Below are 144,179 nucleotides of genomic sequence, written 5' to 3'. Positions count from 1 at the left end.
GTTGAGGCATGTAAGGAAAATTTAGCTCTTTTCAGAAACGGTCCATGGAGACTATGTGATATTATTACAGGGGATGAGTCGTGGTTTTATTTGAGACAAGTTGGACACAACTCGGCTAACGCTAGTTGGGTCGGTGAAGGTGAAAGTCCAAGAACTATAGTAAGATGCGACAGGTTTCAGCCGAAAAACATGTTCTACATCTTCTTCAAAACAACAGGTGTTGTTCATTTGGGTTATGTTGAAAAGGGAGACACCATTACTAGCGAATATTATATAAAAAATTGTTTGAAACCTCTTATATGCGAAATAAATAAGCAAAGACCTAAAACAGGCACTCAAAATTTCAAATTTCTCCATGATAACGCTCGACCCCATGTGACTGAAACCGTCACAAATTGTCTAAACCAAGCTGGAATTACAATAATTCGCCACCCACCATACTCACCAGACTTAGCTCCATCCGATTATTGGCTATTCGACTTGATAAAAAAAAATCTTGATGACGATACTGACGTCGAAAGTCAAAAAACTCGCATAACGAAGCTACTTCAAAGTATACCCAAAGAAGAGTATAAAAAAATGTTTGACAAATGGCTTGAAAGGATGCAACTTTGTATAGATAACGATGGACATTATTTTGAACATTTGATAAAACAAAATTAAAAAAAACTCTTCTTTTTTTTTTTTTAGAGGGGAGTTCTACGAACTTTTCTAACGACCTAAGTAATATAAATGTTATATATGCTTAATATGAAATGTATATGTCATATTGTATATGCAATTGCATATACCATTTTTTTTATATAATGCATATATTATGTCAATATTGTATATGGCATATATTATATGCAATATATACAAAATACATAGGGATGTCTGCCAATATTTTTAGGTGGATTTCTCTAACTTTTCCCTGATATTTTCCTGATCTTCTACCTGTTTTCCTTGATTTAATTTAAAGTTACCCAAATTCAGCTTCACAAAAATAGACCTAGATTTGTTTAGAAAAATGCTCTTCAACTGCAAAAATGTAAACAATAATACAACCCACACTAAATGTATCAAGTATTGATACATTTAATATGGGTTGTATAATTGTTTACATTTTTGCAAGTGAAGATTCAAGATTCGCTTGATGCAAGTGAAGTTCATAAAACTATCTGCCAAATAAACTTTTATATTACATGTACTATGTACAACTTATTTAAGTTATGTAAGTTTGATGAAGAGCCATTTCCCCTGATTTCTCCCTGATTTTTTTAAAATTCAACCTAATTTTCTTGATTATCCTAGATTTTTTGCAGATATCTGATTTCCCTGACTTTTCCCTGAATTCCCCTGATCTGGCAGACACTCTGTATATATATATATATATATATATATATATATATATATATATATATATATATATATATATATATATATATAGATACATACAAACATACATACATATACATACAGAAATACACACATAAACATACTACTATACACGCACATATACATTTTAGCTGTATTTCAACTTTTGATAACAGTTAAAATAGAGCTAAAATGTCTTATACAAATACAACAATGGTGTCATCATAAAAATAAATTAAAAACTCAACCAATGTCAAAAATTATATCTGAATGTGTCACTAATGGATAAATGTAAAATATTTCTACTTACCAGCGTAACGGTTATATTAAGAGGTGTACGAGAGTTTGAGTTTAAAAGTTTAATTAAAGGGTAGAAAAAGCGTTTGAAAAAAAAAAAAAATGATAAAAAGCTTCATACTAAACTAACTCTATTGAATAGTTTTAATCAATGAATGAATCTATTTGAATAATTTTAATAATTAGTCGCATGGTCTAAGTGGAATATATTTATAATATACATTTACAAACTTACGGGGAACTTTTACGATTCAAAAACACGCGGTATACAGTCGGTTAATGGTTGGCGAGAAATGCCAACAGTTAGCCAACTGTAGCCAATACTGGCCCTTGAGTTGGACCAACTAAAGCGTGTTTACTGGGACTTCTCAATAAAAACTGTCCAGAACACTCTTCGGTCTTTAGATTCACAAAGAATGCAATCGTTGTATTCGTATATTAGGGTGACTATTTTTTGATAATTTTTTTTCAAAAATTACCATCACCTTTAAAGCTGTTTTCCATCTCATTACGAATTTAAAAAGGTCTGAGAAAGTCCTTTTTTACCACTCTAAGTTCTTTATGTAAAAGTGGATTTTTATGATATTTGTCATTTTTTCTGTTTTCTTTTTTATTTTTTGTTAACATTAGGCTTAATTATTCTTTGTTGTGAACTAATAAAATGTATATTTCTAACACATGTATGATTTTAGAAAACTAATTAAAGATTGAATTTACAGTTGAGAATGGGAAAAGCAAAAAAATAAAAAACAGTTCTTTATATAACTTAAATACAAATGTCACAAGACCATTGGTGCTACTTTTTTTAAATTGCATCTACTACAATTACCAATACCTTATTTATTCTAATTCAAATTGATTTAAAAGCATACAAACAAACTTTGCATGTTTAACTGGCAAAAGTGTTGACATCATATGCAAAGGAAACCCTTCATGTCAGCGAGAAAATGAAAACTTTCGTCTGCTCCGAAAAATTGTAAACCTCTGAAAACTCTGCGGATTTGGCAAATATGTAATTTCTGAATCAAAAATTATTGACAAATTAGTAAAACTTTAAAAAGAAATGATAACTTATAGCACAACAAAAAACACCTACTTGAAAGATAGACATCAGAGAACAAAAAATCATAGAGTTTCAAATAAAGACATTAAACATTATCATGTAATATATGTAGATCTGTATAATGATATTTTGCTATATAGCATTAGTTGTTTTTTTTTAGGGTATAATAGAAGGTCTTTCTGATATTGGAAAAGCAAACATAGAAGTAGTAATCCGTCAGAGTATCGATAATGGAAGATATTTAATTCATTGAAGATCAGAGGAATGAAAGAGTTCAGTTCATTAATCACATTAGAGGTAAGGAATTAGAAGCAAGAGTTGAAAGAAGAATGGAGAGATATGTAAGGTATCTTAAATACAAGGAGAAAATGGTGGCAGATTGCCTTTTTAAATCCATGACAGAAATTGAAGAAAATATTGATGTATACCTTGAAGTCAGTATGTGTCTCTTACCTGATTATGGTCTAGAAGTGGAACCCAATTGCAAAAAAACTTGTTCTAAATTTTGATAATAATGCAGTTAGCCACATTGAAGAAAAAATTACACGAGATCGAACTGCTGTTTCTGTTTCAAGTCCAGATTTTTGGAATAAAGATGATCTTCTTCTTAGAGTTGTACAAAGTAGCGCTAGAAAAGCACATGATCAGGTTTTAGTTATACAAAATATATTGGAGTATTTTGAACTACCCGACCAGTGTTTTGCAGTTTGTGCTGACATTATTGCTACAAATACGGGTAGATTTGAAGGAACAAATATGATTTTAATTAGAACTTTAATAAAACTACTGCTTTGGTTAATATGTTTACATCATGTTTATGAACTGCACATTACCCATGTGCGTAAACCAATAACTGGGATTAAAGGCAAAGGCCTAAATATTACACTTAATTCCAACTTTAGGATTGATGGGAGGAATACTTGCCATTAGTTTCTGTTCCTGATGCTGAATATAGATTTAAAAGGTTTTCTGAGAATTCACTCACTTTTAGTTTAGGCATATACAGTTTGTATTTTGAAGCAAAGAGTTTTATGGAGCCCGATATTCTACAAGATGCTTTTAATCATTCAAGGGATGATTAAAAGCATCTTGTAGAATATCTGGCATTTTATTTTAACATCAACTCTGATTTATTAGCCCGGTACCTGTCATGCAGCTCGTTTTATGGCGGATTGTATATATCACTTGGTAATTGAAACTTCATCACAAGTTATTAATCATCAACATGAATAACAAAAAGAACACGTTTCAATAATGTATTTCATAATCGCAACGTTCCATGCACCCATGTTTTTGAAATTTCTTCTTGCTGAGCATCCTGTTTTAAATAACTTTAGAGCTTTCAATAACGCAAAAATGTTACAGAAAGAATGAACCATAAAGTCAGGTAATGCACTATTGAAGAGTATGCATGCTCATTCTACTTACTTTGCTGATTCACTCTTAATCTTCAAACTAAATCAGCCATTTTAGAAACTTTTTTTTTACATAAAGTACCTGAAATAGAACTTATAAATTTAGAAAAGCCAATAGTTGTTGTTCTTAATATCACTAAACTAAAGACTTGATTACAGAGGAAAGCTGGTTTATTTTCATCAAACTGGTTTTAGTTGGTGAGATTAAGATTTGGTTATCACTCACACAAAATACAACATCGAGGATCTTGAATCCTACAACAACTTTGTTTTTTTTATTAAAAACTTAAGTGTCACAAATTATTGTGCGGAATAATTCAGCAATTTGTTAGTTCTTCTCAATATGAAGAACAACGACAAAATATCCTACAAGTAGTCAGACAATATTGCAAATTAATATCTGCAAATATTCCTCAGAAAGAAATATATGTTTTAGCATTAGAAAAATGTTTTTATTTAGTTGTTTTAATTTTACTTTTTAACTTTAAATTTTTTTGGAAAACATATGTTTGGACCACATCAATTTCTTACCAACCTTCATCACCAATCTGCTCAACTTCTTTACTCTCTAAACCATATTTCAAAAAATACCTCTTGACATAATCAAGACTCACCACACTTTTGCCTACAAAAATGTCGTCTACATAAGCGGACGTTCCACTCTTCACTAATTAGTCTTGATCAATGACGGCACTCACACCGGATTTCACGATCATTAGCGCAACATTGAATCCGAAACCAAGTCGTGTCAAACAATACCTTTTATTTCGAAACACCACGATTTGGAACCGCCAAAGAGATTTATCAGTTTTTAGTTGAAGATAAGCCTAGCGTATATTAATGATTGCTGGTTTGTTACGAATTCTTCACTATTCTCTAAGCTTTTTGACACACACATCTGCATCTCTTGTGTATGCCTAAATGAAGTCTTTAGCAGCGCAGATTCCACACTCCTGCAATCGTTTCCCTGCAGCTTCCAGCATTTTGATGCAATGTGTCCTTCCTCACCACATTTAAAATATCTAACGGTCTTCGGAGACAAGTTCTTCGCAAGCGAACAGTTATTTGCAATGTGGTTCAAACCTTTGCAGTTGTAACACACTCACGCAGTTTTTGTAGCATGGCTTCTAGATACAGCACCAACAGCATCACTGTCAATCACATTTGCACAGTTCAAAGCGGCTCTCACACTGGGTAACATTTCAATTGGGTCCATTGCAGCTCGAAATCTTGATAATAAGACTTCTGGCAAACCCACAACAAACGCCAAACACACAGACTCCTCTGGTAATTTAGTAAGATAGGCTAATCGTCTTATATCAGCCAAAAACACATCGTCTTTTTCTCCGTCACATAATTTTCGTTTGGTAAACAGTTCATATGCAGTGTAGGCATCTACAGAAAACGCCGCTAATAACACACGCTCGACTTCTACTTCATCTTTTTTATCTTTCGTGGTTAAAGCATCGTACACTGTATAAGCAGCTTCTCTGAGAAGAATCGGAAAAAGTAGTTCAAGCTTTAAGTTCTGAATTTCAGCAATCACTTTCGTTCGTTAAATCTAGACAGCCGCATCTGAAGTACTATCATACGTTTGAAACATATCAAATTATCTCATACTTGGTTTCTTGGCTCGGTTTGCTTGTAGTTTTTTCTCGCAGTAAACAAATTAATAAATGGCAATAATTGTCTCTCCTAACCAAAAGTCTCTTTTTACAAATATTCTCCTTCATATATACCCTACGCTTTTCCTTAAATATCCTTCAAAACACCGTCATAAATCACCGCAAACACAAATTTACAATTCTTATTGGTAAAAACTATTAAAGCTATTAAAACCCTAATGTCATAAAATATTCTAGAACTTTCCGGAATTACATTTATCATAGACATTTTTATGAATGATACATTTTTGTTCAAAATTCATAATTATTTGCCTTAAAAATCAAAGTACTGTAATCAACTTGTTAATCCCCTAAAGTTACTGCCAGATTGATTATATATTTTCCCTAATTCTTAAATGCAAATAATAATACAATTTAGATTCAATCTACAGCACAAAAAATTTCTATAAAATGTCATTCGAACGTGAACACAAAAATAACGATTATGTATCTTAATTTATATTTTTAAGTTCTGACCGGCATGTCCCTCCATGTTCCAAAATACCACAATATAATTTTAATATAAATTTCATTTTTCTTCCATCAAAATGATTAATTTAAATATTGCATACTGTAAAAATGCAAAACTGAATTTTCATTGAGGCCATAAAAACACCTAACTTTAAGTGAAATTTTAAATTCAGTTTTCTCTAGTATACTTTAATACCTAGTTTTCAAGTTTACATTTTTGTTAACTACAAGTTGTACTATTTCAACAACCTAAAGGATAATTTAGGGTCATGAGATTAGAGCTAAATGTAGTATTGGGGAATAGTGTACTCAACTACTAATTCGGATTAAGTCCTATCCCATTTATCTAAAATTAGGAAATGTTCCCAATAAAATATATCAGTTTCTAGTTAACTACTTATGCTACTTCCTTTTTAGATCCACAAGGAAAGAAGAAGTACTCCAATTAGTAGAGCAAACATTGCTAATATCACTTTAAATAAACCAAGCTGTCTATTGCTCGTATCAGAAATTTCAGCACGATGTATTCGACTTAGTACATTCAATACCTATTGTTAATAGAAAAATGATTGCTTGGTCACTTTATTTTGTTTGTTTTAAATTTTTTATTTAAACTTTGTTAATGATGAACAGATAACCGACACTGCGGAAATCAACTCATATCTTAATTTTGTTTTCATGCAAAATTGTTTCTCCCCTAAGTAAAGTTCATGAAGAAATTTTAACTTGCCTATAACTTGATGTTACTTTTGTAAAGAACTCTAACATACTTTCTGATTAAACGTACTTTGATCAGATTGAGATATGAAAAAAGCTGATTATTCAAAAACTAACTGAGTAATACGATATTTAGTAAAATGTGAAGCAGATTTAGCATGAAAAACTTTAATATGAAAATTTATATTGAAATGGAAATATTAAAATATTATAATTATTAAATATTATATTAAAAAAGTAACTCAAAAAAGAAATGCTCCTTTTTTACATTTTAATGATTTTCAAACTTATTACTTTAAAATATTCCGTAACTTAAAACTCACATAGTTGATTACAACGGAGACTTTTTTATTTTACAACTGCGGTATTTAAAAATCTTCACAAAGCTAATAGCAAAAATATTTTTACAATTTATTTCAGAGCATTTCAATAAAAATGCGCAAACTTTTCTTCTAGATCTGGACAATAGCTTTTAGTAAAAGAAAAGGTAATTCCCAAATAGCGTTATGCAAAGTATGAGCCAAAACTGGATTAACCTTGATTAATTTAAATTTTTATTTTCAAAAAGTATCAAAGGATTTGAGTCCTTTTGCAAAGGATTTGAGTCCTTTATCTGCGGCGATGCCACTCTTTAAAATAAAGCATTTTGGAAGAGTTTAGGAACATTTGGGTTACAGATCAAAGTATATTTTTACTATTTGTTTAAAAAATATTCCCCATCGTTTTATCTCAGAACTAATTGGTATTACAATATATCGGACTGTAAAAAATTTCATGCACCTTTCAGCAGCGTAATTCAATGCCCGAAAAAGATTCACTGCGAATACCCATTGATATTGACATACTTTCAAAGTTGCAAACCTCCGTTACTCTATTTCACATTTTTAAGGTGTGCCTATACTGCTTCAACGTATTTGCGTTCTTAAATTAAAAAATTGATAGTTATTGCCGAAAACAAATCACAATAATCTCCTTTGTTGAATATGACTTACAACGGTATGCTTTTCAAATGCCATTGGAGCATTTTAAATGATAGATGTTTGAAATCAAATGTCTGCAACCAAAACTGCAGCGGCTTCATACTTTGTCTCCAAAAGCAACGGACTTTTTCTTGCCGACATTTTAAAATGGGTTGAAAGTTAAAGTTAAAACGCCATGTATTTTTCATACATCTTCTATCATGCAAAGGATTTCTTCTTGCAACATTATAACTGAAATTAATAAAAACTAATCTATTTTAATATTCAAAATACTGAAAGTCATTCATATAGATTATAGGTATTAATAAATGAAATGAATAAGTGGCATATGTAAAGAAAAAAATCTGAAAATACTTCAGGCCTGGTTTTTGGGTACGCAAAAACAAAAAAAAAGAATTGGGACATATACGAGCTCTCAAGACAATAGAAGTGGAGGGGGTATTGGGGAGAGAGGTTAGAATCGATCGTCGATTTAACTAGGGTTCTGGAAAGAGCGTAAAGTTTGCCAACCGGGCTTTTGGAGAATCCGCAGTTATCAACTGTTATGTAAATCCTAAAACTAGCAGTTTCTAAAACTGTTGGTAAACAGTCATTCTTATTTCTTACAATTTTAAATAAGTGTGAATAATAAGGGCATATTATTATGTGAGTGTAAGATGTTAAATGTGAGCAGCTATTTTCAATTCACGCTTTAAGGAATATATTTTTGATCTTTGTCATATATTGTAAAACATGTTACTTATAATCAAAGTATTACTTGTAAAAATCATTTACCAATTTTTACAGCTAAGATTCACATAGAATAATTAGATTTAGTTCATTAAATTGTTTTTCCAATCATTTGAAATGATTGGTAAAAAAATTTAATGAACTAAAATTCTCAATAGATTTTGTGAGTTTTACAATAACGACCAGAAATTCAATTGTAATTACACTGATATGGTATTATTTGGTATGGTAATAGTGCAATTAGTAAGGCATGATATAATTCTGTAACTATTTTATGATTTTTACAAACAAGTTAAGAACAGAAACATACTCTAATCAATTTATTACTAACAAAACCTGTTTTAGAGCGCCACGACTAAAAAGATTGAAATAAAGAATACTGACGAACTTGAAAATAAAATTCAAACTCGCTAGAATTTTTAGAGTTGCAAATTTTAACTTACGGCTTCATATGTTAAACAAGGTGAACTTTGAGCTCAATGGTGAAAGTAAATTCTATGTGCTTGCACCTATTACAAAACAATGCATTTACGAAAAAAATTTATACAATATTTGAAATAAGTGTAATAAGGTGCGGGATGATGCGTTTAAATGCGTTTATTTGGTGCGGGATGATGCGTTTAGAATCTTGGAAATTGTTCAATTATCTTATCACTTTGATAATTTTTTGAAATTGCTGCGCTTAAACAATCTAAAGTAAGGTGAGTTTAAGGGAAGAATAGAACAAAGCAAAACTTTTTTTCTGCTTCAAAAGTAAAAACATAAACTTACAAGTAATTATTTACCTCAATTAAAATGTCAATCTTATCTCTTTTTTGACATGTATTGAACCCATCCTCTCCATCTAGGCAGCTAATTATTTTATTCTATTAAGCTCATTTTGTACCTATTTATATATATATATTACACTTGTTTCTACTTATATATTTGTAAAAAAAAATCTTAAAATAGTTTACATTGTATACATAAACTTATTTGATATGAAAATATCTCTTTATAAAAGCGAAAAATTTGTTAAGTCTAAAAAAAAATTATTTGTTAAATTAAGCAATTGATAATTATTCAAATTGTTTACAAACGCAAATTTTAATTAATCAGAATTCTTGAAATTTTCATGACATCAAAAAAAAATTAGAAAACAAAACACCTCAATGATTCAAGAGTAACAAAACCTGTTTCTGTGCAACATGAGTCGGAGGTTTTAAAAAGCTGTGTGAAGGTGATTATTCGACAGTTTGGTGGTTGACGCCTCCTGATAAACGCCTGTTGAACGTCAAATCCATTCTTAACGGCGTTAAAATCTATGTCAATTGCATACAGTAGTACACGACAACCTATACTATGTTTGTGGTATATACTTAGCTTTTTTTTTTAACACAAAAGATGGTTAAAGTAGGTAAATTAACTCTGAATGGTGAACTTCACTTTTCTGCATCAAATGGAATATAGCACAGGAGTTAGCAAACTTTTTCACCTAGTGAGTGGGACTTTAGTAAACATTTAACGGTGATAATAATTTTCCATGTTGACTTAAAACTTTTAGATGGAAACTACCTCTGAAATATGATATTCAAAAAACTTTTTCTTATTCAAAATTTGTAATAAATGTACATCTAAAAGTCATTTACGAAAACTTGCAACAGACGTTTAGAAATTTAGACTAATAAATTCTAGTAAATTTTAGCTACCTTAACAACTTCATAGCAACGGTAGCATTTTTTACCTTTATCAAAAAATTTTCTTCTTTGTTTATTCTTGTTTTTACATTTGGAATAAAAGAAGTAATTTAATCATTAAGTAATTGTTCTTTTTTCAGAACCTAAAAAAACCGATCGCAAAAACCGATGGCTGGGTTGTTTAAAATTTATTTACTAATATGTCGAAGATTTGAGAGTAAAACAAGAAACTAAAATAAATGAAAGGAAATAAATATTTTATGTTAAAAAGAACTTGGTTAAACATAGTTTCTATAAGAATGAAAATTTGGTTATTAGCAATCTAAAAATGGAATCAAGGTTTGGATAATTACTGTTTGTGGAATAAATCTATATAAAAAATAAATTATTATTTTATATAAAATAAAAAGTTAAAAAACTAAAAGTGGAAAAGAGATAAAAACTTTAGCAAATGTGCGTTTTTTTGTGTTCTAAAATCAAGCCCTTCTCTACTTCAACAGAGTTAAGAAATTCGGCCATTTTTGTACCCAAACTTGGTTAAAATACATTTGCCGATTAAAAATCATATAAAAATTCCGTTCCGCTCATATTGCTAAATAAGTATAAAAGAATATGCATGCAAAAAATATTTTTTATAAACTTGTACATCTTCAGATACCTTGGTAACGGACGTTCAATATTTTTGTTGTTTCGTCAATGGCTATAGTTGCCATTTTATCCAAAAAAATGATATTCAGAGCTATTTTGTAAATTAAATTATGTTTAGGAAGTTAGTTTAACAGCGATAATTGCTTTAAAAAAAGTCTTTTAGGGTTTTTACCTTAAAAGACCATAGTCCTAAAAGAGCTTGACAAAATCTATTACCACAGCAATAGAATATTATCTTTTATGTTGGTTGACTTAACAGAGCTATATCGCCAACAAAGTGACAACTTTATCGGTGATATTGTTCTAATAATTTATCCAACACCTAATACGCTTCAAGCGTCTCAACTCAACCCGTTGCCCAATCTAAACCATTTTCGCCGATTGGATGCTTAATTATTAAAGCAGTTTGTTAAAAGATAAAAAGTCGAAGATAAAATAATACTAATACCAAAACTGGGGGTCATCAACTGTTGCACAAAAGTACATAAAGCAAATTGAATCAAATATTTGAAATGAAATCAATATACCCACCAACTTATAACGGAATGGCAACTGTGTTGATATAAGTGGTGGCAAAAGTTTTAAAAATCCTCTATTAAAGGCTACCATTTTTCGTAAAGTAAATTTTTTTCTTTTTTTTTTTCATGGATTTTCCGTTGCGCTGGTTGTTATGAGATTAATTCTATTTGCTATTCGAAATGCGAGGTTTTAATGAAAAATGCGCAAAATCTCGAAAGAATGAGCAAATAATGTTTTTTTATTTGTTAAATCCTTTATCATGTTGTATTGCAACCAAATAAAGAATCACGGTAATTCAGCTAAATAAACAACCTAAGTTCTGAGGAATGAAAATAATAGGAAAATATAATTATAAGTTTTTATTTTTACTACAAAACCTTACTGTTTATCTGACAAAAAGTGTGACAGAGCCAAATCGAAAGTTGAGCACAAAACTGCAACTGCATTTAAAGTTTATTTGAGATACAAAAAAGTAAAAAACTTTTTTACTAAAAAGTAAGAGTCAATTAAACTTTAAAATTAATTTCGCAATAAGGACCAGAGACTAATGTAAAACTCTCATCAAATTTAAATATATTCATGTTTTTTTACTTGTAAGTCGAAACGAGAGACAAACTTTCATCAAAAGGCAAAGCGTGTTTAGAGAACCATATCTCTTACAAATTTAATCGCTAAACAACAGTATTGTGATAAACGTCGCTTACTCACATATAAAAATTTGATAATTGAAACAAAAAAGTCCTGATAACTGAAGTATTTTACAAAAATTTAATTTAATGCTTATACAATATTTGCAATCATATACCTTTTTTGAAAAGGATTTTTAGCAACTCATTGATTCCTAACTCAATGCAAATTGGTGACTGAGTAGTTGAAGAAGTTTCTTTAATTTTATTAAAAAGTCGATAAAAGTGATTTGAGAAGAATAATTACTAGGCTGTACCCCAGGCTGATCTAGTGTACAACCTAATTGTTGTTCTTCTAAAATCCGTTTAAACAGGAATCAAAATCTCTATAGCTTCATATACCTCTGCTTATTTATTGTGATTTTTTAATTTAAACACTTCTTTTTTTAACTGAAGATTTTTATTTTACCTTACTAGGAAACGACCACTTTTTAAATCTTTCTGCTTTCCTTAGAATAAAATATTTTAATGAATGTTTTAATTAACCGGAACAATTACCATTAACACTTTATAGCGTAAATAAGTGTTGTTGTGATCACCGGCTTTTTAAAATTTTTTTAGGTTAGTCATATTTAAGATGAGCTACCCATTTCAAAAAACTTTCAGCCACATTAAAAGTTAGAAAAATAAAAAATCAAAACACTTGATATTAAACAGTCACATCGAAAAAAACCTATAGTTTTTCTGACGCCTTTAAAGGTGTTTATAATTTCAATTAACATAATTATACAAAAGCATTTCCTTAATTAATTACACTCATGTTGAGTTTACCTTTAATTGCTATATAAAAAGTTGCAGTTTTAAGTAGATAAATAGATTGAAAAGTCGTGTGATGGCAGCCAATATTGCTTTGAAATGCTTTTGGGATGATCTATCCTGATGTTCTTCGTATAGTAAACATCTCTCTGATAGCAACCTTTAAAGCATAATGGTAGCAATAAACTGAATGTCACAAATGAATAAAATTACTAATTTAATAGAAAAACTGTTGCTAATGGTCAACAGCTACATCAAAGTAAGTTGTTGTACTTTTGTCCAAAAATCATTTAGCATCCTAGTGTCTTTAGTTTATGGTTTGTTTGGTAAAACAGCATATGGAAATAGAAAGGCTTTGTTCTGCTTGAGTGCTTGGATGCTATAAACTTCGGTAAACTTTAGTGGTATTATATTGAAATATTCACAAAAAGCATATTGCAAAAAACATATTGATACTTGAAAAGACATATTGATACTTGAAAAAACATATTGATACTTGAAAAAAGATATTGATACTTGCAGCTTTTTTTACAAATGCTTAAATATATTGCAATTTTAAATAAATGTCTAAAACCAATTGTAACTCTATAAAGTCCGCGGTTAAAATATATTTATGCAATTTTAGATAATCTTTGTACGTTGGATTCAGTGGAGCAATATTTTTTACCGATGGCGCATTTGATGCTCTAGTTTACATAAGCTGCTCATAGACGGTAAGTTGCCTACTTCTTTTTTGAAAACATGCCAAAATGCTGTTGAAAGACGCAGATGCATCAGAACATCCCCTTATTACGAATAGTATGTGTAACCCGCAAAGTCTTAGGCACTTATTGGGTAGCAAGTGGATATTCGTTAATGCGAATAGACAAATCTTCTCATCAAATGTCAATCTCCGAATTATCTTGTTATTTGAAAATTCTTTCTAAAACATTAGTGAGTCCTTCATGCATTAATATTTTCATTTTGGATTTCAATCAATTTTGATTGCATTAAAAAAGTTATTAATGTTGTACAATTACAGGTGAAATGGTTCTTTTGATAAAATTGGCCAATTTTGTTAGTGAACATTCTGTTTTATGATTGCGCACTGTTACAACCTCTCTATTAAGATAAACGCTACCTTGACTTGGGCAATATTTAAAACAGACTTGCAGTTTAAAAGTTTTTTTTTAGGAAAGAAGACGACCAAAAAAAAAAGGAATACTAGTAAATAATAGTTTTTAATATTAATAATGTAATAACAGAATAATAGTGTAAATAGAGAAGCTTCGGATTTAAAGGAACTTTTTGGTTGAGAACAAGAAAAAGCATGCGAACCTGTTTGGAATAACCTGTAAATTACAAATTCAACGTTCAACTTTAAAGGATGGTTCACTGGATATTGAAATTGGAGTTCCTCTGGAGAAATATATGCAGACTTAATATATCGGCAACAATTTCTTTCTAGAACTTTTTTTTACTGAGCTTGATTAACCATTCCTTCAACAGTATTCAATATTTCCGATAAATATGACTTTCTATAAAAGCTATTACATGCAAATTAATACAATAAATTCAATGAATTAATACAATTTATTATTTGAAATGCTGTAGTGTTTCACTAGCTTTTTTTAACCTGTTTTAAATATTTCTTGGTTTTTTTTACCATATATAAAAATGATTAAAAAAAAAAAATTTACTTCATATTATTTTTAAACAAAGTAATAAATATAATTATATTTTGTTGGTGCAACTTATTGATCTTATAAAACTACAATACTCAAGAAAACTAATTATATAATAAGCCGTTTGATAAACTTTTTATGGTCACCTAATAAATTTAATGAACTTTAATTGTAGTCCTATTCCTTTTACTTTAACATAAAGAGTTTTTTTTTTGATTTTTTTTTTAATTTTGAAGCTTCATGTATTTTTTTATGTCGTTGGCGGCACTAAATTAACTTTAAGCCTTTTTGTAAAATTGTCTTTCTACAAATATGAAAGTTATGCAAGTAAGCATTTCAGTATGAAGTTTTTAAGAAATTTTTTAAATCTAGAACTTTATATTAAACTTAAATCAGGTAAAGTATTGTTTAGTCAATATTTCTCTTAGTGGGTACTGACCAAAGCTAGCGAAAAGGTTTTATCCACGTGAAAAACAGATTTTAAAGCTCAAGAAAAATATTGCAAAATATTTAATTGTTCAAGAGAGAAATACTAAATGAGTATATCATAAATAACACTACTTTTATCGAAAAAATCGTTTAATTACTAGAATTATAACAAAAGTCTCTGAACTCATATATTTGGTGAGTTTTAAGTCGAAAAATGTTAATCAGGTATTACAAGGTTAACTCTTTTCTAAAGTTTTTATGAAAAACGTAAGGTGGCCATAACAAATACTCACACGGCTGTATATATTAAAAATCATTTTTTGCACACTTAACTTACTTTTTACAAATCTTTTCAAGCTAGAGAGAATTACAAGTTATCTAGATGTGTCTGCCGAAATATTAAATTGATAAATTTAAGATTTTTTAACTCATTTAAAGACATTTCACAATTTTAGCAAGTTGGTTTTGTTATGGATGGTCACATTATAAACAAGCATTAGCTTCAATTTGTTAATCATAGTTGAAATAATCTTGAATAAAAACTACGTCTTTGAAAGTTGAAAATGAAATTAAAAGAGGGAGGTAAAAGTATTGTACCAATCAATACTAACTGCATTGACTCGATGCTCGATAGCTTTTCAAAACACACCTCCAAGATCATATCAAAAAAATTTATCTGTTTGCAAAATACTTAATTAAAATTTCAATCAAAATCTAGTTTTGTAACCAAAAAATCTCTCAAATCTTAGTAGAAAAGAAAAACGATTGAGCATATTAACATGATTAGATTTGATGTTCAAGATAAATAAATGTATATTAACTTTAGGAAGTTAAAGTTTTACTATGATCTTCCCTTGAAGTATTGTAAAAAATTTCTATTTTTATTTTTTAGTTTATTAATAGTAATAAACAAGACAAAGTGTTTATAAGCTTTTAAAGGAAAGTTACGGATCAAAGAGATTCATTTTCTGAGTCACTCGACTTTATATGTAGAACATTTTTTAAATGCAAAAAATGCTCAACACAATACTCTAACAGCAGGCCTTCAGCTGAGAGTTAGCAAATTGGCCATTGAATTTAACAAGATGATTAAAAAAAACATTTACTTTTATTCATAAAGGGTTAAGATTTCCTTGAGAGATATGACAAACATGCTATCACCAGAATTATACTAACCAGCTGTATTAAAATCATAGCAATGTGAAAGAACTTATAAATAAACAATCTACCCTTTAAAATTATTAGCGCAGTAAACAAGAAATTCTGTTGTATCACACTATAAAATGATAATATTTCTATATGTAACGTTCGCGACAATTTAAAAGACTTTTTACTAAAAATTCGAAATTAGAGGCAGGCGTTCATCAAATAAAACAGACGCAACCTGTTCACAAAATCATAACAACTATCAATTTAACTATAAACGTTAGTATTGTGCTAAACACTGCAATAGTTCATATGCAGAACTCTGAGAATCACCACAATAAAATGTAATTAACGTTAATACAATATTCCAATTCTTATACCCTTTTAAATAAGTAATTTAAGGAAGTTTTTTAGTCCTAGATTTAACATAAATGGGTTACAGAGTACATGAAGAAATTTCTAAACTTTTTTAAAAAAGCCGATTAAAGTGATTTGAGAGGAATATTAACTAGGCCGTATCCAGATTGACCTAGTGAACACCTAGTTATTGTTCTTCTCAGTTCCTAGAACAAAATAATCAAAACCTCCATAGCTGCACATACGTCTTCTTATTAAATGTAATTTGTTATTTTACAGATTTCGTTTTTTTAAATGAAGATTTTTGTTTTTACCATCTAGGAAACAATTACAACTGAAATCTCTCTGCTCTCCTAAGAATAAAATATTTTAATGAGTATTTGAAATAACCGGGATATATTACTTTTTACAGTTTAAAGTGCAAATAAATTTAGTTGCGATCACTGATGTTCAAAATTTAATTAAGATTTGTGATATTCGTTTCAGATGGGCAAATCATTTTAGTTAACTTGGAGCTAAATTTTCTGGAATTAGTAATACTCCAAACCAACATTCAAAAGTTAGCGGAACAAAAAATAAAGAAACTTCATATAAAACAGTCACATTGTAAAAAGCCAACGATAGTTTTTCTGATGCGATTGGATGTGTTGTTGAATTTCAAACAAATTTATTATACAAAAATATCCCTTATTTATTTATAGTAATTTTTGGAGTTTATCTTTAATTGTTGCATTAAAAAAAGAAATTCGCCAGGAGATAGAAATATTAAATAGTTGACTGATGGTATGTAATATTGCTTAGAAATGCTCTGGGGGATGACCTCCCCTGTATCAACATCCGACGAAGTTGTTGGTACAGGGTAAATCATCCTTAAAATACTCATAATAATTCTGTGTAATTGGTGGATGGAGGGACTTTGATGTCAGTTCCTTAATGTTATGGTAGTTCTATATTGGTAACTTTAGAGAAATCAACAATCAGTAACTTTTTATTTTGAATGAAAGCTGTTAAAGCGTCGAAATTTTCCTCAATTTCAGTTAGCGGTTTAAAATTCTATGCAAACAATTGTCTAATGTTCCACAAAAATTAAACATCTGTCTGATAGTTACCTTGAAAGCGTTGTGGAAACTTACAAGTTTAATTGAAAATCCGCTGCAAATGGTCAACAGCAACTTCAAAGTAAGTAATTGTACGTTCGTCTTAAAATCATCTAACAGCTTAGAGCCATTAGTTTAGGGTGGTTTGGTTATATAGCATATAGAAAAAGAAAAGCTTTGTTTTGCTTGAGTAAGTGTTTAATATAAACCTCGGCAAACTTATGTTGCGTTACATTTACATTTATAAGAAACATATATTGCTCTGTGATACTTGCAGCTTTTTTTACAAATAGTTAAATATATTTCAACTCTAAATAGATATCTAAAACCAATTGTAACTCTATAAAGTCCGCGGTTAAGATATATTCATGCTATTTAAGATAATCTTTGTACGTTGGATTCGGTCGAGTAACATTTCTACCTATCGCGTATTTGATGCTTTACTTTACATAAGGTGTTCATAGACGGTAGGTTGCCTACTTCTTTTTTGAAAACACGTCGAAATCCTGTTGAAAGACGCAGATGCATCAGAACATCCCCTTTTTACGAATAGTGTGTGTTATTCGTAATGTTTTAGAAACTTATTGAGTAACAAGTGGATATTCGTTTATGTGAATAGACAAAGCTTCTCTCCGACTGTCAATCTCCAAATCATCTTGTAATTTGAAAATTCTTTCTAAAACATTAGCGAATCCTTCTTGCAATAACTTTTTTCTTCTATTATGATTTAAATTTCTTTTTTTTTTGATGAAAAAAGTCACTTATGTATTACAATCATACAATATTGCACAATCCTTTTCTTAAAATTTTTGTTTTATACGCGCTATTACAACCCCTCTTTTGAGATAAACTGTACCGCGACTTCGGACTACATTTAGCGTTAGTTTTCCTATCAATTTTAATTAACTTAATTTATGCCAACTTTTTTATAATCCTTAATTGCAATATTAAGATAGACATGTTTTAATGTTTGCATTTTTGAGCTACGTGCAGCTGAAGTCAAGGTCCACTTCAAATCTTCATACGCGAAGCCAGCTTTTTCCGGCATTTTCCATTACAAATCTTTTCATCTTTAAAGAACGAGAAATTCAGACTTTTAAAAAATTTTAAAGGTGAGAAAAGTAGATGAAATCTTCCTACTTTAACTAAAAAAGTTGTTTTTTTTTTTTTTAAATTTGAAACCTTGTTTAACTTTTTGGCACTAATGTTAATTAACTTTTTTTGCTGTTAGCGGCACTACCTTATCTTTAAGCCATTTTGCAACATCGTCTCTCTACTAATATGGAAGTTGTGCTGGTGAGCATTTCAGTTTGAAGTTTTTAAAAAGTTTCAAAATATATAATTTAATATAAAACTAAATCAGGTAAAACACTGTTTAGCCAACATTTTTCTCAGTAGTCAACATTTCTCTTAATTGCAATAACTTATTAAGGAAGTGTCTTTTAAAAACATTCAACTTTATATGTAATGAGCAATCTTTATTTGTGAATATGAGTAAAAAAAAAGGTGTATCAACGCAAAAAAAGCTGGATTTGTATTTCTGTTAAAACTGGTTATTCGCGATAAGATATTGCTAAAAAATGCAAAGTTTCTCCGCTGCTTCCCCAAGACGTTTGGAAAATATTAGCTAATATGGAGGACTTAATACGAAAATGATAAAGGTGATTTGGTAAAAAAATGTTCTACACCGTGTGGTCATAAAATACTAAACAAAATAGTTTTTGAAAACCAAAAACTATCCAAAAACAAAAATTTGAGATATTAATTAAGATTCTTAAGCAAACTGTTTGACATCGTGAACAATATTCGTTACAATTTATAAACACAAACATTAATCCAAAATTGACACAGAAAATGTGATAAAAAGAAAAGGAAATACTAAATGAGCAAATCATAAGCAACACTTTTTTGATTAAAAATATCATCTATCACTGTAATTATAACTAAATTCTCAAAAAAATGATTGAAAATCCTCTGACTAAAAGTTTTATTAAAAGCAGTCATAGAGATTAAAAACAGTTATAAAAGCAAAAGGGGGAGTAACGGAATATCAACACGTTTGACTCAGCTTTTAATTATTTATTAATAAAACATATTATCAGAATAAATAATGCTTTGTTTGTCTCTAAAGAACCCATTAGTTTGGTGAGTTTTAAGTCGAATGTTAAATTGGTAAATTAAAGATATTTCACAAGATAAGCAAGTTGGTTTTATCGTGGAAGGTCACATTATAAACAAGCATTAGCTTTAAATGTTCTTAATCATAGTTGAAACAATCTTGAATAAAAACTACGTCTTTGAAAGTTGCACATGAAATTAAAAGAGGGAGGTAAAAGTATAGTACCAATCAATACTAACTGCATTGACTCGATGCTCGATAGCTTTTCAGAACACACCTCCAATATCACTTCAAAGAAATTAATTTGTTCGCAAAATACGTAATTAAAATTTCAATCAAAATCTTGTTTTGTAACCAAAAAATCTCTCAAATCTTGATAGAAAAGAAAAAAGATTGAGAATATTAACATCATCAGATTTGATGTTCAAGATAAATATATGTATATTAACTTTAGGATTTTAAAGTTTTACTATGATTCTAACCTTGAATTACGGTGAATTAATTCTGTTAAATGATTCATTCCAATTAAAACATGGAATTTTTTAAAAATATTTTCGCAATTTTTTAACAGCAGGCTTTACGTTGAGTGTTTGTAAATAGGTATTTTTATTTAAAAAGATGATTATTAAATCATTTTATTTTTATATATAAAGAAAAAAAATTTGCACGAGAGTTATAATAAATTCGCTATCACGATAATTATGTTTATCAGCTCTATTAACACTGGTGTGAAAGATCTAATAGAGAAATAATCTACTTAGCTGCTGGAAGAGAGTATTGCTTGCTTCCTTTTAACAAAATCGAAGTGCAAACTTTCAGGAAAAACTATATCCTTTTTACTTTATGTTATGAAGATGATTATATAAAAACTTTAACCGCAATACTCCATATTATACAAATGATTGTGATTATATAATACTTAAGTGAAATCTTGTTCGTTATTGGTTATACAAAATCTCGTTTTTTCATTGGTCAACCGACTCTGGTTTCTGTATGCTAAATAAGTAACCAAGTTTTGGGTTTGCGTTTGCTTTAACAATTAAGAATCTTAAATCAAATTCAAAAGGAAGAATATTTGGATTTCTTCTTTACGTTCGGACAAATGTTGCTGAACCAAAAATATTTGTTTGATCAAGAAGTTCACTAAGTGCCTTCTATGATATTTTATTTTAATTTTGTAGATTGAAAATGAGCGTAAGTTTATTTTAAAAATATTTATAAAGAGTCAGTTATGACATTGTGAGCGTAGTAAAACAATATAATTTATATATTTTAAGTGATTTAAAAAACGAAATATTAGTTTCTTTTCTTACGACGGCAGTATGTAAATTTAGTTTAAAGCACCTTGATCATACTATGTTAATTACATCTGTAATTTACCTCTCATACCCACTTTATTTCTGCATTGGTATGACGGAGCTCTTAACTAATTTTCAACAAGTGTGAAAGCTTCAATCCTTGAAAACTGATCTTCAATCAAAAGTGCTTTACATGATGTAGAGAATCATTTAAACCAAGTTGGGTTGATCTATATGTCTTTTAAAACAAAATATGCTTTAGAGTTACATTTAAAGAAATTACAGAATTTTAAATAAATAAAAGAACTTAAAAGGGTTACCATTTACTTGTAACAAATCCCAATTTTCACCTCGAGCTGATCTCAGTACACATATACAAGTGATCTTAAAAACTGCGCTTAAATTAGAATTTTCTTCACTGTTTTCCTTTAATGATGATAGCAATTGGAAATGAGAATAAATGTTAAAACTCATATGAATCAACGAATTCTTTCTCATGAACAAATGAGAACTCTTTCTTTCTTGCCTGATTTGCAGCGTTACTTTGTCAAGCGTTTTAAGCCGCTTTCTTTCAATGTTTGTTGTGAGATTTTCTCCTCATCAAATTTAAGCTTTTAATCTGTGTTCATAAAAACTACTTTTTTAAAAGAAAAAACGTAGAAATATTAGGAAACTTACGTTGTATCAAGTTAACATTCTATCAAATTATCTATACCAGCGGTCAGGGGCGTCGCCTTGGAGGGGTAGTCTCCACCTCCCAGAATCTAAAAAAGAGAAAAGTTGGGAATTTCCTTGCCAAGAGTTGGGACAGTTGGGAAATCGGTGATAAAATCAAAAAATATTTTCTAGTTAAATAAAATTAAAATGTTTGCAAAAATCCATCAAAGATCTAATTCTTTTTTGACTTGGACAAATAAACTTTATGATTATTAAACGACTTACGGCTGTTTTCCACAAGACGAATTAAATTGTGGAGTCATAAAGAAGAGTCCTTTTGATTTCCACGTTGTTTTTTTTTTTCGCGCTACTTTTTTTTTGTTATCAACAATAAAAATGGCAGCTGAAAGTTTATGCTGTATGTTTGACTAAAAGCAGTTATTCTTTTTTTTTTTCATACTTTCTACTTTGAAACGTGAATATTTATTTCCATGAATTGATTTCAACATTTGTCTTATTTAATGTTTATAAAAGTTATCACACTTATTAAGAGTGATAACTTTTATAAACATTAAATCAGTTAAAAATTACGGTAAATTATAGTATCTGCGTTTGTTTTCCAGCACTAACTATGAAAAGCAAAAGATATAAATTACAATGTTGCGTATGCAAACCAGTATTTAATAACGACTATAAAACCAGTCATGAAAGATCCGTTCATTGTGGTAGAAAGGTTCATATACAAACAGTGGGAGCCCCAGAGAATCCTTTTCTAGCCTCCTTAGCTTCAAAAAAACGAAAAATGGTACCTCAGAATGCTGGTGATGATGTCGAAGTGGATGATGAAATACAAATTAGTGAACATACAAAGTTAGACTTGATAATAATTGAAACATCGACTTCAACATGTAGTATATCCATAGAAGAAGAATCAACATCTTCTGATAAAAAAATTTGAAGAGGATGCAAGTTCAAATATTCAAGATAATAATGCAAAAGGGGAAAACTCGGGTCCAGGAACAAGCAGAGAAACTTACAGAACTAAATTCTAAATCAGATCATTTAAACCAGTTTCCTGACCGAGATGAAAAGGATGACATGAATATTATTAACTTGGATACTTCTGAAGTAAGCAGTTAAACAACAAGTTGGACTTTGCTCATGGGAAATTTGGGTGTTTTATTAGATAATCTTAAAGATTGTAATGACATTTATAAAAAATATTGTAAAGAAGAATTAGTAAACGAAAAATTCGCTGCGATTGAAATTGTAAATGCAACAAGTTCTGTGGTTGAAATGTCAAAAAATGTTTTGAAAATGGGAAATGCTTTTATAAGAAAACTCGATATCAAAGCTTAAAGTATTATAATTGACAAATCAGATTCATCAGCATTGATAAGCCATGACCCAAGATTACGTCCACATACAATTACGGAAAATCAAAAATCGTATTTAATCCAGTTAGGACCACACCAACCAAAACTTGCTAGTTTCCCAAGTGACGGTAAAAATAGATTTAATCCCCAGTGGTATAAATGTTGGAGTAAGATCTTGGTCCAAGATGAAAAGCTATGGGAAAGACAAACTTGGAAAGCTTCAGGCACACTTTACCTCTCAAGCACATAAAGTTGCATTAAGTGAATATTGTCACTTTCTTATGAAAAAAGGTCATATAGATCACCTTATTGATAAATCCAATAGACTTGCTCTTATAGAAGAGCAAAAAATAGAGGTACAGAATAGAAAAACTGTTGAAATTCTTATTGATACATGCAAGACTTTAGGAAGCCAAAGGCTAGCGTTTAGGGAATCGGACAGTGCTAATCAAGGTAACTTTGTTGCAGTAGTGAATCTTATCTCTCGCCACAATCCCACACTAAAAGCCTGGATTGAAGATAGAGCCCTTCGTCCATATAGAGTTACATACACAAGTCCATCGTCTCAAAATGAAATGATTAGTTTAATTGCAACTGAATTAAAGGTAAAGATCATAGAAGAAATTAATAGCTCCGATTTTTTTTCCGTGATGGCCGACACAACTCCCGATATGTCACATAAGGACATAGTGAGTATAGTTGTGAGAACAGCCAGCGAAAACGGTGAGATTCGGGAAAGGCTTTTGAAATCCGTTGAATGCACTGATAAGACTGGAAAAGGGATGGCTGAGCTAATTTTATCTTCTTTACATAAAGAAGGCATTGACACATCAAAGATGGCTTTTCAGTCGTATGATTACGCGAGTTCAATGTCTGGACAATTTAAAGGAGTACAAAAGTATATAACAGAAGACGTTGGCCATAATGTACCCTACATACCTTGTCAATACCACAGAACAAACACTGCTCTTGAACATGCATGCAATGTTAATACTTTAATACAAGAATTGTTTAATGTCCTCGAACAGTTGCATGTTTTCTTCACATCAAGCAAAAAAAGATTTAGTCATTTAAAAAAAAAAAAGGAAGACATTGACAGTGCACTACAACTTGTAAACCTGTCTAGAATAAGATGGACCGCACGAGCAAAATCTATTAAGGCTTTAAATCAGTGTTTAGAGAAGGTTATTGATCTTCTTCAGAGCATCTCAAATAATAAGATTTTTTATACTAACACAAGAACTAAGGCAATCGGACTTCTGAAAAAAGTAACAACTTTTGATTTCATTATTACTCTTTTCTTCATGAAGAATATCATTGAGAAGATAAAAATATTAACAGAAATCTTAGAAAGTCCAAACTTCAATGTTATTGACAGTATAAATGTAATTGAAAGTACTGCCAAGAACATACAAAATATCAGTAACGATACAGATGCTATGAATAATTTGATTGAAAGTGCAGTAATATTTTCTAGGAAATTACACATCGATGCAGAAAATGATTACGAATGACACCATAGATTAATAGCAATGGAGATGAAAGCTTTTTACCGGAAAGAATTCAAAGAGGTCATAGACTCTCTAGCCATGGGTTTAACAGAAAACTCGGCAGCATTAAAGGAAGTATTTGCCCCTATCACCAAAATTTTTAGTTTTCCTTTATATAAGGATAATTTGAGTATTGAAAACTTAAAAGCAAACAAACTTTTTCCTCCTGGATACAAGAATCATATTCCAGACGTTCATGTGCTGAAAAGCCAGATGGAAATTTTGATAGATATCTGTTTAGAAGAAGGTCATAAAGATTTTAAGTCATCAAGAACACCAGCTAAGACTCTGCAAGACATTTTGTACCATGTTGTGAAGTTAAAGGATATACTGAAACAAGCCCATAAACTATGCATTTTTCACAGCTGCTTATGGTGTAGCATCAAATAAGCGTTCTTTCAATGAACTCAAGATTGTAAAATCACATCTGAGAACAACAATGAGTGACGAGAGATTGGATAGTCTCATGCTACTAAAGTGCGAAAAAGAACTTTGTAAAGGAGTTAACCCCGAACATCTTGTTAAACGATGGGCTCAATTGAAGAAACGTCATATTAAAATCAAACAGTTGACAAAAAATGATAGTGATGATAAAATATTGTGCGTATAAGTTTTGAAATAAAATAATATTTTCCATTCCTTTGTACTAATTCATTTCCGTAAATTTTAAACTGCTTTTATGCTGCCAAAATGGTTTGTAAAGTTTTTATTGGATTTGTAAATTGTAACATTTTTTTGGACTGATACAGTTTCAGTATGAATGGGTAAAACCTTTAGACGTTTTTTGAAATGAATATTTTGTATAAATGTAAAGGAAGCTATGTTTTGTTAAAAGAAGTCAATAAATACTGATAATTGGCAATTCATGAGAGTGAGTGCAATGTAGTATAACAATCAGTATACTTTGTAAATAGGACAGAAATTGATTTTTTGAATTCTTGAATTATAAAAAACAGTTGTGAAAACTATGTTAAGCAGTTGGGAAAAATAAGGTCTCTCTCCCCTGGAATTTTCTCACGCAACGCCCCTGCCAGCGGTTGAAAATATGGTAAATGCAATAAATAAGTAGTTATATGGTCAAACGATATCAAATAACGCCTCTCATTTCGGTGTCTATTTAAAATAAAAACATTTTAAATAAAAAGAGTGTATGCAAACTCTTCTTCGATTATGTAAGCTTCTTCTAAAATGCAATTACTTTAAAACTCTGAAGAATATTTATGAGCAATTATTTAACAAGTGCAGAATAATTTCTTATTTAACAAGCACATTAAAAAATGTTTTCCCGTGACCAAGCGCTTAATCAGCGTTGACAGAAAATTTAAATACTAAAAATTTAATCTAATATTGGAATCGAGGGGCAATTATACTTACATCTGTCAGAAATGCAGTTTTTTTCTCATGTTCTCCTGGGGATACTATTAATCTTAGAAGTTGGCTTTGTTTCCTGACTTGATGAATTTTTTAGTATTGTGAGGGCGTAGACTTAAATATTCAGTGATGTAAAGAAATGTTTAGTAGACGTAGGAACAACAAAACAAGTAATAATAGAAAACCATAAAAAGCTCATTAACAAATATAAAAATACGTTTTTGAGGTTAAAGAAAGGAAGAGTGATTCTCTTTAAGAAGAGATAAAAGATCAGAAAAGGGATTGTTTGAAACAATTGCATCTATACTGAATTAGATACTGCAAGAAGACATATTTGTACAAATAAAATGTTTTTTGTAACATTCATCAACATAATGAATAAAACAGTGCTAACTGACATTTCACTCTAATAGAACATTGTGTTAAGATTTTTTGCAATAAAAACTTTCTGAGGGCAAACAACACAATCTTAATTTTTCAACTAATAAACCTTGCCTTTCTTTAATGAAATAAATCTCAGACTCATAGCAGAATCCTCAATCTCCCCACCCAACATAAGACGACTTTAAGACGTATGTAACTTATCTTTAACTCGTCTAGACGTCTACAACAAGTTAAAGACGTGTTTAAGACGGCTTTTCAACACCTCATTAAGACATCTTCTAACAACCAGTTTAAGATATCCTTAAGACATCTTAACAAGACGTCTTTCAGAATAACCAGTTTAAGACATCCGTGAGACATCTTGACAAGATGTCTTTTAAAATAACCAGTTTAAGACATCCGTGAGACATCTTGACAAGATGTCTTTCAGAATTACCAGTTTAAGACATCCGTGTTACATCTTGACAGGACGTCTGTCGGAACAACCAGTTTAAGACGTCCTTAAGACATCTTAATAAAACGTCTCTCGTAATAACCAGTTAAAGACGTCTTTCGGAATAACCAGTTTAAGATGTCTTTCAGAATAACCAGTTTAAGACATCCGTGAGACATCTTAACAAGACGTCTGTCAGAACAACAAGTTTATGACGTTCGCAAGCCTTCTTAACATGACGTCTGTCGGAACAACCAGTTTAAGATGTCCTTAAGACATCTTAACAAGACGTCTTTTGGAGTAAGCAGCTTAAGATGTCTTCAATCGTGGAAGTATTAGAAATGGACGTGCAACATTTTTGTTTTTTTGCAAACCATGCTAGTTGCGCATTCTTAAAAATCTATTGTTTTAAACAATAGAAATTCAATTCTCTTAAAGTCTGTCGGATTCGTCAAAAATTTTTGGGCTCGCCCAACCAGTCATATCAACTTGCTTTCACTTATTAAAAATAACACCAATAGAACCAAGTTTTAAGCTTAACTTTATATAACAAGGCATTCTTAATATTTTAAGAAATAACGCGGATGATGAAAAGAAATTGAGATCATTTACTTGAATACTTTAGTACATGCAGTGGCGGCGTTAGGGTAGGGCCTGGTTGGGCAATGGCCCAGGGCGCCGAATATAAAGGGGCGAAAATTAACCTTTTTTTGTATGGAGTTCAATTGAGCTAGGGGCGCCGTAGAAATCTCGCCCAGGGCGCTGGTAGTGCTAAAACCGGCACTGAGTACATCTATAATTTGAGAGGTAATAAAAAGTACGAAATATCAAGAAGTTTTGTAGCTACCTAGAGCACAATTGTTCCATGTTTAGTGAACTACTCCATCTACTATATTGCTGCAGTCTTCCGGTTTATGAATATTAATGAATTTTCTATTTGGGCTTACTTCATTAGACACTATAGCCCTTAGTTTAAGTCCAATGGATTCTAATTTTGTTATATATATATATATATATATATATATATATATAAGGCACTATGTTAATTTTGCAACCCCCCCCCCCCCCCCATTTTATTACAGATTATGAAAGATCGTCGTTTAAATATTAGAAAACGTATAAGAAACAACGCTTTTAGACTAAGGGTCTGCGTATCGTTATCGGTATATCGGTATGAACCGATATTTTGAACCGATAACGATATAAAATGATAACGATATCAAACGACATGAGTTTGCCTACGAAACGATAACTTATCGTTTGAAACGATAACCAAACGATAACTTATCGGTTGAAACGATATTATCGGCTTTTTTTTATCGGTCTAACGGAATACATAAAAATAACGAGAATACCGATATTTATCGGTATAATAACGATATTTTTTACAATATTCCAATTTTTTTTTTTTTTTAAAATGCCAAATTTTAGTTCAAATATATAATAAATCTTCAAGTCGAGTGAAGGTGTCGTTTTGCCTATCTTTACCGGTTTTACAAGTTAATCCTTCCCAATTGTATATATTATCTAGATGTCTAACTTCACAAAAATTCTGTAAAGAAAAAGTGAAGCAACACTGTTTTCCAAAATGAACCCCAGGTTGAAACTCTCCCCACTCCTGATTTTTTTACATTTAATCAATCATATGCATTAGTAAACACAATATATGTTGTCAAAAAAATCTGAACTAAGTGCTAAATATGTATACTTCCAAAATTAAAACGCATAGTTTTTGGCTTTTTTTCTTCCAAAGTTTTAATAAAGTCAGCCATTATGGTAGTCAAAATAACCCATTAATATATATATATATATAGATCAAAGTACCTTTGATATACTCTCTAGCCAGTGTGTGTGTGTGTGTGTGTGTGTGTGTGTGTGTGTATGCGTGTGTGTGTGTATATGTATATATATATATATATATATATGTATATATATATATATATATATATATATATATATATATATATATATATATATATATATATATATATATATATATACACATACTATCAAAAATAAACCATGATATCAAACATATTCTCTCAATCAATGGACATGTACTCAAAATGTTACTGATTGGTTTAAGAGAGTTACTGAAAAACACTTGCATAAGTTTCTTATTTTTGACATAAACGATTTCTACCCATCAATCAATGAAAATCTTTTAAACAACGCAATTAGCTTTGCTGAGAAACACACACCAACTAGCAATGAACAAAAAACGATTATCAAACACGCAAGAAAATCGTTACTATTCAATAATGAGCAAGTTTGGGTTAAAAAGAAAAGCGGTTTGTTTGATGTTACCATGGGTGCTTTTGACGGTGCCGAGGTTTGTGAACTTGTTGGTATTTTTCTACTGTTCCAACTCTCGCAACACTATAATAAGACTGATTTTGGATTATATCGTGGTGACGGTTTAGCTATATTTAAAAACACCAGCGGCACACAAATGTAAAGAATAAAAAAGCACTTTGTCCAAATCTTCAAAAACAATGGCCTACTTATTTCCATACAATGTAATTTAAAAATCGTCAATTATCTTGACGTTACTCTAAACCTCAATGACTACTCTTTCCGGCCTTATTGTAAACCTGAGAATGTTTTAAGCTATATTCATGCTGAATCCAACCATCCACCTAACATTTTAAAGCAGATCCCGCATTCCATCAAGCTACGATTGTCGGCCAATTCATCTAGCGAACATATCTTCATAAATTCTTCCTATATGTACGAGGAAGCCTTAAAAAAATCAGGTTTCAACCAAAAGCTTAAATACATCCCCGATTTACAACATGTTAACAACAAAAGCCGTAAGCGAAAGATCATCTGGTTCAATCCTCCTTACAGCAAAAATGTTTGCACAAATATAGGAAAGCGGTTTTTAAATTTGATTGACAAATATTTTCCAGTAAACCACAAACTCCACAAGATATTCAATAGAAATTACATTAAAGTGAGTTACAGCTGCATGCCAAGATAAAAGATATCATAAATTCCCACAACTTGAACATTCTGCAAAAAAACCAGCAAAATAACCCCAATATTAGTGAAAAAACTTGTAATTGCATGGATAAAACTAAGTGTCCTTAAATCAGAACTGCCTTGTAAAAAACGTTGTCTACCAAGCCATCGTCTCCTCCGACAACCCAGTAATGAAAGAAAAAACTAGGGTTCGGACTATCTGCGCAGATCTGCGCAGATCTGCGCAGACAGTATAATTTGTCTGCGCAGACGTCTGCGCAGACGTCGGCGCCGACAAAATTTACTGCTTTGCAGACGATTTTTTGAAATCAACAAAAATATTTTTAAAGTTATAAAATGTTTTAAGTAATATTTTAACTTTATTATAAATTCAGTGATTAGTAACAATAGGAGTTTTCAAAGATTCTTACAGTAATAAAAAAATGTAATGCTGGCGCCTATTCGGTGATTTCTTGACATTCAATTTCATTGAGAATTGCACCTTCTTCAAGAATGTAATCAGTCTTGTCATTTGTGTCCATCAGCACGCTATTGGTATACAAGAATACCAGCTTTTCAACTCTCTCATTAGTAAGACGATTTCTTAGTCGCGAGTGAATAAATCGAAAGGTCGACCAAGCTCTTTCTGCTGTAGCCGATGAGCAGATCATTTCGTTAATAGGCTTAGCAATTTCGTAAAGAGCAGGATATTTATCGCGACCGATAATGTTCCAATAATTTCGCGCGTTCATCTTGAATATTGTTTCCTTCCTTCTCTCAGGCAGCGCAGCCATTTCTCCCATAAAAGCAATCAATTCATCCTCAGCAGTGTCAGCAATTTCAGGTTTGATCTTTTTGGCGAATTCAACTGTAGCAGTGATAAAATCGGTTTTATCTTCATTCAAATATAAACCTTCTGCGGCATTTTTGGGCGTTAATATGAAAGCAATTCCAATACCTGGTGTAAAGAGAAAATCAAGGCGAGATTGCACTTTTTGTTGTATGTTTTCATCGTCCATATATAAATTGTACATTTGACCAAAGTAATCATACACGAGAGACAATGGAGCTTCATCACTTTCTAGCTTTCCGATCACGTTGGAAGGAAATTCAATGCTTTTGACAAGCTTAGAGAGACGGTCCCAAAATGGGTTAGATTTTATCAATGCCATAACATCAGCAGATGTATTCTTTGGTTGAATTTCCTTCAGCAATGTACTTTCTTCGTCTACCAACTTAATAAGAACGTATTTTGATAGCTGGAGACTGCTCATTGATTTATAATAACTAAACCATCGTGTAGATACAGGCATGGACAATGAAAGAGAAGTATTTGCTGCAATTCGTCTTTCATCAAACTTTGCTTTCACGATGTGATGATTTTTCACATATTTGATGATTTTTTCTGCATCTTTGACTGTTTTTGTGGCCTCAGTTGTAGAAACTATGTCCTTCACAAGCAAGTTGACTCCATGAGCTCCGCATCCGCTAGCCGAGATGTGTGGATATTTCTCCTCAATGATCCTCCACGCTGATTTCATAACAGGAGCGTTGTCGCTTATGAAACTGGTAAATTTTTGTGAGCCAATCTTCTCAATAACTTGTAAGATTGCCGCGGCAATTGCAGATGAATTTTGAATGATTCCGAATGTATTTATCGAGGTGTAAAAAAAAGGCTTCTGATTGGGCGCTTTAATACAAAAATTCACTATGTGATCGCCTCTTATGTTCGTCCAGCCGTCAGACATCAGTGTTAAGTTTGTTTCAGAATTCAAAATTTCATTTACAGAAGTAAAACATTTTGTGTATTTTTTGTCGAGCAGAGATCCTGATAAGGCTTTAGCATTCGGGATGACAGATGCGTACGATGGATTGAGCGACTTAACGAAATCCTTAAAGGCCTCCGATTCGACTAAACGAAATGATATACCCGTACGGTAAAAGAAATTAGCAAGCTTCGTATCGATATCATTTTTGAGCTCTTCATTAATTGGTGGATGTACACGCTGCGTCGGTGAATCAGTCGTAGACGGAACTTGCTGAGAATCATTGATTAGATGTGACGATTCATAATTACGCTTTGAAAACAATCTTTTTTCCTCGACACTGGCGTTTGGACATGTTGATCTTTTATGCGCTGCAAGGCGTTCCTTCGACCATTGAACAGTTTTGTTGCATGCTAAACAAGTGCCAGAACGCTTCTCTCGATCAAGATTTGTCAAATAATTCGAAATTTTGATGGTTTCCATTTTAAATATTTTGAATGACGAAAATACAAGATTTCTTGATTCTAAATCACTTTAAGTTGTAGTAAGAAACACTTACAAAAGCTTATATCGATTGATTATACGTAGCTCGAACCAAGAAGAAACAGATAAGTAATGAAAAACTCGTAAAAAGTAGATAATTATACAAAAATAATTTCAGACATTTGATTCAGATAATTAAAATTTTTCTTTTCCATTAAAGTGTCTGCGCAGACGTCGGCGCCGACGTCTGCGCAGATAAGCGCATATTTTTTTCTGCGCAGATCTGCGCAGACACATTTTCCGAACCCTAGAAAAAACATATTACGGCATCAGCGAAACACCTTTTAAACTAAGGTACGCAAACCACCAAAAATCCTTTAATTTTGAAAAGTACAAGAACGATACGGAACTATCGAATAAAATATGGAAAATAAAAGGAAAAAATTTCGCACCTATTGTTAAGTGGAAGATCATCAAACATTGCAAACCGTACAACCCGGCCGCAAAATGTTGCATGCTATGCCTGTATGAGAAGTACATGATTATAATGTTTCAAGAAGGTATCTTATTAAATAAGAAGAACGAAATGGTTTCAAATGCAGGCATAGAAACAAATTTCTTCTTTCGAAATTTGATACTGGCGACTAGGCCTAAATGTTTTCTTTCTTTCATTATTTCTTTCTTTATTTTCTTTTCTTTTTTTCTTTTTTTCTTTTTTTCTTTCTTTCTTTTCTTTTCTTTTCTTTTCTTTTCTTTTCTCTTCTTTTCTTCCCTTTCTGTTCTTTTCTTTTCTTTTCTTTCTTTCTTTCTTTCTCTTTTTCTTTCTTTCTTTCTCTTTTTCTTTCTTTCTTTCTCTTTTTCTTTCTTTCTTTCTCTTTTTCTTTCTTTCTTTCTTTCTCTTTTTCTTTCTTTCTTTCTTTCTTTCTTTCTGTCTTTTCCTTATTTCTCTATTGCTTACTTTCATTTCTTTACTTCTTCATTTCCTTCTTTATTTCATTCTATCTTTCTTTCTTCCTTTTTTCCTTTTTCCTTTTTCTTCATTTTTTTCTTTCTTTATATCCTTTCTTTTATTTCTTTGTTTCTTTATTCATTTCCTTTCTTTCTTTCTTTCTTTTTTTATTTCCTTTCCCCCTCTCTTTCTATCATGACGTCAGAGCACACGACACAGTACTTTTTTGTAATTTTGTAACGGTTTTTATATTTTTGATTTGTATTTCATGGCTGATGATTGCCGTTAGGCATAAAACTTTAAGTACCATACTTAGTTGTTGTTTCTTCGTTTTAAATATATATATATATATATATATATATATATATATATATATATATATATATATATATATATATATATATAATCACAAACACATACATATTGGTATTATATAACATACTTCAGGTAGAATAATGTATTTGATAAAAAGAATGTATTTTAGGTAAATAGGAGTACTATTAGGCGAACCTCTGATATGTATCCAGACAAATAAATAGCCAAGGTCAAATACTTTAAATGTAGCTGAAAAAATCTGCGGACTCGATTTAAATCTTAGTAAAGATTATTTATATTTATGATTTTATAATTCAAAAATAAGGTTTAAAATAACCTCAGTTAAAACATTTTTTCTCTTTATGTTATTTTATAGTTTGATTCAATATATTATTTACTGTTTTTACTTATTTCAAAAACTGTTATAAAATTCTTACTATTAATTTTAGAGGAGTTTCTCATGATTGTTGCAAAAGTAAAGCTGTAACCAATATCGTAGATATTAGTGAATCACTTAGAGATAAACATGCAGAACAAGTAGCATCTGAATTGTTAAAGCATAAAATGGAAAGTGAAAGCATTTTAAGTGTAGAGCAGTTCAAGATGTCTACAGGTGGAAATCTTCTCTCTGTTAAAGTTGAAATTGAGTCAAAAAAAAAGAAAGAAAATCATATCTTGTTCCGAAATATTATGGAGCTATCAAATGCATTAGAACTCTCTAAAAATAAAACCAAAAAATCATGTTCTACTTTACACAGGACCCAGTAAACACGCTTTAGTTGGTCCAACTGACGGGTCAGTATTGGCTATAATTGGCTAACTTTTGGCATTTCTTGCCAACCATTAACCGACTTTGTACCGCGTGTTTTTGAATCGTTAAAGTTTCCCGTAAGTTTTATAAACGTATTTTAATAATTTAGTCGCATGGTCTAAGTAAACATATTCACTTAGACCATATTCACTTAGATAGACCATATTCACTTAGATAGACCATATTCACTTAGATAGACCATATTCACTTAGATAGACCATCTTCACTTAGATAGACCATATTCACTTAGATAGACCATATTCACTTAGATAGACCATATTCACTTAGATAAGTGAACATATTCACTTAGACCATGCGACTAATTATTAAAATTACTCAAATAGATTCATTCAATAATTAAAACTATTCAATAGAGTTAGTTTAGTTTGAAGCTTTTTATTATTATTTTTCTTTCAAACGCTTTTTTTACCCTTCAACTAAAGTTTTAAACTCAAACTCTCCTACACCTCTTAATAAAACCGTTACGCTGGTAAGTACAAATATTTTACATTTATCCATTAGTTACACATTCAGATATAATTTTTGACATTGGTTGAGTTTTTAATTTATTTTTATGATGACACCATTTTTGTATTTATATTAGAGATTTTAGCTCTATTTTAACAATTAATAAAAGTTAAAATACAGCTAAAATGTATATGTGCGTGTATAGTTGTATGTTTATGTGTGTATTTCTGTATGTATATGTGTGTATGTATATATGTATGTATGTATGTATGTATGTATGTATGTATGTATGTATGTATGTATGTATGTATGTATGTATGTATGTATGTATGTATGTATGTATGTATGTATGTATGTATGTATGTATGTATGTATGTATGTATGTATGTATGTATGTATGTACGTATGTATGTATGTATGTATGTATGTATGTATGTATGTATGTATGTATGTATGTATGTATGTATGTATGTATGCATGCATGCATGCATGCATGCATGCATGTATGTATGTATGTATGTATGTATGTATGTATGTATGTATGTATGTATGTATGTATGTATGTATGTATGTATGTATGTATGTATGTATGTATGTATGTATGTATGTATGTATGTATGTATGTATGTATGTATGTATGTATGTATGTATGTATGTATGTATGTATGTATATATATATATATACACACACACATACATACAGGGTGTCTGCCAGATCAGGGGAAATCAGGGAAAAGTCAGGGAAATCAGATATCTGCAAAAAATCTAGGATTATCAAGGAAATTAGGTTGAATTTTAGAAAAATCAGGGAGAAATCAGGGAAAATGGCTCTTCATCAAACTTACATAACTTAAATAAGTTGTATATAGTACATGTAATATAAAAGTTTACTAGGCAGATAGTTTTATGAACTTCTCTTGCATCAAGCGAATCTTGAATCTTCACTTGCAAAAATATAAACAATAATAAAACCCATATTAAATGTATCAATACTTGATACATTTAGTGTGGGTTGTATTATTGTTTACATTTTTGCAGTTGAAGAGCATTTTTTTAAATGAATCTAGGTCAATTTTTGTGAAGTTGAGTTTGGGTAACTTTAAATTAAATCAAGGAAAACAGGTAGAAGATCAGGAAAATATCAGGGAAAAGTCAGAGAAATCCACCTTAAAATATTGGCAGACATTCTTTACATAACATGCATGCATAAAAGTTGTTATATTCTAATATAAATGTTGTATATAATAATTTATATGTATGTATTTTGTATATATTGAATATAATATATGCCATATATAAAATATTGACATAATATATGCAGTATATAAATAAATGGTATATGCAATTGCATATACAATATGACATATACATTTCATATTAGGCATATATGACATTTATATTATATCTGTGTGTGTGTGTGTGTATATATATTAGGGGTAGTCATTTTGAGGGAATTTTTGAAAACGAAGTACATACCCAGCTAAAGTTGGAGCAAATATGCTAAAACTTAGTCAAAATTTTTTTTAGGTCAATTGGGTGACTTTTAAGTCCCCCTCATGACTAAAGTTGTTAAGAAATTGTACTTCAAAAAAGGAAAAATCGGGTATGTTCAGAGTGTTTGAGGGGGATCTAAGTGAAAAAATTATTTCGGTTTTTTTTTTTTTTTTTGTTATTTGTTATCTATATTTTCATTTTAAAAGGGTACGTCATCATGTATTTTACATATTTTTGGTTAAAACGATATTTACGAAAGAAAAGAATGAAAATTTTTACGTTACGCAAGAGGTTATGAAACCAGCAAATTATGTATTTTCATACTTAAAATTCATTCAGATTGACAGCCGGAAAAATTCCCGCTTAAATCAACCAAAAAAACAAACTATTTTGAACTAAACAAGTAATTTACCATTAAGTAAAAATCTTAACAAATACTATCAAAACAAAAGTTATGTATTAATTGAAATAAGTATTTTAAAATGAACAACAATTTCCTAAGTCTACAATTTCCTTTTCTTCAGTTTAGAGAGTGACATCAGGCTTTCTGATAGTTTTTTTTTTGTAATATTACTTTTTCCCACACCAAAAACCTTGAAAGTTGACCTCACTTGGTCGACAGTTAAAAGTCTGTTCTGCTTGTCATCTTCATTTTCGTATATTTGCACAAACTGCTGCATCATTCCGATTGCTCGTTCAGAATGATCATTGACAACAATTAATATTTTGGCAAAGTTTTCAAAATTCTTAAACGAGGACTGGGTGTGCCAATATTGGAGTGGAAGTGACAACCACTCTCTAACTCTCTGATTATCCAACCCTATCATTGAAAAAATTAAATATGAAAACTCATTAACCAAAAGAGAGAGGGTTGGTACCTTCATATTGTTTATGATATTAATCTCGTCTATTCGATCTTTGCTTCTATGTTTAAAAAAAATCTGGATCCGGCATTTGGAAGGAAAGCAAAGCATCTGCAATGGCTGTTTTTTTATCCATAGAAATATTTTTATCCAAAAGAGCCAAGGGAATAATCGTTGAATCAAGATACCATGTATGCTTATAAAGAGATGCTAACACAGCGTCTACTGCCTCCGGATTGGAGCAAACTTTCTTATACTCATTCATCTGAAAGATTGCATCAAGATCAGACGCAGGAGATTGAATCGCTTTATGTGCTTGAAGGTACCACCTTGTGTAAAAACATACAATGAACTCGCAGATGAGTTTCAAATCTTCGCGTAGATTATCATTTTCTTGCAAAAATGTCAATTGCTTGCACAAAAGCTGAAGTTTCAGGTAGTATAAACTCTTGCCTAAAAACCTAGCATGATGAACAGCTCCAGTTTTCTTTAATTTGAAATGTGCAGAAGGGGATAAATACTGCATGGTTAGTTCAGCCAACTCTCTTCGGTCATTCCTCATATTGCGTTTCTTAGTAATATAAGTCTCACAGTAATCTAAAGTTTTCGTTGCAGCTTCCTTCAAAACTGTTCCTTCCACGGTTTTCCAATCAAAAGAGGTCAGGTTATTTTTGTCGTATTTGAATTTAGGGTTCTCAAACATGTTTGAACTTTACGAATAAAGGATTTTCAGGCCCTATGCTATTCTCTTTTATCACTGCTTCACAGAAATGAACCATTCTAAGCTCAACGATATGATGCCTACATGCTAGTAGAAGAAGGTATTTGTCTACCTCTCTTGCAATCCTAATAAGTGATCCTTTCTTAGACCCAGTATTACTTGAAGTTGTATCAAAGCATACTCCGCATACTTTTGAAATGAGGTCATATTCTTCTAGTATTTTCATGATTCCTATATACATATCTTCACCTGAAGAAGACGGCAAGGCAGGTACTCCAAGAAAATGTGACACCCCCTCAATGTTAACGAGTACAGCTAATCTTTCATTCTTCAATCTTTTTCCATGATTCATTTCAAACAAAGTCTTTCCGTCAAAATGAATTATACAGGGAAAACGGCTTTTTTCCACGGCCTTCTTTATATCTAATTTAGCAATTTCTGCAGTATCCTTGGCAGTTTTTTTCATCTTCCTTAATGCTGTTGAAGCACTGGCTTTGCATTTTGCGATATCAACTCCACAATCTTGAAGAATTGCTCCAGTTACTTTTTGTAAGACATTAGGGGAGATATCATTTGCAGTAGCTATGATAGATACATTTCCATCAAAAATATTCTTAGGGACTTTGGCAGTAATGTTATGATCATCTGCTCTTCTATGATTCCAAACTTCGGGTTCAAATTCTGAATCAGAATCAGCGCTAGTGTCAGTGAAACTCAAGTCTAATTCTGAGGTAGCATCAATCTTAGGAGATTCATCTTCTAGCCTTGTCCTCTTCCTCATACCTTCAGAAACCTAAAATTTGTTTTAACATAGTGTATGTGTATTAACAAATAATGTATGTTAAATTAGCAAATTTTAATAAAAAAAGGTCAAATTAACCCACTAAAAACAACATAAAACCTTTTTGCTAAATTTTCTATCTTCTGATCCCAAACTAAAACGTCTCAGTCCTTCCTGGTCTTCCAAAAAAGTTAAATCATCGTGCTTATCTTTATCTGAGCGTTTTTTATCCTTCCTAATTTGGTTCTTTAAATCTGTAGAACCAATCAAAAACAGCTTTTTCAAAAATGAAATGAACTCCCCTTGATTAACCTTGTCTCTAGCTGTTCCTCTGTATTTATTTCTACTCAAATCTGAACACTTCTTATCCATCTTCATTAGGTTCTTGATAATATTTTTATCTGACATTACTTGAAATCCCGCTTTAAGCCATGGTCTTTTAACTAAGCCTAAAATGCATTCACAATCATCTACTTCACATCTCTTGTAACCCTGAATCTTGTTAGGAGGGCATGATAAAATTGTTGACTTCTTAACATTATGAGGAAGTAGTGATCTTCTGTAGGCAATGTGTTGAAGAATATCCATTCCAGTAGGGAGTTGAAGACCTTAAGAAAAAAAAAATCAATATTTAAATTTTTAACATAAAGTTTAAAATTCAAAACAATTTTTTTAAATTAGATATGTAGATGTAATAGCTGGTTTAGCCTCATTTATGATAAAAAGTTTGCTTTTGCTTGATCTGAGAAACTTCCTCTTGCCAATATCTTTTACAATTTTTTTTCCACTTTTGTATTCAATCTAAATAGATTTTATGGTTTGTAATTAGTTAAAAACTTCAATACAATTTTACTTTATATTGTAATTCAATTAATAACAATCAAGTAAATACGAAAGTTATTTACAAAAATAAAATAATGTAACGAAATTTCAGGTGCAGCTTGTTTATAAAAACTCTTAGTGACTTAAAAATAGAGGGCAGCATCTTCAGCACATTTTCTTCGGCATTATTTTATAAGAATTTTTTTATCGTTGCCGATTTTCATAACCTCTCGTGTAACGTAAAATTTTCATTTTTTCCTTTCGTAAATATCGTTTTAACCAAAAATATGTAAAATACATGATGACTTACCCTTTTAAAATGAAAATATAGATAACAAATAACAAAAAAAAAAAAAAAAACCGAAATAATTTTTTCACTTAGATCCCCCTCAAACACTCTGAACATACCCGATTTTTCCTTTTTTGAAGTACAATTTCTTAACAACTTTAGTCTTGAGGGGGACTTAAAAGTCACCCGATTGACCTAAAAAAAATTTTGACTAAGTTTTAGCATATTTGCTCCAACTTTAGCTGGGTATGTACTTCGTTTTCAAAAATTCCCTCAAAATGACTACCCCTAATATATATATATGTGTGTGTGTGTGTGTGTGTGTGTATGTGTATATATATATATGTGTGTGTATGTGTGTATATATATATATATATATATATATATATATATATATATATATATATATATATATATATATATATATATATATATATATATATATATATATATATGTATATATATATATCTATATGTATGTATGTATGTATGTATGTATATTCATATAATGCATATAATTATAGCATTTTATTAAAAGGAACATCAACTTCTAAAAACTATGAGAAACCTATTTAAGTTTTTGGGGATCAGGAAAGTAAAGTTTTTGATAAACTATTTGTTTGTTGTTTTTTTTTTGTTTTACTACTTGTTATACATTGTATATGTGTTAAGCATACATACATTGATTATGATGCTGACATATATTGACAAAAGAAAACTATTTTTATTTTTTGTAAAAAAAAAAATTTGTGTTTTAATTAAAGTCATAAATGGATGAAGGCTTTAAAAAAATACTTATTTCATGTTACAAAATTACACATTTCTATTTTTTTGTGCAGATAAAGGTTTTAAATAACGCTCTTTTCCGTGACCTTAATAACACAGCACAAAAATGTGCTAGAATACCATTTTTACAGCAATCAATTCACCTACAGGGATAAATAACATGAATGTTTAAAATTTTAACTCCAAATATTTGAGTTCCATAACACCTTCATCCGTGTACGTATTCATTTTAATAACTAGATTGTGTTTTTGAAACCAGTTTTCCAATAAGATTCAAATGCAATGAAATATTATTTAATTATTTATGTATGTTTATAGAGAAGTTAGCAGCTTTGGAGTTAAGATTAACAGAACTGGAGCAAAAAAATAACTTTTTAGAAGTTCAAAGTTTTTTGGACAATTAAGACATTGTTGTTCCCCCTGGCCTTCCAATGGAAAGTAAGGAAAATTTGGAGAGGCTTAACCTTATGCTACAGATGAAATCTGAGATGGCTCTCTATGTAATTTGAAATTATTTTTTATATTATAATGTTTCTAGCAGTCTACAGGTTGCGTTTAAACTAGTAATTATTATTTTATAAGATCAAAGATAAGTTTTTTTTATAAGTCTTATAATTGTAATTTATCAAAGGTAATTTAATAATACCTTAGTTATATTATACTGCATTACATTTTCATTTACCTTTGAAAAAATAGTTTAAATAAAAAAAGTTGTAATATGTAGCATTATTTGTTTTTAGGTCGAATGTCTGTGTTCTATTGGCAGTAAAGTTGAGCGTCCAAAATACATACGATGTGTGTTGGGAGCCATGTTTTCCAAAAATTTTAGCGTTTTATGTAATCTAAACGGATCTTCAAGTAAGATGATAGCTACTGGAGTGGGCAAGATTAAGTTGCGATGTTATCATTTTGTGTTAAAGTGCTTACTATGTAAGTATTACTAGTTATGTAAATTTTAAGTCTATTAAAGTCAACCATATTTTTATATTTACAAAAATATGTTTACAACACTAAGAAAGAATACAATATGTTAGTACTTATGACAATTACCAGTGTTGTCATTAGTTGTGAATTTGTAAGATATTATGTTCTCCCTTGGTGACTTGAACTTATTAATGCCATATTTTATTGTTAACTAGAGACATTAATTGCCAATGTAAACCATGATTTATTAGTATTCAACTATATGATTCTTAAAGAGCATAAGAAGTTTGTCTTGAACCGATAAGCTAATTGCTCTCGGTTATCATATGCACATATTTTTAAAACTGCTAACCAGTTAATGTAATTCTTAATTTGCAAAGTATACGTATTAGAGCTTAAAAATAACTTAAAAATAATTTATATTTAAACAAAAAATAAATTGAGTTTTTTAATTTATTTTCATTTTATTCTTTTAGCAACAGTAAGAATTCAGTATCTTAATTCCAAGGATAAAGATATTTACCCGATCGTTTCAAGATGGTTTCAGGGCGCAATTGATCAAGGAGATGGGCGAATAAATAGACAGATGAAAAGCATTTCGAATTAAAAATGATATTGCTAACCAACAAAAAAAAAGTGCTTATTTTAAGTTTTACTTGAAAAAAAACTACTCATTATCTAACGTATGCGTGCGTCGAAAAAAATGGGGTAACTGTATCACGATTACTAAATTTATGAACGTAGTTTATGAAAATATTACTTCCTAACCCTCCCTTTCCCTCATCATTTCATTTTTTTAAAAATTGTTTGTAAATGTAGTTAAACTTAGCATTAACCAATACGATGGAAGATAATGAAAAAAATTCTATTAACCTCCAAAGCAAAACCCTAAACAAACAACCAAAGTATCAAAAACTCAATGACACATGAATTTTGAAATAAGAAGAGTGCAATCTTTAACAACCTCCTTAATATGTTCTTTGCTCATTTAATCATCAAATGTCACCTTTGGGTGCAGTTTAGTTCATGAGGCTGAGAAATCAAGTTTTATTTTTTGTTAACGTTGATTCAGCGCTGAAACGGTGCGGCTTCAGATGTTCGTCTCTTTTGATTTTTAAAATAGGAAAAAGAACCAATAAACCATTTATTAAGATTAAAAAAAAAAAGCTAACATTTCACTTTCTAAAAAAAGATTGTAAAGGTCGTTGATGAGATCTCAAGCTATATTTGTCTGATATATAAAAACAACGTTGTAATTTCGATGGAGGCTGCTTGTAAATGACTATTGCCTAAAAGCATTCGACAAATGTTTTTACTTATTTTTACTTTTCAATAAGTCTTGTTATTTAAAATATGGCAAAACCACTGATTTCAAAAAATAACTGGACAGCGTATACGGGAAGTTTTTTTTAGTTTTGTCCTCCCAAGATGGCTGCGAAACAAACGAACGGTTGCATGAATATTAAGAACTTGATGACAATCAAGTATTTTCTATCCAGTTAGTTGGACAGTTTGCTTTTTACCCATGCAATCAAGATGTATTTTTGTATATTTTTCTGAAATCAGTTTAATCAGTGAAAATGAATAGTTTTCAGCTATCAGGTGAGTTATGGGAGAAGCTTGTTCATTAAATATTTCTATATTCAGAAATTAATTAATAGATTATGAACTTTTTTTAAGGTGCTTATTTTATGCATTTGTTTCTTAAACTAGGAGCGATTATCCCTAAACTTTAAGGGATAATTAACATTTAAAGATGTAAATTTATATGTATCATACATATTTTGATAACATTTATAATTTTGATAATGTTTAATAACATACATAATGTATAATAATTTCCTTAAATAAATAAATTCTCTTATTAATTTTAAATGTAAATTCCCCTAATTTTTAAAGTTGTTTTGAATATTAAGTCAAAAACAATTGACTCAGTTATTGAGAGCTGGAATATAACAAAGAATATATTATTCTTGAGTAAAATAAGTAAAATAATATATAATATTTAAAAAATTATATTTTGAATTTAATATTCTCATTAGATATTAATTACATTCATGTATTAAGTAATCCTAGAAGGAGCCCCTGAGTTGTGCGTACTCACAGCACTTAGCTGATGGTTCATGCAGCATGTACATATCTGGTATCTTGCTACAAAAATTTAAAATATAAAATTTGTCAAAATTGTAAGTAGGCATCACTGCGCTTACCATGCAGTAATCTTATCAACCTTCAAACACACTGCATTGAGTAAATAAGAATAAAAGGTACATAAATTATATACAAGTGTTGATTTAATCGTAAATTACACTTAAAAAGTTTATCGAATATTTTGAACTTAAATATTTAAATTAATAATTTCTTTAAGTATTTATTTTTTATTTCTTTTTTAAATCATTTGATTTCTGTAGACATACTAAAAGTTTATTTCATATTCTAGTTTTTCTTTTAAAACTCTGTTTATTTATTTTCTTTCCTATTTCTTTAAACCGTACAAAATGTACATCGGTCATTGCTATGAGCTCTTATCGCCGCCATCTTGAGAGGCCTATTTTAGCTTCAACTTTTTAAAAAAATAAACAATAGAATACACCATCCAGTTATATTTTGAGATCAGTAAGCAAACCCAAAAAGATTTTTTTTATTTACTAATTGAATAGCTCTTATACTTTTTAAAATAGTTTATGCTTTCCATGTGTAGATTTCTTTTTTATTGGTTGGATCAAATAATAAAGATAAAAAAAAAAATTAATAAAAAAGAAGCCTTGCGCAATAAGGTTTAAAAGAGTTAAGATTTCATAAGTCCTTTAAAGTTTAGAGCGACGTGTAAGATAAGTGCTGCAAGTAACAATGCACTTTTACGACATCTAATTATATTTTTTAAATACCTTAATTTTTTCGTCAGCATTATAAACGCAATAAATGCAAAAATGGTTTTGGGTTTTGGTTTCTGTCAACGCTGTTGCAGCGCTGAATCAGCGTTGATAGATAAGTTATAAAAAGCAGAAGATCAATTTATAGTATTAAGTAGGAAGACAAAGGAGAGTATAGCATTTTTATTAAATGCAGCTGTATTCCGTTTACAAACATCTGCAATCATGAGCAAACTTATTTTTCTGTTCTTTGTTCAGACTTTTGCTTTGAATCAAGGTAAAGTTGTTATTTTATCATTTTTTGCAGGAAGATAACTTTTATTTTTAAAGTTATTTTTTAAGACTCGAATATTGACATACGAAGTCTCCATCTTGTGGCAAACAAAGTTTGTAAGCAATAATATTGTAAATGGTCATTTCGGCGCATCCAGTTCGTATATTATTTTATTGTTTAAATGTTAGGGTGTTATTTTTTTAAATAGGAATACTGGATTTATACATATCACTGATAATCGAAATATTACGATGAAAAAATTATTATTATTATTATTATTATTTTTTTTGATTATTGTACATGGAAAGGAGTCAGTTGATGGTGAATAAAAGTATTTAATCAGAGATTACATACTTCATTATGATTTAAATGTTTGTCATCTGTCTAAAATTATAATCTTTATACTAATGTAATTTGTCAGCTGTAAAAATACACATCATGCTGAAGCTTTGAAAAAGAAAGTGTCTTAAATAAAGACATGATTATTTAATGAAAATGATCATTATCCAATTAAATTTTAATTTGTGTATGTTAAATGCTATGTTTCCTAAATTTCTCCTTGGTTACATTAACTAAAATTGTTTAGGTTGCACCGTCTGTCGTTGCGCCTTCAATGCTTCAACCATCCCTGCAACCGAACTGACAAAAAATGATATTGAAGCAAAGTTTAACGGTAAAAAGAGAAAACAGTATTTTCATATTACATTTTACTCTTTGGTAAATATCTTACAGAAAATTTTAATATTACTTAAATCTTTCGTTAAGGAACTTGCTTCAGCGATAAGTTAAAAGAATCAATTAAGTTTGTTTCGTCCACTATCGACAAAATTGTTAATTTAAACAACACTTTTGACAGTTGCAGAAAGGATTTAAAGACACAAGTTAAACTACCAGAATATTCGGACTGCTTTGATGCGATTCTCGATAGCTTTTCAGAATGTACCTTGGTCATCAACATCCAGTTAAGTGATTTATTCGATCGTGGAACGAATTCAAAGAAACTGTTAGAAGAACAATTACTTTTTTCAGAGAAAAGCTTTGAAACATTTGCAGGTAAGTTAAAATTGCATTGAGTTTGCTTTAAATACTTAGGGAAATAGTATATGTATATACTATTATGTATAGAAATATGTATGTAAAAGTTTAGGAAAACAGTTAGACTTTTTCCGACTTAATAAACATTTTTGCTATACTGCTCTAGATAAATTAAGAAAGATTTTCAGATTTTTTTTTTAACTTTTTTGTTTATAGGTTTAAAGCGATTGTTGGAATTCGTCGGTTTGTAATTTCAAAAAAAAAATCAAACTTTATTCAAGTTTTCTGTGAATAGTTTAAATTGGTTAATCTTTATATTTGTTCGATGTAGTAAAAAGATTTAGACCAGCCGAATCTAAGCAAAGGTTTTCCTACCTTAATTAATTTAAGTTTGATATAAACTTTTTAGTAATTGCATGATAATTAGAAAATCAACCGAATTTATTTTTTTTCTTTGCTATTCCGAATCGCCGTTCTAAATAACTTTTTCTCGTTTTATTTTAAACCATGAAGTTTAAATTTATTTTCTATAACACAAACCAATCGACAATATCCCTGAAATGTCTAAAAGTTATTGCTAATATTGATTGGTATAATCTAAGTGACTGTTTAAATAAATGTGTAAAGATAATCTAAAATATTGGAAATATGGTATATCACAAAACGAACTTTTCGCATCGGGTTAAACTTTTCGCATCGGGTTAACTTTTCGCATCGGGTTAAAAGATTATTAGTTCTCATTTGGCTTTTATTAAAAGTAAATACAATTTAAGTTGAAGCTGGGCTTAATTGAAAAATGTTCAATCTCTCAAAGCTGTTTTTTTCGTCATCACAAAATACAGTCAGAAAAGTTTGCCACCCTTTCATTATTACTAACGAATATAGTGGGAATAAGTTTACACAATCTAAATTAAAGAAAACAGTTCAGAGAATAAAAGTAGAAATAATTTCTTATACGGAAACTAAACACAAATCATAAACGAAAAAAGGATTGTAATCTTTAGGTTAGAGAGCCTCACAACCTCGATATTTTTTTCAACTATTTTCACGCCATTTTTATAATCTAAAAAATCTATATCTGCTTTAAAAAAAATAGGGTGAAGTGTTGCTGTGCGCTATTTAGTGACTAAAGATGTTAGAACACAAGAAGTACTATAATCGACGGTACAGCCATGCTGTGCTGTAGGAAGCAAAATAAAATAAGCAACCAGATCAATGTGTGACGTTTGGAAATATATAGATTCACTTATTTCTAAAAAAAAAAAAATTGGATAAAAAATGGAACTTCCACATTGCTCAGGTGTCTCAATGATGAATGCAAGTACTCATGAAAGTTTCTTCAGGTTCTGGAAAACTTTTTTTAACTTAAAAAAGATTTAGCGTTGTCCTTTTTGAAGTGCGTGAGTTGTAAGATATTACTTCTTCGTGTTAGGAAGGAGTAATTTTAGTATAAAATTTGATAAGCTTTGTTTATTTTGCTAAACTGTTAAAATTAACTCTCAAAAATCCATCTAATTATCAATAAGAATTCTGACCAGCATTCAAAGCCTTGATCTTTTTTTTTTGTTTTTTATCGATAGTGAGATTCAAATGAGTTTTCATACTTAAAAAATCTCATAAATTTTGTGAAATAAAGAAAAAACTATTAAAAATTGAAATATATCTTATAATTTTATTTTGTTTAGTTAATAAACTGATCAATTCTTACATTTGCGGCAAATAAAAAAATTATTTTTTTATACTAGTAAAGGGTTTGGATTTGCAATAGCTGGTTTCATTTAATTGCAATGTCAAATAGATACCTTCTCTCTTTTGTAAACATGTCAGAGTTGGTTGGGGTTTTTATATAATCTCGATATTACCTGATATAATTCTCACAATTTGATTGATTTTTGCTTGTTTCGATCTAAAATATTGCTTTAAAAGTAAGCAAAAATGTTCTTTTCAATTACAATAAAACACAATAAAAAAAAAAAGAGAAATATTATGTAATACTTCTTTTTTTTTTTATTGTATTTTATTGCAATTGAAAAGAACATTTTTGCTTACTATATAGTTTATTATTTATAAACTATATAGTTTATTGTTTAGAATTCAACAATAACCAATTACTAAACTTGCTTAAAACATCAAAGAAACCTTTGTCACAGCTTTTTAATCGTCACACTCTTATTTCTTACAAACTTGTTTCAAAATTGTTAATAATCGGCAATATATTTTCCAAACTTTGTTAACAATCCAACAAAAACAGAAAAAGTCTTACTAAGTCCAGCATCGAAAAATCTTTTGATCCTTTCGTTACAGTGGAACAAAAACACTATCGTTTGCTAATAGAAATCATTGAGTATAAATTTTTTTAAATCTGAAATAATGCTGAAAAATACCAGAAATTTTGTTCCTGTTTTCGAAACTGTAAACGCAGGTAATAAAAAATGACACTCACTCAAGAAAGATACAATACGATTTAAAGACTTTGAGAGGAAGTTTAAAGACTTTTAGTGGAGTTTTAAGTATTAATTTGCATTTGCGTCGCATTTTTACAATGAACAATATAGATAAGCTCAAAATTCGACTTAGATCATTCTGATATTACCAGTTAACTTTTGCAGTTCATAATACTTTATTTAAGAATATCGATGGTTATAAATTATACAGCATGGATCAACCATTACCTTCCCTATCAACGGTCGGATATGAGGCATAAGTAGGGCAAAAATCGAAAGGGCAGTTTTTTAGTATTTTAAGTTTCTGTGTTAATAAATTGCTTCTTTATTTGTAGTAATTTGTTTATTTGTAGTTTTTTTACTTATTTTTGTTTTGAAAGTTTTACAAAAATTTATTTTTTTAAAATTAGTAAAACCATATTTTACAGTTCCTTTCAAATAATTAAACAACTAAAATATAAAAAATGCATGTATAAAATAGCTTTAGGGGATGAGATATTAGCTATGTTGAAAATCTACTAATATCATTAAGAACTTTCTAATACCATTGTAAAGTTCTAAAATAGAATTCAGATTCACATCTTTATTAAATAGATTCAAATCCAGTTTTCAAAAGTTAAAGTTATCTTTCAAAAACCTTATTTGCAAAAGTTTCTAAGAAGTAAATCCTTTAAGTAATTCAACTAGAAGCCTGCCGCCATTCACTTTACAATACATTGAATATGTCTCTCTAATGGGCCACTCTAAAAACTTGAGGTTAGAACATAGCTATATCCTTCAAATAGAAGATCTTCAATTAAACTTTAAAGCTATTTCAATATAAAGTATAACGCCTTGAAAACTGAGTTGACGCATAACTTTTCAGAGGAACTGCATTGTAAGTATCACCACTTTTGAAACTAATGAGGTATATTTAATAATATGTTTTTTTATACTTACTAATTTTAATACCCTTTACAATAATTTTTAGTATTTCTAGAATACACTACTTTAACAAGATAATTAGTATAATAAATTATAATAAATTAGTAAAAGTAGTATTCCATAAAAACATTCTTTTCACTCATATATCTTCTTCTGCTTCAGAAATGTCAAAATCTAAAACAAAAAAAACATCAGCATCTAGAAACTAGTGAAATAACAATAATAACAATAATAATTTACTTTAAAACCATAATCAGTGAACGAAAATGGTGGGAAAATTTGTGATAAAGAAATTTTCTTCCGGTTTATCTTATGGATTAATGCTGAGCGATTTTGAATAAGCTAAGGAATTTGTTAGATAGATATCAGCAATTCATCTTTGAATGTTAAAACCAGCTATTCTTACTGTATTTAAAGATTCCTCCAATTCATCTTTAATGAAATCTCCACTGGTATTAGCCTGTGATGTGACTTTAATTACATAAGGCATTAATTACTTAAGACCAACAACCATAAACACAGTTACTCCATTAAAGAGATTGAATCTTTTATTTTGTGCACAAAATTGCTACAGCTGCATTTTATCAAAATGAGGAACACAATGCTTAACTTAATGATTGCTTATTTCTTTATTGAACTAATTTTACCACTAACTTCTTTTCATATAAAATTGACGGTAATGGTAGTTATTCAAAAAGAAGCCAATAAACCTAAGATGACAAACACTTATGAGGAATGTCAATGGTTGAAAATAATTTGATTTAAAAGTTCATTTATCAAATAATAGGAACTTCCTTCAACAAGATTGCGCATGTAAGGCACCATATTGTTTAAAATAGATAAACTTTTGACCTTGAAACTGTTGGCAGTTTTAAACCAAAGAGGAAGTAGAACTTTTAAAATGCAGTTTTACATAGAAATCGCGTTATAAGCACTTTTTAATTTGATAAAAGGAGCAGAGACTACAAAAACGCTAAATAGAATGTAAAATAAAACTACGGTATCTTAGAAAACAAAGTCCAATTGCAGGATTAGTTTCATGACGAATTATAATGTTTTTAATTTCATCCATTTCTTAAAATTAATGAATCTGATCTGTAATTGTAGGATCTCGTTTAGTGGTTTACAAAAGTTAGAAATTTAATATATTATAAAAGAATGTACATATATATATATATATATATATATATATATATATATATATATATATATATATATATATATATATATATATATATATATATAGCATTGTATTATTGTAGAAATTATGTTAATATCTTCAGTAAGAGTGCTCAATACAACGTAGAATAAGTAGAGCGAATATATTATTACTATTGTTATTATGTAAACTAAATAGTTAGCTTGGTTTATATTAGATTACTTAAAGCTTCACGCAATAGCGATCATCAGATGTTATAAACCGTAAAAAAACGTAGCGAAAAAATATACGGAAAAAGTGCTATGGAGTGTCTGCTATGATGGCATTAAAGTTTTTTATTAAAAATTTATTTTCATGACGGCACTTTGATGTTGGTTCGCTTCGTTTTTTGAGCAAGTCTAGTTTCGAAGTAATAACGTGGTACTTTTCGGCCAAGCACAAATTACAGTAACTGCCACCAGGTTTAAATGCCTGAACGAGAATGCTCCACGTAAGGATGGGTTCTAAACCTTTACTTTTACACTCCCATACAAATTTAGAAAGTTCAGTGGAGTTTGCCTTACTTTCATAACGAAAAGAATTTCTATGCTTATACCATCTGTATTTAAAAGTTTTTTCAGTGAGCCCAATATAATAATGCCTCTTTTCATGCTGCTGAGTTTTTTTATTGCAAATACAATATAAGGTTTGTCTTAATGCATTTTCCATTTAGTGGGTATATAGCGGTTTGTCGGCGCTTTTTTTGGTTTATAACATCTGATGATCGCTGTTGCGTGAAACTTTTAGTAATGTTATATAAACTAAGCTAATTATTTAGTTTATATAACAATAATAGTAATAATATATGTTATATATATATATATATATATATATATATATATATATATATATATATATATATATATATATATATATATATATGTTTATATATATATATATATATATATATATTAACAAAAATCAAACCCAGGGTCTCTGGCAAAAAATTAAAACGCTGAAAACATGTTACATATTCGGCCGTGTGTGAAGTAGGCCATGTATTTTAAAAAATGAAAATTTTTGATAAACTAATGGCTGATCTTCCTCTGAGAAGTGATAATTATTTACAAAACAAACATCTGTTGAAGCGATTTTGTGGAATTACATCGCTATTCATGATGTTATTGAAATTAACCCAATTGAAGTAGCAACAGCTCTGTCATCAGAAACCGGCTCATCAGTTTTATATACAATATGGTTTGCTACGCTGAAGGATATAAATTTTACTTTGATTTTGGTACAGAAAGCTAAATAAACCTGAATATGCTGGTCTCTAACAACTTTTGCACTTTTAGACGAAGAACGATTATTTCATGTTTACATTTATTTTAAAAGATGGATATTATGAATTTAAAACCACGAGGTAAAATTTAATAAAACATGTTTATTCAAAAGGCATTTCATATAAACAAATTTATTCAAAAGGGATCGAAAAAGATGGAGATTGAAAATTGTCTAGGTTTAACTAAAGATGTACCGAGGATCAGAAAGTCGTGTCACTGAATTTTCCAGTCTGAGAAAAATGTACCGGAAATACATTCGCAATACCAATCAATCCTGATGCTTTTGAAATGTTTTTGTTCAACTTTTTAATGTCATTATTTGGTTGCATTATGGTAATATGCAATTGAGTTAAAAAGCTATTTTTTTAAATTTAAAATAAGAAGTATTCTCATTTTATGAACCTATTATGTTAAACTTTAGAATAAAGAATGCGCTGAAACTGAAAGCTATTATCTAATCAGCGAAATATCTTTCATCGCTGATTCAGCACTGAATCAGCGATGATAGATGAAACAGATATAAAGTGATAAATTCTAAATTATTTCATTTGGTCATCTTAACCTTGTGAAGACTGGTGTTTATACAAGCAAAATTTAAGTTTGCGCAAGGGTCGTTTTAACTTTATTTACCAACATGGACAAGATATTTCTCATTTTTCTTATGGTATTGGCTTTGAGTCAAGGTAAAGATGAAAATATTTATGATGATAAATACGCGTAATTTCTTTTCACTCCGCTGTTCTGGCTGTATTTACACGAAAACTTGTTCTTGCAACTGTTTTTTTACTAACGATATGACTAGGATTCGATATCTTCGTTTTCAATCGAACATGTTAAAAAAAGTTTTTGACCCGACGATTGAATGCTTTACTAAAAATATACGTTTAGGTGATAAGCTAGCTTTAAGTATGTGGAATAATGAATTTTTATCATTATATAAAAAAAAAAATTATAAAAACATGAAGTGTAATTATGTATTGTAAAGCATAGTAACACATAGTAAAATGATTTCAATTCTTTTCCGAAATAATATCTTTTTTATAGCTACAGGTAAATTTAGTTTAACAAACAATTATAATAATATCATTAAGTTGGTGAAACACCAATCAACACGTATACAATTTGCTTAATATATTTCAACGTAAAATAAAAATTAAGGCAGTGAGTAGAAATAAAATATGTAGTAGAAAACTCCTCTTAAAACGTTATCGCTTTTAGCAATTGCATTGAAATAATTAACAGTAAATGTAATACAAGTGTGAAACTTATGTTGGAATACGAAAAGAATACCAATATAAGCTATACATATGTATAAATATCTACCGGTGAACAATGACAATCGATGACATTAACACTCTAGATAACTATAAACTAAAAAACTATAGTTCACTGACCATGAGCCATTGACAATCATTTCAATTGTTTAAGAAAATAAAAAATTGGGAGCTGCTTGAGTAGTTTGATGAATTTTCCTAAGACATTTTGCTTAAAAACTTAATTAAAAAGAGTAATATCAATCTTTAGTTTCCGTATGGTATTTGATAAGCTTTTCAAAATATGAATATATATACCTCTTAATAAGTTAATGTCAGTCTATGCCTCGCAACATCGACAGTCAATACTAATGTCCTTAAACTAAAATATTTGATACAAAGTCAAAAAAAAAAAAAAAAAAGTAAGAAGCTCAAAGGACTTCCTCTAACAAATTTAAATAACTTTGCCAAAATAACAGTATGAATTTTTTTAAGACATTAGAGCTTAAGGCACAACATTTCTGCTCTAGAGATAACAAAAACTACAAAAGTAGAATCTACAACATTAGAAGCAGTATCAACAACTACAGAACCACAAACTACAACTACAGAAGTAATATCAACAACTACAGAACCAGAAACTACAACTACAGAAGTAATATCAACAACTACAGAACCAGAAACTACAACTACTGAAGTAATATCAACAACTACAGAAGTAATATCAACAACAACAGAACCAGAAACAACAACTGCAGAAGTAATATCAACAACGACAGAACCTGTAACTACAACTACAGAAGTAATATCAACAACTACAGAACCAGAAACTACAACTACAGAAGTAATATCAACAACTACAGAAGTAACATCAACAACTACAGAACCAGAAACTACAACTACAGAAGTAATATCAACAACTACAGAACCTGAAACTACAACTACAGAAGTAATATCAACAACTACAGAACCTGAAACTACAACTACAGAAGTAATATCAACAACTACAGAAGTAATATCTACAACTACAGAAGTAATATCAACAACTACAGAACCAGAAACTACAACTACAGAAGCAGTATCAACATCTACAGAAACAAAGACGACAACTACTGATGCGAAAACAACAACTACTAATCCTCCTACAATAACTACAAAAAACCCAACAATATCTACAAAAGCTCCAACAACAGCTACAAATCTTCCAACAATAACTACAAAAGCTCCAACAACAGCAACATCTAAACCACCTACAACAACTATAAAAGCTCCAACAACAACTACAAAAGCTCCAACAACTACTACAAAAGCTCCAACAACAACTACAAAAGCTCCAACAACAACTACTATTCTTCCTAAAACAACTACAAAAGCTCCAATAACAACAACTGAACCACCTACAACAACTACAAAAGCTCCAACAACAACTACAAAAGCTCCAACAACAACTACAAAAGCTCCAACAACAACTACAAAAGCTCCAACAACAACTACAAAAGCTCCAACAACAACTACTATTCTTCCTATAACAACTACAAAAGCTCCAATAACAACAACTGAACCACCTACAACAACTACAAAAGCTCCAATAACAACTATTATTCTTCCTATAACAACTACAAAGGCTCCAACAACAACTACTATTCTTCCTATAACAACTACAAAAGCTCCAACAACAACAACTGAACCACCTACAACGACTACAAAAGCTCCAACAACAACTACAAAAGCTCCAACAACAACTAGTATTCTTCCTATAACAACTACAAAAGCTCCAACAACAACAACTGAACCACCTACAACAACTACAAAAGCTGCAACAACAACTACAGAAACTCTAACAACAACTACAAAAGCTCCAAAATCAGTTACAAAAACTCAAACAACAACATCAGAAGCGTCAACAACAACTGCAAAACCTCCAACATTTACTAGAGCTCCAACAGCTATTACAGGAGCTCCAATAGCAACTATAGATACTTCCACAGCTACTACAGATGATTTAACGACTGATCTGCTTAGTATTTCGTTACATTTGTTATAATTAATTTTTAACATTTTTTAGCCATAAAAACAGAAATCTTTTTTCTATACTATTACTAAAAATTTAAAAAAGTTTTTTTTGTATTTGATTTTTAAAATCACTTAATTAAAGAAAATGTTTAAAAAGAAAACAACAAAATATCAACAGAATGCAAACAACTTGAGCCATTAAATTTTACTCAAATGATTTCTGCATAATATGCTATGTGAGGTTTTAACTACATTCGTTATGTGATTACAATTCTACGTGATATTTACGCTTAGCTTGCGATTTCTGTCGATGTGCACTCGATAATTCAGCTTTTGGTAAAATCAATATCTCTAAGAATGATGTCGAGACAATCTTTAATGGTAACTAAGTCTAATCTATTTTTCCTGTTTGCTTTAATTTTTCCTGAACCACATGAAAGTTAACCATTTCTAAAATCTTCTTAAAGTTTTTAAAATTTTTCTTAAGGAACTTGCTTAAATGACAAGTTAAAAGAGTCAATCAAGTATTTGTCGAAAATAGTGCAAGAGATCATCATTTTAAATAAAACCTTTGAAAATTGCAGAGAAGATTTAAAGAAAAGGATAAAAATTTCTGATAGTTCAAATTGCATCGATTTGATGTTCGATAGCTTTTCAGATTGCACCAGGGTTAGTAACTTCCAAATAAGAGACCTCTATGTTCTTGCGAAGACCAATAAAAAAATGCTTCAAGAGCAATTAGCTTTCTCGGAAAAGAGTTTCGAAATATTTGCAGGTAAAGATAGTTAATAACATTTAATTTTAAAACATTTGCAACTTTTTACAAACTTAATAAGGAAAAGTTTTTTTTTAATTTTCTACGAAAACATAAGATAAAAAGGTTTCATTCATAATCTTTTTAATGCGACAATAAAATTTTTATCTGTTAATAGGTTTGAAGAAGTTGATGAAATTCTTTGGTTGGTAATTTTTGTAAAAACCAAACTAAAAACCTGTATAATTTCAATCAATTTAGAAAAGATTATGTGATTATGTTAAATGTGTTATTCTTATTGACCACGCGCTGTTTTATCTTCAGCATTTATTTTTATTTCTATCTTAAGTATTCCAACAACAAGTATTTGATAAACGTGTAACGTTTTATGTTTTTAGTAAATAAGTTTGTCAAAATGCTTTTTGTTGGTACTATAGATTTATAAGCAACAATTTCGTCTATCCATTATCCACAATTGATATGCGTTAGCTTGTTTAAGCATAGTCATAAGAAATAGATAGTCTGACCACTTGCGGTATTCCTTTGATCAACTCTTTGTTTAATGTCCAGGTCATTGATATACAGTAATGCGAATAAGTTTTAGCCCGCCATAAGTTTATAATTATTTTTGATTTTTTCGTAAAAGTATGAACGACTTATGAAGTAAAAAAATATTAGGTTTATAGACACATATTATAAATAAAAATATCTATAAATAATTTAATAAAATATGATACAAAAGGAAAAAGCAGTTAAGATTTCGTACGTCCGCCTTTTGCGTTGATCACAGAAGCGAATCTCCTAGGAATTGGTTCATATAAACTTGTAATGAAGTTTTGTGGAATACTGTCCCACTCTCTTTTTAATATTCGAAAACATTCTTTGACATTTTTGGGGTTATACTCTGCCTTTTTCTATCCAAATATTCCCAAACATGTTCAATAATCTTCAAATCTGGACTTTGAGGAGGCCAGATCATTACTTTGAGAACTCCCTCCTGACACATGTCCTGTAAATATTTTTTGGCCACTCGGGAACAATGTTTGGGATCATTGCCTTGCTGTAGAATGAAATTATTAACAATTAGTCTCATTCCAGATGGTATTGCATGATGTCTTAAAATTTCTTTATACTGTTCTCCTGTCAGTTTGCCATCAATTCTGATTAAATCACCTACTCCAGGTGATGAAATACGAGCCCAAACTAAAACAGAACCTCCCCCATGCTTGATTCTTGGATGTAGACAATCAGGGCGAGAAGCCTCTCCTACCCTTCTTCTTACATATTGTCGTCTTCTGCTACCGAACAATTCAAATTTTGATTCATCTGTGAATAGTACACGGTTTAACATTTCTTGCGTCCAATTATTACGCTGTTTTGCATTTTAAGTCTTTTTTCTTTATTGCCACGACGTAGTAAAAGCTTTCGAACTGCAACACACCCAATAAACCCAGCTTTTAGCAAATGTCGTCGAATGCAAGATGAGGAAACATGTATCCAGTCGCAGCCTGAATGTCTTAGGCTAGTTCACTGGAGGTTTTTTTCCGATTTCGCATTTTTTAAATACTTTATGTCATGTTTTGTAAGCTTTGGAGGTCTTCCACTTCGAGTTTTATCCTCAAAAGATCCGGTGTTTTTCATTTTTTTTATGATTTCTCTAATGGCTGTCCTTGAATATTTTGTTTCTTGGACAATTTTTCGTTGAGAATAACCTTCTTCATGAAGTGCGATAAATTTTTTACCCATTTTATTACTTAAATAACAATAAACATAATAATACAAAAGAAAAAAAAAACGTAAATTAGAATAAGTTTCGCTCTTCGAAAAACGAAAAATAATATTAAACACACAGTATCTATGAAATATCTTTGTAAACTGTACTATGATTTAATATGAAGACCCAAGAAAGAGGAATCTTTCATCATCTTGTTTTAATGGCTTTATTGGCAGCATATCCTTTATTATTACTGTTTAAAAGTAAATTTTCTTAAACCAGATCAAGTTAGATGATGCATGACATTTTGCAGGTAGCTGAAAATCATAATTGTATACTTTCTTTAATTAAATAATGATTTAACAACGCTTCATATTCAGCGCAAAGAAAATTTTTAGCGAGTTTATTTACAATAAATCAAGTAATATAGTGTGTTACCTTTATGCTGTCATAGTCTAAGCTAACCTCTTGAAATATATTTTCACACTTAAGTTTGCCTCAAAAAACTTGTCTGGATTTAGTTCTAAATTATTTTTTCTGCAATTTACATCTTTTGTCATTACAGACTTTGTTTTGAGTAACTTTTCTGAAGACTATATTTTTAACAAACAAGCAAAAAAGCAACTCCCACTTATTAGCCTTTATTTTTAAAATTGAAGTTCCAGTGAGCCTCTTTGTTGAAGCAATCATGTGGAATGATGTTTTCGTGCATGTTATTGAAATTACCACAATAGATGGTAAAGTAGAGACAGGTTTGTTAAAAAAAAACATTTGCAATGGGTTGCAACACAACTTGTTTTTTTTGACAAAGGTATATGAAGATAATAGTTATTTTTGGAGATCGAAAATTGATCTAGTCTTTGTACTAATGGGCTCTGTAAATGGACAGGGGGAGCGGTATACTGGGGGCCAATGGAGAGTACAGCTGCTTTACATCTTATATTATGGTTAACGTTTCTAATAAGTTTCTTTGAAGAAAAATCACCAATTTAACATTATTTCAGTAAAACTAAGTTTTATGCATCCTCACTTAGCAATAAATTTGTTGAACTTGTGAGATCAGTAAATGCTTTATTAGTACAAAACCTATGATAACTTCAGTATAAAATTGGTAAAATCTATATTTTGCTAATGTTACTGCTAATTAAAGTTACTTGCTTATATTTACTCAGCAATGAAAACATATTATTGGAAGACTTTTGGGATTCTAGAAATCAGGACCTTTTGAAAAGTGAACTAATTGATGAAAATCAAGTGAGTTTTAAACATTTTCCTAGAATATAATTGTAGCTAAAGTGATTGATTCTTCCGTTTTATATAATGCTTGAGACCCGCAACTTTCTGAGAAATACATCCCCATATTGTAACCGAGCCTAAACCACCTCGAAACATTGATATAACATAGCGAGATGAGTTCTTCTCATGTTTTTATCTTTTAATACCTTTCCTTTTCAATTTAGTACCTCAAAATTAGCCTCATCACTAAAAATTGCCAGAAACTATTCTTCAACAGATCAAATGATTCTTTCTCGACACCGTTTCAAACGTTTCAGGCGGTCTTTTAGAGTGAAAAAGGGTTTTTAATTGGCGACATATGATCCTATGCCTTTGTTCAGTAACGCATTTCTCACTGTTTCTATGCCAATTGTAACATTTAGTATGCCAAATGCAACACTAACTATGCCGATTGTAACATTCATCAACAAAGTATTAAAATCTCTTTAATACTCACAGTGATACTTTTCTTTACCATTTGGTCAAAATTTTACCAGATCAGATTTGGCATTGATTATTTCAAATACTATTTAAATACTATTTAAAATTTCATGAAACTGTTTTAGTATGGTATCATATAATTAATAAATAACAAACAGCATTTTCAGAGGAAATAAGTCCAAAATAGCACAATTTCTTTAAGCTTAATGACCATTTATCCTGAGGTCAAAATATTGATAGTTAATTGATCGATTATCAATAGAAGAGAGGGAGGTGTCGCACATGCACAAAAAAGGTGCCAATATAGAGTGGAACTCTTACTCTAATTAATGAAAAAAAAAAAAAGATTTTAAAAAAACTTTTTGCTTTGACCTATATTTTTGTGGATTTTTTTAAAAATGTTTGCTACTAGAGTTAATCTTTGTGAATAGAAATTATTTATCAAAGAGCTTGCTATAACTAAAAGTTTAAATTGTTGATTATTTTTTTTGCCGACTTAATCACTAGAGTCACTAACAAAAATAATTTCTTTGAAAGCATTCTAACTTACTTAATCGCAACACATTCTCCAGATAATCACTGATAAGAATTGATTGTCTTCAAAAAATAAAACAATACAATGCAAGGTATTTATGACAACACGCAAACACGCAAACACACACACAAACGATATCGTACAAAATTACAAAGCAACGGTAGTGTTGGTTTTGATTTCAAAAGAAAGAGAGAATGTTTACCTTGTCTCTTGGGTGAGATGGGGAAAGAAGAAATTTGTTTTAATGTTTGCTTTTTGAAACCATTTAATTCAATTTGTTCAGAAGGTCTGCGTGTTTGTACATTATAATCCCGTACTTTTTGTAGAGCTTGCAACTTTTTACGGTTGGGTTGTAGCCTTTTTCTACTGTCGTAACATTATGATAAGATTGATTTTGGGTTAAACAAAAACGACGGCCTTGTTATATCTAAAAAAACTTGACATCCTCTAATGGAAAGAATCAAAAACCACTTCGTCTATATCTTCTGTTTTGGATATTTTTAGAAAGTATCATGGTGTAACCAAAATTGATTTGCTATAGTTTTATTTTAGAAATGAAAAAGGTTAAAATGCATATAGATAAATTACAGTTCAGAAAGTTGAATAAAACTATCAATTATGTTATGATATCATAAATAAAGAACCCTGTTAATTTATTAAAGTTTGTATAATACAATTGTCAAAAGGGTAATGCTAATTAGTGAAAGGAAAAAAACGTAACACAATAAATGGAAAATGATTAAAGAATACAGTGGAAAAAAAATTTAGGAATAAATGGAATAAAAGTCATTCTCAAAAAGGAAGCAAAGTAAGTTGCTAATAATTAGAGGCATTCAGCAAATGTTAATCACGATAATGTAGCATGTTAAATATGAGTAACGCGTCTCAGTGTTAGAGCACAAAGTGATTTTCTCTCTTAACTGACAGAAGCCACTTATCTTACTTTTAAAGGGCAATCTGAATCAAATAGTTAAACATCCAGAAAAAGGTGAAATAACAAAGTGACGCTTGAGATTTAGATAAAAGAAAATGAGATTTTTAAAAAAATAAACAACTTCAATGTATATGAATGTCTTATAAAAATTGTACTAATATATATAGAACAACATATGTATAGTAATATATATGCAACGATATATGCATAATAATATATAGAGAGCAATATGAGTACGATATCATCCTTTACTCAAATAGCTTTAGGATAGTTAACTTGATATAAAGATTGATAACTCAATTCTTAAATACAAATATGAAAAGATCCAGTTTTAGACAGTAAGTCTAAAATTTCCCTGAGGGTCTATTCTACATTTTTTCAAAATGAAAATTTTCTTAAACGGAATTATACTAAGCCAGCTGAGTTGGTGATTTTAACAGTTTAAAAAGAGGCTCAGATCAGGCATGTAGAAATTGTTTATTACGCAATATTCAAATTACGAGCAATCTAAAATTTTAAAGTGAAAATGCTGAGTTTGTTAATCTGTTTTATGAGATCTTCACCCACTCTTGTTTCACTGAGGCTGGCAGCCATTTCCTTATGAGAAAGAAAAAGAAAAGATATTTTTTTATACCATTCTATAAAAAATTTTTCAAATTTTATTTTTAGTGTGACAGAAAAAAAAAAGCATCGGATCTTCAGCAAAAATTTTAGTAATTTTAGTTGCTGTTTTGTAAGGTGATACATTCGTTACAAGAAATTGTCCTGAGAAAAACTCATGCAAACTCTTATTTAAATATCATAAAGTACGCAATCGATATGTTTTCAGATAGTTCTAATGTTTCTTCACATAAACATAAATTAATTTACATAAAATTTTAATTAAAATAAAGGTCATTTCGAAACTTACACTTCAGTGTACTTCCACTGAGTATTTCTAAAAAGTCATGTGTTAAGAACAGTCATGTGATCAGAAAGTCATATGTTAGAAATGATTTTAATGATTGTAGTAGGCATGATTTGTGCAAAAATAGAATTTTAAAAGAGATCAGCTTTATAAAAATGCATTTTCCACCTGTTTAAATCATCACAGGATTCTGGAGGACAACCCATAAAATGGTGAGGACAACTTGGCTTTTTTTATTACGTTTTCCTGGAGATATATTTCTGGAGAATTAAAAAAATTATAATTCAGGAGATTATAAAAAGTGCTTTATTCATCTGATAACAATAATTTTCACAAAACTTATGGGTGGTTAAAAATTTATGACGGCATATCTTTCTTCAAAAAGATTCAAGTATAGAGTTAATTAGCAATGCCTCACAACTCACCTACATAAGTAACTTAATATATAAGTTGTTTGGTTCTAAACCAAGTTTTTTCTCTGTTGACGGCGAAGATGTTTGTGTGTTGTTGGAATTTCCGACAAGATATCATGAAACATTCCAAAGTTGATTTTGATATCAAATTTACGAAGGAATTGTCTTAAAGGTAACATGATCTTGTTCTATGCAGGGCTAAGTTGTTAAGATAAAAGAGTTTTTTTTTTTTGAAAATGTACTTATGCATCAAAAAAAAATTAGACTAAACCAAGAATGGCCAATAACTTTGAGGAACAAAAGTTAGTTGTTTTAAAATAAAGTAAAGTATTATTTTTTTAATCACAAGACCGAGGCAAAGATGATTTTTTTCAAGGAAAAGCAGAATGTAGTAACAGTAGCTGTTCTACGTTGAATCACAAAAGCTGTTGTAAAAATAATGTTTTAAAACTGTTAACAAAAAAAAAAATTTGCTTTCCTGAGTAATTTGATTTTTGATTATAAGGTGATTCATCAATTTTCCAGTTTCACATTAAAAAGTTCAGATTACGTAAGTGTCCACTCAAAATAAAAAAAACATTTTACCCCTTCCTAAACTCGGCTACTTCAGGGCTAAAGTCAGATACATCAGGGCTTCTAAATAACTTGATTCACCAAAAAAGTCGGGGAAGAGAAGCAGCATTTCTGTTTATTACTATTTTAATGTTATGCTCCGAAATGCAATCCAGAAGTTTTACAGGGCAATTTTTGAATTGAATTTTATCTCCTCAATCATTAAACTCGTCTATGTTCAGTGAAGTAATTTAGCTAGTTTTTTCGTTTTTTTGCGTTTTTTGTTATTAAGTTTACAAATTTACTTTTCTTGTCTTAAATTATTTTATTTCAAAGAGAATTAAACTCTGTTTCTACAAGTTTTAATTACGATTGCCAATTCATAAGATTAACCATTATCGCTTTGAATAATAAAGAAAAAAAAACAAACTTTAAACATGAGTATGCCTGACTAATTGAAATACCAAATTATTCAAGGTAGATTTATCTACATAATATCGGTGAACTCCTTTATAAAAAACATTTCCTTACCTGAAGCGGTTTTGTAAGCCATTTAGATTTTTACATTTAATCCACATTCCAGTCGCGCTGATTCAGCGCTGAATCAGCGTTGACAAAAGATTATAGAGCATAAAAATGTTTAAGATAGAAACTTATTGTTTTAGAATAGAAACCGAAACATATTTAAGACATTAGGTATACAAAACCGTAATGCATTTGCTTTGTCGTAAAATATTGTTTTAATCATGGAGGTGCTGATACTATGGTTATTTCTTCAGTCATATGTAGCTGGGGGTAAGAAGAATTTTTCATTTGTTGATTCTTACTTTGTATTACGAAACTTTTCCTTATATTAGTTAAGTTTCTTTTTACAACAGAGCTGATGGTTTTTCTTGATTCAAAACAAAAAGAGTAAAACTATTCTTATTTTTAAAATAAAAAAAAGTTCATAAGTTTATGTCTTTTATAATGCATCTACTTGTGTTAAAGAATAGAAAACTAGTTCAGATCTCACACTTCTATTGTTTACTTTTAAAATAAGATTTGTTAAACGTAAAATAAGTAAATTAATTTAACTTAATTAACTTTCACTAAAAACGCAACTTTGGTGCGAACGGGAAAAAAGTAACATCTTAAAACGTTCTGTATTCCGTTTGAGAAAATGCCGCAGTGCCCTATGCGTCGCTCTGATGATAAAAGAGGAAACAGCCTATTAACTTAAGATCTGTTCAAGAATTTGAAATAAATTTTTTCACAAAACATCAACTATGAGATAATGTTTGTTTATATGTAAAGGGGAGAGGGGAGAGCATTAGTACGTCTCGACAAGAAATTGAAAAGAAAAATTATTTTCAGAAAAAATCGGAAGTAAATAATTTTTTCTATTTTTTAAATGTATTAACAACATTTTAATATAATTTATAATCAGAAACACAAATGGTAAAGCATAATACCTTTGAACTTTAGTTTTTTGTATCAATGCTCCCCACGTAAGGGAGGATTGGTACACAACGTGTTAACATCATTACAGTAAGAAATTTCATTAAAATAAAAGTGAAATTTTAATTATATTTGTTGGCTTTGTTTATGGCTAAAATGGCACTCTCAGACAAAGAACCTATTGGATACTATAAATATTTAATAAAAGAAACATCATGAACTATCATCTTATGCACATACTGTAATATTGGAAATACATAACCACACTGTGCCAAGTATATATGTAAAATAAAGAACAGATATTAAAAATTCTGTACCAATACAATATTTGGTATCTTCATTTGAAAGTTGATATTGATTTAAATGGCTGAATACTTATCTGTGTACGAATGCTCCCCCCTCTCCCCTACTTTAAAAAAAAAAATCCGGTCTCTTTTAGTACCGTTTTTATTCCGGTTTTTTAGCCGGTTTATCCGGAATAATTTGATTTTTGATTAAATAGATAAAAAACCGACAGTTTTTCGTCTCCTACTTTTGTTATTTCCTTTTTTATTTAACATGCAAATATTAGCATTTTATTATAAAAGTAAAATAAAAACTCCAGGAGTTACATTCCCTAAAATTGCAGAATGAAGATTTAGATGCTAAAATAGGTTTTTAACAATATGTGGCTATGAAATAATCGTTTGCTTATCAATTATAGCTGCATGGTTTGATGATACTTTCTTCATTTCCTTTCTTAATATGAACCCTTACTTTTTGAGGTACTTAAATATTATACAACATTAAAGTTTAATATGTTCTTTATTACAATAAACAGTACAGTTTAAGGCATAAGATATTTATTATAGAAATTATCTATTATCAAATTCTAATTCTTGTAACTATAAATTCAAGAAAAAACTTTATTCACTTTAATAAATAGATATAAATGAAATATAATTAAAGTTTTAATTTTAATCATGTCTCAGCAATTATTATGTGAGCAATATTTAATATTTAAAACAAACCTTTAAAGAATTCCACAATGCATTACTAAGCAGAAAAGGATTTTGACACATTTTTCAGGAAATAATTAGCTACATCCCAAGTATTTTCGGCTAAAGAAGTTAAACGTGCACAACCTATTGGATACTATAAATATTTAATAAAAGAAACATCATGAACTATCATCCCATGCACATACTGTAATATTGGAATGGGTTTTAAAAATGTTTGTTAGAAATGAGACCAAACAGACATTCGAATTTATGCTTGAATATTTATTTAAATGGACTTGTGGTTATACTGTTCATACAAATAGTTTAATCATACTGGTATCCAAATTTAAAATTCTTCCAGCTGGATTATTTTTTGTTTTCAATAAATTCAAAGGTGTTCTTTGGTAAAATTTTATGAAGAAGTTGACAAACTTGAATTTATTAAAAAAGAGTCAGGTGGTGAAAAATAAATATTCCTTACAAACAAAATTTCATCTTGTATTTGTTCAAATTTCTCCTGAATAAAAAAAGTCTCTTTTGAAAAACAAAAGATAAGATGACGGGTTGTATTTGGACTGTGTGGATAACAACTTTTTCAAGTTATTTATTTTCCACTTCAAAACTTTAACAGGACACACACTATACTATACACAGTGCGATCATCCACACCTCTCTTCATAGTTGCGACATTCTGAAACTCAGCTTGGTCACTTAGACCATCACTTCACACATTACAAACAATATGCATATTATTACGTTCCTTCTGTGCTAAACCTTTAATAAGATTATCTTGGTCCTCTAAAAGATACTAAAACACTCCTAAGAAAATATCCTTTTTGGGAACACCTGTTTTAATAGTTGATGAAGAGTGGAAGTACCATTTTAATAATTTATACAACCCATTGAAAGGTAATACTTAATCAAATGAAAATTTAAAACGGGGAGTCCTGAGACCGATACTTTACATACCATATTTTATTGAACTACGGAGTTTCCATTTACTACACAGGATTTTGCCGGTTTATAAATAAAACCATGGACGTGTAAGAGACGGGCGTACAATTCATTTTTACATGAAAGAGGCCACAGTTTTGCATGATGAGGACGTGCAACTCAGTTTTACATGAAAGAGACCGCAGAAATCAGCGAGCTATGCGAGTTTCCGACACACTCCAAATTTTTACCCGTCAACAATAAATCTATTAAAATGGCTGCCAACAGTTTTAAAACAGAAACACTTATCACGCGGTATTAGTTTAAACTTTTACAGCATTTGTTTAACAAGACTGTTCAGGATAAATAAACTACTTCAGGAGTTGACAAATTAATAAACGAATTACACCAAGATAAAGGAAATGAGTTGTCGGCACGAACAGATTTTCATCAATTTTTCAAGATGAACATTTGTAAATTTGGAAACTTATTTTGTGTAAACAAAGTCTGTTAATGATAAAATAAATCTGTAAGAATAATTTAAAAAAAAAAGTGATATATAAAAAAGCTTGAATATAATTATTTGCCAAGATCTGGTATCATTCAATTCCTGGGTCCTTCATTCGCCAGCCTTAATTTCGTGTACTTTTTTGATACTTTTTCCGATATGTCGCCATTTTTAGCCTTGATTACTCTATAAGCTCCATAATATATACTCCACTAAGCATTGTTTTATTATTGATGTATTTTCTGATGGTTTTTTTACAATTCGTTTGATAAGGCAAAACCTTCTTCTAAAATGTTATTCAAATTTATAATTATCTTGTAAAATGCGGCCAGATATTTCATGTTTTTGTTTTTCACATTTCATATATAATATTTCATTTGTCATAAAAAGCACATAATAGCCCATTAGTTTTTGTCAAATAAAAATTAGTTTATAAACACCTGGTAAATCATCAAATGTTAATATTAGGCATTCAGTTTTTTTTGAAGTTTGCCATAAATTGGCTTAGATAAATTCTTTAAAACTCTCACAAATTTTTTTTACTTTAATGTATTTAAATTCAAATATTTGAGTTGTTAAACGTAAAAATAGGAAATTCTATAATATTCATAAACCAGAAATATAAAGTAATGTAATAGACTGAGTAGCTCCTTGGGCATGAAACCATTTTGCTCTAGTTAGCAACAAAACTAGTTCAAATTTTTTATTATTTATTGCATTATTTATTATATTAGTTATTAAGTTATTATTTGTTAAGTTATTTCTATATAATCTTCACCGCTATTTCTTAAAATAATATGTCTAGCTATATAAAATTTAGCTTAAAATTTAGTTCTATTGCTGCTAGTCACATCAAATTCTTTTTAGGTATTAAAAAATTTATTTTTATTACTATTATTTTAATAATAATAATAATAATAATAATAATAATAATAATAATAATAATAATAATAATAATAATAATAATAATAATAATAATAATAATAATAATAATAATAATAATAATAATAATAATAATAATAATAATAATAACAATAATAATAATAAGAAGAAGAAGAAGAAGAAGAATAAGAATAACAATAATAATATTAATGATAACAATAATTATAATAATAATAACAATAATACGAATAATAGAAATAATAATAACAATAACAACAATGATAACAATAATTATAATAATATCAATAATAATAACAATAATAATAGTAATAATAATAATAATAATAATAGTAATAATAATAATAACAACAACAAAAATTATTATTATTATTATTATTTATATTATTGTTACTATTATTATTATTTTTGCTATTATTATTATAATTGCTATTATTATTTTTATTATTTCTGTTATTACTAGTTTTACTATTATTATTAATACTATTATTATTAATATTTATATTATTATCACTATAAATGATATTATAATTATTATTATTATCACTATTAATAATGTTAAAATTATTATTACATTAGCATTTTTATAAATAGTACATAAATTTCTAAAAACAATTTCACCTTTCAAACAGCTCCTAATAAATTAACTCCGGCTACAACCACTTTTACAACAACTCAAACAACGACTACGAAAGCTCCAACAACAACAAAAACTTCAACAACAACAGTTAAAACAACCACTACAAAGGCAACAGCTTCAACAACACCAACTAAAACAACCACTGCAAACACAACATTGACAACAACAACCCCAAGCACAATGAGAACATCAACCCAAAGCACATCGACAACAACAAAACCAACCACATTGACAACAACAACCCCTAGCACATTAACAACAGCAACTTCAAGCACACTAAAAACAACAACCCAAACCACATTGACAACAAAAAGCCCAACAACATTGACAACAACAACCCCAAGCACACTGACAACAACAAACCCAACCACACTGACAACAACAACCCCAACCACATTGACAACAAAAAGAATAACAAAATTGACAACAACAACCCCAAGCACACTGACAGCAACAAACCCAACCACATTGACAACAACAAACCCTACCACATTGACAACAATCACCCCAACAACATTGAAAACAACAACCCAAAGCATATTGACAACAGAACTTACAACAGAATCTACAACAGGCTTTACACCAAGAGAGCCCACAACAACAGAATCTACAACAACAGAATCTAGAACTGAAACTACGCCTGAATCTACAATAGAATCTTCAACTGAAACTCCAATTGAATCAACAACAGAATCTACAACAGAATCTACAACAGAATCTACAACAAAATCTACAACAGAATCTACAACATCAGAATCTACAACAACAGAATCTACAATAACAGAGTCTACAACAGGCTTTACACCAACAAAACCTACAACAACAGAATCTAAAACTGAAACTACGACTGAATCTACAACAAATTCTACGACAGAATCTACAACAGAATCTACAACAGAATCTACAACAACAGAGTCTACAACAGGCTTTACACCAACAAAACCTACAACAACAGAATCTACAACTGAAACTATAACTGCATCTACAACAGAATCTACAACAGAATCTAAAACAGAATCTACAACAGAATCTACAACAGAATCTACAACAGAATCTACAACAGAATCTACAACAGAATCTACAACAGAATCTACAACAGAATCTACAACAGAATCTACAACAGAATCTACAACAGAATCTACAACAGAATCTACAACAGAATCTACAACAGAATCTACAACAGAATCTACAACAGAATCTACAACAGAATCTACAACAGAATCTACAACAGAATCTACAACAAAATCTACAACAGAATCTACAACAGAATCTACAACAGAATCTACAACAGAATCTACAACAGAATCTACAACAGAATCTACAACAGAATCTACAACAGAATCTACAACAGAATCTACAACAGAATCTACAACAGAATCTACAACAGAATCTACAACAGAATCTACAACAACAGAGTCTACAACAGGCTTTACACCAACAGAACCTACAACAACAGAATCTACAACTGAAACTACGACTGAATCTACAACAAATTCTCCGACAGAATCTACAACGGAATCTACAACAGAATCTACAACAGAATCTACAACAGTCTTTACACCAACAGAGCCTATATCAGCAGAATCTACAACTGAAACTATAACTGCATCTACAACAGAATCTACAACAGAATCTACAACAGAATCTACAACAGAATCTACAACAGAATCTACAACAGAATCTACAACAGAATCTACAACAGAATCTACAACAGAATCTGCATTAGAATCTACAACAGAATCTACAACAGGCTTTACACCAACAGAACCTACAACAACAGAATCTACAACTAAAACTACGACTGAATCTACAACAGAATCTACAACAGAATCTGCAACAGAATCTACAACAGAATCTACAACAGAATCTACAACAGAATCTGCAACAGAATCTACAACAACAGAATCTACAACAACAGAATCTAAAACAACAGAATCTACAACAACAGACTCTACAACAGGCTTTACACCAACAGAACCTACAACAACAGAATCTAAAACTGAAACTACGACTGAATCTACAACAGATTCTACGACAGAATCTACAACAGAATCTACAACAGAATCTACAACAGAATCTACAACAGAATCTACAACAGAATCTACAACAGAATCTACAACAGAATCTACAACAGAATCTACAACAGAATCTACAACAGAATCTACAACAGAATCTACAACAGAATCTACAACAACAGAGTCTACAACAGGCTTTACACCAACAGAACCTACAACAACAGAATCTACAACTGAAACTACGACTGAATCTACAACAAATTCTCCGACAAAATCTACAACGGAATCTACAACAGAATCTACAACAGAATCTACAACAGTCTTTACACCAACAGAGCCTATATCAGCAGAATCTACAACTGAAACTATAACTGCATCTACAACAGAATCTACAACAGAATCTACAACAGAATCTACAACAGAATCTGCAACAGAATCTACAACAGAATCTACAACAGAATCTACAACAGAATCTGCAACAGAATCTACAACAACAGAATCTACAACAACAGAATCTAAAACAACAGAATCTACAACAACAGACTCTACAACAGGCTTTACACTAACAGAACCTACAACAACAGAATCTAAAACTGAAACTACGACTGAATCTACAACAGATTCTACGACAGAATCTACAACAGAATCTACTACAGAATCTACAACAGAATCTACAACAGAATCTACAACAGAATCTACAAAAGAATCTACAACAGAATCTACAACAGAATCTACAACAGAATCTACAACAGAATCTACAACAGAGTCTACTACAGAATCTTCAACAGAATCTTCAACAGAGTTTTCAACAGAATCTTCAACAAAATCTACAACAGAATCTACAACAGAATCTACAACAGAACATTCAACAGAATCTTCAACAGAGTCTTCAACAGAATCTTCAACAGAATCTTCAACAGAATCTTCAACAGAGTCTTCAACAGAATCTTCAACAGAATCTACAACAGAATCTACAACATCAGAGTCTACAACAACAGAATCTACAACAGTCTTTACACCAACAGAACCTGCAACAATAAAAGCACCAGGTTTTACTTTTTTTTTTTTATTATCAATTTTTTCACAAGGCTGTGTTGACAACATTTTCCTAATGAAATTTTTTTATAGTTGTCAGTTTTTTAAATTAAATCTCAGCTTTCTTCAGGTTATGCTGGATGAGAAAACAATTAAATAGAGAGTATAATTGAGTGTATGAGTTACGTTTTTTTTTGTTTTTATAAGCTATTATTTGTGTAGCTGGAAAAAAATTTCTTTTTTTAATTTTTCTTTAATGCATCTTAAACGTAGTGATGTAAAATTAAAAGATAATGAAATTATTGTAATTGGTCTGTAACAGGAAAAACCTTCAGTCTTACTAACAGAGTTCTACCTTATGTAGTTTTCGGAGTTAAAATTGCAAAGTTTTATCATGCTTTCATGCCTTATTGAATTATTTTTTGTGCATTACTTTAAGATCAATGCTTGCTATCTAAAACAATAAATGATTTTCTATGGATTTAAAAAAATTCTAATGTAATCATGATGACTGAAAAAAAAAAAAAAAAAAACGTAACGTAAAACGAATATGAAGTAAGTAATAGTATAGTAACTAGTAAACGCAAGGTTTTGAGAACAAAAATACATGCGCATATACAGGAGAGTTAAGTTGTCTCGATCTTTTTGTTCGATTAAATTGCTGATTGTTCAAATTATCGGCTACAGCGTATTAAAGTAAATAAAAACGATAATATTTTGAGCTTTCATCTCGCAATGAAAAATCTGTTTAACATTTTTTTAGCTTGCAGTATATGTCATTGTGCGATCAACATTTCGACTTTTCAAATTATAAATCTATCGAAAGAAGATATTGAAACAATTTTTAATGGTAATAAAGTTTATTTTAGTTATCAAATTTTTTTATAAAAAGTAATTTTTTTAATGAATATTAATTTTTTTTTTTGAATATTAATTTTTTTTTTTGAATGTTAATTTTTTTTTGTGAATGTTATGTAGAGAAGTTTGTTCTCAAAATTAATCTTTCTTTCTGGAAATTAATTTTCAAGGAACTTCCTTTAATGACAAGTTAAAACAGTCGATTAGTTATTTATCGAACATAATCACAGAAATCATTAATAAAAACAACACCTTCGAAAGTTGCAGACAGGATTTGAAGAAAATAATCCGAATCTCTAATAGTCCTAATTGCATTGACTTAATGCTAAATAGCTTTTCAGATTGTACTTCGAACATAAACATTCAGTTAAGTGATCTCTTCTTTCGTGCAAAGAATTCAAAAAGAATGCTAGAAGAACAGTTTATTTTCTCGGAGAGAAGTTTTGAGATTTTCGCAGGTAAATAAATTTAAAGCTGTTCATAAGTTAATTTAGAAAACAATTTATTCGTTTATCTTTTAATCTATCGAAGTAATTGAGGAGGCTTTGCTTGATATTTTTGTGATTTTTCCTGTGTGTGTTGTTTCTTTACTTACGTTATGTGATACCTACATACGGTTTTTTTATAGGTTTAAAAAAGTTGATGGAGTTCGTCGGTTGGTAGTTTTCAAAGATCCGAACTTCACTTTTAATTTACATTAAATGGGTTCGATTGAAAAAAAGTCCAGCATTTGGTTTTTATGATCGGAAATTTCAATTTCTGGCAGAAAACAATTAGCTTAATTAAATTTAAAAGAAGCTTTGTTTAGTTTATCCTGTTACTGTTTTCGGTTTACCTTTTTGTTCAGTTTCTTAGCTTTTATATCAAAATCATTTAATCTATTTTCAAGGATTGAAGTTTTAAAAATCCATTACATAGTGTTTAATTCTATGACTTCAAAAAATGTTTGTCTAATATAACAGAATTCCATAATGCGAATTCTGATATATTAGACAACCATCTTTTTAAGTTTAAGTTTCTACCAGAAAAAAGATTGACAAAACGTTTTATTGAAAATAGAAACAGATTGATATAAAAATGACAAAAGAAAATAATAATAGGGCACATAACAATTATAATCACCGGCACAGAGAGTTCTTAAAGAGGTTTTCTTTTGGTCTTTAAAATGTCTCCGTAGACTTCTAACACAAAAGGATGGTTAGACGCATTTTAAAAAGTATCTTTGTCTTTTCCTAAACATAACTTAAAGGCTTTCTTTTACTATCTTTCTTTCGTAACTTTCATTAACTCAATATTATTAAAAGAAACTTCATATTATTTTTTTAATCTTTCTGCTTGGGCAACTGTCACTGGAATTGTGCAAAACAGCCTCTTTAAAATTATAATGATTTGAAACAGCATATCCAGTTTGTTTTTTTTTTAACTTCATTTAACAATCAACGGGCTGAAGAGAAATATTTTGTATATTGGCATCATATTTTAAATGTATTTTTCTGTGCATTTTTTTATAATAATAAATCTAGTTCATCTCTAAATGTAGGTCATCTCTAAGATATTTATCGATACCATTTTCAAACATTTTTGCAACTTTTCACACTTATTTTGAATTTCTTAATTATTTAAGTCACGGAACAACCATAATACATTGAATAAATTATCTATTTCTTTTACTGCATTAAATCTTCTTGTCATATTCCCAATGATGCTTTTCATGAAAACATTGAAAATATTAATTCTAAATTCTTCTGTCAGCGTCCTTTTTAACTACTATACAGTTTTTTACCTTTTAGTATATTTTCGCTCTGAAAATTTGTAATCATCTGTAAAGATGTGTCTAACAATTTAGATTCATTTAAAATAGTATCCATAGTATCTTTTATTGTATTTAATTAAACATGAAGACTTGACAAAGGATTATTTCTACATCAATTGTTTTATTGCGAGCTTGTAAAGCAGCACTTCTGTATTTTATTATTATTTCATATTTTTGCCAGTACTAAGCATTCAAAAGATTTCTTATATTTTTATTCCGTTAAGATCTAATCGAACTTCCGACGATTAGCTCAGAGTCAATTGCGATGTTTTAAAAAGAAAATTTACAAAATTAAAGTTAAGGACATCAATTGAGAAAATTTCAATTTTAATTGAAATTCAATGGAAAAAATTCGATTGAAAAAATTCGAACATTATTTTACTATAGAAATATAGAAAGAATAAAAAGAAGCATATTATGTTAAAAACTCATATGTTTTTTGTATTTAACATTTAACTGAATTAAAGTGTAATTAGTATAAGATATTTGTTTTAATCTGATTTATAGAGCTTTTAAAATTTTTTTCCAGCCTTATTTCCAATAAGGTTTGCCAGGCTGCTCTAAGCGCTTTAACTTATTTACATTTCATAATATTTAGCTTGAATTTAAAGATAAAAATATCATATTAGAGGGTCCTCGCCTAAGGGAAATGGGATATTCCTCGCCAGTCCTGTCCTTCTCTCCTTCCAGTCTGGACATACTGATCACTTTTTTACTTGTTTGCTATTACAAATTTTGAACGAAACCACTGTAGTTTAGGTTCTTTCCTTTGCAGATTTATATCAGCATTAACGCCGTAAAACTGTAAAATTTTGTAAAAGCTATCGTTGGGCACTCTTTGTGATAGAATTTCAAAACTGAGAATTTTTCAAATGCAATATATTTTCTCGGACAAAATAGTTTCATTTCAATTTTTGTATGAGATTAATCCAGGGAGGCTGTACTAACACTCTGCGCAGAGCGTTTCCTTTGGAATAGCCAAATAAGTTATACTCAATTCCAAATGACAGGGTACTATTTTCAGATGATTATATTTTGAAGGTTTATGTCCTTGTAAACGAATATTTGACGCAAATTTAAAACCAAAAATTTAAATATACAATATTTTACGCAAACCTTAGTTTTATCAGTATCTATTTTAAGTTATTTTTCCTAAATCATAGAACGAGCTTTTTAAAATTAAAAACTTTTAGCTTTCACTCTTCTAGACTATCACAGAAGCTGCAATGATAACTAAAAAAGACTCAACAACCACTATATAGATTTAAAAACTGAATAAAAAAAAACGCTATAAAAATACTTAACAGCTGCAGTTGGCTACAACCAACAACTACAAACAGCAGCTATAGAAGATTCAACATCAACTACAAAAGATTTAACAACTACAGAAGCTTAACAATAACTTTAAAAGCTAAAAGAATAACTACAGAAACTTTAACAACATCTTGAGAAGCTTCAGCAGCTATTGTAGAAGTTTTACCAATTAATTTACCATGTATTTATTTTTGTTTAAAAAAAAAATGCAAAAGAAGTATTTATCCAATAACAGAAAAAGAATCATGTTCTTTAGTTTTTCAATTTTTGAAAAACCTTTTTGTAAAGAAAAAACTAAAAAAAGCATCATATTACAGGCAGAAAATTAACTGACCCTTTAAATTCTCTTAAACGATTTTCACTTAATATACTTTATAATACTTAGCTGTGTTCATATTTAACCATGCATATTTAAATAAATTTCATATCTACCAAAATCAACATCATGAAGAACAATGTTAAATCAGTCTTTAATTGTAACAAATTTTAATCTCTTTTTCCATTTCCAATATCATTTTTTCCATTTACATTATCATTTCATTGAATCTTATAAAAGTTGATTCCTACAAATAAGTTCAATTTAAAACAAATTTGTATGATGTATCAGCAATGAAATAAATAAACGATAATTTTCAACTAATTTATTCTAAAAGATTGCATTAATATGAAGTCTGACTAGTGCTGAACATTGTAGGAGGAACTTTTATGTTGTTTCTGATCTAATGTTTTGAAGTCAGGAAGTTTTTCAAACTTTTACTTTACCTAAAACAGTTGGACACTTTTTTTAAAAACTTCAGCTGATAACTTTCTTAAGCACTCAAATGTTGAGACTTCAGTTGTAAAAGTAGTAATACAAAACTATTTTTTGACCATATGAAAATGTGCTATTTCTAAAAGTTGAATAATTTCCTATTTAACTGTACTAAATTTTAACAAATTGAAGGAGAATGCTAAAAAATGTTTGGAAAACTTGCCGAGTTAGAATTACCCAGTGACTAAGTTGGATGGACTTCTATCACATTTTTATAACTCCATTTTAGTGAAGCTAATATTGTCAACAATACCTTAAACGGATGAAAATCGGTAATTCCGGAATTTCCAGCAGACTGTTATTGATAGAAATATACTGATGTTTCAGAAATATATGATGCTCACAGGCTATTATTGATAGAAAATTGGTTGTTTGTCATTTTTTTCATTTTGCTTCAAACTTTTAATTCAAACTTTATTGATGACATGCAGATAACCATTACCATAGAAATCAACGCAGATCTTTTTTTTTTTTTTTTTTTTTTTATGATTCGCCCCTAAGAAACTTGGTTGTGCTTTTGTCACCTCTAATATATTTTTCTCTAATATAGTTCATTTTGATCAGATAGAGCCAAGGAATATGCAGATAATTAGAAAGCTAATTTAGGAATGTTATACATAGCAGAATTTGACAGATTAAGTTTGAAAAGTTTTTTATTGGTTAAAGCCCTATATTAAAAAACATACTTAGAAGAGAAACGTTGATTTTTTAAATTGCAATTATTTACAAATTTATTACTTTTAAAAATTCCGTAATTTATAAACTTTAAGAAACACATGGTTACTTACACTTTAATGGCATCATTTTTAAAAAGTTTACTATAATACAAGTCGGATTTTCTTATTTTACAGCTATAATATTTTAAAATCTTTACAAAGCTAATATTGAAAATACTTTTACAATTCAGTGCAGAGTGTTTTCATAAAAATTTGAAGAAAACTGGATCGGATGCAATCTTTTGATGAGTAAAAAGAACTGGCTGTAAGGTATAACTGAGCAAACTTTTCTGCCGGACGTTGACTAGGGTATTTCTGGTACTTAGTGTAAGAAGTTGTAGTATTCAAGTTGAGTTATTCAAAGCATGATCCAAAACTGGATTAACCTTGTTTTCATAAACTTAGAGATATTTGGATTGGAGATCAAAATGTTCACTAATTTTTTTTAAAAACATCCCCCTTCATATGCAAAAAATGTTATTCACCTGCCATCATAATGAAATTCAATGCTCATAAAAATCTACTGGTTAGAGAGATTGAGAAAGATTATAAAAATTGGGTACCTCTGTTATTCAATTTCAAAATTTGAAGCAGGAAACAAAATAACAGGTTTGAAAAAAATGGTGTGTATCAGCATGTCAATATTGTTAACATTACTTGTATGAAATCTACGTCTTTGAATTCTTTAACAAAAAAAAAAGGTGATAGCTGTTGGTTAAAACTAATTACAATCTTCTTGTTTGATGAAAATGATTTGAAACATTTTACTTTTTAATTGCCGTAGGAGATCTTTAAAAGAAAGTTTTTTGAAATTGTACTTCTTCAACCATAGTTGTTGCAACCATTTGAAGCAGCTTCATACTGTATTTCATACTACCTTTAAAATGGATTTAAAATGAAAGTCAAAATTGATACGCCATGTATTTTTAATAAATCTTCTTTCATGCCAAGGATTTCTTCTTGTAACATTACTACTGAAATCAATAAAAACAATTCTATTTTAGAATTCTTATGGATAAAATTAAAGAAGAAAAAGCCAATCATTTATGTTATTGGTATTAGTTAATGAAATGAATTAGTGACGTATGTACAAATAAATCCTGAAAACAATTCAGGCCTAGTCTTAGGGTAGGAAAAAACAAAAAAAGAGTTAGGGCACATGCGAGCTCTTAAGACAATAGCAATGGAGTTGCTAGCGGGGAGAGAGGTTGGAATCGGCCGTCAAATGAGCTTGTGATCTAGGGATCAGGTGGGCTTTTTATAGAGAACGCAGCTACCTACTGTTATGAAAATTTTAAAACTTGCAATTTCTTAAATTGTCAGCAACCTGATATTTAAATTTCTATAGTTTTGAATAAGTTCGAACGATAAAGGCTCAACATGATGTGAGAGTATGATATAAAATGTGATAAGCTGTTATTAGTTTGCATATTGAAAAATGTATTTTTGATCTTGATCATATATCATAAAATATGTTGCTGACATTATTTATAATATTTGCATATGTCATTTTACAACTTTTACAGCTAAGATTCACGTAGAAACGTTTGGTAAGAAAAGTTAATGACCTAATTTTCTCAGTAAACTTTGTGAGTTTTGCAATAATGACCAGAAATTCAATTGTAACTATACTAACAAAAGGTAATAGTTCAATTAGTGAGATCAGAAACAAAAGCTAAATTAGCGATGATAGGCAAAATCTGTTCCTGAGAGTCATGACTAAGAGGTCGAAATAAAAAGCGCTAACGAAATTAAGAGCAAAATTAATTGGTTTTGAATAAACAGCACTTATTTTAAAGAAACATATGTCAAAATATATTTATGGCAAGTTAACATTTTTGAGAGACTTTTGATTGCATTATATTATTTGTATTAATAGATTATTATCTGTATTTGTAAATATTTACAAAGTTTATATGAATTATTTTAAAGTGTTTGTTAAGTGGAAAGAGAACTATATGTAAGTATCATTATAACAACATTTATACTTTCGTTGAATAACAATTATATTGTTATTAATTGTATTGATATTTTGTTTTTAAGTTTTATGTAAGTAAGGTGCTGGACGTCTAGGAGACTACCATTACAGGAACCATACACAAACAAAGCACACACACACCTACACAAAAATGGGGGCAAACGAACAACCTAACACCCTAAAGTAGCCAAAAAATAAACAAACGCATTCTCCGAAGACAAAACTATGTTATTGCCGCCCTTAGAATGTCTCGACGCTTACGCAATCCACGCCTTTACATAAGGCACTGGTGCTTTGAAATCGTCTGTTTAAAAATGAAGCCATTCCATTTATGAACAATAAAACTAAATTATTATCGCCTTCGTTTTGTATTCATTAAACATTCTTGATTTTTTAATTTTTACTTATATAAAACGAGATGAACATTGGGCTCAATAGCGATGATAAACGTCTTGTACTTGAAGGCATCACAACAAATTGCCTTTCCGAAAAAAATGCATACAAGCATTAAAATTGGTGTAAAATATTATATAGTACGGGCAGATATGTATTTAGAATCTTGAATAACTAAAGTTCAAAATTACTAAATTCATCGATAATTATATATAATAACCATGTAAAATGGTAAAAAAAATCGATAAATATAAACTTAGTTTACCTTGAGGTTTCAATTTCAATTAGGGCCCTTTTAAATTTTTAAAACCAGCTGCCGATACACACTTATGAAAAGGCATGCATGGTGGAACTGACTAAGCTTCAATTTAAATCGTTGCTTCGTATCTTCAAGATCATCTAATTAAAGTATCTTTGAAAATGCTGCGCTTAAATAAGCTAAAGTGAGGAAAATTAAAAAGGAAGAATAAACAAAAACCAAAACTTTTAATCTGAATTAAAAATGAAAGCGTAAACTTACAAGTAAATATTTTCCTCATTCAAAAATGTCTTTTTCTTGATAGATTTCAAACCACTCTTCTTCATACAGACATCGAATGGTTTTTTTTTCTTTTCACGCATATAATGTGAGTATTTAAATAAACTACACTTGTTTCTACATATATATATATACATGTTTTTAAAAATTTCGTTGTTTATATAGTTTACAATAGTTAGTTTAACTTGCAAATATCTTGTTATGAAAAGCGAAAAATTTGTAAAGACAAAAAAAGTTATATACTAATTTCAGCAATTTATAATGATTCTTTTTGTTTGCAAATGCAAATATTGATGACTATGGAGAACTTTTAATATTTTCTTAATTTCGACGTTTTCCAAATTCATAATAAACATTAACTTATTCAAAAACGAAAGGTAGAAAACATAAAATATTAACATTTATGAAACCTCAATGATTCAAGAGAAGCATTATGTAGCTCTGCGTAATATTAGTTAGAGGCGTTTAAAAAGCTGTGTAAATGTGATTATTTGGCAGTTTGGCGTTTGACGCCTCCAGATATTTAGTGAGCCTCAAATTTGTAAGTAAATTGATAGTTTTATTGGCACAACTTTCCTGGTCCGAACTCAAGAAAGTTGTGCCGAGGCTATCAATTTGCATACAGCAGTACACGACAAGCTATGTTAAGTTCTTTTTTGAGATATACATGTGTGTGTTTGATTGTTTGTTCGTTTATTGTTTTTTTTTTTCTGTTTGAGTTTTTTTTTTCTTTTTGCACGGAAGATGATTTCTTCTATAAGCTATATAAAAGTAAATAAATTATTACTGAATGGTGGTTTTAATATTATGCATAAAAAATCGTATATTGCGCTGGAATTCGTCCTACCATTTTGTGATTGTGACTTTAGAAGGCATTTAAGGTAAGAAATCAAATTAAGAGTTTTCATTTTGACTAATTTTTTAAGCTGTAAACCTCCTCAAAAATAAAATAATCAAAAAACTTATTGTGTTCAGATCTTATGCAAAACTTATTTGATATTTACTATCTCAAAATCTTTTTCGAAAATTGCAACATTTCATTTTTATTCCTCAAAATGCAACTTAGAGCTATTAACATTATGTCTATGAATTGCTATTTACATTATGTCTATGAATGTGTAGCAGTAATAATTACTTTTATCAAAAAAAAATTAATCGTTGATTTTCACTTTAAAGAATGACAGAATGGCAGACCTAAAATGAGCTTGACGTTCCTTTGGATAATGCAGAGTGTACTACCACATTACTATTTTATATTTAATGTTGGATGAATTATTAGAACTAAAGCACCAATAAAGATCTGAAACATCTCTGTCGTTGCCCGGTGTTAAACCATCTTTGCCTATTTAATCCTTAAATACAAAGGCAGTTTGTTGAAAGATGAAACAACGTTGAAGATGTAATAATACAAATTATGAAACTGGGGGATCATCAGCTGTTGCATGAATGTAAATGAAGCAAAATTTTTGTAAAGTAAAATGATTAAAAAAGAAAATCGTAAAATGTGAATTGTGCAATATATAAAGTTCGAGTAAATTTTAAATATTTTTATGTTTTTTTTACTTACAAATCGAAACTTGAGACAAACCTAAATCAAAAGACAACATCTAAAGTCTGTTCAGATAATCATACCTCTTATAAATTTTTTCTTTAAACAATAATATTGTGGCAAACCTGGTAATCTTACTGACAAATTAAAAAATCAGAAAATTAAAATAATAAAATGCTAATAGCTGCTTTATTTTACAAAACTTATAGTTAATTTTCATAAAATCTTTCAACTCATATACCTTTCTGAAATAGAATCTTTAGCAAGTCCTAGATCCAATGACCAAGCATAAAAACAAATTTTTTTTTTTTTATTAAGAAGCCGATGAAAATGATTTGAGAAAAATAATAACTAGATCATACTGGCCTTGTGAACGAGCTAGATACTGTTCTTAGATACTGAATTTAATGTAGTTTTCCTGTGATCACTGAAATTTTAAATTTTATTTAGATTAAAGGTAGTTATTAAAGATGGCCTACGCATTTTAATTTTACTTAGAGCAAAACTTTCTAGAATTACTCTAAACCAACATTTTTCAAAAGTTGAAGAAATAAAAGATAAAGACATTTTATATAAAACAACTACTTCATAAAAATCTAATAGCAATTTATCTGATGCCATGAAAGGTATTCTTTTATACAAGCAACGTCATTATACAAAAATATTTCTTTTATTTTTTTCATTTACGGAGTTTTTTTTTAATTGCTACAGAGAATATAGCAGCTTGCGAGCAGATAAACAGGCTAAAAAAAAACAAAAGATGGTACCCAAAATGGAATTAAAAATATTTTGGAATAATCAACTCTGTACCATCATTCAATGAAGTTGTTAGTAATCTACCCTGTAACAAATTCAAGGAAAACGTGGATCATCCCTAACTCAATCATAACGATTCTGTGTCATTGGTTTATGAAGAGACGTTGATGTCAGTTTCTTAACCATATCGTCGTCCAGGTAACTGCAAAGTAAAGGCTATTAGATATGTTTAAGAAGAAAGTACAATAACTGACCTAAAGTGGCTGTTGAACATTTGCAGCGGATTTTTGGTTGATTAAACCAATAGCTTTTTTCATTTGTGACAAAAAACTTATTACTTGTACAAGGCCTTTAAGGCACAATCATAGGTGAAGTATTATTCTGTTAGTGAACATTCTATTTTATAATGATTGCGCACTATTAAAACCTTTCTATTGAGATAAACGCTACTCTGACTTGCGCTATTTTTATCGGTAGATTATCAATTAATAATAGTAGATTTAATTTAAGTCAACTTATTGCGATATTTAGTTAGACATGTGCTAATGTTTGTATTTCTAAGCTAGGCTAGATTCGGGGCCCATTTTATATCTTCATGCCCTAAGCCAGCTTATCCTAGTGTATCATCACAAAAGTGTGTCAAAATAGAGTCTATACTTTCATACAAATAGTTGCAAAGAGTTTGTCTTTGCAAACCTTAAAATTTAACTCAAATGGACAAGAACTACAGACTTGCAGCTTAAAAAATTTTGAAGGTGAGAAAAGCGGACGACTTGGGGTACATATAAAATATACATACGTGAAATATAGAACAGTGCAAAATGCTAATTCAATAGCTTCACATTTAAAAGAGTTTATTGATTAAGAGCAAAAAAAGTATGCGAGCCTGTTTGGAATAACCTATAAATTCCATATTTAACATTCACTGATGATTAAAAGATAGTTCAGTGGGGGTTGAACTTAGAAATAATCCGGAGAAACAAATGCTGATTTAATATTTACTGAATTTAGTAAATATTGAATCTATTTTTGTGATGAATATTAACTATTATAAAAGCTATTGAATGCAAGTTGAGCTGATGAGACCCTCCACGATAAAACCTGATCACTAGCAGTTTAAAATGTTGTAGCATTTCACTTACTTTTTCTAACCTAGTTTAATTGTTTTTTGAATTTTTTGGTATGTACAAAAACAAGAAATTATTTTTTTCCTCATTTTTACACATAAATTTTAATAAAAGTTATTCTTTTAATTATCTTTATTACAATTTATAAGCGTAATTATATCTTTATACAGATAATAGGGCTCGAAAAAAACGAAAATGCTCGAAAATGTTTCATTTTTATATACAGCCAAGTGACTATATTATTGCCACCCTTTAGAACTAAAGATTTTAAAATTAAATTTAAATTATTTTAATTTAACTAACAATTTTTTTTTTTTTTATTGTTTGGAAGTCTTAATAGGAACCAATTTTTAAAATTTTTATGAGATTAAAAGAGGGAGGTAAAAGCACCAATTAATTCCAACTGCATTGACTCGATGCTCGATAGCTTTTCAGAACACACCTCCAAACATCACCTTCATTTTATGAAATGTGTACATTTTGAAAACGTTCAACTTTAAGTCTAATAAGCAATCTTTATTTTTTACCCATTCTAATCTTCGTGTCAGTTTTGGTTTTTCGTGTCAGTTTTGGTTTTTTGCTTGTGTTTGTGAGAATGTCGAAAAGTTTATTTAAACATCTTGATTCCATGCTTCTTAAGTTTGAAACAAACTGTGTATTTGAATGGTTTTTGGTTTTCGAGTATTATTTTGTTTTTACTAGTTGACCACTCAGTGTTAAAGTTTTTTTTACCGAATTGCCTAATTCTTTTTTGTGTAAAGATCTCCATATTAACTAATTTTTTCCTAATATTTGAACAGATACTCGAAAAACTTCACATTTTTCAGAAATATATCTTTGATAATAAGTAGTTTTAGAAAAAACACAATTGCAGCGTTTTTTATAGGGTTTGAAAAAAACGAAAATGCTCGAAAATCTTTAAATTTTATATACAGCCCATTGACTATATTATTGCCACCCTTTAGAATTAACGAATTTAAAATTAAATTCAAATGATTTTAATTTTAACAGCGAATTTTTTTTGTTGTTGGTAATACCATGTTACCTTTTCGTCATTTTGTAACATCTTTCTACTAATATGGAAGTTTTTTTTAAAGATTTTATAAATCTATAATTTGATTTTAACTTAAATCTGGTGGAGTATTGTTTATTTTTCTTAATAGGAACCAATTTTTAAAATTTTTATGAGATTAAAAGAGGGAGGTAAAAGTACAGCACCAATCAATTCTAACTGCATTGACTCGATGCTCGATAGCTTTTCAGAACACACCTCCAAACATCACCTTCAATTTATGAAATTAGTATATTTTAAAAACGTTCAACTTTAAGTCTAATAAGCAATCTTTATTTGTAGATCTAAGGAAAAAATATTTTATCAGCACTAAAAACGCTGCAATTATGTTTCTTCTAAAACTACTTATTATCAAAGATATATTTCTGAAAAATGTTCAAATATTAGGAAATATATTTCTGATAAATATATTTCTGAAAAATGTTCAAATATTAGGAAAAAATTAGTTAATATGGAGATCTTTACACAAAAAAGAATTAGGCAATTTGGTAAAAAAAAACTTTAACACTGAGTGGTCAACTAGTAAAAACAAAATAATACTCGAAAACCAAAAACCATTCAAATACACAGTTTGTTTCAAACTTAAGAAGCATGGAATCAAGATGTTTAAATAAAACTTTTCGACATTCTCACAAACACAAGCAAAAAACCAAAACTGACACGAAAATTGTAAAGAAGATTAGAATGGGTAAAAAGTAAAGGAACAAAAGTGAAGATGATCGAAAGTTTGTAAAATCATTTTTTTAATAATATTTACATATTAACTTATAAAGTGAAACTGTTAATTTACTTTTTAGGAATGCTTAAGTAATAAAGGTACTTTTCAAAAGTAGAACAAAGCTCAATATGTGAAGATAAAAGTGTGAGAAAAATATTTATCCAGCTGCACTTTTAGACAGTCAATCATATCGCGTCAGTAATGTTTTGGTCCACTATGTGTGTAATATTTGAGGTACGGAAAAACCGTATACTGATGAAGGAATGGGGAATCAAATGCAGTAAAAACAAGTTCTAGAACAAAAAGAACGTGTTTATACACGCATTTGATTCCCCATTCCCTCATCAGTATAAAGTTTTTTATTTAGCGGAACGATTTTGTTATTGTAAAAAAAAATTTTAAAGCTAAAGAGAAAATACTAAAAGAGTAGTAAATAATCTAAAAGTTATAGAAGGAAATACTAAAAGTGTATATAACAAATAAACTTGTTTTGATCGAAAAAATCATCTATGAATAAAACTATAACAAAAACCTGTTTATTATAAACTGTCATAAAGGCAAAGGCTATTAATATTTATATTAATTAATATTTATGTATAATTATTAATACGCTAAACTGAACCTTTTGATTATTTCTTAATAAAACATATTATGAATGTAAATAATGCTTTATTTATCACTTGGTTTAAATAGAAAAGTTGCAAACAGGTATTATAAAATTCATATTTTTCTACAGTTTTTAAGAAAAACTTAGGGTGGCCGTTATAAATACGGCTGTATATATTAAAAATCATGTTTTACACACAACTTTTTTACAAACTATTTCAAACTCTATGGAATAACAGTTTATCGAGATGTTTCTGTAAAAATCTCGAAATATTAAATTAAAGATCATTTGACTCTGAACACGATTTAAAGCCATTTTACAAATTAAGCAAGTTTACAAAATTTGCTGCTGAGGGTGACATTATATTCAAGCATTAGCTTAAATTTTTCTTAATCATAGTTGAAACAATTTTGAATAAAAACCCAGTCTTTGAAATATGCACATGAGATTAAAAGAGGGAGGTAAAAATATTGCACCAATCAATACTAACTGCATTGACTCGATGCTCGATAGCTTTTCAGAACACACCTCCAAACATCACTTTCAAAACAAAAGATCTGTTTGCAAAGATTAAAGGAAAGAATTTGAATTAATTAAAGTTTCTATTAAAAGACTAGTTCCGTAACAAATACTTTCAATACTTTATGCAAAAGAAAAAAGTTTTGGTATTTTTAACATAATCCAATTTAATGCTGAAGATCAATCTATATATATTTGTTTTTCGAAGTTAAATTTTTACAACTGCTCCAATTTCACTTATTGTAAATTTGATCCACTATTTTTATTTATGAATTGATTAGTAGTAATAAACAAGACTTGAGAAAGCTATAAATTATGTAAAAGCTTAAAAAATTTTACAAGGAAAGTTATGGGTGAAATGGATATATTTTCTGAGAACCACATCTAAGAAAACAAACGTGATTCTTTCCACTTTAAATGTTGAACAGTTTTTAAACGCAAAAAATGCTTAACTAAATCTTCTAACAGCAGGCCATTAGCCGAGATTAAGTGAATTGGTAAATTTATTTTAAAAAATGAGTAATGACTCATATATTATGATACATAATGAGTTAAGATTAGTTTGAGAGATATAGTAAACATGCTGTCACGAGAATTACAATTATTAGCTGTATTAACATCTTAGCGATGTGAAAGAACTTATAATGAAATAAACTACCTAGTTGCTGAAATAAGGGTAGAGTTTTTCCTTTTCAATAAAATGGAAGTACAAACTCCATATTATTTGGATGATTGTAATTATAGAATACTTAAATGAAATCTTGTTCTTTATTGGTAATATAACAATAATTGGTCACAAAATCATTGTTCATAAAATCTTGTTTTTTTATTGGTCAAATCTATACTTGTTTTTATTAGATAAATAAACGAACAAGTTTTAAGATTGAGTTTGCCTTAACAATGACGAATCTTAAATCAAATTTAAAAAACAAGATCATTTAGGTATTCTCTTTTATAATTAAGGCATCACATGTCTCATTTTAATTTTGCGGATTTAAAATGAACATTAGAGAAATGATTTTAAAACTGCATTGTAAAGAACGTAATACATCGTTGTGAGCGTAGTACAGGACACAAATTAATGTTACAAAAAGAAGAAGTTCAAAAAACAAACTGCTTAAGTTGCCATAAAAAATCAAAAAATTGAAAATTTCGTTGGTAGGTATTGTCCCTTGTAAGCATCAAGCTATAACTTTATGAACCATATCAAAAAAGCAATGATAAACGACCCGAACTATGCTATATTAACTTCATGCGGTTTTAGTTTGAGACAAAAAAATGTTTTCACACTTTTTGAATTTTGAGGAGAATCGTATGACGTTAAAATAACATAGTTCGGATCATTTATCATTGCTTTTTTGATATGCTTCATAAAACTGTAGGTTGATGCTCTTTACAAGTGACAATACTAAGTAACTTGTTTTTTGAGGACGCTCCTCAAAATTCATAAATTCACATTTTAGCACAAATCAGTTTGAAAATAAAGTGTAAAAACAGTGTGTTTTTTCCTGTAAAATCAGGATTTATGGACTTGTTTTCTTTCTGAATTTAGCGATTCATATATTTTCAGTGATTTAAAAAACGAAATATTCGATCAACAGATATTTTTTTTACAATGGCATTATATAAAATTAGTTTAAAGCAGTATGAATTTGTTTTGTAAAACACATTTTAGTTCAGTACTTACGTTATTTACCTCTCATACCCACACTTCTCCGGATTTACTATGGCAGAGTTGTAAAGTTATTTTCAACTGGAATGAAAGCTTCATTTTCTGGAAACTTATCTTCAAACAAAATTGCTTCACAAGGTGTAAATAGGTATTTAAATCAAGCTGAATTGATCTAAATGTTTTGTTAAACAAAGTTTGCTTCACAATTATAATTAAAGAAAATTAAAACTTATAATTTAATAGAAAAAAACTAAAAAAGGTACCATTTTTTTCTAACAATACCCAGTTTTCACCTCGTGCTGATCTTAGTACACATAAAAGAGTGTTCTTAGAGTTGAGTTTAGAATTATATTTTTTTTTGCTGTTCTCCGTTTAAGATGATAACAAGCGGAAATGAGAATGAGCGTTAAGTCATATGATTTAGCATACTCCTTCTCATGACCCCATGACAGCTTATCCTTTTTTGTCTATTTTTGCTGCGTTACTCAGTCAACCGTTTAGAGCCGCTTTCTATAATTATTTATATAATTTTCACGATTTTATATAAGATTTTCTCCACATCAAATTCAAGTTTTTAATCTTTGTCCATAGAAATTATTTATTTCTTCAGAAATATTTGGAGACATGTGTTCTTTCAAAGTAGTTGAAAAAAAAGGTTAATGCAAGAAATAAGTTTATATAGTAGTTTCATAGTGTAATGGTGTCAATTAATAGCCCCTTACATAAGGGTCTATTTTAAATCATAAAAGTTTTAGATAAAGTCTAACTGGAAATTATTTCTTTGACAAAACAGCCTGAAAAAGTAAATGTTAGCTACCATGCAGAGAAAGTAAATGTTTAGCTGTATTTATTCTTTTAAACAACAATTTTATCAGGAAAACGATAGTTGACGATTTGATTTTGATTCGCCATCAACTCTAGTAAAGCATAAAATGCAAGATAAGCAATTGATTTTACACCATCTTGATAAACAGTTCCTTGAAAGATTTAGTTTAGTTTCAAAATCTGAAGAATATTTTTGAGAGAACATGATCAATTATGAAATATTTTTTTGTTGTTATTGTTTTTTGAGCAAATTAAAAAAGTTATCCCGTAAACAAGCGCTTAATCAGCGCTGACAGAAGATTAAAATACTAAAGATTTATAAACTCTTTAATCTTATATTGGAATCGAGGGGAAACGGTACTTATATCTGTCAGGAACCCAGTTGTTTCCTACATTATCATGGGGATTTTATTACTTTTTTTGTACAAGCTTCTGGGGGATGTTGATTTTCGTTGCAGTTGCTGTTGTATTATCATTTCTTCTCGTTGTGCAGTTGTAACTTAGCGATAAGCAAAGCAATTAACGTCTAAATTAGATTTGTTTATGACATTTTTTATCAGTAAAGAGATGATGTTCTTATATATTTTTTATAAAGTGATCTAATTATTGATATATAAAATCTTTCATAAAAGTTGGCTTAGTTTTTTGACGCAACGAATATATTAGTATTGTGAGGTAGGAGAATTAATAAGAACAATATGAAAAGACGTACACTCGTAGACTTATCCCGTCATCTATATTTAAGATGGGAAGATAAATTATAAGGAAGAAAAATTAAAAACAGCGCTTAGAAAAGACGCATACACGAAGACACTATAATCCCTCTTATCTTATACTCGAATCCATACCTCCTCAAACTCTATAACCCTTAAACACACATTCACTCTTTACTCAAAGATTACATGAATACAAAGGTATTTTCAGAGTATTTCCCAACTAGTTGAATCGATCTGTTCTTAAGGTGACGGCTGCACTAGCAACACTTAATAAGATGTTGCATGATCTAGTGAAAATCTTTGATTGGTATTTATGTGAAAACAGAGTTCATCAGTAGGTAAATGAAAGAAATAATTTATTAGTTTGAAATTTTATTAACTGATATTTTTTTGTTTCGCAAAGTCCAAAATTGGTTTAAACATGGAATTTTCTGGCCAGGTTTAAAAAGAAAATCTGAAGCATAAACTTTTTAATGGCTATTCAATTAGGATTAAAAAGTCATAAAAAGTTTAAGTAAAAAAGTTTAAAAGCAGAAACAGTTATTTTGAAAAAATAATAATATAATGATGACGGCATCTGACTGTTTTTGTAAGTAGAAAGTCATACAGAAAAAAAAGTTTGTCAAGTTTTGTATTTATGGGTTAGATTATAATAGGAATTTCGACCTAATGCAATTTTACAAATGTGGGCCGTAAAATTTAAATAGATATGTGTTAGCTAAAAACTTTCATGCGTTACATGGCAGTCAGCATTTATTCTGGTTTTAGTTTAGGTCACATTTAAAGTTTGCAGCTAATTTTAAATTCTAATTTTCAATACAAAATCTAACTTTCACTTGAGCTAATTCTACGTTGCACCAGAATTTTAAAAAGCAGTGCTTTCACTTATCCCATATTATCAGAAATCTAATCCCCTCATCCAAGTCTGAGCCTCCAATCCAAATCCGAGCCTCCAATCCAAATCTGAGTCTCAAAATCCTAATGACTAAAGTGGTGCTCATACAAAAGCACGGTTTGCTACTATTACAAGTACACACTATTGCTTTATATTGACGTGAGAATTATCCAGTTTTGTCTCCAATTTTTGAAAAAATCAATATTTTAATGTTGCATAATTTAGCATTATGTTATTCTTTTTTAACTATTATGAAAATGTATGAGAATTTTAACAAGGTGCCGCATAACATATTACAGTGATCTAGATCCTCAATAAGCTAATTTGAAAATGTTATTTTATACCAGTTTCGATCAACCAATCATATTAACTATTTACATAGCTGTACGGAATAATTTTGTTTTTGCTGTTTTCAAAATGGCAACTGAAAACATTGATTAAGAAATGGAACCTGCCCTAAATCAAAACGAAGGAAGTCTCTCAACTTGATATAAATATTACAATATTTTGGATAATCTGTCGTGACGGTTTGTGGAACATTTATTTGAATTTAAAGTTGGAAAAGCAGAATTTGGCTGTTGCTCGGTTGATTAAGTTTAATAGTCTATTGTTTATCCATCCTAAATAATCATATAAAAAAAGTAATGTACTGTTTTAAGCTAATATTTATTATTTTAGATTCGCTTGGAATTACGCCTTTTCGTAGGTCACCGCATGTGGAGTTTCTAGGAAACGTTAAGCTGATAAGAGTATTTGGAAACAAAATACAAGAAAATACAACGTTAATTGCGTAAAGGTTATAAAAGTTCTAAAGGAAAACAAGTGCAAAAAAAATCAATTGTGACGCTAAAAAGTAACAGAAATTGTTAATTCAATTGCTCTTACAACATATCTGAGATTGAGCGTAAAATAATATTTGAGAACCTCTCAACCTTAGATGACGATGGTTAAAAGCATTTCTATTCAAAAACTACCGAATATTTTGAAAAAAAATGATGTCGTACACCTGCTGTTGAAGATTTAAGGAAAAAAAATATATCTGAATATTTGAATTTTTAAAAATATAAGCTGAATATTTGAATTTTTAAGGAAAAAAACATCTTTTTATTACAGCTTTTCTGTTTCTAATACGCAATTTAGAGTTTGTAAATCTAATTAACTTTCAACGTTGAATATTAGTAGCCTAAGAATTTTTTACTTTGAATGCTTAACTACTGCAACGTCAGTGCAAAAAAAGCTTACCACAAGGTTCTAAACAAATTGCGCGAGACCATTTAAACATTTCCCAAGAATTGAGGCACATTATTAGATATTTGTTTACGAATTTAATATAAAAGATGTAGCAGAATAACATTTTTTTTTTTTACTAAAAACTGAAGTTATTTTGTTTTCCAAAAGGGGACGTCCATAAAGTACGTGCACAGTAAAACCAATGCTTTTGGACCCCCCTCCCCCCTTGTACGCCCTTGTACGCTTTTAACACCCCCTCCCCCTCTGCGTAGGTACGCGTTATTTATTAAAAAAGTATGACCTCCCCCCCACCCCAAAAAAAAAAGTTTTCAAATCATAAAATACAAAAAAGATCAACTTAGCTATTTGTATTTCCACAAATAGTGACTTAAATAAATTGAAAATGCTATGGAAAACAGGCATGAACTCTGCTTCTAATCTTTCATTAGTAATCTCTAAAGTCCTGCATTATCTCTAACGTAACTAATAGAACGTAACGGTACGTAATCATTGAAATTACGTTGATTGTACGAATGTATCGAAACGTAATTAAATTTTAGTTTTGTTAATTTTGTCCACGAACGTAACTAAACGTAATTGACGTAGCTAACAAAACTAACAGAGGAGAAGTTGAGTGATTTTTCTATAAACAAATATTCACAGATATAAAGAGAAATTTTTCAATAAACAAACATTCACAGATATAAATGTTAAACTTTGTTTACTTCAGAGATAAAAATGTGCTGTGATTTAAATTTTTAATTTGCGAATTTATCACTCCTTTAAAATGAACAAAGGACCGAAAAACAAGAGAAATGTGGTCCTCTGGGACCCCTTTGAAATATACAGTGCTGACAGTGACGGTATTCCAAGAGTGAAATGTAAGCACTGTCCAAATGCAATTTGCAGAGGAAAAAATGGTTCTACAGCTGCCATGAGGACTTATCTACGAACTCAGCATCACAGCAAGTTTACGGAAATGATAAAACAACAAAATGGAAGAACTAAATGACGAAGCTGATTTATGTGAAGCCACTAAAGAAGCTGAAGATTTAGACGCAGAAGTTTCAACGTCAAAAAATTCTATAACCTCTTTACAAAGTGAAGGATTTCTTCCACCTGATCCAAAAAAGCCAAAACTTGCCAAAAGCCTTAATAAGTTTCATCCTGTCCCATGCCACTCAAGCATGAATTTTTTTCGCTCTAAGTATTCCTTGTTTGACCAGAGACAACTAGAGTTTGACTTGGACCTAATGAAGCTGTTGGTAGAATGTGATCTTCCATTCACATTTGTTCAGTCTAAGGGTTTCCAATCCTTTTGTTCAAAGTATCTTCCACGTCATCAACTGAAATCAGCAACAACCTTTTCAAGACAGAAACTCCCACTACTCTATGAAGAAGTGAAGAAACATCTTTCATCTCAACTTGCTAACATTTTACCAACAACTTCTGGAGTATCCTTTACAACAGACTTGTGGACATCTAGAAATAATGAAGCCTACATCAGCATTTCACTTCATTTCATTGATGAGAATTTTGAGCTCCAGAGGATCATTTTAGCTTGTAAGCCATTTCCATCTCCTCACACTGGACAAGCTATTGGTAAAAAGCTCGATGATTCAATCACTGAACTTGCACTTTCACAAGACTGCTTGCGTGTAGTGGTACATGACTGTGCTGTCAACATGAAATCAGGATCATCAAAAGCAGATCAAATCAACGAATCATTACTTTGTATTGACCACATGTTAAATCTTGTATTATCTAAAGCAGTCGATTCACTCAAAACTACCAAAGAATTCATGAAATGTGCAACCAATCTGTCATCTTTTGTTCATCAGTCTACAAAAACAAATGAGGCAATCTCCAAAGCATGTAAGCAGCTTGATGTTACTTACCGAAAAATAATTCCACCAGTTGTCACTAGATGGAACTCTAATTGTCTCATGTTGGATTCAATCCTGCAGTTGAAAACACCACTTCTCCATTTTAAGAATTCTGAGGCTGATTTTTCAGAAAAAATTCCGAATGAACCGGAATTTGAGCTAATGGCTGATGTTCAATTTTTGTTAAACATGTTCCTTGAAGCATCTAAAAAGTTTGAGTCAGAGAAAGTTCCTACCGTTCATGAAGTTCTTGTACAAATTTTCATTATTCGAGAGAGGCACATAAAGATAAAGACAGAAAAAAAATTAAAAGGTCGAAAATTTTTGTCAGAAGCCTGCAAACTTGCTACTGCTTTGCTTGAACAGCTAGAAAAGAAAATTCCTTCTGGTGGAACAGATAACAAACTATATTGTTTGGCTCATCTTCTGGATCCCTACTACAAAGGAGCAATTTTAAAAAAGTTGAAGACTTTTGATCAAACAGTAAAAAATGCAACTGAATTATTCTCCGAGGAAACAAATATAAGTACAGATAAAGCAAAAGAACTTTCACCAAATTTTGATGAAATGAATGAAGCCCAGCAGCATGTTTTTGAGATCTCTTCTGATATCCACAACGCAACCAAAAAATGCAGTGATGTGTCACAGGAGATTGAAAAATTCTTGGCTATGCCATTGACAGATGCTTGTGAGAAAGAACCTTTGAAATGGTGGAAAAAAAGTGAAATACATTTTCCTCATCTTAGCAAACTTGTGCGTAAAATCTACCACATCCCTGCTACATCTGCAACTTCAGAACGTGTTTTTTCAGCCTATGGAAGAATTATCAGTGACAGAAGATCTAACCTCGATTCAGAAATTGTTCACATGATTGTGTTCATTAGAGCAAATTTGGACAAATTGAAACAGATCAAAGTTCTTGAGACTGAAGAAGAGCAAAGCTTAAGAATGGCTGCAGAAAAGTGACCTTAAAAAATGTCAATTTTAAGCATTTTTTTCACATTGTATATTTTTTCTAAACTTTTGGTATTTTTCTAGTATTTTCAAAATCATTCAAAAAATAAGTCTTAAAATATGGCATTGATGTAGCCTATAGTTATCAGGAATACTGACAATGAGTCACTTACGCTAGTAAAGACTGTATTTTGCGTCAATTTTAACATCTCATTTTTTAGGAATTTCACACAGACCCTTAATGCCAGAGTTGACCTATATACATTGTTACATAACTCAACAGTTCAGTTTGGCACCCTATCATTTTTTTGACAATAGTTTTGTCAACAGAATCATTTTGTTTACAAACACATAAAAGATTCATTTTGTTGACATTCTTTTACTTAAAGTAACTTAACCTAACCTAAAGAGTTGCCAGTGGAGTTCAGTGAATTGTTAGGTTAAATTTGGTCTGATTAGGTTAGTAAAAGATTGTAGACAAATTACCTTTTTATTTGTTGATGAAATGATGTGTTAAGTTATATGATATGTTATATTTATGTCAACTAAATAATAGTTTTATATCTTTATGTTGACAAAGTAATAGTTTTATTTTTATGTCAACGAAAGTATAGTTTTATTTTTATGTTGACTTAATCATAGTTCTGTTTATTGTTGACAAAATGAATGTTGATAAAATGATAGGAAGCCTTCAGTTTCATTACAACGTGTCAGAATCACAAGTAGGATATTTCATGTTTTACTAATTTTTGGTAATCAAAGTATTCCTTCAGTACTTTTGTGTAATAAAAAATTAATAGTTAAATTTCCAATGTGTGCCTTCTTTTGTAATAAATAATGCAAAATATTTCTTTAAAGTAAGGTTCATTTTGTTTAGTTTTAATAGATTATATTTGGGAACTTATTATGTTACATTTTTGGATAAAATATGTTTGGGCATAAAATTTTTATCTGCTTGCATTACTAAAATAATAATACCAAAATAATTATATTGATGATGAATTGTAAGATTTATTTACTTGGTATTGTAATACTTCAAGACGAACTGAGTTTTGTTATTTATATTAGTTATGTTTAATTACATTCTATAATGAAATTAACAAAATAAATACTTAATTTCATTACAGTCAAAAGAAGAGATTAATGTAATTTCATTACCATTATTTTTATAGCACTGGGGATGATACAGATCCTTATCCAAATATTATTCAATTATTACTTAATTAATAGAATTGAGCAACCATAATGCAGTATTTTATGTAATAATCTTAAATTTTAATAAATTCTTTACAATTCCGTTAATTTCGTTTAATTACGTGCGAAACGTAACATGAAAAATTCCGTTTAATTTTTTAACAAAATAAACGTAAGGCTGAGTTCGTTTTGTTCGTCAGTTATGTTAATTACGTCTAACGTAATTAACGTAATCAGACGTAATTGAACGAACGTAATGCAGGACTTTAGTAATCTCCTCACTGACTTCTTCACTTTCACTTAAATCACTCTCCATATCAATCTTTATTTTTTGTTTTTTATGTGCTTTTTTGTGCCGTTTCATTGCTGCCTCGCTCGGCCAGTATTTATTGCATTTGTCGCAAATTCCGTTTAAATGCTTTTTTTCCAATGAAGGACAATACAGATCAAATGGTATAATTTTGTACTTTAAGCCTGCTGTAGGTATATCTTGTAGCAAATGCCTATGCGTCAGAGGTGCAAAGTTTGAATGGTTTGATACGCTTTTAAAATATCGAGAAGGTTCCATCGCTTTGTAACCATTCTCGCAGTACTCGTAGATGGCCGGAAATGGAATGAAACGTTGGGGGATGGTATTCAGCCAATTTGTTTCAAACGATGAACAACATAACTTGTCCTGTGATTTCACAATTTGTAGACAGTATCGCGATTGCTGGCAATGTTTCTCTACCCAAACAGGATCAGGATTCGGCGGTTTATATGCTTTTCCAACTGGTACTGCCCGGCAATTATCAAGGTAACCGTCGATGACGGTTTTCTCCCAAACTTGGGATAAAACGTCAGCCACTTTTTGGAAATTTTCTACCTCCAGTTCTTGGTTGATTATCTTCCCAGAAGAATCATAGTGATCACCAAAATAATCATGGGGAAGAACTATTCCAGCCAAGTCACGAGAAAGAGGTGCCATTCTTCTTTCAATAGGGTTGAAGGCTGAAAGCCCAGCTGCATTCACACCGTGAAGCAAGACATCTAAATCCAGCAAGCGGAAGAGATCAACAGCAGTTGCTAACGTTTTAGGGAAGCGTGGCGCCTCATCTTGAGCTCCGTCAGTCTCCATTAACATAATTGGTTTACGTCTAACCATCTTGGTTTCAAAAAGCTCCCTAACATCAAAAGCATGTGTAAAAGCATTCGATGTATCGTGTTTCCCACTTCTTATGCGTATGAAAGTGTCTCCACTGTATGATACATTTCCATTATTGTTAACTTTGCATATGCCATACACCGATCGGATTAACTGTGGGCCAACAACAAAGTCATGATCCATAAGTTTGACCTTGTATTCCATATGCATCAACAACGGCGCTTGAAGGCTTGTAGCAGTAAGACCCAACGGTACCCTGGCTTTATCATCATTGGAAAAGCACAGCTTTTGGTCCAAACAATTTGCAAACTTCAAACATGTTATCAATAAAAGGTTTGGCAAACATTCTATCATCATTTCTTTTTCGCAGTGAATTTTCTGGAAGTAGTAGCTTTACTGGAACTGTGTTGACATGCTTTTTTCCTTCAGAAGTGTTTTCACATCGTGGTAAAAGACGAAGGTACAAACCACTTCTACTCAAGTTGAAGCCTATTTTCGTCAGCTCTTTCTGAAGATCATCCAAAGTGGAGACACTGCGAAGACATTCTGTTCTTCGACGCTCATCTGCTGCTGATGAATTTTGCACAATTTTTATGATTGTTGATAAAAGTTCTGATTGATCAATTTCGAGCCGTGGTCGTCCAGGATGGTTTCGCATAAACTGTTTCAAAGCACTTGATACTTCAAGGTTGTTTTGACAAACTGTTTCGATGCCCTCTTTAAGTTTTTGTCTCCGTTTTCTTTGTCGTGCCGATTCACGAATCAATCTGAAAACAAAATATTACACAAATCTTTGATTCCGTTATAAAACCTTCTATACTTAAGGTTTCCTGGATTCTGCGAACTTTGTAAATCCTCAATTAGAAGTTCTTATTGACAATTTGAAAAACAAAATTTTGAAAGTTACTGCCTGCTTAAAAGTTTGGTTTTTATGGCCAAGACGTCTGTCTATACTTCTTAGCTCTATTCGATATATCTCTTAACATTTACCTTTCCAAGTTTGTTTTTTCTCTTCTTATGCTTTCTTTCACATTGTCTAATTGTTTCCTCGTTACAGCAGACAAACCAGAATCGCGTAAGATTATCAAGGATGAAAGCTGTGATTTTTTTTTCTTTTTGCTAGGCGGTGATAAAGCATTTCCCCAGAATGACATGATTGATCCTTTGGACTTTTTTGCTTTCACTTTTAATTGGTTTACTTTTTTTTCATACAAAGACTGATCATATTTTACTATTTTCCACAACTCCTGTGCGTGCTGATACTGCTTTTGTTTTTCAAGTGTTGAATATGCTTTATTACATAACTCAAGGAGTTGAAGATACTTTTTCTCGTTCCCAACAAATTCGTTCGATATTTTGGGAGTAAGCAGCTTTTTTTTGTTGCAACGTTTTCAATTATTCGATTAGAAAGATAAAAGTTTTTGTTTATTTGGAAATAAACGATTTAATCAAAAGATTCAGTGTCGTTAAAGCGAAGAACGTAAAAAAATAATCCGACTCAAATTAATTGCAGTTACATTTCGCAATGAAAGGTGTTGGTCTCTATTAGCATTAAAATTGTTGTTTTTAAAAATAATTGTTTTTTATAATCAGAAAAAATACATTTAAACTTTAATAATAATTTAAAGTAGTACATTGTTAATAAAAAGTTAATAATAAAATATTAATTTAAAATAATAAAAAATTAACTTGTTGTAACGTTTTAATTGAAAAGATAAAAAACCAGGTTGCGTAATTTAAAAAAAAATTTTTTACATTCGAAAAGTTAATTGCTTTTTATACAGATCAAGTTTTAAAAATAATTCCTCAGAAAGATAGTCAAACCGCGTACGTACTCGCTGTTTAACACTCCCCCTCCCCTTGTACGCATTTGTACGTTTTTTGGTAACCCCCTCCCCCCATACCTGCGTACGTACTTTATGGATGCCCCCAAAGAGGGTGTGAATATTGGGGCGTCAGCCTTATTTAAATAAGTTTGAATTATTTTAAAATGAACATCTGCACATAGATAAACCTGTGGGAAAAATTGAATTCCCAAAATTTTATTTTAAGTTAGCAGCAAATAAGTTTCACATTTTTAAGTTAGCAGCAAACAAGTTCAAATTTCAACGTCAACTTTTTAATGTTAAAGTTTGAACTTGTTTGCTGCTACTTTAAAAATGTGAAAATATTGAAAAATATGGAATTGTCAAGATTATTATATCGTCGCTTTAACTAATGTTGGAACTCCAGTTGTTATAAATACAATAGAAAAGCGATTGAATTTATAATATTTGTACTCATTTAAATTGTAACAAGTAGTTTTTACACCGCCAAAGCTGCTTTGAAACATTATTAAACGTTCGTACCTGAATGTTTTACTCTTTATATGTTGTTGTTACTTGGAAGATTTAGTTTTACCATATGAAAACGTATCGATATGAAAATTTTTCGCCTTTTTAAAGAACCTATGATGATGATGATGATGATGATGATGATGATGATGATGATGATGATGATGATGATGATGATGATGATGATGATGATGATGATGATGATGATGATGATGATGATGATGATGATAATGATGATGATGATGATGATGATGATGATGATGATGATGATGATGATGATGATGATGATGATGATGATGATGATGATGATGATGATGATGATGAAGATGATGATGATGATGATGATGATGATGATGATGATGATGATGATGATGATGATGATGATGATGATGATGATGATGATGATGATGGACATGGACATGATGTTGACTGAAAATAAGTTTCTCCAATTTGAAGAGTCCGGAGAACATTTTTGAATAAACTTCAAAATTCATATTTTAAAATAAAAAACTGTAATCAAAGTAGTTTCAGATATATAAACTCTAAAGAAGACGAGAAGATCTAAGTATCCACCTGTTTATATCATTAATTGCAACTACTATGATACCTTTAAACTAACCGCATACAGCGTGTACAAAGTATTGGCCAATTATCTAGCTTCACGGACCTTTCTTTCAAACATTTTTGTCTCCGCTTTAAGAAATTTAGTCTTTTCCCAATTTATTTCTTCCGAGCAAAACTACAATGGGTAGCTGTTGCAGACCGATAATGTTTGCTTGAGTTCGAGTTCGAATTTGTAACTTTATTTCGCCTACGCAGTTTTTTGAGCAGTTGTATTCAATTATATGAGTTCCAGGTAGGCTATAATGCATTAATTTAGATTTTTTTTTTGCATCGTAGCAATCATCTTAAATTAGGATTTTATTTGAAAACCATTCTATATTCAATTTTTCCTAATAACTTTATTTTATTTTGCGGAGAGTGATGGTACCCACGGTAATGATTCAGTATGGAGGGCATTATACTCGGATTGTATGAAAGAGAACCATTTCATTTACGAAATGTGGGTTAAATATTATTGCTTTTTATAAATAAAAAGTTTAAAAGTTTTTATCATAAAATTTAGAAACAAATTAATAACTTTAAATTTTAAACCTCCCGGAGAGGAATCGGTCAATTCATGGTCAATTTATCGACATAATATCATCAAACCCTTTATAAAAATGCTTCCGAGCAGAGAAGGTTTTATAAATATTTTAGATAATTATTTTAGATTCTTATTCGGTTATATATTATCCACATTTGGTTATATATTATCTTTACTTGGTTTGAAATTGACATTTCTTCACATTCGTTTCGGAATGTTTTTGTATAAAATATCCATAAAAGATTTTAAAAAACGATTAAAAATATTTTTTTCGTTCGGTTACAAAAAAGTTTCCCAACTCTTAAAGCTTTTATTTAAATCATCATTTTAAAAAAAGAGCTTGGAAAGAGTTAGTTTTTATTAGAGAAAACTTGACAGCTTATCTATGAGATTATAATTTTAGATCATCTTTAAGTGACTTTTTAAAACGACTTCCACTTTACATTTTAAACCCGTAGGTAGCTTTCTGTAAATTGAAAATGCTTTTGATATTCTTTTTAGATTTTAATTAAAAATTTTTCATATATAAATATAACCATGTTTTATTGTCAGTATAAATGGGGTACTAGACACTATTAAGAGATAAAATGTTCTTTGACGTTTCATGCATTTTTTTTGAATGCAGTGACCTATCGATTGGGCGGCTTGACATCTAAACTTCAATTAATTTGTTTGAAAATATTATTTGATTTAAAATGCTAAGAAACATTTTCCATTTTGCGTAAAAAGCATCATAAAGGAGACATATTAAAAACAATGTTTTTTCATTACTGCAACAAGTGAGTCCTTATCAACCTTCATGTACAGGGCAAAATCTCCGTCAGCCTTCTTCACGTTTCAGGTACTAGTTCAGGTAGGATTGATGCAAAAAATATGATGGTATGTTTAAGGCATCATGGCGTTAGGTGATATTGTTTGTCATTATTTTGTATTTTATGATATTATTTGATATTAATTGATATATTTTGGGATTATTTGGCATAAATTGGCATTCTTTGGCATCAATTGCCATTATAAAAATGTGTGCAGAAAAAGCAATAACAAAAAAAATATGATTATCAAAAATCATAACATTTTGCAAAAAAAAAAATTTAATGATTACTTTGCTAAGCGTCTGCGCCTCGTTCTTTTTTTTATTCGAGACGAGACAAGACGATCCTAAAAGTCTTGTCCCAATTAGCGATAAAAATCGAGAATAATTTTCAATTTTTATTCGAAATTCGGGACAAGACCGAGACGAGACGAGATGTCCCGGACAAAATAGGAGTTTTACAATTTTCCGGAATTTACATATTTTTAACGGGACATAACGAGACATAACGAGAAATACACGTTAATCCTTAATGTGAAATTTAAATAATGAATTTCTGGCACAATTACCATTATTTATTCCAGCTGCTTCTATTGATATTGCTATACCATCTATATAAACAAAGCTTTATAAAAATTAATAGCAGCAACTGAAATCAGGGGGAAAAAAGTATTTTTGGGACGGTATTTAACTTTTTCTACTAAAATATCTTGTAAGAAGGGGATAAATATGTGTCCAAGGGCTAAGTTTCTAATCATTTAATATTGTTTATTGCTGAGGTCAGTATTCACTTCTAATGCAAGAACTTGCTTTACACTCATATTTAAGGGAACGTTTATCCAAAGTGTCTTTAACTTTCTTGATCTATAAAACATTTGACTTTTTTTAAAAAGTGTAATTCTTGCAGAAACTAACAATAAAGCATGATGTTTAATACCTAGTTCTTTTATTTTTTCTCTTTTCCTTTGCTCTCCAAGGACCACCCGTTGTTTATGAGGTTTTTCAGAACCAAAATTTCTAATTTTATTGGTCATAAGATTTTCTTAAAGCCATTGGTATTCTTTTTCTATAAAAGAATCAAAATTTCTACCATATTGTTCTAGTTTTTTTCTTTACTTTTGAAATAAATCTATCTGAAGTAGCATTAATTTACTTTCACTTTGCTAATTTCTTCAGTTTTATTTGATTTCGTTAAGTAAATCATTCCAAAATCGTAATTTATCCACTCTAATTCACATATATTCGGGATAAGATCTAATCTTTTTGTTGCTGTTGTTTTTAAAATCATTAATATATATCAGAAACTTTTTTGAGTACTTTATATCATTTTTCACTTTACACTGTTTAACATTTTATGTTATAGCTTCTTTGACAATTATCACATTAAGTTCGCTGTAATGTTTAAGTAAATAATGTTACTTGTATATTAACGGAAATACTGAAGTTGTTATGTAATTCTATTTCAAGTATCTAGTACTTCTTGATTAGTAAATTAAATAACAACATTTTAACAAATTTCTAAGTAGCTTAAGATGACAAAAATATGTTTCTTGAAACTATATTTGATATGTTGAAACAACTAAAAAACTCAAATTCAAGAATCACAAATGTCAATGAGTCCATGAAAACCTTGTTTTCCGCCATTTTCATTTATTTTGATATAATAAACCACTGTTAAAAAATGGCGGAAGGCAAGGTTTTTATGGGTTCATTGACTTTTGTATTTCTTCAAAAAGTATATATTAAAAGATTATCTTAAAAGTAAATATAGACTTTAATTTAGATTAAAAGTTCTCCATTTTTACTAAATAAAAATCTCTCATTTTTTAGATTTCATTGAAAATAATATTAAAATTTTTAATTTCTTTTAACCATAAAATATAAAATCTAATTTTTCCGGGAAATTTCTCGTCTCATTACGCTTTTCCCGATTCATTTCGAGAAAACGATTTCGAGACGCAGACGCTTAAACTTTGCACATTCCTACCCTAAACAAACTTGATAATTCCAATATTCGTTTTACAATCTTCAATTTTCACGTTTATTTCTGCAGTTTTCCCAAAAAAACTATTTGGAATTATGAATATAGAGATTTGGTGGAGTAATTAAATCCTTTAAAGAGATACTCGTTTTTTTAAGATTTCGATGAAAAACGCTCTAAACCGACAAGTTTTAGGAAAACATTATTTTCTGAAACCATTAACTTTTCATAGATGTTTCATAAAAGTTGAAAATACTGATATTTTTATGAACAACATGCGCATTTGTATGAAAACTCTTATAAGAGACTTTACTAGTAGCCAATCCAAATGATTCCATATTATATTTAACATCTTATAGCTCTGATTGGATTGACTTAATATTCGTTAGCCTTTCAGATTGTATTTCAAACATAAACATAAACTTATTAGATATATGTTCTTTCGTGCAAAGAAAGCAGCAAAAGTTCTAGAAAAGCAGTTCACTATCTCAAAGTAATGTTTTGATACATTCTCAGGAAGTGAATATTTGATAAATTGAGTATACTTTTAGGAAATAAATTAACTTGCTTAGTTTTACTTTTGATTATTATAAAATAATGGTTTTATAATAATATCTAAAAAAAACTGCTTTTTGTTTTAAAAAGCAGTTTTTTTTAGATATTAATTTAAAACCAATATTTTATAATAATCAAAAGTAAAACTGAGCAAGTTAAAAGTTAAGCTTACGGTCTTTGTAATTGGATAAATTTGAAGATATTGATTGGTCGGTAAAGTTAATTAAAAAGTTAATTAAAAAGTTGAGCTTACGGTCTTTGTAATTGGATAAAAGAATTTTATAATCAAATGAAAATTTTTTTGTCGGATAAATACATTAAGTACTGACCGGATTAACACTAGAAGCCCCAAGTTGAATTCTACTGTTGAAAAATTGTTAAGTTATGACTTATTTTGATGTTATTTACTGAAAAAAATAATAAACTAGATTAAAACATATTCAGAGATGAGTTTTAAGATGCGATTAAGTTAGATCAATAAAGTTAGATCAATCCACTTTAAGGCTTATATGTATTTATAAAAACCTGGGGCTTTTAGTGCTAAACGTGCAATCTCAAGTAGAATTTTGGCTTATACATAAATAGTACCTATAAAACTTTAGAGGAGAACTCGTACACCCCATGCAGCTTCTCATTTATCCATCCAATCAAAAAAACTTCTAAATATCGATGTTAAAGAGCATAAAATGCTTTTGAATGGAATAAAATGAGGAGTTGTGTAATGTGGCGTGTCTTTGCCACCCTCATTTTTAACCAATGTTATTGTCTAACTGCTCGGGGAATAGTTCTATTTCCTAAAGTTGTAAGTAAATTTCTTTATGACTTATAAACTTAAAAGACTAAAGCTTTTTTTTTTTCAGAAAATCAAAATCTCGATTTCGAACCGGTTTAATAAAAAAATAAAAATTTTTGTTCTCTCAGATGTCCAGCTTTTTTAAAAGTGAGTACATTATAAAACTCTATTAAAATCTTTTTAACTTTGTTAAAGTCTTTAACGAAATGTCTTAACTGAAGAAAAAAATGGCTTTTCATTAAAAAAAAGAAAAAAAAAAAACACGAAGATTTTCAAGCCAAAAATTTTTACTGACTATAGTTCAAGGAAAAGAAGAGGGTACTTTTTTTCAAGAAATCGATCTTTTACGCTCAAAAAACACCCCTAACAAATTACCCCTAAAAAATCGATCTTTTACGCTTTCAGAAACTGCACTTCATCTGTAGCACTAGAAAAAAATACCAAAAATGCCGAAATTCGTTATACATTTAACTTGTGAATTTTCTATTTAAATACAGTATGGTGCAGTACTGTACATGGATAAGGTATGGTATAGTACTGTACATTTAGTATGCAGATAAAGAATGCTATCAAATGCTGAAATAAGTTGTTTTTAAAATTTAAGGGTCAAACTTCTAGATTTCAAAATTTTCACGTTGTATTCACATAAAACAATCCTTAATATACTATTTTTTAAAATGCTTCAACTTAAATTTTCCATACTTAGCATTCGGACAAATTAAAACCAGAAGTCTTATTTAAGTACTACCAAAAATTGTAAAAGACTGCGGTTTAAGCTATAAGTCAAATTTTTTTTTACTAAACATCAAGAATCTTGTTTATTTAGCACTATAATTTTTTCTTGTTTTAAGTAAAATCGATGAATAAAAGCTTTTCTTGGTAATGAAAAAAAAAATAGTAATTTATCCAATGTATTAAAAATTCAAGCATGATTCAAATAAACAAAATAGTTCTGAAAAAAAATTCAAATTATTAAATCTTTAATAGAGTCGTCATAGCATTAATAGAGTCATCCTAAGTCTGAAGTTTGCATTCATGTCTTCATGGAGTTTTTCTTTTTTTGTCGAGTTTTTCGTTTTGTCAACGAGCGTGTGAACGAGGTAATGAACTTGTAAGGGAGGTCTTATTGTTGTGACCGGAGAATTTGTAAACCATTTAAAAGCGCATTTAAATTTCACCTGGATTTTTATTCTAATCTACTTTATTTACCTGATTTAAAATTAAAGTCTGATTTGCTCATAAACTTTCTCCGCTCTGCATTTAAAATATCATAGTTTCTTACAGGAATTTGCATTTTTTTTCACTATCTAAACTTAAATCATCAAGTTTTGATACCTTTGAACCCATTCTTTAAATATTTTTGACGTTCAGTTTTAATGCCGCATCAAAAAAGCTTTCAAATGTTTTGTTTTAAGTAAATGTTAGTTTTTCTTTTATTCTCCTTTGATGTTTGAAGACAAAAGAAATGTGAACAGCAACAAACAAACGTGTTAAAAAAAAAACTCTCACTTATTCTGTCCCTCGTAAGTTTCCTTTTTATACCCCTCTAATCAGGAACTCGTTCAGACGCTCCCGGGATAATAATAGAATTTAAAATGTACGAAATTTATAGAAAATGTGAAATTAATTTGCTTTTGTAGTGTTACAAACATTTTAGCAACTTTGATACTTTGTTAAATAATAAATTGACTCTCTTAACTTGTCATTAAAGCAAGCTCCTTGAAAACTAAAGGCTGCTGCTAGCAACAAGCTTGGATAGTAGCAGCCGTTCTACTTATAGAACGAAGTGGTTGGGCTAGGCTTGTTGACCACCAAATTGCTACATAATACCTAAGGACTAATAGCTGCCGTAATGGAAAAAGTAGTTACCTGATCATCTGGCTTAGTGACAGAGTGTAAAGTCAGGTGCATTTCTCGGTACCAAATCTTGGACGATTCTGCAAAGCGACGCAAGTTGTGTCCCTTGCTTAGAATCCCAGACGCATTATTAAAATACAGACATAATCTAAGATCCTTCTCGTTGGAAAGAAGTTAAAAAATGTGAACGAACACTTGAAGTACTTAATGGGCTGAGAGAGGAAACCACTAATCAATAGTTCAGCAATAAGCTCACATAAGACAAAAGCCAACTTAAGTTTTTCTTTCAAGTTTTCCAAAATTATTAATTCCATTTTCCTAACTGCGCTAAAAGAAACCCTCTAGCAATTACAAGTTCCAAAGTTCAATGAGTGAAAGTTCTTTATTTGAATGCTCTGATGAAACAAAGATATGAGTTTTACTTCGACATAGCATGTGTAGTGACAAAATATTTTGACGTCAGAAGTTTAAAGCATTATTGCTATAGTTTATTTGGCTATTTTATTTCAATCAGAACAGATATTACAAGTTAGACAAATGGCTATTTGATTACAATAGCTTATTCATGTTCTGATGCTACCAGAATGTCTGTCTAAATTAAAAATGATTAAATATAATGGATGCAAAATTCTTCACTAAGACCTTTTTTCATATTAGGAACAGAATGAATCCCAGTTGTTAGTTTACCGAACAGATATATAATATTACAATACCATATAATAAGTATTATGGTACAATACCATATAAAAAGATACATACTAAGTTCATTACCGATAAAATTATCCCATTAAGAATTGTTAAGAGAAAAACTTCGGTTTCAATAAAAAAAGTACATTTTCTTTGCCTTTATTTCATTATTGGGTTTTTGTGCAAAGTATATAAAATACAAAATAAGATTTGAAATTGGTTACGCTAATGGTGTGCTAACATTAAGAAAATTAAGAAAAATTGAAATATTGACAACAGACGCCCCTAAAATTAATTTTAAGTTCTAAATAATAAATCTTTAATAAAAATAAGATTTGATAATCGAGGAGTTTTGTTACTTAAAAAGTTCCTTTAGCTCAATGCTCTTGTTTTTCCTCAATTTTCATTAGTAAACTGTGACCGCTCCGAAGAGAACTTTCCAAAATGGTTTTATACTTAACTTTGGTTTATATCATTTTTTTAGTATCAAAACGTTGTAATGCTTGTCTGAAAAAAACTATTCTAATACATGATTACATAATCAATTAGTTTATTTATTTGAATGTTAATGGGGTGGTAATATCAAGCCAATGGTTTCTCAAGAAATCTCAGAAAACTGCGAAGGGGAGCCATGTGAAAAAGACGCCTTTAATATCAATTTTAAATTTTCCAAAATAGTTCGAAACTGGGTAGGGAGGGCAAGGGGAGCAGATGGTCTAAAAATATCCCAGTCTAACAACTGCCAACAGAAAGTAACTCCTTTTTTACAAACTCCTTTTTTGGTATATGAACAGCATTTAATCTCCAATTTCACAATAACCCAATATACAAAATTTACTTTTGTTTCATACAATTTACCTGAAAGTGTAGATATTTTCATGAAAAAATGATAGTTCTTATTAATTTTCATTTGTATGAATTAAAATTTCAAAATTCTTCTTTTAATTTATTTGATTATACTAATATTTAAAAAAACACACTCTCCACACAAACTCACACACACATTTATTTATTTTATAAAACCAAACCCCCTCCCTAAAAGAAAAAAAAAAAAGGCAAAAAAAAAAGGTAAATGTAATAATTAAAAATGTATTTAAACGTAGTAACTAAAAATGTATTCAAATGTAGTAATTAAATATAATCGCAATATAAATATTAGTTTCTAAAGTGGGCCTCTTTTAGCTTTGTAACATGTTCTGGCGAACTTTTCTGATTTTCCATGGCCAAATATTTTTAACAGGATTGATATCAAATGATTTTGCATACCATGTTTTTATTGTTAGATTATTCTCAGTGTGAACCAATGAGATATTATTTTGCAATAATTGAAAGAAAAATCCTGAACAAGCAACCATAATATTATTATCCCCATAATAGCTGTTTGTTGAAATAAGTGCGTTGCTATCTTAAACAACCTCCTTACACATGTGCATTATCCCACTTATTTATCAAATGTCACCCCTTGATCCGATTTGATTAATCAGGCTGAGAAATCAAGCTTTATTTTCTGTCAACGCTGATTCAGCTCTCAAACGGTGCGGTTTCTGATGTTCATCTTTTGATTTTTAACATAATGCAAAAATAAGAAAAAGAATCAATTAACCATTGATTACGATTAAAAAAACGCACAATATACTTTTCATGTTCTAAAAAAAGAAGATAATGAAGATCGTATCTGAATAACACACTGATGAATAGAGGTTAGACTGTAAGACTATTAATTGTGGGGAACGAATTTTTTAAATTTGGTTGCTAATCAAGATTCAATTCTGTTTGTCCATTTTTTCTCTCCTTATTAATTCTTTTTAAGTTTGCATAAAGATGTGGAAAGGTTATAATTAATGATTGATCTGACTGACACCTAACAATTTTAAGAACTTAATTTCAAATTCTATCTTTAACACAGCTGCTATTTGAAAATCAAACATATTGCCTTTTATTTTCAAAAAATAAATCAGAATCCTTTTTTACAACATCGTATAGGCTGAGACTACTGATATAGCAAGCTATATTTATCTAGTATATAAAACTAAGTTGTAATTCCGAATGAGGCTGCAAGTAAAAGTGTATTGCCAAAAAGCGTTCGACAAACGTGTTTACAGATTCTAAGAATGTAAAATGTGTTGTCATTTGACTTATGGCATAACCAAAGGGATTTTTTTTTAATTGCCGAGTGAATCGCACTAAGATTTTTACGAAATATTTTTTATGTTTTTCATGCGTAAATTTCTTTTTTTAATTTGTTGGATCAATAAATAAAGATAACAATAAAATTGATGAAAAAAGTAAGGTTTACGTAATAAGGTTGAAAAGAATTAAGATTACATGAGCCGTTTAAGTTTTTTTGCAACCTTTGTTACGTGCTGCAAGTTACATTATATTTTACAACATACAAGATTTTTATTTCTGTTAAATCCTAATTATCTTTTTTAAAATACCATTAATAATTTGTCAGCGTTATAAACACAATGAAAGCAAAAATACTTTTGAGTTTCGATTTCTGTCAACGCTGATTAAGCGCTGATTCAGCGTTGATAGAAGATTATTAGAAAAAAGCTAAAGATTAATTTATATAATTAAGCAGGAAGACAGAGGGGCGAACAGTATTTATATAAGATACTGCTGCATTTGTTTTAGAAACATTTGCAATCATGAGCAAACTGATTTTTCTATTCTTTGTTCAGACTTTTGCTTTGAGTCAAGGTAAAGTTGATTTTTCTTCATTCTTAGCAATTTATAATGCTCTTATTTTAAAAATTAGTTTTTATGTGGCGCAAATACTTACATACAACAGCTGCATCTTTACTAATAATGTACTAATAAAAAATTGTTAATAATATTGTAAATGCTCATTTCGGCGCGATTAGTTCATTTTTTATCTTATTGTTTATGAGTTCGGATTTAACTTTTTTTGGATCGGAAAACAGGGTTTGTACATGTCGCTAATACTCCAATCGAAATTATTACGAAAAAACAGGGTTTGTACATGTCGCTAATACTCCAATCGAAGTATTACGAAAAAGATATTATTTAGCTTTTTTTTATTTTCGAACATGGGTTGGTGTCCGTTGATGAAGAATTAAAGTATTTAGCGTTACAGTGTAAATGTTTGCCACCTGTCTAAAATCATAATTCGCATATACTTTACTGATGTAATTTATCTGTTGTAAAAACTCACATTATGCTGAAGCTTTGAAAAAGAAGGTCTCTTAAATTAAGACATGATCATTTAATGAAAATGATCATTATCCAATTAAATTTTAATTTGTGTATGTTAAATGCTATGTTTCCTAATTGTCTCCTTGGTTACATTAACTAAAATTGTTTAGGTTGCACCGTTTGTCGTTGCGCCTTCAATGCTTCAACCATCCCTGCAACCGAACTGACAAAAAATGATATTGAAGCAAAGTTTAACGGTAAAAAGAGAAAACAGTATTTTCATATTACATTTTACTCTTTGGTAAATATCTTACAGAAAACTTTAATATTAGATAAATCTTTCGTTAAGGAACTTGCTTCAGCGACAAGTTAAAAGAATCAATTAAGTTTGTTTCGTCCACTATCGACAAAATCGTTAACTTAAACAACACTTTTGACAGTTGCAGAAAGGATTTAAAGACACAAGTTAAACTACCAGCATATTCAGACTGCTTTGATGCGATTCTCGATAGCTTTTCAGAATGCACCTCGATCATCAACTTGCAATTAAGTGATTTATACGATCGAGGAACGAATTCAAAGAAATTGCTAGAAGAACAATCAGCTTTTTCAGAAAGAAGCTTCGAGACCTTTGCAGGTAAAGTTGAAATTGCATAGAGTTTGCTCGAAATATTTATGCAAAAGTTTAGCAAAACGATTTGAGTTTTTATGTATAAACGAATGTTCTTTACGATATTGTTTTGGAGTTAACTGATGATTTATTCTCAAGTTTTGCTTTATTTATAGGTTTGAAGAAGTTGTTAGAATTCATCGGTTTGTAACTTTACGAAATTCAAACGTTACGCAAGTTTTCTGTGAATAGTTTAAATTGGTTTATTTTTTAAATTGTACGATTTTATAAAAAGATTAAGACCTATTGCATCTAAGCAATCGTTTTCTTTACTTATTTAATGATTTCAGTCACGTGACTTTTTCTGTGTCGCAAGTTTATCTTAAAAATAAACGCGGTTTTTTTGGCAACTTTTTCAGGAAATATATTACACTGTGAACCAGAGAGACCGCCAGGTTTTATGTCGTGTCACTCGATCCTAAGCTTTATTTTTAGTTTAGTATTTATGTGTATGGTTAATTAAAAATATTTTTAAAATCTAGTTTACGTGCTAAGGTTGGAAAAATCAATTTTTAAGTTTCTACATACACTGTTCTCTAAAACATTAGCAACCAAATAAAATTTTAAAAAATTTCTACTTTGATTACTTATAACAGCAATTTTCTTTTTTTAATCACGCTTTAAATGAAAAAAATGGTTAATGTTACATATGAGAAAAAAGCTTTACAAAAACAGAATCTACAACAACAGAATCTACAACAGATTCTACTACAGGCTTTACACTAACAGAATTTACATCAACAGAATCTGCAACTGAAACTACTACTGAATTTATAACAGAATCTACAACAGATTCTACAACAGATTCTACAACGGATTACATAACAGGCTTCACACTAACAGTGGTTGAGCTAAGCCTGTTTACCACTAGATTGTCACACAATTTCTAAGGGCTAACAGTTGACGTAATGGAAAAAGTTGTACTTGATTATCTGGCTAAGTGACAAAGTGTTAAGTCAGGTGCATTTCTCGGTACCAAATCTTGGACGATTCTGCAAACCAACGCAAGTTGTTTCCCTTGCTTAGTATCTCAGACGCATTATTAAAATACAGAGATTATCGAAGATCCCTCTCTTTGGAAAGAAGATAAAATATATGAACAAACACTTGAAGTATTTAATAGATTGGCAGTTGTAAACAACAGAGCTAAGAAAGGGAGCCAATAATCAATAGTTCAGCAATAAGCTCACATAAGACAAAAACCAACTAATCCTTCAAGTTTTCCAGAATTATTAATCCCATTTTTATAACTGTGCGAAAAGAAACCCTCTGGCAATTACAAGTTCCAGTATTCAATAAAGTTCTTTATTTGAATGCTCTGATGAAACATAGATATGAGCCTTAGTAGGACATTGCATGTGTAGTGACAAAACGTATTGACGACAGAAGTTTAAAGCATTACTGTTGTAGTATATTTGACTATTTTATTTCAATAAGAATAGATATTACAAGTTAGACAAGTGGACAACTGATAACAATAGGCTATTTAAGTTCTGATGCTACCAAAATGTCTATCTAAATTAACAATATTTAAATATATATCGTTATTTGCTCATCTGAATGCAAAATTCTTCACTAAGACCTTTTTTAATATTAGGAACAAAATGGATGGATCCCATTAGTTAATTTACCTATTAGATATGTAATAACTATATAAGTTCATTACCGATAAAATTATCCCATTAAGAATTGTTAAGAGAAAAACTTCGGTTTCAATAAAAAAAAGTGCATTTTTTTTGCCATTACTTGGTTTTTGTGCAAAGTATATAAAATACGAAATAAGATTTGAAATTGATTACGCTAACGGTGTACTAACATTAAGAAAATTAAGAAAAATTGAAATATTGACAACAGACGCCCCTAAAATTAGTTTTAAATTTTAAATAATAAAATTTTAATAAAAATAAGATTTGATATTGGAGAAGTTTTCTTATTAAACAGCTCTTTTAGCTCAATGCTCTTGTTTTTCCTCAATTTTAATTAGGAAACTGTGACCACTCCGAAGAGAACTTTCCAAAATGGCTTTATACTTAACTTTGCTTTATATCATTTTTTTAGTATCATAACGTTGTAATGCTCGTCTGAAAATAATTATTCTTATATATGATTACACAATCAATTAGTTTATTTATTTGAATGTTAATGGGGTGGTAATATCAAACCAATGGTTTCCCAAGAAATCTCGGAAAATTGCGAAGGGGAGCCATGTGAAAAAGACGCCTTTAAAATCAATTTTAAAGTTTCCAAAGTAATTCGAAACTGGGGAAGGAGGGCAAGGGGAGCAGATGGTCTAAAAATATCCCAGTCTTCCCACCCAACAACAAGTCGTCTTAAAGACAAATTGAAGACGTCTTGAAATTGGTCTTAAAGATGTCTTAAACTGGTCTCAAATGAAACACAGTAAGTCGTCTTATTTAAAACGTCTTAAAGTTGCCTTACTTAAGTCGTCTTAAAGTTGTCTTAAACTGGTCTCAAATGAAACACAGTAAGTCGTCTTAACTAAAACGTCTTAAAGTTGTCTTATTTAACACGTATTAAAGACGGCTCAAACTGGTCTCAAATGAAACACAGTAAGTCGGCTTATTTAAAACGACTTAAAGTTGCCTTACTTAAGTCGTCTTAAAGTTGTCTTAAACTGGTCTCAAATGAAACACAGTAAGTCGTCTTAACTAAAACGTCTTAATATTATCTTATTTAACACGTATTAATGACGGCTTAAAAAGTCGTGTGTGTATACAATATATACATTACATATATAATATATATAATCTATATATTACCTTTCAGTCTCCAGCCAACATAAATATATATATTTATATTGTATTAGAAAGAGACTGGAAGGTGGTGACAGAAAATAGAAAGGTGTGAATATATAAACTATCCAAATTCAATAACTGAAAAAAGAGACATGATTTACTATAGAAAAATACTTTACAGCATCCACAAAAAAAGATAACATGATTATAAAATTTTATTAATATTTTCGTGATGCTGGTGCGTTTTTTAACACACCCTGAATAAATTTACGGATTGTCTTCTCCGAATCCTTTGTATATGTCTTTCGGACTGCCGCTAAAAAAGAGAAAATTAATGAAGCAATAATAGGTCAAGAAAATCATTGTTCTGCATAATGTCTGCAATGATTAATTTTTGCCGAGGCTGTTTTACGTGGTTTCATTCTCATTGCCAAAGCTAGATATCAACATTCCAATAAAAAAAATATTTTTAATCTGAAAAAATTTTGTAATACTTTTTATTCTGAATATAACTGACACAAAAAAAAGCACTACAAGTATACTCGTAGTTTGGCAATGGAGAAGGAATTTTTTTCTCCAGTGCCGAAATTCTCGTAACACCGTAAAGAGTATAACTCATTGCGGTGACTACACCTTTTCAAGTTGTAATTGGGAACTTGAAAATTGTAATTAAGAAACGTAAGATGTAATTGAGAAATACAACATGTAATTTAGAAGTCGCAATATGTAATTTAGAACATGGAAGATGTAATTAAGAAACGAAAGATGTAATTTAGAAGATGAAAGTTGTAATTGAGAAAAGTTTATGATATATATTTCAAAATACATATTGCGATTTCTTATTTACATGTTGGGTTTCTCAATTACATATTGCGATTTCTTATTTACATGTTGTGTTTCTTAATTACATATGCAACTTCTAAATTACATGTTGTATTTCTCAATTAAATCTTACTTTTTTTAATTACAATTTTCAAGTTCTCAATTACATCTTGAAAAGGTTTAGTAATGTGGCTTATTTGATGCATTATTATTATAAATAGTGTTTCAATTTTTTTACACATGCACATGCACATTGGCAGTTTTCATGAGTAAAAAAGGTAATTTATATTTCGTTTTCTTTATACTAAATTGTTGTGTTTTTTAAACTAGAAGCTAAAATATATTTGATAAATACATTATACTGTATGTTATTAAAAATGTGAAAAATAACTTGAAATACACAACAAGATGTTTTTTAATACATTAAAAGACATTTTAGTGTGCACTTCGAATTTTTTACACAGTATACTAATTAATGTGTTTTATAGATGAGTAATTTCTTTTTTTATAAATAGATAATTTATAAATTTATCTATCTCCTATTAGCTCAACACAGATATTCCACAATTGGATCAGCACATATGATAATGGAAGATTGTGAGGACAGTGAAGATGATGATATTCAAGAATCGGATTCATTTTTTGCTTATACTACTACCTCTTCGAGTTTGACTGCATCAGAATCAGATTCTGAAGATAATAACACTTAAGAAAGTGATGACAATCAGTTAACAGACGTTCATCTAGCAACCACTGCAGAAAATTTTATTAATGCCGCCGAAAAGAGCTAAAACAACGGTTGGTCCATCTAGAAATTCAAACCAATGGAAAGATGAGCCGAATATTGTAAAACAAATTCAATTTACTGCCGATCCTGGTTTGAAGATAAATCAATAAACATACATTTGTGGTACTTTAAGAACTGACCGAAAGTCAAATCCAAAAGAGTGTACAAAAGCAAAACTGAAACAGGGAGACGTTATAAGCAGAAGCAGAGTGGGTGTAGTGGTTGCTAAATAGAACGACAAAAGAGACGTGCTAATGATTAGCAACTTGCATTTGTTGCAAATGATTGAAGTGACAAACAGGAGAGGAGAGAAGAAAATGAAACCCAACATTATTAAAGATTACAATCAATGTATGTCCGGAGTAGATAGGGCGGAACAAATGGTATCATACTATGATTGCCTAAGAAAGACAATTAGATGTTATAAAAAAGTAGCACTTCATCTCTTTGGTTTTGTTTAATGCTTACTGTCTAAACAGCAAATATGGAGAAGATAACACAATTTCCTTGCTTAAGTTTAGAGATTTATTGAGTGAACATTTGAATGAAATTGTGCCTAGAATCACCAGTAATAGTACTTGTCTTCGATACCACTACTTGTCTTCAATACCACTGAATGAAAAGAAAAAATTCCCAACCAAACCATGTCCAGTCTGCTCTAAAATAAAACGTAAAGAAACACGATATGAATGTGCTGTTTGTGAAAATAGACCTCCGTTATGTATTGGCGAATGTTTCAGAATGTATCATTCAACAGAATAGGTTTACACTTGAATTTTCATGAAATAAAACTAAATCAATATCAATGTTTTATTTTTATCTGTTTTAAGCTACTTCTGTCTTTATCCGCATTTTTTGTTAGGTTCCCTGGATTTTTAAAATAAAAACTTGAATGTAATATTTTCTGAAATCAAATGTAAAGCTAAGAAAAAAAAAAAAAAAAAAAAGAACAGACAAAGCCAGTCATGCACATATGTTATTTGAAATAAGTTAGTATAACTACGAGTTTACTCGTAGTTGGCAAGCTCATGACGCCAGCTTACTACGAGTATTCTCGTAGTTGGCAAATAAATGACGCCAACTTACTACGAGTATACTCGTAGTTGGCAGCGAAAGTGTTAAACAATAACCCAATATACAAAACTTACTTTTGTTTCATACAATTTACCTGAAAGTGTACGTATTTTCATGAAAAAATGATAGTTCTTATTAATTTTCATTTGTATGAATTGAAATTTCAAAGTTCTTCTTTGAATTTATTTGATTATACTAATATTTAAAAAAACACACTCTCCACACAAACTCACACACACACATTTATTTATTTTATAAAACCAAACCCCCTCCCTAAAAGAAAAAAAAAAAAGGCAAAAAAAAAAGGTAAATGTAATAATTAAAAATGTATTTAAACGTAGTAACTAAAAATGTATTCAAATGTAGTAATTAAATATAATCGCAATATAAATATTAGTTTCTAAAGTGGGCCTCTTTTAGCTTTGTAACATGTTCTGGCGAACTTTTCTGATTTTCCATGGCCAAATATTTTTAACAGGATTGATATCAAATAATTTTGCATACCATGTTTTTATTGTTAGATTGTTCTCAGTGTGAACCAATGAGATATTATTTTGCAATAATTGCAAAATTCTCTTACTATCTGTAGAAAACTCCTGAACAAGCAATCATAATATTATTATCCCCATAATAGCTGTTTGTTGAAATAAGTGCGTTGCTATCTTAAACAACCTCCTTACACATGTGCATTATCCCACTTATTTATCAAATGTCACCCCTTGATCCGATTTGATTAATCAGGCTGAGAAATCAAGCTTTATTTTCTGTCAACGCTGATTCAGCTCTCAAACGGTGCGGTTTCTGATGTTCATCTTTTGATTTTTAACATAATGCAAAAATAAGAAAAAGAATCAATTAACCATTGATTACGATTAAAAAAACGCACAATATACTTTTCATGTTCTAAAAAAAGAAGATAATGAAGATCGTATCTGAATAACACACTGATGAATAGAGGTTAGACTGTAAGACTATTAATTGTGGAGAACGAATTTTTTAAATTTGGTTGCTAATCAAGATTCAATTCTGTTTGTCCATTTTTTCTCTCCTTATTAATTCTTTTTAAGTTTGCATAAAGATGTGGAAAGGTTATAATTAATGATTGATCTGACTGACACCTAACAATTTTAAGAACTTAATTTCAAATTCTATCTTTAACACAGCTGCTATTTGAAAATCAAACATATTGCCTTTTATTTTCAAAAAATAAATCAGAATCCTTTTTTACAACATCGTATAGGCTGAGACTACTGATATAGCAAGCTATATTTATCTAGTATATAAAACTAAGTTGTAATTCCGAATGAGGCTGCAAGTAAAAGTGTATTGCCAAAAAGCGTTCGACAAACGTGTTTACAGATTTTTACATCGCAAAAAGTGTTGTCATTTAACTTATGGCAAAACCAAAGGGATTTTTTTTTTAATTGCCGAGTGAATCGCACTAAGATTTTTACGAAATATTTATGTTTTTCATGCGCAAATTTCTTTTTTTAATTTGTTGGATCAATAAATGAAGATAACAATAAAATTGATGAAAAAAGTAAGGTTTACGTAATAAGGTTGAAAAGAATTAAGATTACATGAGCCGTTTAAGTTTTTTTGCAACCTTTGTTACGTGCTGCAAGTTACATTATATTTTACAACATACAAGATTTTTATTTCTGTGAAATCCTAATTATTTTTTTTAAAATACCAAAAATATTTTGTCAGCACTATAAACACAATGAAAGCAAAAATACTTTTGAGTTTCGATTTCTGTCAACGCTGATTAAGCGCTGATTCAGCGTTGATAGAAGATTATTAGAAAAAAGCTAAAGATTAATTTATATAATTAAGCAGGAAGACAGAGGGGCGAACAGTATTTATATAAGATACTGCTGCATTTGTTTTAGAAACATTTGCAATCATGAGCAAACTGATTTTTCTATTCTTTGTTCAGACTTTTGCTTTGAGTCAAGGTAAAGTTGATTTTTCTTCATTCTTAGCAATTTATAATGCTCTTATTTTAAAAATTAGTTTTTATGTGGCGCAAATACTTACATACAACAGCTGCATCTTTACTAATAATGTACTAATAAAAAATTGTTAATAATATTGTAAATGCTCATTTCGGCGCGATTAGTTCATTTTTTATCTTATTGTTTATGAGTTCGGATTTAACTTTTTTTGGATCGGAAAACAGGGTTTGTACATGTCGCTAATACTCCAATCGAAATTATTACGAAAAAACAGGGTTTGTACATGTCGCTAATACTCCAATCGAAGTATTACGAAAAAGATATTATTTAGCTTTTTTTTATTTTCGAACATGGGTTGGTGTCCGTTGATGAAGAATTAAAGTATTTAGCGTTACAGTGTAAATGTTTGCCACCTGTCTAAAATCATAATTCGCATATACTTTACTGATGTAATTTATCTGTTGTAAAAACTCACATTATGCTGAAGCTTTGAAAAAGAAGGTCTCTTAAATTAAGACATGATCATTTAATGAAAATGATCATTATCCAATTAAATTTTAATTTGTGTATGTTAAATGCTATGTTTCCTAATTGTCTCCTTGGTTACATTAACTAAAATTGTTTAGGTTGCACCGTTTGTCGTTGCGCCTTCAATGCTTCAACCATCCCTGCAACCGAACTGACAAAAAATGATATTGAAGCAAAGTTTAACGGTAAAAAGAGAAAACAGTATTTTCATATTACATTTTACTCTTTGGTAAATATCTTACAGAAAACTTTAATATTAGATAAATCTTTCGTTAAGGAACTTGCTTCAGCGACAAGTTAAAAGAATCAATTAAGTTTGTTTCGTCCACTATCGACAAAATCGTTAACTTAAACAACACTTTTGACAGTTGCAGAAAGGATTTAAAGACACAAGTTAAACTACCAGCATATTCAGACTGCTTTGATGCGATTCTCGATAGCTTTTCAGAATGTACCTCGATCATCAACTTGCAATTAAGTGATTTATACGATCGTGGAACGAATTCAAAGAAATTGCTAGAAGAACAATTAGCTTTTTCAGAAAGAAGCTTCGAGACCTTTGCAGGTAAAGTTGAAATTGCATAGAGTTTGCTCGAAATATTTATGGAAAAGTTTAGCAAAACGATTTGAGTTTGTATGTATAAACGAATGTTCTTTACGATATTGTTTTGGAGTTAACTGATGATTTATTCTCAAGTTTTGCTTTATTTATAGGTTTGAAGAAATTGTTAGAATTCATCGGTTTGTAACTTTGCGAAATTCAAACGTTACGCAAGTTTTCTGTGAATAGTTTAAATTGGTTTATTTTTTAAATTGTACGATTTTATAAAAAGATTAAGACCTATCGCATCTAAGCAATCGTTTTCTTTACTTATTTAATGATTGTAGGGATTTCAGTCACGTGACTTTTTCTTTGTCACAAGTTAATCTTAAAAATAAACGCGGTTTTTTTGGCAACTTTTTCGTTAAATATTTTAAAGCTATTTAATTTCAAATCAAAAAAATTATTTTTTATCCTTGCTTTTGTAAACAAACTTCAGAAACAAATAAAGAGCGTCATTAGAACAAAACATTTTGATTAAATTTCGGAAGCAGATATTGTAGCAATTTTTTTCACGTTTATAAATAAGTTAATTACAATAAAAATTTAAAGAGTTTAGCTAAAATTGACTAAATCTCATTTTTATAACTATATGTTTATTTTAGCTGTTTAACACTTGTAATTCAAATAATAAATTTTTTGATAAAAACAAACAAATATTTTAACTTTATTTTATTAAAATTATTTTGACTTTTTTTAACTCAAAGTATTTTATTTTGAAGTTGAAAGTTTTGCTTGTTTTATTAAACATTCCTTCCCAAAATCTTCAGAGTGTTTTTTACAGTAATTGTTTAAAGAAATGTTTGCTAAAATGCAGCAAACTTTTTTTACACTTCGAACAAGCAATTGAAATTTACTATTGCAGTTAATAAAAAATGTCAATTAATCCTCTCTTGCACAGCAATGGTGAAACTTTATCCACAAGTGTCAATTCAAATATAAAAAAACAATAAATAACAAAGTAGACTAAATTGTCAGAAGGTTCTCTTAGTCTTCCCCTGTTCAAAGAACTAATCAAAGTTCCATTTTCTTGAAACATCAAAGTTGTCTGTTTCTTCTAAAATTGAATGTAATTCCGGAAGTTTGTAAGCAATTAAACCTGCAATATATAAAAGCCCTTTTTTGCATTCATTTGGCAACTGAACCTCACAATTTTCACATATTGACATATCAAACTACACATCAAGTTCACAGTTATCACAGTGGTGGTGAGCAGGAGGAAATATTGTAAAATCTGCTTGCTCATCTATCAAATTACAAGTTTTGTCGATTCTAAATTTTTGAATAACATTTTGTACAGTTATCAGATATGTGCCACCTGACCCTTACTGATATTTCCTAAACTGTTTTTCTAGTGCATCTGATTGCATTTGTCCTAGCAATACATAAGATACACCACAATTCAACAAATATTTGGCACAGCTTGCTAATCTTTTAGAAGTTTTTTGCAAAGCACTAACAGTATCCATTGTTCACTTTTTCTCTCTTAATTTACGCATTTCAAATTTTCAGCAAAATAAGATACATAGTTCTCTAAGAAATCTATTTGCTAATCACTGACTGAAGTAATAGGCTTTCTTCGAATATCATTTAATCTAATATATAGACCTTTTGCTTTACTGTTGACAATAAGCCATCACTTGACAACTGTTTCAATAAAAAGTGTAGTATCTTTAGCTTCAGGAATTTTTACACATAATGCTGCAATTGTTTCATCACAAAAAACTTTGAGAACTAATCCATAATTTTGTTGTTCAATTAGTTTTGGTGACTTGATGCCTAATATACCTTGCTTGCTTAGAATCTGTTTCATTATTAATAACATAACTAACACCATTCTCCAGTTGAGAATAATATTTAATAATTCCTTTGTTTAAAAAAGAAAACAAATATCTCCAGAATCTTCTAAAGTTATATATATTGAAAACTTAAGTACTGGTCCACAATGTTCATATGATATTAAAGATATATTTTTTTCTTTTTCAACAAAATAAAATTTTTCTTCACAGTTATTTATCATTGACTTCAAATTTTTTACAATTGAATTAAATTGAATAGCTTCCATTTTTTTAAAGTTTTTGAACTCATCAGGTAAACTATTTCTTTCAGAGCACATTAACCCAGTGACATCTCATTTTCTAGACGCTATTGGAATACAAGACACTGGTATACCTTTAAAGACTGATGGAGGATGCACTGGAACAAAACTACTACCTTTGACTTTTTTTTAATTCTGCATCTTTAGGCTAGTGCTGAGCACAAGTTCGCTTATAATCTGTTAACACCAAGTTTGCATTTGGAAGTTTTTTAACCCATAACTTGCGATCCTTGGATTCACAGACAAAGACATACCAATTTCATCTTCACCATTTTTTAAAACGCATTCAAACATTGGCTGACCATTTCCTGACTCTAAAACATTGCAAAAACAATCAAACTGACCACTTTCAGTTATAATTTTCCGGAGTGCACTGTAGCCTTTATTGCATTTATAAGACCCTGAATAAAATTCTTCAACAGATACTCCAATATTTACTACACTATCCCATAATAACTTTTTCATCTAAACAAGAAGAACTATTAATTACTATTAGTTAATTAATTTCAGTTATACTATTACAGCTCGAAGCACCATAACCTTATTTTCTCTTCACTTATTTTGAAATTACAGAAAATAATTTCATTTTTGTAAACTTTGTTTACGATTTGAGTCTGATCATTTTCTGGCGATATCAGAAATTTACTTCAGATTAAAGAAAGAAACAGTAAAAACATCAAGTTTTATAAAACGAAACAAAATACAGAAAAAAATTATTTCGTTATTTATTCGAACAAAATACAGACACGCAATTATTTCTTTAAAGTTAAATAGTTTTGCAGACCTGGAATCTCTTGACGTATTCGATTAAAAGTTCTAAAAAAAGACTGATTTTTTAAATAGTAAATTCTGCATAACAAAAATAACAAACCATTCTCTTTCTACTTTTCTTAATAAAGCAGGTCTTATTTTTCCTAATTGTCAAAAAAAAAATCAAAATTTCTTTGTTCATTTGTGTGTATTTTCAAATGCCCCCAAACGTCGATAATCTTAAAAGTGAATTTATTTGCATGGCTTCGTCAAAACAACATTTTTTTTTTTTTTTGAAAACAAAAGAACAACGTTCTGACTGTATAACGCACAAGTTTTTGTATACAAAGTTAGGTGAATTCGAATTGTATAAAACATTTTAAATAGGTTACATGGAGTTGTTTCACTATTTGGTAATTACCAGATCCACGGATATTAGGACAATCTATATACGAAACATCGCCGCGTTCACATAAATTCCGTAAGCAAATGTGAAGCAAGTTTTTGAAGGTTGTAAAGCCGGTAGCCGCAGCAAAGAAAAATTTCTGGCGATGTTAACTTTAAACATTGGACATATTACTATTAAACATATTTATTAAATGTAGGTTAAAAGTAACTGACGTTACTTTTAACCTACATTTATAAAATTATCCAATACTAAAGCATTTCACAAATTTTTAAACACATTTTCTGATTTAACTGACAGATATTTTTTTGTTTTGTTTTATTTTTGCTTTTCGTTTTTCCGTAATATCTGTTAACATATCAGATGCTGGTAGCAAAACAAGTTATTATCCAATCGTATGCTGGTGGCAAAAAAAATTTGCTTCACTTTTTTTCGAAGTTAGACATCTAGTTAATATAGATCATTGATCTGGACTTAGCAATTTAAAAAATACACTTTCCATCAATTTTTTTTTCCTAGGCGCCATTATGGTACTCCGTTCAACCTACTTAGCTTTGTTACTTAATGCTTACATAGAAAGCGCTTATTAATGTAACTTTGATATATAATCAGTTTTCTATATCTAGCTGTTTGAGTTGCAGAAAGAGATTTGTATTTCTGGTATCAAAATTTAGAAGACAAAAGCTTAGCCAATGTGTACACAGTTTTTAGATACCAATTTTTTCCACATTTCCAAGTTTGCTGAAAATGACCTTACTTTGTTTTCGAAAATAAAACGAGTGATTCAAAAAGTTAGGTTGCTAACTAAAAGAAGAAAGAAGAATTTTTGCTTTCAAATTTTATATCACCATTATCTTAACAAATGTTTAATCATCTTTACAGTCAACATCATCTGAAAAAGAAAAATCTAATAAAAGACCTACCTTATCTCAAAGTCAAAAATAAAACTCTAGAACACAAATTTGAAGATATTAACAATTTTAACAAAGCTTCTGAAGACTACTGTTACCAGTTAAATGGTCTTGAATATGAAAATAAAAAACTTCAACTAGCTGTAAAAAACAGCAACGGAGAGAAATTTGAATTTAAAAGACAAGCTACCCAGAGTAAAGCACTATATACTACAAAGAACAAAAACCTGTTGACAACCAGAAAAAAAGTTTACTGCATTGAAACTAAAGAATAAAACAAACAAAATTCAAAATTTAAACAAGAAAGTTGTTTATCAAGATATAAAGTTGAAAAAAATCTCAAGCTTTAAATATGGAATTCAATATGTAGTTGCGTCATTGTGTAATTCATTGCGCACAATGAATATGTAGTTCAATGACTATATATGGTTCGTTGTGCATAATTCATTGTACACAATGAATTAAGAAATGATATTTAAATTGTAAAAGCGAATGAACGTGAAGATGAAATACATAACGTGCATAGAATGTAGTCGTCTCAATATTACACAATAATCTTAATCAAATGTTAGAAAATAGTAATACAAAAGTTGAAATGTCATGTCAAGAAAAAAGAAATCTCAAATTGAAATTAGGCTGCGTGAAAAATAATTTAAATAAAACAAAGTAAACAACTTCCTCTTCTTCAATTAAAAATCTCACTTTTATAAAGTCAGAAGTTAAAGAACTTAGTGCAAAATTTGAAGTATAAAGAAAACATTTACTTAAATATTCTTTTGGAATTGTTGGAAGATGAGGAAAAAAGTAACATTTGAAAGAGGACATTATTCAAATGGTATTCAAGAAGTTATCATTAAAAGTCAGTATGAACAATGTCAATGATGTTATTAAAATTGTTTTAAAGAAAATTGCAAAATAAGGAATTACAAAACTCCCCTTAGTAGGTACAAGATCTAGATTTATGTCAGAACCTTTAATTCTTGCACACCTTCAATTATCAAAGGAAATACTAGATAACATTGAGAAAGATACAGGAATCTGTTTACATGGAGATGGAACAAACAAATATTAAGGTATTATTAAAAATTTCACTTGATTAACAAAAGCAGTAGAGTTCTATCATTAGGATTATCAGAAATGGCCTCCAGGGATGCTGTATCAACTTTGAGTTCTTTTACAGATTTATTTGATGATATTTGTGATATTCTAGACACAAAGACAGGGAAAGAACTTTGCAAAGTTAATTTTTTTTTTTAAGTAAACTATGTCAGATTTAGATTCTATCAATCTACTATTTAACAGTAAGTTGAAACAAAGAAATGAGGGAGCTATTGTTACCAAAAGTTATATGAGATTGGGATAGTTTAACAATTGAGCGGAAAAACGGACTTAATAATATGTCAAACTTTTTTTGTAAGTTAAATCTTTTAACAAACTTTGCAATTGAGACAGATGAAGTGCTGAGTTTGTTTGAAAAAACTGCTCTAAATGATGCTCACAAAAACACTTTTGCATTAAAAACTTTTGAATCTGGGGCTGTAAGACTGATATGCACTGCATGTAAAGCATTCCACAAACAAGAAAGTAATGAACCTGGTGTGTTATGATATTTCAATTCTTTTCTCATTGGAAAAAGTGAAGACAAGTATATTTTTGCTCCTTTTATAGACAATAGATTTAACATTTTGTTTTATAATGGGCTGCACTGTTTTATCATTCTGAATCTATTTTTTGTGTCAATGACTGAATCCTAATAATATACTGAAGGCAGTTGATTGTTATTTCAGATCCTATTATCTAAATGTAAACAAATATAAATCTATTGTATTTTTTTAATGATAATCATTGATTATCGACATTTTACTTTCAAAAACATACACTTTGAAATGCTTTTAAGATTGAAAAAGCTCTTGTTTTTCAACTAAAGCTGTTTTTTATGGTTTCCACAGAGATTTTCTTGCTTTTGATCCAATTGCCCTAATTGGGATAAATGAATTTAAGGCTCTTTTTTCCTGATTTTCATAAGTATATATCAGTATGTTCACTCAAATAGTTTGAAAAAAGTAGTTTTTTAACTAGTTGCTTTTATGGCTTTCACAGAAATATTTTGTTTGACTCAATCACTCCTAATTGGGAAATAAGTCCTAGGATTCTTACATATTTTTAGAATTTTCATAAATTTTTATGAGTTTGTTCATTCTTCTGGTAGGAAAATGCTACTATTTTTAAACAAAAGTTAGTTTTTATACTTTTTACAGAGAAATTATTACTTTTGAACCAAATGCCCCAAATGAGGAAAACAAGCCTTTGGATTCTTAGATATCTTAAGGATTTTCATAAACTAATAAATTTGTTCACTCTAAAGTTTGAAAAAGCTATTGTTTTTTAATTAAAGCTATTATTTATGCTTTTTTCAGAGATTTTGCTGCTCTTGGCCCATTTACCCCAAATGGGGGAAACGAGCCCTGGGATTCCAATATAGTTTCTAGGTTTTCAAAAATTGGTATGAATTAGTTGACTCTTCAAATTAAAAAAGCTCTTTTTCCTTAACTAAAGTTAATTTTTATTACTTTTACCGTGATTTTATAGCTTTTGACCCATATGCCCCAAAAGGGAAAAACAACCCCTGCTCCAACGATATGACAAAAACAATTTGTATAATTGAATATATTGATTCCTTTGTTTAAAAAAAATAGAATGAATTTACTTAATTAATTCTGCTCAACTATAAGTCTTCTCGTCGATGTCAATTGAAAAGTAAATAAAATTTTTAATTTCGGTGCCATAAATTCTTTAGAAAAACTCCGCAAGTTTCGACCTAAAAAAGGCATTATTAGGCAGTACATAAATCCGTCACAACTCGGGAACCAATTATCCAAATTTTAAAAATGAACTCATTTTGACAACTGCTAGAAACAACTGTAGAGTTATGTTGTTGTAGGAAGCATTAAAAATTTTGATACCCAGATTAATATTTCTGAAAAAGATTGGATAAAAAATAGAATTTCCACATTGCTCAGGTGTCTAAATGATGAAAAGTAGTCATGAAAGTTTTTGCAGGCTCTGGACAATCTTTTTAAACTTAAAAAAAACCCAGCGTTGTCCTTTATAAAGTGTGTGCAATGAAAGATATTACTTCCAATTAATATCTTGCTAGTTATCGCTAAACTGATTGGTTTCGCTGCAAATAATATTTTCAATAAAAATCTTAATCAGCATGCAAAGCAATAACATTAATTTGAGTGAATAAAATAGGCAATTACTTAGAAGTATTTGGTTTGGCTGAAAGTAAAAGCCTATTAGAAAATGCTCATAGTGAAAGCAAATGCTCAAAAATACGTGAATAAAGTTTTGCTTTTGTTCACAAGTAATTTCTTTTAATTTTGAGTTAAAGCTCCGTGTTTCTAATAATAGACTTTCTTTTTTTTTTTCGTCAAAATTTAAAAATATTTGCAACTGATTTGTCTGATGTTACGGAAAGTGAATAAGAATTGTTTATTATCATTTTACGTGAATTGCCGATACTTCTTCAAAAAAGTCAAGTTCCTGACGTTGAAATAAAGACAAAGCAAGCATTTTTAACTATGCAAGGCCTTTTGTTGCAATCAACAGGCATAAATAGAGATGCAATGGTATTGTTTAAAAAAATTGCTAACTTGAAAACAAGGCATCGAAAAAAATTTGATTAAAATCGTACAGGGAGTAAGCCTTTCAAGTTTTCTAAAGCTGAAAGCTTTCTGAGTTGTTAAAGACAGAAAAGAACCTTGTCTTCAAGAAAACTGATGATAAGTAAAGTCTTTCTTTATTAGTATAATTATTATCATCATCATCATCATCATCATCATTATCATCATCATTATTATTATTATTTCTATTATTACTATTATTATTATTATTATTATTATTATTATTATTATTATTATCACTATTATTATTATTACTATTATTATTATTATTATTAATATTATTATTATTATCATTATTATTATTATTATACATATATATATATATATATATATATATATATATATATATATATATATATATATATAAACATCAATTAATACGAATTCTCTAAATACAATTATTAATTTATTATGAGAAATTTTCGCTGGATTATGGTTACCAGCTCATCAGCCCGTAAAAATATTTTAAGTTACAAAAAACGGTTTAAAATCAACTGACGTCAGCATTTGAGTCGCTTCTTACTTTTTTATCCTTTACGTAAAAACGTGAAAAATGGTGTCCAAAATTAAATTTTAACAAATCGTCCATTATCAAGATTAATCCCGTTATCTAGAGGGGAACATTGGTGCCTCTGTATCTCAAGAGCCTCACGAACTCTACTTTAAGAATTTTAGTTTTCTCCCAATTAATATCTTTTGAACATGATTTACTATGCGTGGCTATTGCAGACTGATGACGCTTGCCCTCGTTTAAGCTTTTTTGATGTTGTTGGGTTCGAGTTCTAATTTGTAATTTTAAAAATATTTGTAATTGCAAAAACATTAAACCCTCCTCTTGGCTTAAAATCCTATCTAAGTTATGTTGATGATAGTCATGCTAGATTCTCAAAAATTCAGGAAGCAGAGCAATTCCAACTTATTTTAAATAAACAACACCCTGCAATACAATACACAATCGAAATCGAAAGCGAAATTTAAACTTTTAACTCAACTGCTGACGTCAGTTAACTTTAAACCTTTTTTTTGTAACTTAAAATATTTTTACGAGCTGATGATGCTAATAACCATAATCCAGCGAAAATTTCTCTTAATAAATTAATTTATTATTCTAAATATTATATATATATATATATATATATATATATATATATATATATATATATATATATATATATATATATATATATATATATATATATATATATATATATATATATATATATAAAATACTTTGAATATACTTATAGAATAACATTAAGAGTTGAGATATTAAATTTCTTGAAAATACAGGCAAAGTTGTAGTTGAAACAATTTATTCATATTAATAAAGCATAGCCAAGCAACTAATAACACGGACTTGCAATTAATTTGGAGGGAGTTAAGAGATCTCCTCTAGATAGTAGGTCAATATATTCTATGTTTGTATAAATAACATCATTTTTTAATAAATCGCTACATAATTCACATTTCAGTTTTTAAAGAAACTTTCTGCATAAATATCCAGCAGTAAAATATCTCACTACCATCTTTATCTAGCTAACATTCTGATTATCATTAAAATATTCTGAAATTGAATTCTGATTCTGCATTAAAAAATTTTAAATCCAGTTTCCAAAAGTCAAAATTATCTTTTAATAATATCATTTGCTAAATTTTCTCAGAAATAATTACTTCAAGTACTTACTTCAATTACTTCAATTTTCTTAGGAATTCATCAATTACTTCATAAAATTCATACGGTACATTCATACAATAATTGCTTCAAGTAATTCAACTAGAAACCTGTTGCCACTCATTTGATAATACTTTAAAAAATTGCTGTAATAAATCACTCTAAAAACTTTATGTTAGAATATATATATATTCTTCAAATAGGAGATCCTCAATCAAATATGCAGTACTTTGCTATGTTACTTCTAATGCTTTAGAAGCCTGAGATAAGTCAATATCCTTAAAACTGTACTTTAAATTTTGCTACCGTTGAATCCAGTGAGGAAATACATGTAAAACTGAGGCTTAACATCCCTGAAAACAGTTGCATTTCCTTTTTCCAAAAATGTTATAGTTTTCTTAAGTTTGATGAAAAGATTTTCACATTTATTATGTACTTTAAGAAAGAAACACCAAAAAGATATCCCCAGCAGAAACTTCATTTTAAAATCATAATTATTGAACTGAAAAAACACAAGAGATGATAAATTAGCAACAGCTTTGTTACAAGAAACAAGTTCATCACTTATATATCTAATATAGGCTGCTACGTCAAAATATATGAATCTCATTTTTATTTTGGTATAGAAAGCTAAAGAGACCAGAATTTTTAGGTCTTTATTAAGTTTTCTCTTACTTGCACGCTTGGACTATGAACTATGGAGTAATGCTTGCATTTATCATATATGTTGGGTTTTAGTAAGTTGCAAGCACAAGGTGTAAATTAAAAATAAGTTTATTCAAAAGGAAAACAAAAAAGGAAATCAAAAGAAGATCAAAAATCGTCAAGGATTTTTTATCGATGTACCGATGATCAGAAAGTTTCTGATTTTAGAGCCTTTCAAGTTACATGTTATTTTTTCAGTCTTGAGATTTAAGGATATTGTTAACAACCTTTTTAATAGTACAAATTATTCCTAATTCTTTTTAAAAGAATTAGGAATAATTTGTACTTCTCTGTGATGATAGATTATTGTTCTTCGGAGAGAAGCTTTACTTGATTAGTTTGATAATAATTAAATCAACTGCATATAAAGTTATTAATCCAAGTCCACTGTTTATTAGTGCAGAAATAGGTACAACGAGTATGGTTACATAACTTTTACAACCAATAGCTGCTTGATAACAACACGTAACTTATCACGACAAGCATATGAATGTTAATAAGTGTAAGAATATATTTTTTAATCAAAGACCGACTAAAATGAATACAATCGCTAATTTTCCGCCATGTTTCTTTCCCAACAATTTTTATTTTTGATTTAAAAAAAAACAACGGCTAAAGAGGGGAGGAGGGGGAGGGAAGGTTCTGTGTTTTAAATTATTTTGTTCATTTACATCGACCGTTTATACTTTTATTTAAACTTTTTAAATATTGTATTTTGGTTGTATCATGGTGATGTGCAGTTGATTTAAAAAATTTAAGAACAAATTTTTTTCATCTAAATAAAAAGGATTCTCATTATTTAAACTTTTAAACAATTTTGTAAACAAAAAAATATTTAATGCGCTAATTTCTTGTAAAACGTTTTTTTACTTAAAAAATATCTTTTCGTTTTTATTCATTCATAAAATTTTAGCTTCATAAAATAGTAACACAAATTACAATTCAGAATCTGAATTGTAATTTGTGTATTAGATAAAACTATTAGATAAAACTTATTAGATAAAACAGCTTTCAGTTTCAGCGGATTTTTTTATTTTAAAGTTTAATAATACATCTGAATTTCAGATGTATTATTAAACTTTAAAATAAAAAAATCCGCTGAAACTGAAAGCTGTTTTATCTAATAAGCGATAAATCTATCATCGCCGATTCAGCGATGAATCAGCAATGATAGATTAAATAGATATAAAGTAATGAATAAGTAAAATTCTACGTTATTTCATCTGGCTATCTAAACCTAATGACGACTGGTGTTTATACAAGTATATCTAACGTTTTTATACAAGTTTAACTTTATCTACCAACATGGACATGAAGATATTTTACACTTTTGCTCTGGTATTTGCTTTGAGTCTAGGTAAAGATAATTTTTTTTATTGGATATAAACGCGTGTAATTCTTTTTTCGATGTGTAGTTCTGACGTAACTTATACGAAAACTTGCTTTTGAAAGCGTTTATTATTAACGATACGACTGTGATTCTTCGTTCGCAATCGAAAAGATTAAAAAATTTTTTGATGAGAGAGTATTTGGTGAAATAGTTTAGTTTAGTGATATTCTGTTGAACATAAGGACACACTTAAGAAATCTTTTATTTTGATTTGATGGAGGGCACAATATTGATTTAATATTTAATGCAGTATTTAATGCTGCTGGTTTTAGCAAAAACGAATTTTTATCAATATAAAGCATGTAAGACATACAATGTTATTAAAAGTTATATAACATAATACATGCAATATCATGTTTTCCATTCTTTTTTATAGCTACATTTAAAATTAATTGTACAAGCAACGCTATTAGTATAATCAAATTATGATAATATTTTAAGATTACGCTATTATGATAAATAAGTTATGATAAATAAATTACGATAAATAAATTATGATAAATAAATTATGATAAATAAATTATGATAAATAAATTATGATAAATAAGTTATGATAAATAAATTATGATAAATAAATTATGATAAACAGATTATGATAAATAAATTATGATAAATAAGTTATGATAAATAAATTATGATAAATAAATTATTATAAATAAATTAGTAAAATAAAACACTCAACTACTTTACATAAAGTATTTCAGTAAAAAGAAAATTGAATTTAGTAGAATTGGAATATGCAGCAGAATGTGCCTCTTAAAAAAAGTTCCTTTTTTTTGACAACCGCATGATGGTAATCTAAATGATTAGTGTAAATATGGTTCTTATTTGAGTTGCATATATTGGTAAACGGAAATTATCATACGGTGAGCAATCGCTCTTGATTACATTAAAGCCCCAAGGTATTAACTCCTAAAGACATTAATCATACAATAATCATTAATGAAAAAATCATATAACTGTTGAACAATCATTTTACTTGTTGAAGAAGTGAAAGCTGATTGTCTCGTTTAATGATTGTTCGAGAGACGAACATGTTATTAATTCAGTTCATATTTTACTTCAAACTTTAGTACAATTAGTAGTCCTAACGGCTAGTAATCAAACTTTAGTTCAATTAGTAGTCCTAACGGCTAATTTTTTTGCAAAAGTGTAGTCTTGAAGTGTATGAATTTGGGTAACTTATTCAAGTTGCATTCATTTTTTTAAAAAAATCTTACGGCTCTTCCGGACCCATATTCAAATTCCATGAACTTATTTCATATGATTCCAGATGATTCACTTTTGGAGGTTAAGTCATAAAACTCAGATATTTGACACAACGATAAAATAAAAAAATTAAGCAGAAATGAGTAAAGAAGGGACTTTTCCTAATACTTAGAACAAATTTATTAAAACTTTAGTTACTTCTCTTCTGCTCTAGGGGCAACAACAACTCAAGTAGCTGAAGCAACCACTACAGACGCTGCAACGAATACTACAGAAACTAAAACAACCACTACAGAAGCTGCGTCAACAACTACAGAAGCAGATACAACTACAGAAGCTATATCAACAGAAGCAGATACAACTACCGAAGCTGCGTCAACAACTACAGAAGCAGATACAACTACAGAAGCTATATCAACAGAAGCAGATACAACTACCGAAGCTGCGTCAACAACTACAGAAGCAGATACAACTACCGAAGCTGCGTCAACAACTACAGAAGCAGATACAACAACAGAAGCTGCATCAACAGAAGCAGATACAACTACCGAAGCTATAACAACAGAAGCAGATGCAACTACCGAAGCTGCGTCAACAACTACAGAAGCAGATACAACTACAGAAGCTGCATCAACAGAAGCTGATACAACTACAGAAGCTGCATCAACAGAAGCAGATACAACTACCGAAGCTGCGTCAACAACTACAGAAGCAGATACAACTATAGAAGCTATATCAACAGAAGCAGATACAACTACCGAAGCTGCGTCAACAACTACAGAAGCAGATACAACTACCGAAGCTGCATCAACAGAAGGTGATACAACTACAGAAGCTGCATCAACAGAAGCAGATACAACTACCGAAACTGCGTCAACAACTACAGAAGCAGATACAACTACAGAAGCTATATCAACAGAAGCAGATACAACTACCGAAACTGCGTCAACAACTACAGAAGCAGATACAACTACCGAAGCTGCGTCAACAACTACAGAAGCAGATACAACAACAGAAGCTGCATCAACAGAAGCAGATGCAACTACCGAAGCTGCGTCAACAACTACAGAAGCAGATACAACTACAGAAGCTGCATCAACAGAAGCTGATACAACTACAGAAGCTGCATCAACAGAAGCAGATACAACTACCGAAGCTGCGTCAACAACTACAGAAGCAGATACAACTATAGAAGCTATATCAACAGAAGCAGATACAACTACCGAAGCTGCGTCAACAACTACAGAAGCAGATACAACTACCGAAGCTGCGTCAACAACTACAGAAGCAGATACAACAACAGAAGCTGCATCAACAGAAGGTGATACAACTACAGAAGCTGCATCAACAGAAGCAGATACAACTACCGAAGCTGCGTCAACAACTACAGAAGCAGATACAACTACAGAAGCTATATCAACAGAAGCAGATACAACTACCGAAGCTGCGTCAACAACTACAGAAGCAGATACAACTACCGAAGCTGCATCAACAGAAGGTGATACAACTACAGAAGCTGCATCAACAGAAGCAGATACAACTACCGAAACTGCGTCAACAACTACAGAAGCAGATACAACTACAGAAGCTATATCAACAGAAGCAGATACAACTACCGAAACTGCGTCAACAACTACAGAAGCAGATACAACTACCGAAGCTGCGTCAACAACTACAGAAGCAGATACAACAACAGAAGCTGCATCAACAGAAGCAGATGCAACTACCGAAGCTGCGTCAACAACTACAGAAGCAGATACAACTACAGAAGCTGCATCAACAGAAGCTGATACAACTACAGAAGCTGCATCAACAGAAGCAGATACAACTACCGAAGCTGCGTCAACAACTACAGAAGCAGATACAACTATAGAAGCTATATCAACAGAAGCAGATACAACTACCGAAGCTGCGTCAACAACTACAGAAGCAGATACAACTACCGAAGCTGCGTCAACAACTACAGAAGCAGATACAACAACAGAAGCTGCATCAACAGAAGGTGATACAACTACAGAAGCTGCATCAACAGAAGCAGATACAACTACCGAAGCTGCGTCAACAACTACAGAAGCAGATACAACTACAGAAGCTATATCAACAGAAGCAGATACAACTACCGAAGCTATAACAACAGAAGCAGATACAACTACCGAAGCTGCGTCAACAACTACAGAAGCAGATACAACTACCGAAGCTGCGTCAACAACTACAGAAGCAGATACAACTACAGAAGCTATATCAACAGAAGCAGATACAACTACCGAAGCTGCGTCAACAACTACAGAAGCAGATACAACAACAGGAGCTGCATCAACAGAAGCAGATACACCTACCGAAGCTATAACAACAGAAGCAGATACAACTACCGAAGCTGCGTCAACAACTACAGAAGCAGATACAACTACAGAAGCTATATCAACAGAAGCAGATACAACTACCGAAGCTGCGTCAACAACTACAGAAGCAGATACAACAACAAAAGCTGCATCAACAGAAGCTGATACAACTACCGAAGCTGCATCAACAGAAGCTGATACGACTACAGAAGCTGCATCAACAGAAGCAGATACAACTACCGAAGCTGCGTCAACATTTACAGAAGCAGATACAACTACAGAAGCTATATCAACAGAAGCAGATACAACTACCGAAGCTATAACAACAGTTACAGAAGCAGATACAACTATCGAAGCTTTATCAACAGAAGCAGATACAAATGCAGAAGCTGCATCAACAACTATAGAAGCAGATACAACCACCAAAGCTGCATCAACAGAAGCAGATACAACTACCGAAACTGTATCAACAACTACAGAAGCAGATTCAACTACAGAAGCTGCATCAAAAGAAGTAGATACAACTACAGACGCTGCACCAAAAACTACAGAAGCTGCAACGCCTAATCCGCAAAGTATTTATATTAGTTTTAGAAGGAGTTAAAATTTATTTGTTATAATAAAAAAAAAGCTTTTTTTTTTTTTTGCTGTTTTTATGAAAACCAAAAATAACCAAGCAAGTTAAAAAAATTTAAGTAATTTATCTATACTGTTTAAACTTAATAAGGTTGATAAAAGTTAATTACTCTCATTTTGTCATGAATATTTTTATTTTAAACTACGCATAGCTTGTGACTTCTGTCGATGTGAATTGAATGCTGTAGCCTTTGCAAAAATAAATTTTACAAAGGAGGATGTCAAGGCAACCTTTAATGGTAACGAAATCTTATTTATTTTTCTCATTCGTTTCTCATTCATTTTTTTTTGAATTTCATAAAAGGTAATTGTTTCTAAAATCTCCTAAAATTAAAATTTTTAATATTTTTTCAAGGAACTTGTTTTAATGACAAGTTAAAAGAGTCAATCAAGTATTTGTCGAAAATAGTGCAGGAGATTATCATTTTAAACAACACCTTTGAAAATTGCAGAAAAGATTTAAAGAAAAGGATAAAAATTTCTGATAGTTCAAATTGCATCGACTTGATGTTCGATAGCTTTTCAGATTGCACCTGGGTTAGTAATTTCCAAATAAGAGACCTCTATGTTCGTGCAAAGAGCAATCAAAAAATGCTTCAAGAACAACTAAATTTCTCAGAAAAGAGTTTCGAAATATTTGCAGGTAAAGATAGTTAGTTACATTTAAGTTTAACACGTTAGCAACTTTTTAAAAATGTTTTGAAAAAAAAAAGTTTTTTTTCTTTTTTTCTGAAACAACTCATTAAAAAGTTTATAGAAACATCTCTCTAATGCAACACATTTTTATTTATTCATAGGTTTGAAGAAGTTGATGGAATTGATTGGTTGGCAATTTTAGAACAAAAAACCCTTCACTTGTATAATTACTATCAATTTAGAAAAGATTTATTTATTAAAGCTTACAACGCTCTTTTTCATCAAAATAAAAAATTGATGCTGTTCATTAGCATTAATTTCAGTTTATAAATACAGATGGAAGGAAGTTTACAGGACCGTTTAGTCGTTTCGCTTCAGCCACTACGTTGTCAGCTATGTTTAAGAAAACACAGCCAATAGATCGATAGATCGTTGCTTTTGCACGCAAACTTTTCATAAAGTGTTTTTTTCTTTTTGCGTTCTCTTTAATTTTAGTTTTAAAAAATAAAAATAAAACATCATTTGTTTAAAACCCAAAAAAATGTGTAAATTTGTGAATTTTGTAATTACTTTTGTAATTGACTTTATAGTTAATTTTATTATGAATTTTTTTTATTTTACTTTTTTTAATGATTGAGTTGTTGATTAATTAAATTTTGTATTAAAGCATCGATGCTTTCGTTTTAAACCAACGAGAGCCTTTTATATCAAGAATTGATTTTAAAAAGTTGAAAGTAAACTGCGAAAATAAGATCGAGTCAGATGGGGGATTTCGGGGTCCGGAAAACTCAAGTCGGAGAATAATAAAACTTTCATAAAATTCTTGAGTTATTTAAAAGTTTATAAAATTTTTAAGTCGAATAAAGATTTTCTTTTCTCTTTCTAAAGAAGAAACTTTGCATCAAATTTCTGTCCGTTTTTCAACGCATGAGGATTAAAAAACGAAATAATAAAAATATTTAAAAGAACGATAGAATAAAATAAATTAAATCTCTATGTTTGTTTGTTTATTTTTTTATTTTTTTTCAGTATGTTTTTCCACTAAATTGAAAAAAAAAAGACTTTTTAATACACTGAAATAATGAATGTGTTCTTAGCATTTCTCTAACACAAATGTGGAAGTTTGAATGCAAATGTAAAAATTTACAAATATAGCGATGAATAAATGCGTATGTCTATTTATTTAAATATTTATGGCCTGAGTATATACAAAATAAACGGATTGGCTTGTTCGTATTTACATACATGTACTTTTTATTCAAATGAATAAATGGATACGTTAATGATATGGATACGTTAGCCAAGTTTATTCTTTTTTCACCTTCCCCTTTTTACCTTCAAAACGGTTTGTAAAGTATTTTCCTCAAATTCAACAATTTTTTTTTGAATTTTGAAGTTTTTTATGTTGACATGTTTTGATTTTTTGGCATGTTGTGAGTTTTTCAAATTGATTGACAAGAAATAATTGAGCTATTTACATGCGAGAACTTATTGCTTGCATGGGTAGTTTTAACTTTTTTTTTATTATTAAAAAAAAAAAAAACATTAATAACTTATTCAAAGGTCAGTTTTATAATAAAAAAATTAAACTAAATTTTTGGGTTTATAATAATATTTTGGATATGTAACTCTTATTTTATGTTGAATGCAAAATGGAGAACCAGAAGAACCAGGAGAACCAGAAGTGATACTAAATTGGTTTTTTACTTTTTTCTTTGAACTACACCGGTAAACAATGTTTTAATCACACCAATTTTTTGATCATCTTTGTTTGTGTTGGTGTAATCTTAGTAACCTTATTGAAAATATACAATAACTTTATTTCAATCAAATCCAATTTTTTAATGACAGCTACATATTCAATTTTGATCTCATATACGAGTCTGAATAACTTGTTTGAATAACTTCATTTAGACGGCTGTAAATTGAATTCAACTAACTTACATTCTATTTAGTTTAGTTGCATTGTAAATCTGACACGAAAGTGTTCTAACAATCCCGAGACTTTTTTCTATTTGTGTGGAGAATTAACTTTTACATCTCAGTGTCGAAATTTCATTTTATTAACTAAACACTGCCATTTTGACTATTTTAAGAAAAATTCTGGGTTCCATATAAATGTCGTGTAACTTATGAGACTCCTATTAGGTTGGGCTAAACAAGAGCCTAGAGATTTTTCATTTGCTTTAACAAAGATTTGAACAGACCCAAAGGATTATTTAGGTGATTGTAGTTTTTTTTTTTTACTTGAATAAAAAGCATTACAATTTGGTTGAAATGCCAATCACACTATCCAGTATCTAAACTTGTCTTTGACCAACAGAGCCATCCTACAAGATGCCGAACTCCCTGTGCCAAAGCCTCCAAATTGATCAGAAAGTTGGGATTCTAGTCCGAAACTTGTTCTAGCTTCGCATAACGCATTTCAAGATAGTTATATTCCGTTAATTTTCATTGTTATTAAATTTTTTTATTTTTTATTGAAGTAAGGCTGATTAACTTTTCCTCTTGCTTTCGGTTGGTATCGATTAAAACAACAAACTTAGTTAAATAAATTTCTTTAAATTTTCATGATTTCTTTCGATTGTTAAAACTGTTATCTTGAGGTGCTGCAACAAGTCAGAAATGAAAAATATTACCCATAATACAAGTCAGAAATGAAAAATATTACCCATAAACAAGTTTCACAACTTTTAAAAATCACCTAAAGAATGAAAAAATGTCAGAACCGTTGCCGCACTCCCAAACCTCCCTATAGATTTAAAAAGCTGATTTTTTCAGCTGAAGACAAAAGTCTTTCGAAATTTTTTTAATCATCCAGATTAACTCATTTTACTTTACATTACAAATCTAAACAAAAAAAAAAGTTTGAAAACGAAAATTTGAATAAGAAAATCTATTCGAAACTTTAGTAAGTAACACCAACATTTTTAAAAGGGAAATTTATTTACAGCTTCATCAGATCCAGCTTTCATTTCGTTTACATGGCGTTAACCAGTGCCCTAAAACCACTGTAAGGATAATAGTAGTTAATTATTAAAGATAAAAGTTACAATTATTCTGACTGTCGTAGCTGTCGTAATTAAAAACCGTAATTTAGCAAACTCTGGTTCACTGCTGCAGCAAGAAACTCAGAAGATGAAAAGCTTTTAAATCTTTTATCAGCTTTACGTTCCGTTTACAAAACTGTATATTTTCTATTTATAATGTAATTAAATTATAAAATCGATATTGAAATATAACCATCTTATATTAGATCAATAGCTACGAGAAAAAGAACTTCAAATAAAACACATGTTCACGTTGTTCTTCTGGCTTTTGTATTGTTCTCAACCCGTGAACCTGCAACTTCAGGAAGAAGAAAAATTTCAGCTAACAAGTAACGATGTTTTTAGAGATAAATTGCTTGAGAATCTCTTTAATAATAAAGCGTGTACACGAAATAAATGTGAAAGTAGAAAAACAACTAAAAAAAAGTACTTAAGTCAATTTTTATTTCAAACCAAGTAATAATTTTAAAACAATAATATAAGAAGATCAAACATTAAAAAAAAATTAATTATTCCTGAGGAAATCTAATAAAATTTCGAGCTATTGCTTTAGTGGTACCCATAAGCTTGCGCACAGAATAAGGAATCAAAACAATTTGATGCTTTTTAAATGATATTTTAATATCTTTAATGTTTCTGCAAAGCTTTTTTGTTTTTTTCATTTTTCTTTTAATAATAGCCCAATACTTTTCAATAACTCTCAATTCTGGGCAGTTTGGAGGATTTTCTGTTCCAGGCACAAATTTCACGTTATTCTTTTTATACCATTGCATAGCTAGTTTATAATAATGAACTAAAGCAAAATCAGGCCAGAACATAGGTCTGTTATTGTGTGATTTAAGGATAGGTAAAAGGCGTTTTTGTAAACATTCTTAAACATATATTTGACCAGAAAGTGTGGACTGAGAAATATAAGGTGCTGATTTTTTGCCACAACTGCAAATAACTTGCCAAATCAAAGCTTTTTTAGCGAACTTGTCATGTTTAGTGTATTTAAATTTCTTATCTGCTTTTTCTCTATATTTGGCAATATAATAAACAACACCAGGAATTTGTTGATGATTGTACTTGATATAAATTTCATCCTCTTCAATAATACAGAAATTTTTAGAAATAAAATTGTCATTCAACTTTCTGCCGCAGGTTCTTGCACTTTTTTGTTGAGTTTCAGAACGGTTATGCACTTTTTGTGCTTTGAAAAAATGAAATCCACGTTTGTTTCTAACTTTTGCAACAAAACTATGAGAAAATCCATATATTTTTGCGCGTTCCCTTAGTGAAAGGCTTGGGTTATTCTTAAAACTGTTAACCAGTTTTCTAACTAGTTTTATATCTTTAAAACCTTCCTTTCTTCCACCACCAGATTTGCGTTTGATTGATTTTGTTTGAGAAAAACGTTGAATAACACGACTAACTCTGTATGGATGTATTTGCAACGATTTTGCTATCGAATTGTAGCTACTATTAGGATTTTGTAAATATTTGTACATAATTTTTTCTCTTACGTCTTCTTCTTTTGCCATTTTAAAAACTAGTTTCAAGTTAAATCCAAAAACTTAAATATTTTTTTGAAACCACAACACGATATAAACAAAATACAAAACAATTAAAAAGATTTTAACACAACCACTGAAATAATGGCGTGCTTGTTCTTTCACATTTATTTCGTGTACACGCTTTATATACAACTGAAACTATAGAAGGTAACTTTAGTTAATTCTCTTATAGTGGTTCAAACCAATGCCATTTAAGACACAACATCTTGATAATACAGGTTACTTAATCTTAATATTATTAATCTGTTTACAACTTTTGCGACACTTTATCCTAAATATCATTTATCTTCTTTCTTGAAAGACACATTAGAGAACTACTGCACTGTATTATTTCTTCTAATAAACGCTTAAACTGTTCCCTTTCTTTCTACATATTATTGGGAGCTTCATGATGAATATATAAATAAAGTGTTAATAAGATACCAAAGTTAGTGGTTTGAGCCATTAAATTTGGTCATGCTTTGGAAGAACTCGGTAAGCTCTGCATGTTTCCTGATTCAATTAAGTTATTAAAATACAAACACTTGAAATACAAACACGAGTTGAAATTACCATTTCTCACATTCTAGAGATGGAATTTAACTGCGATATTTAATTTACCAGCCACGAGGCCAAATTGCGACATTAAGATTAATTTAAATAGTTTAATGCGATGTGAATACCGAAGTGTGATCAAAAGTAAATATCGATGTATATTGTAGTAGGCGCGTTGCAATAAAGAAGACTCATTGTGTACGTGGACAGAATTTTTAGTTAAGAGTCTTTGTTTATAGAAAAGGGTTTCAAGAGAATCTATTAGAGCTTCTTGTTGTAAATTGTTTTACCGTTCGTATTTTTTTTAGCTCATTTTTGAGCTTTTCCGAAAACTTTTTTCGTTTCGATGTTTTTCTGTTTTTATAATTACACCTTGAAGCAGGAACAACTGACGCGCACCCATTATGGAAGATGTTAGATTCAGAAAAAAAATAATTTTATATTAAAAAGTACAAACATTAAATTTTTATTAGTTGTAATTGATGATGTTACATTAAATTTATTAATTGTATAAAGGAAATCAATCCAAATTCTAAGCCGAGGTGTACTGGACGAGCTCGGGAGAATCCATGGCAAGCATTGTTGATTTGTTCGATGATACTTCAGACCATTTTGAGCAGTATTAATTTCCAGTGAAGCAAAAGAGATTGCTGGAACAAGAGAAACGCTAACTGCTTGATACTTAAATGTTAAAATTTCCCTTCTCAACTTCGACAATCTTAACAATAGTATGCCAATAGTGAGGTTCCATGTAGAACCTAGAAAATCTCTGTAAGTTTTCACAACGCATTAACCTCAAGCATTAGGTAATTTCAAAAGATCATCAGTTATGGAAGAATCGTCTCTCGCTGAACCAGGTGTCTTAATACGCGATCTTTGTGATCCAGGTGTTCGATTTTTAGGAGACATACCGTATATATTGCAAGATATAGGACTTGGTGAATAACTTGCTTGCAGCGTTTTATCTGTCCCAACACGGACACCGGCTTTAAGAAGCTTCTGTGCAGCGGGTGATAACTTTTCAAGCCGCTCAGAAGTTAGCAATCCTTGCCTGGGACTGTTCTTTGGCGAGTTGCTGTGCAAAGTGAAAAAAAATTATGGTTTATTACCACAGTTTTTATACAAGAAACCTTTCTTTTAAATTAAAATTAAATTTAATAATGTTAAAACATAAAACAAAGATTAAAGATAGTGAATTTAAAAGTGGTGTTAAGATTTCATTGCATATTATATTTTACATACAGTAAAGAAGCCGTAGCAGCCGCAAAAGCCTTCTTCCTTTTTTCTCGGTGTTGTTTACTAGCTTTCTCAACAAGAGAATGTGCAAGTGTTTCTCGCCGAGGAGGCTCAGGTATTTTAAACGAAGGAACGTTACTTGATAAAGGTGTTGCGTCAAGACGCAACGGAGTACCTTCAATTTCTCCCCAAGTCATTAAAGGAGAAGCGTCCACTCCTATGAGTTTTTAAGTTTTAGAAAAATAAAATTAAACACAAGTATATATTCTGTCAATTGTATCAAAATCATTCTGATTTAGGTCAATTCACATATCATTGGAACAAACAACTTTGTTTATAACTGATGTTCAAGTAAGTTTTTAGTGTCACTTTTTATTTGACACTAATAACTTTATTAAATCAAATGAACATAAATGAAGAAATTATAATATCTCTAATCATAACGGGTGATGCGGAAGTTATCGGACAAATCCTAATTTCATTATTTGAGCATAATAATTAGTTTTTGTGGTTTTATTTTCTATAAAATATAAACTTTATTATTTGAAACACAATTATTTAAAATGAGGTTAAATGCAGCTGAACGAGAATCTTTTCGAAAGCGACTAAAAATGTTTTTTGTAAATAAACCTAATATAAAAAAAAAAAAAATCGTAAATCATTTTGAAAAGGAAGGATTTGCTCGAAGTACAATATATGATAACCTAAAAAGACTTGAAACTGTTCAATCGTTTTCTGATAGAAAGCACCCTGGTCGTCCGACATCCTGGACTAGAGAAAAGAAAGCCGAATTAACGAGACTTGTCAACAATTGAAAAGGGGTCAGTCAGAGAAAAATAGGTATTAAATTCGGTGTTAATCAATCGACAATTGGTCGTCAGTTAAAAAAAATGAATATTAAATATAGAAAACGTAAAAAGACTCCAAAATACACTATAAAACAACAAATAAAGGCAAAGAAAAGAAGCAGGAAACTAGTTAACCAACTCTGTAACACAAAATCGCTTCTAGTCATCGATGACGAAAAATACTTTTGTTTTGCAGGGGACAACATGCCTGGAAATTCTGCATACTACACAAACAACAAAAAGACATGCCCAGAAAGTGTTCGTTTTATAAGAAAAGAGAAATTTCCAAAAAAATTATTAATGTGGATAGCCATATCTGACCGTGGTATGTCCGAGCCATTGTTTCGCACTTCCAAGGCTGTAGCGATCAATTCATCAATTTATATTAATGAATGTTTAGAAAAACGACTTCTTCCATTTATTCACAAGTATCATGGAGACTTTAAGTATTTATTTTGGCCAGATTTAGCAAGTTCTCATTATTCTAAAGATTCTCTAAATTGGACTGACCAGTATGTCTATTACGTTGATAAAGAATCCAATCCCCCAAATGTGCCTCAAGCACGACAAATTGAAAATTTTTAGGGGACATTTGGCACAGAAGGTTTACGAGGGAGATTGGCAAGCTTCAACAGAGCAAGTTTTGATTGATCGCATTAAACTAAAACTACAAGAAATTGATTTAAACTTTTTACAGTTGCATATGAAAGGCGTCAGAGCAAATTTGAGATCAATTGCAGATGGTGGTGTTTTTTCATATAAAAAATAATATATTTTTATTAAAAGATAAATGCTTTATTTAAAAAAAATATAATAGTTTGTTTTTTTATTTATAAATAAGTTATTGACGTTTTTATTTTGTCCGATAACTACCGCATCACCCGTTACTTTAATTAAACAAATTTAATTAACTATATAGTTCTTTAGCAATATGATTATGCAAAACAAACCTGGTGCAGGGGACGGTGTAGCAACAAATCCATATCCTTGAACAGTTGGAGTCACATTTTGGTGTTCCAAATGCCCATCAACACCAACCTTTCCGGTTTTCTTTCGTAAACTTGAGAGCTCTTGAGTGGCTCGCACCAAACTAGCATGACTGGCAGCAGAATCGAAAGGATCTGATTTAAATCTAAAACAAATTAACTTAATTTTCTTATTCAATTATATAGAAAAAAAAGTTTCTAAGTATAAGAATAGTATTTATCCAATATTAAACACTTATAAAAACGTAAAAGAACAAAAAATTGTATAATTTCATAAACAATGAAAAATGCACTGACCGCGTATTTTCATGTCGTATAACTTGTTGGATTTCTCCTTTTTTCTTAATAAACTCTTCAATACTCAAGTCAACTCCATCTGGTGTATACATTAGTGCATTACGTGGAACATATTTCCACGTCTCTACATTGGAAGATATACTTTCTAATGCTTTTAACTGCTCTTCATTTGATTTAGGCAGTGTCAATGCTAATATTTCACGTTCTTCTTGCTCCTTTTGTTTCTCAAACAGCCATGCATATTTTTCTCTGTGTTTTTTACGTGTGACTTCCATTATCTTTTCAAAAGATGCATTGTCTTCTGATGTATTTTTGAATAAAAAATTGTCTAGAGTTAATTTTTGGTCCACATCTTTGTCAATATTACAGATGGTTTTCTCTTCTTTTGTATCAAATGTTCGTGGTGTCTCCTCTAAAATATAGTCAAAGAAATTAATTTTTCACCAATGTTATAAGGAATAACATTATAAAATGGGCTCAGTTAACAAATTAAACAAGAAGTTTGACCTATTGAGTCAAATTCATGGTGCTATATGATTTTTGTCATAACTATGAAAAGAATGTGATAACTTTTATAAAGAATCAAATAATTTAAATTTCTATCATTTTAACAAAACTCCTTTTTAAACTCTAAACCTAAGAAGGAACATCAAATAAAAATTAAAAAAATATTTTACTTAACATAAATTTTGTACATATTTATCGCATTTTCAATTTTATTAAAATTTTATTTTTAAATCATAAGTGTCTTGAATGGACATCAAAAAAACCTTACAAATAAATGTATCAATAAATCTTCATATTAGCTTTAGCAAACATATTCTGAAAATAGGAAATTAGTTGAATGGTAGCTTTTTCAATAA

At 29.7% G+C, this 144,179-nt stretch overlaps 10 protein-coding genes, 2 long non-coding RNA genes and 3 pseudogenes across 18 annotated transcripts in view; 9 read left to right on the top strand and 6 right to left on the bottom strand.

Annotated features, from left to right (window-relative positions):
* Nucleotides 1-2,969, top strand: part of LOC149881418 (histone-lysine N-methyltransferase SETMAR-like) — a 3,365-nt gene extending 396 nt beyond the window's left edge. The window contains exons 2-4 of the mRNA XM_090067986.1: nucleotides 1-569; nucleotides 1,210-1,213; nucleotides 2,877-2,969. The exon at nucleotides 1-569 is cut by the window's left edge and continues 248 nt beyond it. Of these exons, the coding sequence (XP_089924112.1) occupies nucleotides 1-569; nucleotides 1,210-1,213; nucleotides 2,877-2,969 (666 nt within the window). The remainder of the gene's footprint in view (nucleotides 570-1,209; nucleotides 1,214-2,876) is intronic.
* Nucleotides 2,970-7,680: 4,711 nt separating this feature from the next.
* Nucleotides 7,681-11,684, bottom strand: LOC149881417 (uncharacterized). 3 transcript variants are annotated; one of them, XR_016445695.1, is made up of 4 exons: nucleotides 11,548-11,684; nucleotides 9,478-9,976; nucleotides 9,136-9,201; nucleotides 7,681-8,194 (listed from the first exon to the last, which is right to left on the bottom strand). It is a non-coding gene; the product is annotated as an uncharacterized LOC149881417 (long non-coding RNA). The 3 variants fall into 3 exon arrangements; XR_016445694.1 differs by having other exon boundaries at nucleotides 9,478-11,684; XR_016445696.1 differs by lacking the exon at nucleotides 9,136-9,201 and having other exon boundaries at nucleotides 9,478-11,684.
* An 11,621-nt stretch (nucleotides 11,685-23,305) lies between these two features.
* On the top strand, nucleotides 23,306-24,634 carry LOC149881416 (zinc finger MYM-type protein 1-like). Its single transcript, XM_090067985.1, has one exon. It carries the CDS (start codon nucleotides 23,306-23,308, stop codon nucleotides 24,632-24,634), a length of 1,329 nt encoding a protein of 442 aa, XP_089924111.1.
* Nucleotides 24,635-30,188: 5,554 nt separating this feature from the next.
* Nucleotides 30,189-32,240, bottom strand: LOC149881415 (uncharacterized). Its single transcript, XM_090067786.1, has one exon. The coding sequence runs from the start codon at nucleotides 32,069-32,071 to the stop codon at nucleotides 30,281-30,283; it is 1,791 nt and encodes a 596-aa protein (XP_089923912.1). The 5' UTR covers nucleotides 32,072-32,240; the 3' UTR covers nucleotides 30,189-30,280.
* Nucleotides 32,241-36,496: 4,256 nt separating this feature from the next.
* On the bottom strand, nucleotides 36,497-39,170 carry LOC149881414 (uncharacterized; annotated as a pseudogene). The gene is made up of 2 exons (XR_016445961.1): nucleotides 38,594-39,170; nucleotides 36,497-38,485 (listed from the first exon to the last, which is right to left on the bottom strand). The product of XR_016445961.1 is annotated as an uncharacterized LOC149881414 (transcript).
* A 938-nt stretch (nucleotides 39,171-40,108) lies between these two features.
* LOC149881413 (uncharacterized) lies at nucleotides 40,109-41,901 on the top strand. The gene is made up of 3 exons (XM_090067984.1): nucleotides 40,109-40,870; nucleotides 41,111-41,300; nucleotides 41,771-41,901. Exons 1-3 carry the CDS (start codon nucleotides 40,802-40,804, stop codon nucleotides 41,899-41,901), a joined length of 390 nt encoding a protein of 129 aa, XP_089924110.1. The 5' UTR covers nucleotides 40,109-40,801.
* Nucleotides 41,902-44,292: 2,391 nt separating this feature from the next.
* LOC149881412 (uncharacterized) lies at nucleotides 44,293-46,144 on the top strand. The gene is made up of 4 exons (XM_090069113.1): nucleotides 44,293-44,444; nucleotides 45,028-45,114; nucleotides 45,207-45,494; nucleotides 45,693-46,144. The coding sequence occupies exons 1-4, from the start codon at nucleotides 44,393-44,395 to the stop codon at nucleotides 45,725-45,727; spliced, it is 462 nt and encodes a 153-aa protein (XP_089925239.1). The 5' UTR covers nucleotides 44,293-44,392; the 3' UTR covers nucleotides 45,728-46,144.
* A 5,636-nt stretch (nucleotides 46,145-51,780) lies between these two features.
* LOC145193668 (uncharacterized) lies at nucleotides 51,781-55,622 on the top strand. Its single transcript, XM_090069616.1, has 5 exons — nucleotides 51,781-52,008; nucleotides 53,109-54,599; nucleotides 54,886-54,972; nucleotides 55,079-55,366; nucleotides 55,524-55,622. The coding sequence occupies exons 1-5, from the start codon at nucleotides 51,960-51,962 to the stop codon at nucleotides 55,556-55,558; spliced, it is 1,950 nt and encodes a 649-aa protein (XP_089925742.1). The 5' UTR covers nucleotides 51,781-51,959; the 3' UTR covers nucleotides 55,559-55,622.
* Nucleotides 55,623-62,728: 7,106 nt separating this feature from the next.
* Nucleotides 62,729-135,075, top strand: LOC149881406 (uncharacterized). Its single transcript, XM_090067983.1, has 10 exons — nucleotides 62,729-62,911; nucleotides 67,510-70,581; nucleotides 71,331-71,417; nucleotides 71,596-71,883; nucleotides 110,521-110,704; nucleotides 129,886-129,956; nucleotides 131,413-134,112; nucleotides 134,326-134,412; nucleotides 134,529-134,816; nucleotides 134,971-135,075. Exons 1-10 carry the CDS (start codon nucleotides 62,863-62,865, stop codon nucleotides 135,009-135,011), a joined length of 6,867 nt encoding a protein of 2,288 aa, XP_089924109.1. The 5' UTR covers nucleotides 62,729-62,862; the 3' UTR covers nucleotides 135,012-135,075.
* Nucleotides 76,068-87,464, bottom strand: LOC149881411 (uncharacterized). 3 transcript variants are annotated; one of them, XR_016445910.1, is made up of 5 exons: nucleotides 87,272-87,463; nucleotides 85,594-87,180; nucleotides 78,971-84,424; nucleotides 78,716-78,888; nucleotides 76,068-77,053 (listed from the first exon to the last, which is right to left on the bottom strand). It is a non-coding gene; the product is annotated as an uncharacterized LOC149881411 (long non-coding RNA). The 3 variants fall into 3 exon arrangements; XR_016445909.1 differs by having other exon boundaries at nucleotides 78,971-87,180; nucleotides 87,272-87,464; XR_016445911.1 differs by having other exon boundaries at nucleotides 76,068-77,050; nucleotides 78,971-87,180; nucleotides 87,272-87,464.
* Nucleotides 88,960-90,753, top strand: LOC149881410 (uncharacterized; annotated as a pseudogene).
* Nucleotides 108,566-110,101, top strand: LOC149881409 (uncharacterized). The gene is made up of 4 exons (XM_090069617.1): nucleotides 108,566-108,719; nucleotides 109,346-109,432; nucleotides 109,525-109,812; nucleotides 109,962-110,101. Exons 1-4 carry the CDS (start codon nucleotides 108,668-108,670, stop codon nucleotides 109,994-109,996), a joined length of 462 nt encoding a protein of 153 aa, XP_089925743.1. The 5' UTR covers nucleotides 108,566-108,667; the 3' UTR covers nucleotides 109,997-110,101.
* LOC149881407 (uncharacterized) lies at nucleotides 117,089-125,148 on the top strand. The gene is made up of 4 exons (XM_090069618.1): nucleotides 117,089-117,242; nucleotides 117,869-117,955; nucleotides 118,048-118,335; nucleotides 118,485-125,148. Exons 1-4 carry the CDS (start codon nucleotides 117,191-117,193, stop codon nucleotides 118,517-118,519), a joined length of 462 nt encoding a protein of 153 aa, XP_089925744.1. The 5' UTR covers nucleotides 117,089-117,190; the 3' UTR covers nucleotides 118,520-125,148.
* On the bottom strand, nucleotides 118,854-120,348 carry LOC149881408 (uncharacterized; annotated as a pseudogene). The gene has a single exon (XR_016445908.1). The product of XR_016445908.1 is annotated as an uncharacterized LOC149881408 (transcript).
* Nucleotides 135,076-140,384: 5,309 nt separating the features above from the next.
* LOC145193669 (splicing factor ESS-2 homolog) overlaps nucleotides 140,385-144,179 on the bottom strand; it is a 7,846-nt gene continuing 4,051 nt past the window's right edge. The window contains exons 3-6 of the mRNA XM_090069615.1: nucleotides 143,317-143,728; nucleotides 142,984-143,165; nucleotides 141,192-141,402; nucleotides 140,385-141,024 (exon numbers count right to left, since the gene is read on the bottom strand). Coding sequence (XP_089925741.1) covers nucleotides 140,745-141,024; nucleotides 141,192-141,402; nucleotides 142,984-143,165; nucleotides 143,317-143,728 — 1,085 coding nt within the window. The 3' untranslated portion in view covers nucleotides 140,385-140,744. The remainder of the gene's footprint in view (nucleotides 141,025-141,191; nucleotides 141,403-142,983; nucleotides 143,166-143,316; nucleotides 143,729-144,179) is intronic.

The sequence above is a fragment of the Hydra viridissima genome, unplaced genomic scaffold, assembly GCF_058129835.1.
Source record: "Hydra viridissima isolate aposymbiotic clone 2 unplaced genomic scaffold, HvirCarnegie_v1 scaffold_12, whole genome shotgun sequence".
NCBI classification, from domain to species: Eukaryota; Metazoa; Cnidaria; class Hydrozoa; order Anthoathecata; family Hydridae; genus Hydra; species Hydra viridissima.
This window is presented reverse-complemented; position numbering and strand designations above follow the sequence as displayed.

Coding starts and splice junctions, on each gene's coding strand:
- LOC149881416 (XM_090067985.1), top strand. CDS start 23,306: ATGAAAAGCTATGGGAAAGACAAACTTGGAAAGCTTCAGGCACACTTT.
- LOC149881415 (XM_090067786.1), bottom strand. CDS start 32,071: ATGGAAACCATCAAAATTTCGAATTATTTGACAAATCTTGATCGAGAG.
- LOC149881413 (XM_090067984.1), top strand. CDS start 40,802: ATGGAAAGTAAGGAAAATTTGGAGAGGCTTAACCTTATGCTACAGATG. Junction 40,871..41,110: donor AATCTGAGATGGCTCTCTAT/GTAATTTGAAAT, acceptor ATTTGTTTTTAG/GTCGAATGTCTGTGTTCTAT. Junction 41,301..41,770: donor TGTGTTAAAGTGCTTACTAT/GTAAGTATTACT, acceptor TTATTCTTTTAG/CAACAGTAAGAATTCAGTAT.
- LOC149881412 (XM_090069113.1), top strand. CDS start 44,393: ATGAGCAAACTTATTTTTCTGTTCTTTGTTCAGACTTTTGCTTTGAAT. Junction 44,445..45,027: donor GACTTTTGCTTTGAATCAAG/GTAAAGTTGTTA, acceptor AAAATTGTTTAG/GTTGCACCGTCTGTCGTTGC. Junction 45,115..45,206: donor TATTGAAGCAAAGTTTAACG/GTAAAAAGAGAA, acceptor TCTTTCGTTAAG/GAACTTGCTTCAGCGATAAG.
- LOC145193668 (XM_090069616.1), top strand. CDS start 51,960: ATGGACAAGATATTTCTCATTTTTCTTATGGTATTGGCTTTGAGTCAA. Junction 52,009..53,108: donor GGTATTGGCTTTGAGTCAAG/GTAAAGATGAAA, acceptor TTTCTGCTCTAG/AGATAACAAAAACTACAAAA. Junction 54,600..54,885: donor TTTAACGACTGATCTGCTTA/GTATTTCGTTAC, acceptor ATTTACGCTTAG/CTTGCGATTTCTGTCGATGT.
- LOC149881406 (XM_090067983.1), top strand. CDS start 62,863: ATGGAGGTGCTGATACTATGGTTATTTCTTCAGTCATATGTAGCTGGG. Junction 71,418..71,595: donor TATTGAAACAATTTTTAATG/GTAATAAAGTTT, acceptor TTAATTTTCAAG/GAACTTCCTTTAATGACAAG. Junction 134,817..134,970: donor GAGTTTCGAAATATTTGCAG/GTAAAGATAGTT, acceptor ATTTATTCATAG/GTTTGAAGAAGTTGATGGAA.
- LOC149881409 (XM_090069617.1), top strand. CDS start 108,668: ATGAGCAAACTGATTTTTCTATTCTTTGTTCAGACTTTTGCTTTGAGT. Junction 108,720..109,345: donor GACTTTTGCTTTGAGTCAAG/GTAAAGTTGATT, acceptor AAAATTGTTTAG/GTTGCACCGTTTGTCGTTGC. Junction 109,813..109,961: donor AAGCTTCGAGACCTTTGCAG/GTAAAGTTGAAA, acceptor CTTTATTTATAG/GTTTGAAGAAGTTGTTAGAA.
- LOC149881407 (XM_090069618.1), top strand. CDS start 117,191: ATGAGCAAACTGATTTTTCTATTCTTTGTTCAGACTTTTGCTTTGAGT. Junction 117,243..117,868: donor GACTTTTGCTTTGAGTCAAG/GTAAAGTTGATT, acceptor AAAATTGTTTAG/GTTGCACCGTTTGTCGTTGC. Junction 117,956..118,047: donor TATTGAAGCAAAGTTTAACG/GTAAAAAGAGAA, acceptor TCTTTCGTTAAG/GAACTTGCTTCAGCGACAAG.